Source organism: Alligator mississippiensis, chromosome 15, assembly GCF_030867095.1.
Source record: "Alligator mississippiensis isolate rAllMis1 chromosome 15, rAllMis1, whole genome shotgun sequence".
Classification (NCBI taxonomy): domain Eukaryota; kingdom Metazoa; phylum Chordata; order Crocodylia; family Alligatoridae; genus Alligator; species Alligator mississippiensis.
Window position 1 is genome coordinate 15,912,353 of NC_081838.1, and position 138,677 is coordinate 16,051,029.

General features: G+C 54.0%; 6 protein-coding genes and 1 long non-coding RNA gene across 15 annotated transcripts; 6 read left to right on the forward strand and 1 right to left on the reverse strand.

Moving 5' to 3' along the window:
• Positions 1–8,239: 8,239 nt before the first annotated feature.
• Positions 8,240–17,725, reverse strand: LOC102562652 (natural killer cell receptor 2B4). Its single transcript, XM_059719071.1, has 7 exons — positions 17,413–17,725; positions 17,026–17,322; positions 12,113–12,186; positions 11,030–11,095; positions 10,743–10,811; positions 10,051–10,110; positions 8,240–9,449 (listed from the first exon to the last, which is right to left on the reverse strand). The coding sequence occupies exons 1-7, from the start codon at positions 17,723–17,725 to the stop codon at positions 9,330–9,332; spliced, it is 999 nt and encodes a 332-aa protein (XP_059575054.1). The 3' UTR covers positions 8,240–9,329.
• A 19,075-nt stretch (positions 17,726–36,800) lies between these two features.
• LOC132243261 (uncharacterized) lies at positions 36,801–42,041 on the forward strand. Of its 3 annotated transcripts, none has more exons than XR_009457245.1 (4): positions 36,801–37,432; positions 38,072–40,272; positions 40,382–40,482; positions 41,219–42,041. It is a non-coding gene; the product is annotated as an uncharacterized LOC132243261 (long non-coding RNA). The 3 variants fall into 3 exon arrangements; XR_009457244.1 differs by having other exon boundaries at positions 38,072–38,381; positions 38,693–40,482; XR_009457243.1 differs by having other exon boundaries at positions 38,072–40,482.
• A 1,728-nt stretch (positions 42,042–43,769) lies between these two features.
• On the forward strand, positions 43,770–60,055 carry LOC132245872 (uncharacterized). Its single transcript, XM_059719072.1, has 8 exons — positions 43,770–44,052; positions 50,639–50,953; positions 51,033–51,320; positions 53,670–53,770; positions 54,004–54,158; positions 54,949–55,130; positions 55,219–55,515; positions 57,439–60,055. Exons 1-8 carry the CDS (start codon positions 43,770–43,772, stop codon positions 57,690–57,692), a joined length of 1,875 nt encoding a protein of 624 aa, XP_059575055.1. The 3' UTR covers positions 57,693–60,055.
• A 5,749-nt stretch (positions 60,056–65,804) lies between these two features.
• LOC132245515 (SLAM family member 9-like) lies at positions 65,805–73,825 on the forward strand. The gene is made up of 4 exons (XM_059718044.1): positions 65,805–66,067; positions 67,067–67,396; positions 68,708–68,968; positions 69,320–73,825. Exons 1-4 carry the CDS (start codon positions 66,010–66,012, stop codon positions 69,454–69,456), a joined length of 786 nt encoding a protein of 261 aa, XP_059574027.1. The 5' UTR covers positions 65,805–66,009; the 3' UTR covers positions 69,457–73,825.
• Positions 73,826–99,469: 25,644 nt separating this feature from the next.
• On the forward strand, positions 99,470–108,795 carry LOC132245508 (natural killer cell receptor 2B4-like). 5 transcript variants are annotated; one of them, XM_059718014.1, is made up of 8 exons: positions 99,470–99,601; positions 99,934–100,248; positions 100,328–100,615; positions 103,574–103,744; positions 103,923–104,134; positions 105,172–105,479; positions 105,569–105,861; positions 106,947–108,795. In XM_059718014.1, the coding sequence occupies exons 1-5, from the start codon at positions 99,544–99,546 to the stop codon at positions 104,021–104,023; spliced, it is 933 nt and encodes a 310-aa protein (XP_059573997.1). In that variant the 5' UTR covers positions 99,470–99,543; the 3' UTR covers positions 104,024–104,134; positions 105,172–105,479; positions 105,569–105,861; positions 106,947–108,795. The 5 variants fall into 5 exon arrangements, with proteins under 5 accessions (XP_059573997.1, XP_059574000.1, XP_059573998.1 ...); XM_059718017.1 differs by having other exon boundaries at positions 107,651–108,795; XM_059718015.1 differs by having other exon boundaries at positions 107,858–108,795.
• Positions 108,796–108,980: 185 nt separating this feature from the next.
• Positions 108,981–115,065, forward strand: LOC132245507 (spidroin-2-like). Of its 3 annotated transcripts, XR_009457238.1 has the most exons (3): positions 108,982–110,114; positions 113,058–113,158; positions 113,902–115,065. XR_009457238.1 is itself a non-coding variant. In XM_059718012.1 (2 exons), the coding sequence occupies exons 1-2, from the start codon at positions 109,187–109,189 to the stop codon at positions 110,894–110,896; spliced, it is 1,077 nt and encodes a 358-aa protein (XP_059573995.1). In that variant the 5' UTR covers positions 108,981–109,186; the 3' UTR covers positions 110,897–111,138. The 3 variants fall into 3 exon arrangements, 2 of the variants coding, with proteins under 2 accessions (XP_059573995.1, XP_059573996.1); XM_059718012.1 differs by lacking the exons at positions 113,058–113,158; positions 113,902–115,065 and adding an exon at positions 110,748–111,138 and having other exon boundaries at positions 108,981–110,114; XM_059718013.1 differs by having other exon boundaries at positions 113,058–115,065.
• A 12,536-nt stretch (positions 115,066–127,601) lies between these two features.
• On the forward strand, positions 127,602–133,979 carry LOC132245930 (natural killer cell receptor 2B4-like). The gene is made up of 4 exons (XM_059719403.1): positions 127,602–128,026; positions 128,115–128,411; positions 128,653–130,795; positions 130,899–133,979. The coding sequence occupies exons 1-3, from the start codon at positions 127,744–127,746 to the stop codon at positions 128,892–128,894; spliced, it is 822 nt and encodes a 273-aa protein (XP_059575386.1). The 5' UTR covers positions 127,602–127,743; the 3' UTR covers positions 128,895–130,795; positions 130,899–133,979.
• Positions 133,980–138,677: the final 4,698 nt, after the last annotated feature.

Consider the following 138,677-nt stretch of genomic DNA (forward strand, 5'->3'; position numbering starts at 1 on the left):
CCCCAGGGAGAGTCTCCACCTTCTCTTCAGGGGATAGCTCCATAATACAGCATAAATAAGGTCATCTGTTGCAAACGGCTTGATCTTTCTCATTTCCTTTCCCCCTGCTGGGAGGATGGTAAAGGGATGGAGATGCATTTTTTTCTTTCTGTTTCTTTGCTGCTATGTGTGCCTGGCTGCATTAGCACAGAAAGACAGGGTAGAGTTGCACCTTATAGACTAACCAAAGCAGATACATAGCACAAGCTTTCATGCACTGAAGCGTAAGTTGTCAGACGCTGATGAAGTGAGCTTCAGCTCACAAAAGCTTGTGGTTTAGATATATGTGCATGTAGATAGATACCTATACTCTCTCTCTCACAAAGCAAAGAGGTGCAGTTCTACCCTGCCTTCTGCTTGACTTCAGACTAACACAGCTAAATACGTCTCTTAGCACAGGAAACCAGTGGCCTCTTAGCACGCCACTTTGACCCTGCTGACTGCAGGCAGGCAAGGAAAGTGGTGTGTGTGCTTGGGTTGTGAGGTGCTTTGATCGTGAAAGCTTGCACTTGGCCCCTAGATGCAGTCCCCTGGATGGTCTGCTTGGTGGTGCCTGCCTGGCCAAGGTCCCCCCAGCTCCTTTAGACATCCCAGCCACTAGGAACCATTTCATTCAAGCCTGGTGTTCAGGTGAAAATGGGTTTGTTTAGCCAAAATTAAAATCCTTTATAATCAGTGTCTGCTTCCTACATGAAGGGTGGGGGTGGAGAACGAGGAGGAGGGGCGAAGAAAAGATTTGCCAGAAAAGAAGCCTTCAAGCCGGTCCCTAGTTCTTGTTTATGTGGCAACCCCATCCCCACTCCGCCAGCCTGAGGGGCTGTAAAGCCAGGGCCAGGGCAACTTCTCCTGCACAAGTGGCTTGACTTGTGAGGAGAAGCTGAAGGACCTGGGCTGATCTAGTCTGCAGAAGAGATGACTATGGGGGGATTAAATAACAGCCTTCAACTCCCTGCAGGGGGGTTGCACAGAGGATGGAGCTGAGCTGTTCTCAGTGGTGACAGATGACAGAAGAAGGAGCAATGATCTCCAGCTGCAGCAAGGGAATTTTAGGTTAGATATTAGGAAAATCTTTCTCATTAGGAGAGTGGTGTAGCACTGGAACAAGTTACTGAGCGAGGTGTAGGTTTTAAAGGCCCAGCTTGACAAAGCCTTGGCTGGGATGATGTAGTTGGGACTGATCCTGCTTGGAGTAGGGGTTGGACTAGATGTGACCTCCTGAGGTCCCTTCCAGCCCTCATTTTCTCTGATTCTAAATGTGACTAAGACCCAGGTCCCAGGAGAACTGCACCTTTCAGCACCTTTGCTTCCAGGCTCAGAAACTGCCAAGCTGAGCATTGAAAATGTAACAGAGATGTTTGACCCCAGTGGGGATCCAGTTTCCATGAGAGGGTGCATGTGGGTGGCAGTACAAGATTTTGGCTTCTCCCAACTAGCTGATTTCATCTCCAATCCAGGAAATGCCCCAACCTTAGGAAAGCCTGGGCCAGGGGCCCCTGGCACTTTTAGCTCTGTCCACACACTCAGGCAGTTCATGTGTTACATTTCTAAAGGAAATAAACCCTTACATTGGTCTGCTAAAGGATACTTTACCTGCGGCTGAGGAGCTGCACACTGTTTTGACATGAATGGTGGCTGTGCCCCAGCCGGCTGCATTGCTGGCGTCGCAGTGGTAAAGGTGTCCTTGCTGCCCTCAGTGATCTCCAGTGGCAGCTGGGATTGATGTCCCTGGAGCTGTTGGTCCTCTTTGGCTGGGCTGGAAAATGCACCTCAGGACCAGCTGCAGGTGACTCTGTCGGCAACAGCACCTGGCAGGACAGGGTCACGTTGCACCGTCCAAACTCCGGGTGAGCAGTGAGTGCTGTGAGGTTGGGCTGTCAGACTCGGTCTGCAAGGAGAAGTGCTGGTGAGAGGGGCTGGGGGTGGCAGGTGCCTCCAAGGGAGGGAGACTGGGGCCAAGCAGGGCCCAGATGCTCACCAAACACTGACACATGGAAGCAGGTGGCAACATGACTGCCCACCTCCTTCTCCCCTACCTTCAAGCACTCTTTGGAGACCCTTGGCTCCCCCCCCCCCGCCCCGCCCGGCCCACCTCTGTCCCTGCCTGGCTCTTTGTGGGTACTCCCGTTTGCATCCAAACACCAGCTCTTCAGCGAGGCAAAACAACATTTCTCCAGCAAAATCCTTGGAGAGCAGCAGAGGACCTAGCCCTTCTTATTCCTGCCTTGGGAGGGACGGGGGGATTTCAAGGGACACATTGCACAGGCTCTCAGGCTTTGCCTTAGCCATGTGTACAAAGGGCCCTGCCCATACTCACTATAGACGTCCATCTGGATCATCACAGTGATCTCCAAGCCTTCTTGGTCTTCCACAGTTATCTTGTATTCGCTGCTGTCTGGCTTCCAAAGCTTCGTGACATGCAGAGTGCCGTCCTCAAACAAATCCGTCTTCTTTTCAAAATACTTGTTATAGAAATGAATTTTGCTGTCCTTCTTTGTCAGGATCTGTTGGGTGTGGTTGTAAAACCATTTGATTTGCTGGTATCCCTCTAGGTTGACCTTCCCGGGTCCTAAATCCACAGTGCTATTAATAATCCCATTCATGAGCTGTGTCTCCTCTTGAGTTGTGGATACGCCCAAAGATCAGAGCTGCAGCAGGGAGCTCTTGGTAACTATGCTAATGATGGGCAAAGATGCTGTTGTCACCCTTCTCTTTCCCTCTGGGATTTTGCAGAGTTTTTTAGGGGGGTTTCTGTTTGTTTGGGGTTTTTTTGCAGGGGAGGTTAGTTTTGTTGTTGTGTTTTTTTCTTTTTAATAAGGTGCTTGAAATATGGGAACTGTTTTCTACCCATCAGAGGGGAGAGGGTCTGGAATAGGAGCAGGGAGACCTTTCATTCACAGCCCTGATTTTAATCTACTGCAGTGAATGAAGGACACAGATTGAGGAAATATGTGCCAGTGTCCAGGACCCCAAAGAGATGCTCTGAGCTGTTTCAGAGTTAATCGGGTATCTCAGTTCTGGGAAGTCTCTGCATAGCCCTTATCTTTCATCTCTCTGCTGAAGAAAAAGTGCTTTTTTTTTGTTTTTATAAAAAGAAAAGTAGAAGTCTGCTCTTTTCCTGCAGGGAGAGTGTGAGAAATACTTCCTCTCAAGGGCAGGGCAGGCAGCTTCCTGGGACACCAAATCTTAGCAAAAGGTTTTAGCAGAATGTCACATTTTGATGGGCCAAGGGAGGATAGAGGGGAAAATCTGCCTGTGTTTGGTCTCCTCCTTGGCTTTTAGCCCTCTAGTGCTTTCTGCAGTAGGAGGTGGAGGAGGCATCAGCATGAGTCCACTCTTCCCCTCGCAATGAGCTGCAAGGGGGTTAAAGGAAGAGTCGTCTTCTCCGTCCACCCCCGCAAAATCAGAGCTACAAGTCTATTCTAGACACATTTTCATTTCTCTTAAACACTGCCCAGCCCAATGCCCCTCCACGCTGCTGGCCCCATGGGGGAAGAAGCACCACAGAAGAGCCTCTTTCCAAGAGGACATGGGAAAGGGTGGCCTTACCCTTGCTGCACGACAACTTGGAAAGCAGAAGAAAAATAAGCACCACCGCAGAAGGACAATCTTCCTCCCCTGCTTGGTCCTGCCCCATCTTCCGGTATCTAAAAGTAGTGTAGAAGACGTTCACCACTCCCTGAAGTTACCTGCCCTTTGAGCTGCTGCAAAGGTTTGGGCAAAGACTAATAATCCAAAGGCAAGAAAAGAGTCTTTGGTGCGGACGTGCACAGACATGGGTTTTGCAGACTGTTAGAGGCAGATGGTGGGGGGGCACTTCCCCTCTGGGTCCAGCATGCATCAGCTGTCACAAGCCGTGCTGCAGTGTTTCAACAAGTTGTTAAAGAAGAAAGAATGCTCCTTTTCGATTATGAAACTGGGCCAAAAGGAGTCTCATGAGGTTCAACAAGGACAAGTGCAAAATCCTGCACTTAGGACAGAACAATCCCATGCACCAGGACAGGCTGGGGGCTGACTGGCTGGGCAGCTCTGCAGAAAAGGACCCGGGCGTCACAGTGGACAAGGAGCTGAATAGAGCCAACAGTGTGACTTTATTGCCAAGAAGGCTAATGGCATCCCACTGTACTGGTAGGACTATTGCCAGCAGATTGAGGGCAGTGATTCTTCCCCTCTATTCAGCACTGGGGAGGCTGCATCTGGAGTCCTCTATCCAGTTTTGGGCCCCCACTACAGAAAGGATGTGGACAAATTTGAGAGAATCCAGTGGAGGGCAACAAAAATGGTTCAGGGGCTGGGGGACAGGACTTGTGAGGAGAAGCTGAGGGAACTGGACTTATTTAATCTGGGAAAAGAAGACTCGGCAGGGATTAAATAGCAGCCTCAACTCCCTGCAGAGGGTTGCAAAGAGGATGGATCTGGACTGTTCTCAGCAGTGGCAGATGACAGAGCAAGGAGCAATGGGCTCAAGTTGCAGCAAGGGGGGTTTAGGTTAGGAGTTGGGAAGAATTTTCTCACAAGGTGGATAGTAAAGCACTGGAACAGGTTACCCAGAGAGGTGGTGGAGTCTCCATCCTTGGAGGTTTTAAAGGCCCAGCTTGACAAAGCCTTGGCTGGGATGATGTAGTTGGGGCTGGTCCTGCTTTGAGCAGGGGTTCGGACTAGATGTGACTTCCTGTGGTCCCTTCCCACCCTCATTTTCTATGATTTGATTCTCTAAAACAGGTGGAGTGACCTTTGGCATCTGTCTTTCATGACAGATTTAATGGATCTCAGTCCCTCTGCCTTGCACAAGAGGCCAATTTGTTACCAAACCAGCTGGTGAGTACAGTCATTGAAAACTGGCTTGTTTCCTTAGCTGGCTCATCCGGTGGTCCAAACTGAGGAAACTCCACAGGTGCTAACACGATCTCCTTGTATCTCTCTCCCTCCTCTGCCTGTCTGAGAGAGGTGTGGGGAAGGGCTCTGATATTTTCATTCCTCAGTATTAAATTGCCAACAAGTTCCTCCTGTGATTTTCACACCCCACCCCCGCAGACATCTCCTTCCTGTTCTTTGGTGCTGTTTTGAGTCTGCCTTTGCATTTGCAAAATGAGTCTAGCCAGGGATTTTCCCACCTGCCCAGAAAGTCCATTCCTCTTGTGGCAGAAAGCCACCTTTGTTTCTCCCCCAAAAACTCTGCTGTGTGACAGTTGTGATTAGGATGGGCCCAGCAGAGGATACATACCTTTACCCTATCTCTTTGGGTAACCTGAGCTTGATACATTCCTGAGGGAGGGGGGAAATCTGCTTCCTCTGCCTACGACTTGCATCACATACCTGGGTGAGGGGCTTCCTTCCCAGTGGGCTAGAGTCTGCCCGGCAACTAGTGATGTATTTCAAATTGGTTGGCTGACAGCCAACAGGTGCTGACCTCCATTGGACCAGGTAAATGAGGTCACAAGGGCTATATAAGTTAAGGACTGCCCAGGAAAGCAGGGCAGCAGCCATGAGGGATACTCAGAAACAAAGAAACTGGCTCTATCTCTCAAAACTCATGCTCAAGGAACTGCCTGCCTCCAGAGGGATTCTCCAACAGCCTCTGGATGATACTTGTGAGTCAGCTAACTGAGATCCAACTAGATATATAGCTTGCAGTAATCAGATGTGAGATCAAAGGCTACCCCAGCCACAGAAGTTTGATCTATGAGATTTCTGATATTGCTCTACCCTGTACCCTATTCTAACCCTACCCCCTGTAACCAATAAAGTTCTCCTTTGTACCTAGTGTGGGAGACTTATTGAGGGGTGGGTCTAGTTATGCCCAGGAGGCCCCTTGGGTCTGCAGACTAAGGGAGTCTATCCTTTTTGGCCCCCGACTTGGGGAAGTGCCCCAAGTTCTTGTATCGGGTCAAGTACCCATAGGACTATTAGGCCTGTGTTTCCCCAAGGACACAGGTCCCAGACAGTCCCTTCTTGGGGTGGTGGCAGCACATGTTACCCCCAGACTCTGTGGTGGGGCTCAAAAAGGGGTCTGCCAGGGTTTGGTTGCCCCTGGAGAGACACGTGGAGTCCGAAAGATGGACGGGCGTGGTGAGGTGGGAGGCTCAATGCAGGAGCTCCCCCTACTGACCCGCCACACCCCTTCCTGCTCTGAATGCACTGGGTCCATGCATGGCAATGGCAGTGCTGGATAGGTGAGCAGCCTAAAGCAGGTATGGATGAGGGAGTAGAAAGCACCCTGTTCAAGTTTGCTGACAAAACCAAGCCATGGGGGGTGGTACACAAACTAGACGGCAGGGAGCGAATCCAGGCTGATTTGGCCAGGCTGGGGAAATGGACCAACAGAACAGGATGCAGTTTAACAAGGACGAGTGTCATGTGTTGCACCTGGGGAGGATGAATCATCAACACTTCTATAGCCTGAGAGGGACCACTCTACATAGCACAACTATGGAAAGGGGTCTCAGAGTCGTAGTCAACTCCAAAAGGAACATGAGTTCCCCATGTGACGAGGTAATAAGTAAAGCTAACTGCACCCTTTTTTGCAGAAGTAGGTGCATCTCAAACAGGTCCAGGGAAGTGATACTTCCCCTATGTGGCATTGGTTAGGCTGCAGCTGGAGTACTGCATCCAGTTTTGGGTGCCACACTTCAGGAGGGATGTGGATGGCCTGGAGAGGGTTCAGAGGAGGGCCACTCATCTGGTTAAAGGCCTACAGAAGAAACCCTATGTGGACCCATTGGGAGACCTGAACCTCTTCAGCCTCCACAAGAGGAGGCTGAGAGGTGATCTCATAGCCACCTACAAACTCATTGGTTGGGGGGGGGGGGGGCAGCAAGAAATAGGGGATACCGTGTTTACCAGGGTGCCTGTTGGGGTAACTAGAAATAATGGCCACAAGCTAAAAGAGCAAATTCAGATTGCACATCAGGAAAAAATTCTTTACAGCGAGGGTTGCCAAAAGATGGAATAAGCTTCTAAGGGAGGTGGTGCTTTCCCCTTCCTTGGAGGTATTTAAAAGGAGATTGGACAGACACCTGGCTGGGGTCATCTGAACCCGGCACTCATTCCTGCTCAGGACGGGGTCAGACTTGATGATCTAATAGGTCCCTCCCGACCTCAACATCTATGAAACTGTGGACTCCCCCCTCCTCCTGCAGGTGCTCTCCTCCAGCCCAGTCCCAGTGTGGAGCTTTTCTACCTGCCTTGCCTCTTCCCACAGCATCGTCACATGTTGCCCCACTGCCTCCAACTAGGCTTAAGCATGTTTAACACCTGCCACAGGCTCAGGGTGCTTCCCGGCTGAGACTGTTCTCCTTTCTACGGGGTCTCAGGGTCCATTCTGGTGAGATGCACAGGGTGGAGTCAGTTCCCTCTTCTTCTGTCTCAGCTGCACCACATAAGCATGTCAGATGGCACCATGAGCTCCACATGTCAGCACCAGTGATAAGCAACTGCTAATATTTCCACCCACACCATAGCCACTGGAAGCTGCATTCTGCAACAGGCAGAGGGTCTGAGATGCAGCAGAGAGGCATGAAACAAAAGGGGACCAGCCCCTCCTGCTGGGTACTGACCCCTTCCAGCCCCAAGCGGTTCCCAACCATTGCAGAGACCATCTGCTGTTCACACAGAGGAGAGGCGATTATACACAAACCATTACACAGACAATGTAGCTGCTTTCCTCCAGCCCATGGAGATGGGTCAATGCCCATGGCACCATGGGGCAAGGCTCCAGCAGGAGCTGAAAGCGCTGGTAGATGCTGGGGTCAGAGCAGGGGCTGTCAGGTGGGTTTCCACAGATTAGGAGCACAGGGAGCTCTCATTTCAGGTCTGTTGTGGATGCCATATTGCAACAAGCTTCAGTATTTTGTCCTCTGCCTCTTACTTCTTCTCATTGCCTGCAAAACCCAGCCTCATTCAAGTCATGCTGGGGAACTGCCCTGCTGGAAGGGATGGTCAGGGTCCTTGGTCCCCCCCAGCCTGTATACAAGGGGGCCTTTCTGCCTCTATCCTGCTCCAGCTCATTCTGGAGTCGGGAGGGTTTGGCTGTCAGTTCCAGTGACTTTTGGAGCAAGACTTTAGGGCAAAGGGACTGAAATGCTTCCTCCCATCCCAGCCCTCAGGCTAAGTGCAAGGTATTTTCTGTTTTCAGGCTGCACTAGCCATTTGGGGCCCATCAGAAGAGATCCAGTCCCAGACTTTATCATGGACAAAGAAAAACCCTACAGGAAACTTTATTTGTAAGGGCAGTGGTCTTCCTTCCCATTACCATACAAGATAAGTTTATCTTATGGCTACACACCTGTCAATGTGTTGGTCTAGATCTTCAATTAGGGTAGAGCCATTCACTTCAGGAGAGTTATCCCATCATACAGTGACTGCAGATCTGTGATGTGTGCAAGCAAGCACACCCCTCCCCTGCCCAAACACCCTTTGTGCAGCAAGCAGAGATGGTCCTTGGTCTGATCTGTCTCTTACTGGTCTGAACTAATCTGTCTGGTCCTTGGTCTGATCTCTCTCTTACTGGTCTTAACTAATCTATCCTTGTATGGGCCCAGACGGCACCCTCACAGATTTAGCTTTCTAGGAAATCCAGTCCCTGCAAAAAAACTCATTCCCTCCCTCTCCTCCGTCAGCATTCATATTCGAGCCCTCACGCGGCTCCATCCGTAGCAGACCTACACATCGGACTCTGGGGCCGTCTCCTGCATGTAGATGCTTCCCTGAAAGCACAGATAGCAATTCTCCTGGTTGCACTGGGATCCCACAGCTGAGATGTGGGACAGAGTTGCTTGCCTAGTTGCCTTCAGGGGAGCTGCTCCTAAGATGTACAAGGACTGAGAGGATGCAGCCTCTGCATTGGTCCTGCTTCACTACCTTACAAACTATATGAAAATCAGTGAAGGCAAGGAAAGAGCAGCCGCCATTGCTTTATGCAAAGAACCTGCCCCTACTTTAGGCATCTACAAAGGAGCATTGACTCAAGGAAGGTTGCTTTTTTAACACCATCCTTCCCTCCCAAACCTTTGCACACCCCCTGATATGACCCTGTTCTGGTGAAAATATTGGATGTTCTCTTCCAACTCTCTCCATGCATTTGTTTCACCAACATTTGGCATGCCCCCCAAATGGCAAGAAGACCTGTGATGGAGGTATTGCACTTCTGACTGCTGGACTGGAAGGCTTCCATATCTAGGGAGTTTTACACATCGGAAGAACTTGGGTCAAAGTGGGAGCCATGTCTCAGGTGGTGATCTGAGCAGATGAGCATCTTCTACTCTGCTAGGAGCTGGCTCCAAAATCCAAAGCAGTTAAAGATTGTAATGTTGTGGTGCATGCAGGCCACCAGCACTTGGGATAGGGAGGCATCGCTTTGGTGGAAGGAGAGCTGAGCTGGGAGGGTGCAAGGGTCTGCCGAAGGGTTCATTGACCTGTAAGAAAACCGATCCCTTTAAAGGAATCGCAGGGTATTGCTCAGCTCTTTCCCAGACTCTGTTGACATTTGCACAAAAGGCTGCAGAACAACAGGGCTGAGATCAGGGCCCCCATCCAAACCAGACACAAGTGGGGAACAGTGAGGGCTGTGTTTGGAGGCTGGCTTGGCCTGGTGCTCACGTGGAGTCCCAGGACTAGGCTTTGGGGGCAGCAGCCCTCTTCCCCAGCCCAGGCGCCTTCCCTGCAGTAGGGCTGAACTGCACCTCAGGGGCAATGCACATGTGGGGTCAAATCCACAGCTGACATGTGGACAGCACAGGATAACAGCATTGGGGGTTGCTCACCCCATAAAGCTGCAACTTATTTGCTCCCATAGTGGCAAGGGTTTTTTGTTTTTTTTTCCTTTCCCTCTGGGGAGGAAACATTGCTCACCCTCTCCTTTTCCTCCTGTCCCCCCCTTGCGGAGCTGGATCCCAGGTCTGGCCCCTTTGCCAGGGACCCAGGTCTCCGGGACAAGCAGCATTCAGCCACAGGGTGTTATCCCCTGCTTCCACCCCCACCCCCTCAGGGCTTCATGTGCTGGGAACCCCCCATCACCTCCATATAGACAGTCGAGGTCAAGGCTGGGTTGAGTTTCCTCTTCTTGACAGAGTCTGGCTGAGAAGCAAAGCAGGACAGGTGGTTACATACTCCACCAGCAGGATGGGAACCCCCCGGCTTTTCTGCCTTTCGATCCCCATGCATCACCCCCACAAGGTCTAGCATCCTCTAAAAGGGAGCGGGTGGTAGACTCTACCAGGACTGCAAAGGGCTGAGGACCTTGCTCCCTGCAGCTCCCCTGAAGTTAGCTGGGCAAGGGCTGTGTCCCGCATCTCAGCCATGGGGAACCCAGTGCAACCTGGATTTTCAGAGCAATTTCAGTACTTCAGGATGCAGACAGATGCCCAGTGGGTCTTCTAGTGCCAGGCACTGGCTCTTATGAACCCCTCATCCTCTTACCTACATGGTCAGGCACTCCAACCCCTTTGACAACCAGGCCCATGGAGTCAAACTGCTGTCGTTGCCTTTGCATATCCCCCTCACCATGCAAATCTCCCCCTATTTCTCTGCCCCCCTTCAGTTTCCATGAATGACTTTGCAGCAGCCTAAGTGTTGCAAAACCCACTTGGCAGTTTGCCCTCCAAAGTTTAGCAGCCCAGGTTGGCATGAAGCCACTTGGGATGAAGACCCAAGACATGCCATTGTCATGGCCCACCCAGATGCTGCTAATTATCCCTGGAAAGACTCACCTGTGCATGGGGCTGGATGGTGCTGTACAGGGTGCAGCCTATTTCTCTAGGAGCCCGGGTGTTTGGCTTCTTTGGAAAAACAGAGACAAGCTCAATCAGTGGAGGGCCAATGCTCACGCAGGGGTAAATCAGCTGGTATAACTTCACACAGCTTCGCTGACCTGGAGAGTCGGAGGGGCTGGTTCCTTTCCACTCTGAGCCCAAATCTGAAGCCGCTTTGTATAAATCTGAAGTTCAGGTCTGAAAGGATGGGGTGAGCCAGGCTGGAAAGAAATCTGGGCACTTACCTGTCCCTTGGCAAGGACCTCTGAATAGATGGTGTTTCCAATCATGCTGCCCTGTGCATTCCCATCCTGTTTAAGAGAAAATAACCATCCAGGGGGTGAAAATAGCAAGGGTCAGTGGTGAGGGATGATGTTTCTTTTCTCTCTTTATGAAACGGCAACACTGGGCTAACTATTGAGCAAACAGAAATTCAGCAGGCTCTGATCCAAAGGCCAGTGAGATCAGTAGGAATCAGTCCATGGGCTTGAACTGGCTTCGGCTCAGGTTCCTAGAAGATGCTGGCTCCAGAGTAATTCAGATAAGTGCAACGAGACACAAAGGAGACAAAACCTGGCAGGGGAAAGCACTTCACAGCTGCTGTAATGAGATGAGAATGGCTCCTAGAGGGCAGCAATGGCTCACAGAGCCAGTGGAAACAGCAGTGCTGCAGCCAGGACATGTCTATGAGCACATCCCACCTCTGAGTTAATGGGCATGGTATTCACCTTTTGCAGACAATTTGTTTTAGTCTGAGCTTTCAAGGATAGATGGAGCAAGCTGCGGGCATGGCAGATAAATTGGCATGCCGTGCTTAGATAGAAATGTGATAGAAGTAGGGGCTTGACATGCACTAGGTATGTCCGATATTTGAGGTGCTTTTATGCCCTGTATTGATGTGATGTATATGTGAATTCTGTAACATAACATGTCATTATATATGCACCTATGTGTTCATGCAGTCAGTGTGCTAGAGGCAATATCTTCTATTAGACCAACTAGTTGTTTTCTCTTTATTTGCAAGCTTTTGGGCACACACGCCCTTCCTCAGGCTTAGGGGAATGCAAAGATTATATGTGTACATGCACATATACATGTCAAGCTCGCATTTCTGTCACCATTTGATCTCAACACACTGCCAAGTGAATTGTATACCAGATCCCTGCATTACAGCATCTTCCCTTGACACACAGACATACCCCGGGTGCAACACAGTTGGTGTTCAGCAACTCACTGTCTCCATCCTCAAGCCAGATGGGATGGGACAACACCTCTCCTTGCCTTGTGTAGGGAAGAGAGGAGAGCAAAGGGGTCCTCTATGGACTCACCAAATTTCTGCAGAAGCAAGTCTCATCCACTTCATCATAGATGGTGACGGGACACTCTCCTGGCCGGCTGGAAGCTGTAAAGAAACAGAGCAAGGCAGTTTGAATAAGCCCCGTTGCATCCTGTGCTCCCCGGGTGATGCTCACCCTCATGTAATGGGCATAAACAAAACAGAGTTAAATAGAAACAGGGTTTTTTCCACTTCACTTATAATTTACCAATTTTCAGGTCCCTGGCAAGGAAAGAAAACAGCAGATCCCAGCTCCAGCCAGAGATAAAGTCACAAGGAACAACACTTTAAAACAAACCATTTGGGGGCAGTCGAATGGTTTGCATTTGACGTGGTCCAAACGCTTTGCTTTTACCTTGAACTTTTCACTTCTATTTAATTGAAACAAGATGAAAATCAAATACAAAGAAATTTCATCTCAGGCCAGATGCAATATTTTGTTTGACCCCAAAATAGCAAGTTGGTTTTAGGGTTCCATGTCATTTTTGCTTAATTAAAAAAAAACAAAACTGGATATAAATTTGCTTTGAAAACATGGTATTGGGGTGAAAAGTCCAAAAGTCTTGTTTCTGTTTTTGTAAAACTCTTCGCTTTTCTTTGCACCCAGAATTATTCACCAGACTTGCCCTGCCTTTGTGAACGATTTCCATAACCTGGCACTTTTCCATGGATGAGAGAGTTCTCTGAAGATATTTACCCAGGTTTATCCACCAGGTATGTACTCGTGGTTACTTAATCTCACCATTAAAATGTTCCACCTTATAGTATGCTCAGTGCATCTCCAGTATCTCAGAGTGCAGGTGGACATCTATACAGGGACCAAGTGGACCATATCCTGCCACTGCTATGCTTGCCCAGTATAACAGGGCTGTGTGGGTGTAGAAATGCCCCATCCCCAACTCTGTCTCTGGTTAGATTTGCTGTATTCATTCCATGGGCGGGACTCAATATAGGGTGGAGTCTAGACTAATCAGGGAACAGACTGGCCAGGAGGATTCAGGGAGCACAGTTTGGCCTTTCAGTTATTCCATATTTGTCTAGAAAGGGCAAAATGAGCAGGAGAATCAATGTGGCAGGAATGAGTGAAAAGAAATCATCCCAGAGGGGCCAGGACATTGGGGTGGGTGGAAGGTGGGTGTGCAGCCATCTGCAGTCATGCTGCCCCACTGCCGTGGCCTCAAGGAGGCCCTTGTCCCAGAGAAGAGGTTCTTCCTGAAGCCCTTACCTTGTTTTTTGCAACATCTACACAGGATGATGACACCAATGGCCAGGAACACCAGGCCACATGCTATAGCGCCGATAATCCAATAAAACAGCGATTGAAAAATATCTGTAGCAGATAGGGTGAAAAACCAAAGCATCACTAGCCTGCAGAGCCTCCAGGGCATTTCCAAAACCCTGTTGACTATCACACTTTCCATCCTATTGACAAAGGGCTTACAAAGGGTTAGCTGCTTCTCAATAAACAGCTGATTTGTGGTTATGACACCCAATACACCAATCCTGCTCAACCTCTTGTGCACAGAATTGAGGACTCAGGGCCCTAACTGCCATGAATTTAGCTTCAGGTATCCAGGTGTTAGTCATATTGGTCTACAGGCAAAAGGAATCAGAACTGGTGGCAGAGGTGATATCTTGTATTAGACCAACTAGATATTTGCAAACAAAAATGCCTTTATTTGCAAGCTTTTGGACACAGGCATCCTTCTTCAGGCAAAGGAGAGTGCAAAGATAATAAAATTTCTCCTAGGTGGAACTGAAAATTCATATTTTACAAGACAGCTGAAGGTGTGTAGTAAGATCTCATAGTTGGAATAGTTCATTTTGTGCAGGTTAGGCTCAGATACAAGTTGGAACAGTCTTTTTACCTCAAAGTTAGCTTAAAGTTTCTGGCTTTTTAAACAATCCTGTAGCTCAAAGGGTGCCCTCCCCCCGCAATCTACTTCAGTTTCTCACCTAATTGCATGACTCCAGGAACTGGGGATTTAATAATGACACTTCATATCATAAGACTCATAATAAAATCATGAGAACTGACAGCACAAACTGTTGACTTAATACCTGCACTTGATGTGGCTTTTTCCTGCTTAGAACTAGGCCTGCTTGGAAATTTTTCATTGAAACCGTTACACTTAGAGGAAAAGTGCTAATGCTGATGAAGTTGTTTTTTAGGAAATGAAATAAAATTGGAATGGTTCATTTGTGCTGGAACACAGGACAAGAGGAGGTTTCTGGGGCCACCAACCCCACCTCCCTGACAGCCTGGTCTATCTGGAATGCAACATTACTTTTCATAATGAAATAGTATCTTTCTACACATAAAATATATTTTTTTAAGTTTAAGATGGTTGAAAATCAAATCAGATTAAAACCATTCTGGAATTTCAGTCCTTTCCATTCTGCAATGAAAAGAAATGCAGAATTCCCCAGGGGAGGAATCTTAAAAAAATGTGGAATTTCTTTTACAATTCATTTTGCAGGAGCGCTGCATTTCAGAAAGGAAGATTTTAAAATCGTCTCTTTCCAGCTTTTCTGTTCATCTTTTATTAATGCTTCATAATAATTTTAGGTGGGTGCTTAACATGAAAAGCAAGTTCTCCAAAATATTCTAGTGCATAGTTTTGTTTGGGATTTTAATAGGAAAATTCTTTATGTTAGTGAGGAATTAAATTTGTTTCAGAGATGCTTCCTATGTCCTTCATCACAGCAAGCAACATGTTACACCTGGAACAGGTGTACTGTCATTAGTAGAAGAAAGGAAGAGAAGTCTGAGGGGAGTGGATTTAGTAGCAGCCTTCAACTCCCTGCAGCAGGGCGCAAAGAGGATGGAGCTGGGCTGTTCTCAGTGGTGGCAGATGACAGAGCAAGGAGCAGTGGGCTCCAGTTGCAGCAAGGGAGGTTTAGATTGGATATTAGAAAAAGCTTTCTCTCTAGGAGGGTGGTGAAGCACTGGAACAGGTTCCCCAGAGAGATGGTGCAGTCTCCATCCTTGGAGGTGTTTTAAGACCCAGCTAAACTAAGCCTTGGCTAGGATGATGTAGTTGGGGCTGGTCCTGCTTTGAGCAGGGGGTTGGACAAGATGTGACTTCCTGAGGTCCCTTCCAGTGCTCATTTTCTGTGATTCTAGGAGACTTTGAATCACACCTAAACATGCTCTTGCTGCAACCCAAACCTGAGCCCTTGATAGCAGAATCCCCAGGGAGATTCTCCACCTTCAGTTCAAGGGCTATCCCTATAACACAGCATAAATAAGAGCATCTTTTGCAAATGGCTTGACCTTTCTCATTTCCTTTCCCCTGCTGGGGGGATGGTAAGGGCAGAGAGATGCATTTTTCTTTCTGTTTGTTTGCTGCTAGCAGCCTGGATGTATTACCACAGAAAGACACCGTGTAGTGTTGCTCCTTATAGACTAACCAAAGCAGATACATAGCACAAACTTTCAAACACTGAAGCTCAAGTTGTCAGATGCTAATGAAGTGAGCTTTGGCTCATAAAAGCTTATGATATCTATCTATCTATCTATCTATCTATCTATCTATCTATCTATCTAGAATAGATAGAGAGAGAGAGAAAGAGATGTAGGGATATCTCTGTGTGTGGATAGATAGATAGATAGATAGATAGATAGATAGATAGATAGATAGATAGATAGATAGATCAGGTACAGTTCTACCTTGTCTTCTGCTTGACTTCAGACTAACATAGCTAAATATGTCTCTTAGCACAGGAAACCTGTGATCTCTCTTACCACACCACTCCGACCCTGCTGACTGCAGGCAGGCAAGAGAAGTGTTGTGTGTGCTTGGGTTGTGAGGTGCTTTGATCATGAAGGCTTGCACTTGGCCCCTAAATACAGTCCACTGGATGGTTTGCTTGGTGGTGCCTGCCCAGCTAAGGTCCCCCCAGCTCCTTCAGATTCCCCAACCACCAGGAACTGTTTCATTCCAGCCTGGTTTTCATTTGAAAGTGGATTTGTTTAGCCCAAATTAAAAGTCTTTATAACCAGTGTCTGCTTCCTACAAGAAGGGGAGGTGGGGGGGGTATAAAATATTTGCCAGAAAAGCCTTCAAATTAGTCCCTGGTTCTTGCTTTCGTGGCAATCCCAGCCCCACTCCACCAACTTAAGGGCCAGGACAACTCCCCCTTCCTGAATGGCTTGACTTCTGAGGAGAGGATGAGGGACCTGGGCTTATTTAGTCTGGAAAAGAGAAGGCTTAGAGGGGATTGAATAGCAGTCTTCACTTCCCTGCAGGGTGGGTCCAAAGAGAATGGATCTGAATTGATCTCAGTGGCGGCAGGTGACAGGACAAGGAGCAATGGGCTCCGGTTGCAGCAAGGGAAGTTGAGGTTGGATATTAGGAAGAACATTCTCACGTGGAGGGTAGTAAAGCACAGAAGCAGGTAACCAGAGAGGTTGTGGAGTATCTGTCTTTGGAGATTTTTAAGGCTTGGCTCAACAAAGCCTGGGCTGGGATGATGTAGTTGGGGCTGGTGCTGCTTGGAGCCAGAGGTTGGGCTCGATGTGACCTCCTGAGGTCCCTTCCCACCCTCATTTTCTATGATTTTAAGTGTGACTAATAATCAGGTCCCAGGAGAATGGCTCCTTTCAGTGCTTTGCCTCCAGTCTCAGAAATTGCCAAGCTGGGCAGTGAAAATGTAACAGAGATGTTTGACCCCAGTGAAGATCTGGGTCCCATGAGAGGGTGCATGTGGATGGCAGGACAAGATCCCTGCCTTCTCCAAACTAGCTGATTTCATCTCCAATCCAGGGAATGCACCAGCTTTAGGAAAGCCTGGGCCAGGGGCCCCTGGCACTGTACGCTCTGTCTCATGCACTTGGGCAGTTCTTGCTGTACGTTGTTAAAGGAAATAAACCCTCACATTGGTCTGCTAAGGGATACTTACCTACAACTGAGTAATGGCACGCTATTTTGACATCAATGGTGGCCGTGCCCCAGCTGGCTGCATTGCTGGCATTGCAGTGATAGAAGGTGTCATTGCTGCCCTCAGCGATGTCCAGCTGCAGCTGGGATTGATGCCCCGGGAGCTGATGGTCCCCTGTGGCTGGACTGGAGGATGTACTTCGGGACCAGCTGTAAGCGACTCTGTCGGCATCCTGCACCTGGCAGGACAGGGTCACGTTGCACCGTCTGAGCTCTGCGTGAGCAGAGAGTGCGGTGAGGTTGGGCTGGTGGATTCGGTCTGGAAGGAGAAGTCACGGTGAGAGGGGCTGAGGGTGGCAGGTGCCCCTGAGAGGGCGAGACTGGGGGGAAGCAGGGCCCAGATACTCACCAAACACAGACACACGGAAGCAGGTGGTATGGGTAGTGCCGAATGGAGATGTCATATCCATGGAATAGTTACCACTGTCCGACTTGTTAACCAGCTCAATCTGCAGTGAGAAATTCTTGGGGTGGAAGGTGACTCTCCTACCTAGCGGGGAGGCTGTGTTGAGCTCCACACAACTGTTCCTATTAGCAAGTTCCACAATCCGATACTGCACTCCAGAGCTGAATCTCACTCTCCAGGTGATTTCGTCCCAAACTGACGGTTGATTTTCTGGCACTAACCACACGCTTTCCTCTGTAACCACAGCCACTTCCATTTTACAACCTAGTGATTCAGAAAAGACAGGGAGCAAGGGGGAGCAAGGTGTTAATGCAACCCTGTGCACAGCTGGGTCCCGGGGGTGTAGCAGGGATGTTCCCCGGCCTGGTAGAGGTGGGGCTGAAATGTAGCCATGGGAAGATGCTGCATTGACCACCTGGGACCCTCTACAAAGCACCAGCAGGCACATCCCCAGCCTGGCCCCAAGCCAGGAGATGGGGGTAGCACCCCTGCAGCCACCCAACCTGTCAGTGCCCCATCACGAGGGCTTCCCACCGCCCTCCCTCCCTGCTCTGGACAGTCCTGTGTCTGCCTGTTTGGAGGCAGTTGTTACCTCTCCCGACACTATCCCCCACAGATATTTCATCTTTCCCTCTATTTCCTAGCTTGCCAGCTGTATCAACTGCTCTCAGTCCTACTGGAAAGTGTCTGGAGATGTCCTTTCTGAAGCCCGTTACCCCAAACCTGGTGAGCTGAGGCTTTCCCAGGCTCTTTGGGGTAGGGGTTTTTGTGATGGACTCTATGAGCCCATCATCCCCGCGGTGCCAGGAGTTGGGCTCACTTAGGATTTGGCTTCTCTGAGCCCATCAGTGAGGGCAACAAGTGAGTTCACACTCATCGGTGTGATGGTGTTTTAAAGTGCTTAGGGTCAAAAGGGATCTAAACAGATCACCAGGTCTGACCCCCTGCCCTTGGCAGGAACGAGTGCTGGGGTCATATCACCCCAGCCAAATATCTGTCCAGCCTCTTCTTGAAGACCCCCAAGTCTAGGAGAGAGCACCACCTCCCTTGGGAGCCCATTCCAGCGCCTGGCAGCCCTAACTGTAAAGTAATGTCTCCTGATGTCCAGACTGAACCTGCTCTCTAACAATTTGTGGCCATTATTCCTAGTAACCCCAGGTGGTGCCCAGGGGAACAGAGCCTCCCCCAATTCCTGCTGGCACCCCCTGGTGAGTTTGTAAACGACCACCAGATCCCCTCTCAGCCTTCACTTGTGGAGGCTGAATAGGGTCAGGCCCTTCAGCGTCTCTTTGTAGGGCCTGACCCGCTGCCCCTTGACCATGTGAATGGCCCTTCTCTGGACCCTCTCAATGCTGTCCACATCCCTCTAGACATGCGGCACCCAGAATTGGAGGCGGTCCTCCAACTGTGGCCTGACCAGTGTCACACAGAGGGGAAGGATCACTTCCCTGGACCTGTTTGTGATGCATCTGTAGATGCATGACATGGTGCTGTTAACCTTACTGACCGCATCCTCACATTGGCGGCTCATGTTCATCCTGGAGTCAACAATGACTCCAAGATCCCTTTCTGTCACCATGCTGACAAGAAGGGTATTCCCAGCATATAGGTGTGTTGCTGGTTCCTATTCCCTAGATGCAGCACCTTGCGCTTGTCTGCATCGAAGTCCATTCTATTCTCATCCGCCCACCTCTGCAACCTTTTAAATCTAGCTGGATGCTCTCCCTCCCCTTCAGCATGCCCACCTTGCCCCACAACTTGGTGTCATCAGTGAATTTGGACAGCGTGCTTTCCACACCCACATCCAGATTGCTGATAAAGTTGTTGAACAATATAGGCCCCAGGACGAGCCCTGAGGGACCCCACTGCCCACATCTCTCCAGGTTGAAAATGACCCATCCACCACCACTCTCTGGGTGTGACCATCCAGCCAATTTGCCACCCATCTGACTGTGTAGGCAGCAATGCAGTAGTCACCAAGTCTTTTTAAGAGAACGTAGTGGGAAACCGTGTCAAAGGCCTTCTTGAAGTCCAGGAAGACGACATCCACCCACACGCCTTCATCCAAGGACTTTGTAAAAGGAAACCAGGTTAGTCGGGCAGGACCTGCTCTCAATGAACCTGTGTTGGTTGCCCCTGAGCATTACCTCCCCTGCTGGGCCCGTGCAGATGTGCTCCTTGATCATTTTCTCAAAGGTCTTCCCAAGGACCAAGATGAGACTAACTGGCCTATAGTTACCCGGGTCCTCCTTTCTCCCCTTCTTGTAAATGGGGACCACATTGGCCCTTTTCCAGTCCTCTGGTACCTGGCCAGAGCCCCACGAGCGCTCATAAAATCATGCCAGGGGCCCCGCTATGACCTCCACCAATTCCCTCAGCACCCTGGGGTAAAGAGCATCTGGACCTACTGATTTAAACATCTCCAGCCCTTCCAAAAGTTCCCTAACTAGGTCACCCCTGACCCTAGGCATGGCGGTGCCTCCCCTGGGTCCATCCGTAATCCTAGTGGGGGAGATGTCCCAGTCCCTGCTCAGAAATATGGAGGCAAAATATTCACTGAAGAGATCAGCTTTTTCGTTTGCTGCAATCACCAGGTTGCCAAGCCTGTCCTGTAGGGGCCACACATTACCCGGTGCCTTCTTCTTTCTTCCTATGTATTTGAAAAAGGACTTTTTGTTATTCCTAATTCTGGTCGCTAGCCCCAGCTCCATCTCTGCCTTGGCCTTCCTAACAGCCTCCCTGCAGTCATGAGCAACGGAGGTGTAATCCTCCTTGGTGATAGCCCCTTGCTTCCACTGTTTGTACGCCTCCTTTTTTGCTCTCAGGCCCTCCTGGATGCCTTTGCTGAGCCAGGGGAGCTTTTTAGCACTCCTGCCCCCCTTGGTGCACATTGGGACTGACTCCCTTTGAGCTCAGAGGATTGACTCCTTGAGGAACAACCACCCCCGTCTTGGACTCCCATCTCACTGAAGCTCCGCGATGGGTAGCATAGCGCCATGTCAGCTGCTCCTTGCCTCTGCTTCAGAAGCAGCCTCATTCACACCCACCCCCTCCGTGTTCGCACCCAGGTGGTCTCTCATAGCTCTTGCAAAGGTGTGAAGATAAGGAGCCCTTTGATCTGGACAGCTGAGCTTCCCTCCTGCGTGGGTGGCCAGGTGCCTGCCAGTGGCTTGCAGCTGGCTGTGCTAATGCACAGTGGATGAGGGGTAGGCCATGCAGGGTCTGCAAAGCTGGTTTCCTCCTCCCTTGCTGTCTGGGGCTGAGGCTGGGTTAAATAGAGATGCTGGGATAGGAGCTTCCTCACTAGGTCTCTATCTGTTCTGGCGGCACAGAGCGTGTTTGGAAGCTGGGTGTGAGGACGCTCTCAGGTGTGTGCTCTTGTGCATCCAGCTCCTCACAGCTGCGTCAAAGGCCCTGTGTTCACCCCGTTGCTGTGGGTCAGTGAGACAGACCCTTGGTTTTCCATCCTCGGTTGCATAGGACTCAGCTCTGGTGCTAGCATGCTGGGCTGTGGCTCAGGGACCTGCACGCTTTGGCCCTGCTGCTGGTTCTGAGCAGCTCTGCACGCTCTGGTCTGGGCTTCCTCTACTGACCAAAGAAGCTCTGCATGCTCTGGTCAGAGATTTAGCCTGTTTCTTTAAAAGCCACCTGGAAACAAACCATGGCCAGGGGAAGTTGGCTTGAATGCCTCCGGTCTCCTAGAAACACCCATGATGAGCAGGCGGTAGGGTTGCAGAGAGCCCAGAAGAAACAATGCTCCATGACGTGGCCAAAGTGATAGACTAGGACAGGGTTAGACTAACTGCTTGCAGTGGCTGTGACTCACTACAGTGTCAGAAGGTCCCACAAGCAATGCTTTCCCTAAGACCCATGCGATGGGGACCCCTGCCAGGATGCATCTTAATCTAGAGCCTCTAAGAACTGAGCTGCCTTAGCCTAAAAGACTGGAGCTCCCATGATGGACCCTGGAGTAGATACACAACAGGGTGCCAGGGAGAGGGCCTGGAGCTTAGGGGCTCCAGGGTGAGCCCAGGGGTACATCCCAGTCGCCCAAAGCTACTTGGCCCCTCAAAGATTTCAACCCACCTCTTTATCACCAACATCAAAATCGCTGATGACCATTTTGAGAAATCCCTAAGTGAGGCCCTTATTGGCCTAGCCTCATGCTACATTGAAAACCAACCCTGCGAAAATGCAAGTATGCAAGAAAAACACGAGGCCAACCTCCATCTCAACACGTTGTGGCCCGGGACCCCTTATCCCACTGTCCAAACCCAGTTTACCTGGAGCCACCCTTGGTCAAACCCTCTCATGCAAAGAACACATCATGAAGACAAAAGCAAAGGTGAGCACTTGGAGCAACATTATAAGCTCGCCAACTCAAAATGGGGAGCTAGCCCCTCAACCCTCCCAACCACTGCTCGGGCTCTCAACTTCTCTGCCGAGTATGCATGCCCTGTATGGAAGGGATCCACGTATGCTAAACGCTTGGGCCCCTTTCTGAGCGATAGCCGCTGATGCATCGCAGGATGCCTGAAGCCTGCCGGCCTAAACAGTGTGTATCCGCTGGCTGGCATCGCTCTGCATGACATCAAAAGAGCAGTGGCCAGGAGGACAGAAGGATCGAGACAAATGGAAGATGCAAGATACCCGCTGTACCACCATCCTGCAGTGTACAAAGGTCTGAAGTCACACGGGAGCTTCCTCACCAGCACCCAACCTCCCAATGCCACACCCAAGGAGATGCGACTATGGATGTGGAACAAGAGGTCGAAGAAAATATCTGACAATGGAAAAATGGATAATCCAGTGGCCAAGTCTTTACCACCAGAGCTGATGAACCAAGTCCAAGGTGGTGGTGTCTTAACTGCCTGTGTACCAGAGTCAGACGCTCCAAGGAACTAAAGAAGAAGTGGATTATGCCACTGTGGTATACAGCCTCAGAGCTGCTGGCATGCCCGCTGCTCAGGAGCACACGTACGAGGAAAGACCTTGCAAAGTACAATAAATGAGTGCAGGCATGCGTAACAAAATAGTCAAACATGGTGTAGAGACACAAAAAGATGATGATCCCCAACACCACTCTCAGTGCATCTGTGACAACCCTGCGACTACAGCTGACACCTCTTTATTCATCCATGAAGCTGTGAAAACCCTGGTGCCAACAGCTCGCAGGCTCCAGCACTGGGTGTCACCAGTTGTGACTTCTGTTTGCAGTTCATGCAGGCAGGCAGTAGAGCTCTGCTCTTGGAGATGTGGGCAGCGGCAGGTTTCAGCATGGCCTTGGCCCAGCCTCGTTCCATCCAAAATTAAGGAGCCTAAATAGTTTGCAGAAGTCCTTGAGCTCCGCTGATATCCAGTAGCAGAGAATGAGACTCAGGAAGGGTTCAATTCTCTGTCTGACATCTCTGCTAGCTGTACAGTGGGCCCAATGAGGGAGATCCCCAGAAAAAACAGAGAGAACCCCCCAAAAAACAAAATCTCATAGATTTGCTGGACTATTAGGCTACAACACCACACTGCCCTGCTATATTCCCTGTGCAAGCCTGTGCAGTGGTGGGGACTCAATCCCTACAATTTGCTCTTTGCAAAGGGACCTCTCAGCAATTATTTCAAATGCTTAATGACTCATTTGGAGTAAAAAACGAAGCTGCCAGGTGACCTGCACCATACTACTGACCCACCCTGATGCTCCAAGAGCAGAGCCTCTGCTTGGTTTCTCAGCCCTGCTTCGCTTTGTGACGGCACGATGAGGGCCAGTTGCAGGTTTAGAGCCATGAATGCATGTCGCTTTGGGACTAGACTGAGACCCAACCACCTCATGACACCGTCACCCATCAGGGGTGGATGTGAACAGGCAATGTTTATTTGGAGAGCATCTCATCCCCCATGACCTGAGGATGACTCATCACCCCAGCAGTGGCTATAACTCGCCTTCCAATAATGTCTCCCCCTCTTACCTTCACTGCTGAACACAGAGGCTGTCAAGAGGAGCAGAAGGCACAGGGGAGACATGAGCTTGGTCCAGAGCTGCAGTTAATCGTGGGAAGGTCTCTTGGTTTTCAAGATCTTGTCGGTGTCCAGAGAACAGCGAATTGATCTGATGCAGCAGTCGCTTCTGAGCCAGCCCACCACTTCCTCTGCTTGCCGTGGTTTCGCTGCAAGGCGCCCTGTCGTTTCTCACTGCAACCCCAACCTTTCTGCCCCGTGGGGGAAACCTTGGGTGTTGAACCTTCCCCCACTCCCCTGCCTGTCTGCGATGAAGACAAGCTGGTTTGAGTGTGATCTAGGGAGCAGGGGAAACTGCAAAGAACTGGGAAGTGAGCACATCACCTTCCCCTCGCGCGCTCGGACATGAGGCTTTTCGACTGCAGATCTCAAAGCAAGTGTATTTTATTTCAAAGCACCTCTGTCGCACTTCTGGCCACCTTGAGAGGCTTTTTTTTAAAGCACAGTGGGAAAGTTAACCCTTGACTTGTCCCGCCAGGCAAATGAAACAACCTAGCACACAGCCACGGCATAAGAGGAATCAATCCCCGCACGTATTACAGAAGCCTCCCACCCCATCTTTGAGATGTTCCACACTTCCTTGTGGGATGCGACACATGGCAGATGCTGAGAGCTGCCAGCTAGAATCAGAAGAAGGAAGTACCTTCCAAATCTGCAGGGTCTGCAGCAATGAGCTCATCCCATTACACAGACAGGGAAACCAAGGGCTAGAGTCCCACAGTACGGCAGTGGCAGAGTTCCAGGCCCCTGTTTTGCCCTCCAGGCCGTGGTGTGTCAAAGATGCACACACATGCTGCACCAGCTGCTGGGAACAGGGGAGATAACATGATGATGGGGAGGGGAGATACCATGATAATAGTTTTTGGCCCAGGTGGTTTCACAGATCTGGCAGGGGAGATATCCTCCTGCTCAGCCCTGAATGACTTGGTGTAGGGATAGGATTCAGTGACCTAGACAAATCAGGGGACTGGGCCAAAAGGAATCTCATGAGGTTCAACAAGGACAAGTGCAAAGTCCTGCACTTAGGAGGGAACAATCCCACACACCAGTACAGGCTGGGGACCGACGGGCTGGGCAGCAGCTCTGCAGAAAAGGACCTGGGGTGACAGTGGGTAAGAAGATGGATATGAGTCACCAGTGTGCCCTTGATGCCAAGAAGGCTAAAGGCATCCTGGTCTGCATTGCTAGGAGTGTTGCCAGCAGATCAAGGGAAGTGATTCTTCCCTCTGTTCGGCACTGGGAACACGACATCTGGAGTCGTCTGTCCAGTTTTGGGCCCCCCACTACAGGAGAGATGTGGACAAGATGGAAAGAGTCCAGTGGAGGGCAATAAAAATGGTTCGGGGGCTGGGGGACATGACTTGTGAGGAGAGGCTGAGGGCACTGGGCTTATTTAGTCTGCAGAAGAGAAGATGAGGGGGGAATTTAATAGCAGCCTTTAACTACTTGCAGGGTGGTTGCAAAGAGGATGGACCTGCACTGATCTCAGTGGTGGCAGATGACAGAACAAGGAGCAATGGGCTCCAGATGCAGCAACACAGGTTGAGTTTAAATATTAGGAAAAGCTTTCTCACTAGGACGGTGGTGAAGCACTGGAATAGGTATCTCAGAGAGGTTGGGAAATCTCCATCCTGGGAGGTGTTTAAGACCCAGCTAGACAAAGCCTTGGTTGGGATGATGCAGCTGGGGCTGATCTTACTTTGAGCAGGGGGTGGGACTAGATGTGACCTCCTGAGGTCTGTTCACACCCTCATTTTCTATGATCCTATGATTGTAAGCTGTAGTTAAGGGTGGAGGCCTGTCCCTTGCACCATGGGTGGGCAGCCCTGCAAGAGTCTACAAATGCCTTCAAGGAAAGGATTTTGGCTACACAGTTTATAGTGATGAGGGATTGCTGTGAGGCTCTCCCTCTAGCTTCCTCCTTCTGGCTCAGTGCAAGCTAGATGAGGCGGCATCTGAACCCCAAGGCCTCCAGGATTGGAGCTTGCATGCAGGAGCCTGCCATGGATTATGGAAGTATCCAAAGCCTCTGGGTGAAGAGCCTTGGTGGGACGAGACAGGCTGGTGGTAGCACCACATAAACTGGCACCAATCTGGAACTTAATTCAGAACAGATTTGGCCTGGAAACAGAATTAGTTTAAAAAAAAATTAGAAGTGAGCATAGCCTCCTTGCATGGTTTCAGTGTCACGGTATTGCAGCCATGCATTCATGGGAAGCAATCTCAGCCCAACTGCTCAGTACTCAGCCAACAAGTGTAATGGGGCAGCACATTTGTTGGGGTAACAAGGGGCATTTCAGGTCAGTGAGCCAGGGGCTGGGAAATCCTCCTGGTGTTTTCACTAGGATGCCAACCCACAGCTTCCCCGTGCACATGGGACCCAGTTTGGATTAGAGCCCTGGGATCCTGGAAACGCTGAGACGGTTCAGCTGGCTGAGCAGGATTTGCTCCTTTGAGCCAGCAGGGCATGTGGGTCTGGATGGGGGGAAGTTGGACATCCCATGACTGGTACATAACTCATCCTCATCCATTGGCAGGCACAAGCAGTGGCACTTTGATGTAAGATGAGCCCCAGGGTCTGTGTTTGTCTCATGCATCAGGTGCAATAGGTGCCTTTGTGACAGTGGCCGACCTGGCCCTGGGGCCATCACACAGGTAACAACAACAGGAATAGCATGTACTGCACTAGGTTAGTGCAGAAAGCTCTTGGCTATGCCGGGGCTGAGGCTGGCTCCTGTCCCGGCTTGGAGCAAGGCGAAGGAGTGGGAAAGGGTGGGCAGTCCTATGGATCCTGACTTAGCTGCCTGGGGATAGCAGTATTAACCACCCTGTCCTCCTTTAACCTCTTCCATCCCCCAATCTGCCCTCTTCCTTATTCCCATGCAGCAAATTTCCAGTAAAGATATTTGCTGCATGCAGTTTTGCCCTGACATTGCACTTCTCTGCCCATTCCCCGTTGTACATCCATGAAGGGACCAGGAAAAAGTGCCAGCCGGCTGCATTGGGATGGGGTTTCTATGTTGCATGTGGCACCCCTGAGTCAGGGTTTTCCCATGCCCCAGCAGGATCAGGGCATGAGGGTGCTGGAAGGGAGACCCAGCATCCGGTCACACTGCCCTGGGCCTCTTCTCACACTTCCTCTGCTGCTGGGTGATGGAGCCACAACTCAGCCCTGCTCAAACCACCACTCCCCTGCTTTATGCAGGGTTGCTTGCACTTGTGGGGTGCTCAGGACCTGCAGGATTGAACCCTCAAGAGGGAACTAAGCCTAGTTCCTCCTTATTCATCATTTCTTGATCTGACTTCTTCAGCCTGGCCACATAACCTTGCTCTCCACTGCCTGGTCTGCACTCGCCTGCCCTGCGCAGCTCAGCTGGGATGAAAGGGGCTCTCGGACCCCTCCTGCTCTCCCTCCTTCTGCTCCTCCAAGCTGGAGGTGAGTGACAAGGGGCTGCTCTTCCCCGTGTGCAGCCTGGGGCAAACTCAGGCATGGAAGAGGGGGGTCTTTGGAGCAGAGACTGTCTTTGGGAGCTGTGTTTGTGCCATGCTTTGCAGAGGGGAGCACTGGGCCAGGATGAGGGATATCGAAAAGCAGCAGGAGCTTCCAGGGAGATGCATGTTTTCTACTTGTTCTGTAGAAAATGCAAGACACGGCTTGCCTCTAAGTGCCCTTTGCACCCGAGAGAAGTGTGTGGCAGCCTGTATTTCTCTAAGAAGCTGTAGAGTCTGCTAACCCTTCTCTACTCCTTGCCCTTCTGAACCCCCAGGTTGTCAAGAAGTAAAAGTGGCGGTGGCTGTTGGGGAGACGGTTCAGCTGCAGCCCAAGACATGGCCGTCGTCCTGGTGGGCAATCAACTGGAAAGTGAAACTGCGTTTAGAGGGCTACTGGATCCTCAGACACGATCAGAACAGGACCTCGGCCAATCCATTTCTGCCATTTTCTGACAGAGTCTCTTTCCACCCTGGGAATCTCTCGCTGCAGATTAAATCGGTCACGAAGAAAGAAAGTGGCCTCTACACCATGGACCTGACGCTGAGGAATGGCTCTAATGTCACCAAATGCTTTCGTCTGTTCGTGCTTGGTGAGTCTGGGGGTGCCTCTTTCCACCCCCCGTGCTCACCCCCGGGGCACCCAGCCCCTCTCACTGGGATTTCTCCTTCCAGACCATGTCCGGCAGCCCAAGATCAAGGCATCTACTTCCCAGGAGCGTGGACGGTGCTACCTTACCCTGTCCTGCTTGGTGCCCAAAGCTGCCGGGGTCACCTACAGCTGGTCTCGAGGCGTATCTTCCAGCCCAGCCCCAGAGGACCATTCGCTCCATGAACATCAAGCCGATCTGCACCTGGAGATCACTAAAAGCGGGAACAACACCTTCTATCACTGCAATGTCAGCAATGCCATCAGCTGGGGCACGGCCACCATCGATGTCGAACCTCTGTGCAACTACACAGGTAAGTGCCCCCTTTGCACCAGACATATGAGTGGGGACAGGGATGTTTAGCATCTTCCTGTGTCCTATGGAGCTGGTTCGTGAGCCTGACCTGAATGAAACCAGAGGAAGGGGCCTAGCATCCGTGAGGATGCTCTAGGTGCCCCAGCCTCCATCTTTGTCTGGTTCATCTGAGAGCCTGGCAGACTGGTGGGGCTGGGTCTCCGGCCTTGGGGAACCTAGTGGGAAGCCTCAGAGCTGGGAGCACCATTTCCCCAGCACTGGGGCAGTCCCCCTGGGTGGGCTGCCCAAGAACCAGGGACGCTGACTGGTCTGCCTGGAAGTAGGGAGACTCATTGCAGGTCTACACCCTCTCCCAGCCACCCAAGGGCACCACTCAAGCACGTCCTGCCTCCCCCTCCCCCTGCACACGCCAAGCCCAGATAGATGCAGCAAAGCCGTGCGCCAGAGCAGTGGCGTGGGGGCGCCCTCGGCACGGCCTCGCCGCCTCCTTCCCGGGCTGGTCCATGCAGAGGGAGCAGGAGCAGGTTGTGCTGGAGCACGGTGCCATGGGGCATGCTGGGAAAAAGCATAGATGTGGCCCGAAATCCCTGCAGGTGCCTGATTCCTGGTGGGTCGGGAAAGTCTGGAGCCTGGGTCTTGGGAGCATAAGATCCTCTGCTGTGTCTGCAGGGAAAAACTGCCCCCAAAACTATGTTGTGGGGGAGTTCCCAGCCCCGGGGGATCTGCCTGCCAGGTCTCTCGGGAGCTGGTTCCCAGGGAAATGAACAGGAGACCAGCTCTGCCCCAGCCCTGCCTGCCTCGCCCTCCCCGTGCTCTGCACTCCTGTTACTTGGGCCCCTTTTGTGGAAGTGCCGTATGCTGGGGCATCCCCTTGGCTAAGCCAGGGACCCCCAGGGCTGTGTTGGACTGGACCTGGGTGAAAAGTTTCTATCAGATTTTTATTTTTTTTTTTACTGAATGCTGAGATGAACATTTTCATTGGGATTTTCCAAATTCTCTGCAAAAAAATTCATTTTTTTTTCCACTTCATAAAAACTGAAAGAACACCCATGATGATGGTGGTGGTGAAGATGATGATAATGGTGATGGTGGTGGTAGTGATGAAGAAGATGATGATGATTATAATGGTGGTGGTGGTGATGATGGTGGTGACTGTGGTGGTAGTGATGATGATGATGATAGTGGTGGTGATGATGAAGATAGCAGTGGTGATGGTGATGATGATAATGACGGTGATTGTTATTATTAATCTTGGCTTGTTTTGCCTTCTACTATTAAAGCCTTCCATATTTTGACTCCTGAAAACCAGAAATAACCCATTGCTGAGTTTCTGATATTTCTACCACAGCTGATATTCTTTTCTGCTGGCTGCTCCCATATAAAAAGGTTTTGGTTGATTGTTTTCATCAAAATGTTCCCTGTGAAAATCAGAAACCTCTAGGATTATTTTTCTTTCCATTTTTGACCAGCTTTTTGGGTTGATCAGTTTCCTAGAAGCCCAGAAAAGTAGGAAATGCCCTTGGTTTCATTCAGTTCTCTCTACTTATATTAAAATGTAGGGTTTCAAAAACAACTGCCCCCTTTTTTCCACGTGATTGCTTTCTTTGTGAAAGGTGGAACCTTCTTTCCTGTAAACCCCAGTCTCGTGCTCTCTGGAGCTAGACTCTGTTATCTGCAGATTTACCACAGACCAAGAAGAAAAAGCAAGGTAGCTGTGGCTTTATTTCCTTGCTTGTCATCCCAATTTCAGGGGCATTCACTGCCTCCCCACCCCCCAGCAAACCTTAACCTAGCCCTGCCAGCTCTTTGCCCATGCAAACTCAGATAACCACCATAGTAACAGATTATGTTGTGCTCACCCTCCGGCTCCATTGCTCACTGCCAAGAAGATGAGAGCCCTACCACTTGCCCTTCTCTGACTGCTACTTTTCCAGGCTAAAGGTAAGTAGCACTTCAATACAAGGTAAAATAGCAAGAAACCAGGGCCAGTTGTATGCTGGAGCTAGGCCCCAGTTGCAGGATAGGAATGGCTGTGCTGTGTTGTGAAGGGAAGCAGCTCTGGGGTGGCGCATGGATGCTATCATCATGTGGAACAGGTGACAGCTGAGATGCATGCACTTCTGCAAGAACAGAGTCAAGCAAGGTAGGGAGGGAGACCCTAGAGAAGGAAGTCCTAGAGCACCGTGACATTATCATTCCCATCACTGCCATTGTCAATGTTAAATCGCTTGAGAATTCATCTCAGTCACTCAGGTATTTCCCTCGAAGTCCTGAGTTCCCACACTGGAAGCCTCTCCCATGCTGTGGCAGTGTCTCAACCTCCAGAGAGGAGGAGGATGGTAACAAGGATGATGATAGCTGTTACTGCAGCCTTGAAGGTCCAGGCCCATCCATATTCCCAGTGTCTTGCTGGCTCAATGCAGATTTCAGGGCTGTGTGATGCCTGTCTGGAGCCGGAAAGCGCTTGCCTGGAAACCCTGTCCTGATAGCTCCATGGCAGCAGGGTGTGCTGAATTTTTTTTTAATAAAATATATTTCTATATAGAGAGAGAGAGTTCTATATACACATCCTCTATCATAAACTTTCCATTGCACATCTTAAACTGCATTAAGAAACCTGCGTTGCTGTTACAATAAATGCACCCACTCCCCTGTGCCCCTGCACACCCTCCCTTCACCCATACGTAGTCCCTTAGTGCTGGGTCTCTTAAAACTTCCCGACCAAGAGAGTAGCAATAAGGCCCATGGAAAAGGCATTGCAGGGAAGGTCCCTCAGGGTGCTCTCATGCCATGGGTGCCAAGAGCAATGTTCCCCTTCACCTCGCGGTGCAGCTGTAGGCTCTGGGAGTCTCTCTCTGTCCTCCAGCTCCCTCCCCCCACCTCCCCTCCAGTCTCTGTGCCGGTATTTCCTGTTAAAGTGGTGACAGAACCGGTATGAGGTTTTCTCCTCTGCAGCTTTACACATTTCTCAGCACTGCTGTGAGCACTCTGCACCCTGTACGGCCACTGCCCAACTGCAGAGAAGTAGGAACGTGAGGCAGGAAGCATGTGGCCACTGTGCTGGAAGTGTCTGCGGTGTGGAGGATGCCTCTCAGTCATGTTTCTGCAAGCTCCCACTGTACCAGGGTAAGAGCAGAGCCCTCCGTGCCCCCCCCCCGAACACGCTGTACAGTCACACCCATCCTGGCTTGCAACCACATCCCTCCAGCTCACTCAGATCTGTTTCAATACTTGATGCCTTCACTGTTCCTGGCAAGGGCGTTTGCATGGGTCAGTCTCCCCAGGAGCAATTTTGCATTCCAGTAACATCCTCCTGGTTGAATGCACCTGCGGGCACTTGGGGTCCGCAGGATGGAGCCCTCCATGGGGAAATCAGCCTGGTTCTTCCTTACTCAAGTCTCTGACTCCTTCCAGTCTTGCTCCCCGCTGCCTGCTCGCACTTCAGATGCCTGCCATGATGGAGGAAGCTCTCTGTCCCTTCGTGCTGTGCCTCCTCCTGCATTTCCAAGGTCAGGGTAAGTGTCAAGGGGCTGCATTTACCCCTGGTCCAGCCAGGAAAGGTTTTGGAATCACTGAAAATGAGGGTGTGAAGGGACCTTATCAAGTCCAATGCCCTGCTCAAAGCAGGACCAGCCCCAGCTACATCATCCCAGCCAAGGTTTTGTCTAGCCTCCAAGGATGGAGATTGCTATTTCCAAACCTCCAGGGATGGAGATTGCACCACCCCTCCGGGTGACCCTGGAGTGAGTGCAGGCTGCTGGTTTCTGCAAGGCAGGGACTGTCTCTGGTATTGCCATGCTGCTGTTCATTCTGGCGCTGCCCCAGCACGGGAGCTCCTGGGAGCTGCAGCCACATGGGCACTTACAGGAGTATTAGCACTGTCCCTTGTGCCAGGAGTGAGGGGATAACACCGAGCACTGCACAGAAACACAAGGCATGCAGCCTGCAAACAGCCTAGCAGGCTTGGAAGCATCTGCTTGTCCTCTGAAGGTTTCTGTGCTGAATGTCTCCCGGAACTGGGTAGAAAAGTTTTGTGTCTTTACATGTGCTCACAATGGAAAATTGTGATGGGTGGATGGAGGGTGGGGGCCTTGCCTTTTAGAAAGAAACTTTTGCAGCTTTGGAAATCTCTGTGTAGGAAGAGTTTGCGGGTGGGGGGCTGCTGCTTTGGTCTGTAGGGTGCATGGGGTGGGCAGGGGGAATAGGGCAGAACTTAGTGTTTCAGAAGGTTAAAACCCCTCAAACACACCGCTGGACAGCACCAAGGGAATGGGCTGCATGACTGTTACTTAAAGGGGGTTGTGCTTGTTGGAGCAGCTTGGTGGAGTTGTTCATCAAGGGCTGTCTCAGCCCCGATGGCGGGGTTGTATGTATCCAGGTCTGTGGGAAGCCCAGTTCCACGTGTTGTCCAGGCTGGCAGCCCAGCCCTGCCCCTGGCTCTGAGTTCCCTTGGAGCCAGGCCGGGAAGTGCAACTACTTTACCCCATGTTCCTCCCCTGGGTTTAGGAATGTATTAACCCCTTGCTCTCTCCTGCTCCCTGTCTTTTCTCAAGTACTGAACTGTAGAGAAATTGAAGTGGCTGCAGCTACAGGGGAAATCAACTGTCTGGTTGGGATGAAATCACCTGGAAAGTGATACTCAGCTCTGGAGGGTATTATTGAATTGTGACAATGTCTAAGAGGGACAGTCGTGTGGACCTCAACACACCTTCCTCGCTAGGCAAGAGAATCATCTTCCATCCTGAGAATCTCTCACTGGAGATTGAGCTGGTTAAGAAGTCAGACAGTGGTATCTATTTTATGGATGTGACATCTGCATCCGGCAGTCTCGATACCACCTGCTTCCATGTGTCTGTGTTTGGTGAGTATCTGGCCCTGCTTCCCCCCAGTCTGACCTATTCGGGGGCACTCACCACCCTCAGCTCCTCTCACTAGGACTTCTCCTTCCAGACTGAGTTTGGCAGCCCAACCTCACAGCACTCTCTGCTCACCCAGAGCTTGGATGGTAAAATGTTACCCTGTCCTGCCAGGTGCAGGATGCCGAGTCACCTGCAGCTGGTCCCGAGGTGCATCCTGGAGCCCAGCCAGAGAGGACCAGCAGCTCCCGGGGCATCAATCCCAGCTGCAGCTGTAGACCACTGCGGGCAGCAACAACACCTTCTATCACTGCAACGTCAGCAATGCAGCCAGCTGGGGCACGGCCACCATCCATGTCAAACCGCTGTGCAACTTCCCAGCCACAGGTAAATGTCCCTTAGTAGGAACTTGACTAGGGGTTGTCCCTGTCTGGTCTGAGGGCCTGTTTGAGTCACCCCAAAGCAGAAACGAGCTTCCTGTTGGAAGCAAGTTCTTGTCTCCAGAAACCCAGAGAACAATATTCACTGGAGACTTGCACCTCCCTGCTCCCAAGCTTTGCATGCTCATGGGCCAGACACTTAGGGCTGGGCCTCAGAAGGTATTTAGACACTTCACTTATATGGATATAAAGGGCATTAAGCACCTAAATACTGTCAAGTGATGGCCCATAGTTATTCCATGCCTCCATTTCTCCACTTGTACAGGCAAGGTAATTCTGATGTTGATAGCACTGGACAACAGGTTGACCCACTGTAGGAATTCATTAGATGGACCTGTAGACCAGTCATGGCTCCCCAGGCTGGCAAGCAGCCATGATGACCCTCAGTCCAGAGCCACGCTCCCCACACAGCCCATTGCCCTTCACTCCCAACCTGCAACTCTCCCTCTGCTGAGCTTGGTGTTCCTCACTCCAAAACCATAGCCCCCCATCCCCCCACTGTCCCATGGGACCCCTTACTCCTGACCCACAGCATGCACCCCCAGCCTAGGATGCACTGGGCTGACCTTTAACCCAGCCACACAGGAATACACGGGGATGACCTGTAGCCCGAGTCCTGGCAGCAGCTGCATGAAAACAACTGGATACATACCGAGAGGGCCCAGCTGTGTCGTGACTGCTTGGTCTCGTGATGGCCGGCTCAGCTGCCACTTGTGCACCACTTCCCCACAGCTCTGTGGAAACTGGGGCCTGAGCTCACTACCATTTCCCCATTGTGGTACTTACAGTAAAGGGAGTTTCCTCTGCTCCGAGTGGTGCTGCGAGACACTTGGTGTCAGGCACTGGGACTGCCCCACTCTAGAGCCCCAACCCCAACAGGCATGTCCTGCTCTGGCTTGCATTCTTCGCAGCCCAGGGCTCCCCCTCCCTGGTACTGCCCGCTCCTGCCCAGGTGCAGCCAGGGAGGGACCCCAGCCCTAACACAGGCTGATTGCTCCCCCGGCTCTGACCCGCTGTCGTGCTCTGTTCCAGCCTCGTTGCTGTCCTACTGCCAGGCCAAGGGGCTCATCCTACTGTTGGTGCTGGGGGCGCTGATCACCAGGGCCGTGGCAGTGCACATCATGGCTGGCAAGCAGCCAAAATGGGACTAAGCAGGGCCCAGCCACCAAGCCCTGCTCCCCTCTGGGAGGGAGGGCCCGAACAAGGCATTGGCCTGCAGCTTCCATGAGGTTCCTGTCCCAGGCCAACTGCAACCAAAGAAGCAGCCGGTGGGTCTGCAGGGGCCCAAGTCCCAGCACCGGAGGCCAGTCCTTGATGCTGTGCTCTGGTACAGTGGACACATGGGCATCCTGGAGCAGAGGGTCCCCCCATGGCTGCTTCATCCCCTACCCAGCAGAGCCAGCAGACCCCAGCACCCAGCCTGCAGGGTAGGGACCAGCTGGGCTCAAGTACCCACAGACACCACCAGGCTGCTGCCTGGGGGTGGCCCCTGCTTGAGCACAGCTCAGTGAAGTCTCAGGACCCAGGAGTACAGCCACTTGATGGATCCAAGAATGGCCCCAAAACTGCAAGAGTTGCCCCTTTCCACCATCTGCACTGAGTGGTGCTGCTGGGTGTGGGGGGATCCCAGTGGCCCAGGACCTAGGAGTTGCCCCAGCGAGGACAAATCTCCAATCCCTGGTGTTGGGGTGTGGTGCCTTGTTCTTGATGCCAGTGTCTGAACCTGCCTTGGCAGAGACAGCTTGCCCCATATCAGCACAGAGGTGTCCAAAGCTGAAAGAGAAGGTGGCGCAGTAAACTGGGCTTCTTGCACTGCTCTGGGACTGGTGTCTGGTGTGGGGAGCTTATGTCCTTCCATCTCCATCTCCCTGGCCCATGGGAGAGCTGGGCCCTGCTGGGGTTCACCCTACAGAGCTGCCAACATTGCTTCTCTCTGGGGCAGGGAGCCCTGCGGGACAGCTGGCACAAGAAGATACAGAAGGCGGTCAGAGCCAGAGGTATGCTATCGACCATGGAGCTGCTCCCTGATGACGATTGCCAAGCCATGTGGGCATGGAAACACAGAGAGGGGCAAGGGACTCAACCCAACTGCCCCAGCCATATCTGCCAAAGTGCAACAGAGACCATTGATCACCTGCTATGACTCTGCCCGTATGCCAAGGGGGTGTGGAAAAAGGTAAACCAGCTCTGTGAAAAGGTGACAGGAGTCAGGCTGATGACAAGGGAGGCAGTGTTGTACGGACACCTGACTAAACACCAAGGGACCCCAACAACCTGCTTCAGCCAGTTCACGTCCTGCATCAGGAATGCCCTGTGGAAATGCAGGAACCTCCTGATGTATAGACACAAAACCCTCGAGGAAACACTGTGTTAACATGTTCCTGTGTGAACTCCAATCCTACTACCAGAAATTGGTGGGAGAGGACGGAGAATATACAGCCAACTCCACCTGGCAAAGAGACACTTGGCACAGGCTCTTCAAGGACTCCCGAAAGAGGGAGCGGACAGGGAGAAGGAAAAGGACAGCAAGACAACTGGACCAGGAGACAGCGACAATAACAGCAGCAGTGTTAGCAGCACCAGAAGCAACAGTGACTATGACAGGGAGTGAACTGTGAATGTAAACCCTGGAATGGGGACTAGGACTAAGAGACTGCAATTGAAATAGGGAAAGGATTGCAGAGTGGTGAGCGGGAGCGTGGGTGCACAGGTGTGTTCATTGTAACAGGCACACAGGATTTAATGTGGTTTAAAGTGTGTGAAAAAGGTTTGCTAGATGATGTATATGTATATATAAGAGAGAGAGAGAGAGAGAGTGTGTGTGTTTAAAAATATATATATATGTGATCTCTGAATAAATCTTTACTCTGTGCATCTGAACCCTGCCAAGCTCAAACCTCCTCCCCACCCCGCAGTGTCCTATCCACTCGCACCCACCCCGGCACCCAGGGGGGCTCAGCCTCCGTGCTATCCGTGCCCAGCTCCCTTCATGCCAGGCTCTGTGCAGCCCCCACCCCGGGTCCCCTTTCATGCAGGCCGGACCAGGGCACTGGGGTGTTATCTGCTGTTCCCGTGCTCGGGGCTGTCTGCCCGGCAGATCTGGAGAGGAAACCATCGCCTCCGTGCTGAGAGCTGCCCAGGCCCTGTGGCCCTTCGCCTCCCTCCGCAGGGCTGTGCGGACTGACCCGCAGCGGGGACCCGCCCGGGAAGGGTCCAGCGCCGGCTGCAGGGGGTGCGCGGGGGTCACCCCGTCCCCTGCCCCGTATCGGACATGGCTCCTCCCTGCGCTGGGTGCGGGGAGCTCGTGTCCTCCCAGCCGCATCGCCCTGGCCCCGGCGAGCCGGGCCCGCTGGTTCCCCGGCAGATCCGGGCGGGCTGTGGGTCCGTGGCCGCCGCCTCCCGCTTGGCCCGGGCCGAGAGCAGCGTGGCCGGAGCCGCCGCCTCCCCGGAGCGGCCGCAGCCGCCGGCCCAGCGCCGTGCCCGGCATGGCCGGGGCCCCGCGCCTCCTCCTGCTCCTGCTGGCGCTGCCGCGGGCCGGGGAGCGCGGCCGGGCCGGGCCGGGCCGGGCCGGGCCGGGCCGGGCCGGGGCGGGCGGGCCCGGGAAGGGCGCGGGCAGCGCCGAGCTCCCGGCAGGGCGAGCCCCGCAGCGGGGCAGGGCCGGCGGCGGGGGAGGCCGGGGGCAAAGGCCGGGGCCGGCGGCACGACAGCCTCGGACCTGCCCCTGCCCGGCCGGGACAGGGACCTTGCACCCGGAGCGGCAGGAGCGGGCGGGGCGGGGCGGGGCTGTGTGGACAGGGGTGCCCGGGGCTGGGCAGGGCAATGCCCGTGTGCGCGGGGGTCGCCCTCAGTCCGTGTTGTTCCCCGGCAAGTGCAGCATGGTCCGGAGCTGGTGCAGACGCCGCCCCGACAGAGCTGGTCGGGACCGCGGGGGAGACGCTCACGTTTCCTCTCGAGATCCCGGCAGGGGAGACATTAGATACTGCTGTCTGGACGATTGGCACAGAGAGTTTAGCAACGGTGCTACCAGGAGACCCCGCGAGTGTCCTTGTCACAGACAGACGCTATAGGGGCCGCCTGCGTGTCCCCAACGCCGGCCTCGCACTGCACATCACCGACCTGAGGCCGGAGGACGCGGGGTCCTACACAGCTAGAGCCAACACGGATAAAATCATATTTACCAGCCATTTCACACTGCATGGCTATGGTGAGTCTTAGGTTGTTTTTTTTAAAACTGTGTAGCAAAGATTATTCAATCATGTAGGAGTTTTACGTCTCTGCCCACTGAGGCTCTCTCTCCGCTACATCAAGTTGTGACAGCCTAGTTAATGGAAAGGTCTGGGAAGGGCACAGAGATGTTCACCCTCTGTGGAAGGGGCAGGATGAGCACTCGTGCTTGTGCCGGGTCCGGGGGAGCAGTCTCTGCTTTCCCCACACATCAGCCAAGCGGGGGGCACTGGACAGATCCGGGCTCTGAGCGTTACAGCTGCAGTCGGAATAAAGACATGTTGTGCAGCGCCCTTGTCACCTCCTGAGCTCACGAGTGTGGATATTTCTGAGCAAGGACCCTGGTTAGAAATGTCAGTCACCAGGGGCATCTCACACCGGACACATCCCTGTGGGGGTCTTCCACCCCTCAGGAGCCTCCTACAGGGACCCAGCATCACCTGGGGGGGGGGGGGGGGGCTGATGGGCCTTTTTCTTGTCTGCTCTGTCACCTGGTGGTCTGAGGTGCTCTGCTCCCCCAGTACTCTCAGGGAGATGCTTGCATGAAGGCAGGGTGCTATTTTTTCTCCTTCACATCCATCCATATTCTCCCATTTTGATTCCTTTCCTCTCCCTGGAGAGCGGGTGCCTCAGCCCACGATTCACTGCAGTGCCCACAACTGTAGAAATGGAGCCTGTAACATCGCCCTGAGCTGCACCATCCCCAGTGGAGACAACAACATGATCTACAGCTGCAGCACCCCGGAGCACCCCAGTATAACCGCTTAAGGATCCATCATGAAAATCTCTCACCCAGATCTTCTGATAAACGTCACCTGCACAGTGCAAAACTCCACCAGCAACAGCTCTACAACAGCCTCTCAAGGCCCTTTGTGCAGATAACATGCCCTGTGGGGAAGCTCTGCACAGCCCACACGTGGGGAGAACAGGTATCGGGGTGCCAGGTTTGTCCCTACGAGGCACCCGACTCTAGATGCTGCCCCTTCCCCTCTCCAAATCCCTGCCCTGTAGATTCCACCCCCCTCCCCAAGTCCATTTCCTGTGACCCTGCTACCCAGGGAGCCACATGCACCATCTCTGTGCAGGAGGGCCGAGCCCCCAAGCTCCCTGCAGGGCTCCTCCTCCCCATGGAAGGACCCCAGGGTCTGTCCCCATCCCCACTGCCCCTCAAGGCAAACACCGTGGAGCATCACCAGCCACTTCCCCCTGGCTCTTACCCACTGCCTTGCTCTATTTCCAGCCTCATCACTGCTCACTCTGGAAGGGAAGGACTGGGCAAGGCTGCAGCACGGAGGAGAAACAGCTGGTGGGTCTGCAGGGGTCTAAGTCCCAGTGCCGAAGGCCAGTCCCTGATGCAGCGCCCTGGCACTGCAGGCCCATGGGCACCCTGGAGCAGAGGGTCCCCCCTACAGGTGTATCCTCCCCTTTCTAGCATGGCCAGCAGACCCCAGCCCACAGTGTGCAGGGCAGGGACCAGCCAGGCAGAGGGACCCACAGAGACAGGAAGTACAAAACCCCCTTGTTCCAAGGGGAACTTCAGCTTCTAAATAAACCTTCCCTCCTCTGCACCATCTGTGTCTCTGAGCCCTGCCAGGGGCAATCTTCCCTCACATCCCCTCAAGAGCCCCATCAGGCTATATCACAGTCCTGAGGGCATGCTCCACCATCACAATTGCCCATGCCAAGGACCTCCACTGCCAGGCCATTGCCCAAGGACCCTGCCATTGACCTGTTGCAGCAAGTGCAGCCCAGTCATGGCAGAGGGGAGTTCCCAGCCCACTTTGCCACCTGCCCCAGCACTTCTGCCCCTGCTTGGATGCCAGCCCTGGGATGCCTACCCTGGACCCTGCTCCTTCTCCGCCATTCAAGCCTCCACACTGCCCTGCTGCTCTTGCTCACCCTGCTGCCCCTGCAGACACCATCCTGGCACCCAAGGGGAGGCTTTATATGGGCATGGACCAAGGAACAGGGACCTTGCAGGGTGCTGCTCCCCATCCCTGGACACTTGTGTCACCAGGGACACTGCTGTCCCTAAGCTGGGGCCAGCTCCAAGTAAGGAGCACTGATGCCATAGGCGATGCATAGGGAGGGTATGTGGGGGCATGTGCACCCCCTAAGATTGACCACTGCTGACACTGCCACTCCCCCCCGCCCCTTCTAACCACCAACACTGTCGCGGCCACCTGCGGGTGTTCCCCACTTGGCCCACTCTCGCTGCCGTTGTCACCGCAGCCACCTCTGGGCGGTCCCCACTTGCCGCTACCACACTTGTTCCCAGGAGGAGGAAGGCTCCAGCCTCATGCTCCTCCTGCTTCTGCCTGGCACTTGGATGATGACCCTGGGAGCCAAGGGTCCTGCAGCAGTCATGTCTCCTGGAGACCAAGAGTGCATCAGCACTGTGTGAGGCCTGTCTCCACCTGAGCTTCCCCTCACTTACCACACCTCCACTCCATCTCTCTGCTGTTATCTCCTGCTAAAGAGGTGAGAAAATTGGTATGAAGTTTTCTCCCCTTCAGCTTCACACATCTCTGGGTGCTGCTGTGAGCACTCTGCACCCTGTATGGCCAGTACCCAACTGCAAAAGAGAAGGAACATGAGGCAGGAAGCACGCAGCCGCTGCGCTGGCAGTCTACAGTGCAGGAGATGCTTCTCAGCCATGACTCTGCAAGTTCCCACCGTACCAGGGCAGGGGCAGGGCCCCCACCCTGAGAAGCAGCTGATTTCAGACCCATTCTGCCTTGCTACCACATCCCTTGGGTTCACTCAGATTTGCTTCAGTACTGGATGCCTTCACTGTTCCTGGCAAGGGCATCTGCATGGGTCAGTCACGGGGGCAATTCTTCATTCTAGTAATGTTCTCCCTGTTGGATACACCCGGGGAAGTCAGCCTGGTTCCTCCTAACGCATGTCTCCATCTGGCTCCTTCCAGCCTCGCTCCCTGCTGCCTGCTCGCCCTTCAGATGCCTGCTGTGATGGAGGAAGCTCTCTGTCCCGTTCTGCTGTGTCTCCTCCTGAGTTTCCAAAATCAGGGTAAGTGCCAAGGGCCTGCATGTACCCCTGGTGCAGTAGACTTTATAGAATTACAGAAAATGAGGGTGGGAAGGGACCTCAGGAGGTCGCATCTAATCCAACCCCCTGCTCCAAGCAGAACCAGCCCCGGTCCCAGCCTGAGCCAAGGCTTTGTTTAGCCAGGCCTTAAAAACCTCCAAGGATGGGGATTGCTCCACCTCCCTGGGTAACCCAAGGGTGAACGCAGGCTGCTGGTTTCTGCAAGGCAGAGGCGGTCTCTGGCCTTGTCCTGGTGCCTTTCATTCCAGCACTGCCCCAGCACAGGATCTCCTGGGAGTTGCAGCCACATGGACACTATACACTGGTATTAGCACTGTCCCTTGTGTCAGGCGTGAGAGGGTAATACCAAGTGCTGCACAGACACACAAGGCATGCAGCCTGCAAACAGCCTAGCAGGCCTGGAAGCATCTGCTTCTGCTGTAGGTTTCTGTTCTGAATGTCTCCTGGCCTCAGTTGAAGTGGATTGGGTCTTTAAATGCATTTGAAATGGGAAATTGTGGGGCTGGCTGGGGTCTTTTCATTTTGAAAAAAAAAAGCTTTCACAGCTTTGGAAATCTCTGCGCAGGAGGAGTTTGCAGGTTGGGGGCTGCTGCTTGGGCCTATGGGTGTGCATGGGGGCTAGGGCGGGAAGAGCTTAGTGCCTTTTGGGTGCACATGTTGCTGAGGTTTTTTGACCCCATCAGTTTTTTCTGTTTAGAGCAGGGGGCTGGACCCGATGATCCCAGGAGGTCCCTTCCAGCCCTAAACTTGGGTGAATCTCAGAAGGTTAAAACCCAGATACATGCCACTGAGCTGGGTGACTATGGGTCCTGGGCTGGGTGACTTATTTAAATCAGGCTGTGAAGAAATGGCTCTCTTTGTCTGCTTTCCTGCACTGAGTATGCCTAGCCCCCTCTGCCCCGAAATCTGGGTGCTGTTTCCACCTGGTCACTTGGACAGCCGTGTGACCTGGGCTGGAGAAATTCCTGAGGGAGTGGGAGAGCTTGTTCTTCTGTTGTCCTGTGTAACCCTGAACCCTCTCCTGAGGGTGCTGATGTTTTTCAAACTGGCCAGCTGGCATTAGCCGTGGTCAGAGCATACTGGGTTATGGCTGGAACTTAATGATGAGGTAATAAAAGCTCTAAAAGAGAGTCACTCCATTTTGAGAGACACACATCTGGTCCCTGAATCAAGCTATGGGCCTCCAGACTCTTCTGGATGTAGATGTGAGTAACGTATCTGAAATCTAGCTAGGAATTTAGAGTTAAGTGTTTATTTGCGTATCAAAAGGCAACAAGCCTATACTGTTTTGCTCAAGGTTGGTTTTCTTTCTATATTCCGCTGTTTTGTATTCTTTCCTCACCCTATCCCTCTTTGATCAATAAATCTATCTGTTTCAGCATGCCATTCTTTGTGTGCTTAAGAGGGAAGGGACCAGCCTAGTTAGCTCACTTTACTAGGCTGGCTAAGGTGGGCTCGGCTTCTTACTTTCTTCCTGTACTGCAGGCTGCTTGTGAATTCTTTAGGCTAATAGAAGCACCCCAAAATCCCACGGTGGGTTAAGCACCCTCAAGGTCTACAGGGTCTGTGTACCCTGGGTGGTACACAGTCCTACCAAAGACCCAAGTCCAGGTGGTGGCAGTGGTTACCCCAGGCTTGCGAGTGGGCTCCAGGAAGGAAGTTGGCTGGATCTAGACACCCCAGGGGAGACGCTCAGCACATCGTTTTTGGCCGGGCGCAGTGAAGTGGGTGGCTCACTACAGGAGCCCTCTACTACTGGCCTCCACACAGGCTGTGATCAGTGGAGCTACCTGCTAGTTGGCCGTCAAGGACTGTCTCAGCTGCAACAGGGGGTTGCAGGTATCCAGGTCTGTGAGAAGCCCAAATCCACCTGTTCTCCAGGGTGTTAGCCCAATTCTGCCCCGGCCCTGCGTTCCCTTGGAACCAGACAGGGAAGTGCAACTACTTTACCCCACATTTCCCCTGCAAGCTTAGGAATGTATTAAACCCTTGCTCTCTCCTGCTCCCAGTCTTTTATGAAGTGCTAGGTTGTAAAGAAATGGAGGGGGTTACAGAGAAAAAAGCATGGAGTTAGTGCCAGATAATCGCCCTTCAGGTTGGGATGAAATCACCTGGAAAGTGAGACTCGGCTCTGGGGTGCCATATCAGATTGTGACACTTGCTAAGAGGGACAGTGGCGTGGACCCCTACACAGCCTCCACAATAGGCAAGAGAATCACCTTCTACCCTGGGAATTTCTTGCCGAAGATTGAGCAGGTTATAAAGTCGGATAGCAGTGCCTAGTTCATGGATGTGATAGCTGCAGTCTCGATACCACCTGCTTTTGTGTGTCTGTGTTTGGTGAGTATCTGGGCCCTGCTTTCCCCAAGGCTTGCCCTTCCCGGGGCACCTACCACCCTCAGCCCCTCTCACCAGGACTTCTCTTTGCAGACTGAGTATGACAACCCAACCTCACAGCCATGGACGACCATAGGGGGTGGGGGGGAGGGGAAGGGGGGGCACCAGCAGTAATCGCCAACCGGGGAGGGGGGTCCCTCAGCAACCAATTGCAGACGAAGGGGCTGGGAGCAGAGGGAGGAAAAAAAATTGGGTGGCGGGGTTCAGCACGTGCACATGCATGCAAACTCCCCCCCCCCCGAGCAAAAGTCTGTGGAGGAAGGGGAGAGGGGAAGGGAAAGGGCCATGTGGGGGTGGGGTGGAGGGAGCGAGGCTGGGGCTGGCACCAGGCAGGGTTCAGGCTCGGAGACAGGGTCTGCTGCTTCCCCATAGTGTGCGCAGTGGCGGGAGATGCCAGCCTCCAATTGCCCATGACCCAGCCTGGCCGGGGATACATTCTCCATGAATGGGGCCCCGGCCAAGCTGCATCATGGGACAATCCCCACAGTGCAGCAGGGAGCGGGACAGGGGTGAGGGGGAATGATTTGACCCTGCCCCTACCCTGCTTCCTACTGCACTGTGGGGGTCTTGATCTCTCCCCCACCCTCCAAGCCCAGAAACTAAAGGAAGAAAAGAAACCTTAACTCTCTGCCACCTGTGCTGGGCCGGCTGCAAACCCAACACACCCATCCCTGGTACAGCATCAGCCTGTGGCTGTGTTGCCCTGGCATTTTGGGGGACTGAGCCCCATTAGCCCCCTGCCTTCTCCCAGTGGCCGATCATAACCGGCGGCAAAAGTGCCTCTGGCTCTTCTCTCACGGGGGAAACGGCCAATCTCAGCGGCTGCATATCCACCTGTGTGCACCCACTACATGCGGCCAAAGCTCACCGCACTGTCTGCTCATCTGGAGCATGGATGGTGCAACGTTACCCTGTCCTGCCAGGTGCAGGATGCCAACAGAGTCACCTTTACCTGGTCTCAAGGTGCATCCACCAGGCCAAACAGAGAGGACCAGAAGCTCTCGGGGCATCAATCCCAGCTGCAACTGGAGATCACTGTGGGCAGCAACGACACCTTCTATCACTGCAACGCCAGCAATGCAGCCAGCTGGGACATGGCCACCATCCATATCAAACTGCTGTGCAACTTGCCAGGTACAGGTAATTGTCCCTTAGCCGGAACCTGACTAAGGGCTGTCCCCGTCTGACCTGAGGGCCCCTTTGAGTCACCCCAGAAGCAGAAATGAGTTTGCCGTTGGAAGCAAGTTCTTGTCTCTGGAAACCCAGAGAACAATATTCACTGGAGACTTGCGCCTCCCTGCTCCCAAGCTTTGCATGCTCATGGGCCAGACACTCAGGCCTTGGGAGGTATTTAGACACTTTGCTCTTGTCGATATAAAGGGCATCAGGCACCTAAATACTGTCAAGTGATGGCCCGTAGTTATTCCATGCCTCAGTTTCTCCTCTTGTACAGGCAAGGTGATACAGATATTGATAGTGCTGGACAACAGATTAATCCAGCATTGGATTTAGCTGGATGGACTTGTAGACCCGGAATGGCCTTCAAGGCTTCAGGCCAACCTGCTATAGGGATGCGCTGAGTTAACCTATAACCCAGCGACTACTGTTTCCAAATCGCTGCAGGTAGAGTAAAGGGCATTTCCTCTGCTCCAAGTGCTGCTGTGAGAGACCTGGTGTCAGGCACTGGGACTGCCCCACTCTGCAGCTTCAACCCCAGCAGGCACCATCCCGCTGTAGCCCCCGTTCACAGCCCAGGACTCCCCCCGCCCCTACCCGCCTTGGTACTGCCCACTTCTGCCCACCTGCAGCCAGGGAGAGGCCCAGCCCTGCCACAGGCTGCTTGCTCCCCCCTGCCCTGACCCACTGCCTTACTCTGTTCCAGCCTCATCACTGGCCTACTGCTAGGCCAAGGGGCTCATCCTGCTGCTGGTGCTGGGGGTACTGATTGCCAGGACTATGGTGGTGCACATCATGGCTGGAAAGCATCCAAAACAGGACTGAGCAGGGCCCAGCCAACCAGCCCTGCTCCCCTCTGGGAGGGAGGGACCGGGGGAGGCATTTGCCTGAAGCTTCCAAGGGGCCCCTGTCCTGTCTGCAGCATGGAGGAGAAGCAGCCAATGGGTCTGTGGGGCTCCAAGTCCCAGCATCTAAGGCCAGTCCCTTATGCAGCCCTCCAGCACTATGGGTACACATCCACCCTAAAGTAGAGGCCCCGCCCCACCCCACCCCCATAGCTACCTCCTCCCCTGCTCAGCAGGGCCAGTAGACCCCGGCACGCAAGCTGCAGGGTAGGGACTGGCTGAGCACAGGGGCCCACAGACATGGGCAGTACAAACTGCTGCTGCCCAGGGGCAGCCCCTGCTTGGTCACTCATCCAATGCAGCACAGCCCTTCCTGGCACAGTGCAGCAAAGCCTCAGGACCAAGCAGTGCAGCTGCTTGATGGATCCAAGAATGGCCCCAAAACTGCAGGAGTCTGCCCCTTTCCACCCTCTGCACTGACTGATGGTGCTTGGGTGGGGAGGTCCCAGCCCAGAACCTAGGACATAGCTTCAAGCCTTGGAGCTCAGGAACCTAGTACCCTGTTCTTGATGCCAGTACCTGATCCCACCTGGGCAGGGACAGGCTTCAGGTGTGGGTGCATAGGGGTCACAGCCCATCCCCCTGGCCCCATATAAGCACAGAGGGGTCAAAGCCTGGAGAAAGAGGTGGAACAGTGAGCTGGGCTCCTTCTTGCACTGCCCTGTGACTGGTGCCTGGCATAGGGAGCTTTTGTCTTTCCAGCTGCATCTCCCTGACCCAGGAGAGCTGGGCCTAGCTGGGGTTCACACTACAGCACTCCTGGCATAGATCCTCTCCAGGGCAAGGAGCCCTGAGGGGCAGCTGAGTCCAGAGAAATAGAAAGGGGCAACCGGGGAGACTGAGCTGCCCAAGGGCAATCTGCCAAGGCACCACAAAGACTATCGACCGCCTCCTATGGCCCTGTTCATACACCAAGGAAATGTGGAAGAAGGTAAATATGCTGTGCATAGCAGTGACAGGGGTCAGACCGCTATCAAGAGAGGCAGCACTGTACGGGCACCTGACTAAACACCAGGAGAGCCTGTCGGCCTGCTTCCATCACTTCCTGTCCTGCATCAGGAGTACTCTGTGGAAGTCCAAGCACCTCCTAATGTACAGACACACAAACCTCGAGGTGGTAGCCTGTGTTAAAATGACTTTGAGTAGACTCCAGCCCTACTACTAGAAATTGGTAGCAGAGGGTAGTGCAGATGCAGCCAAATCCATCTGGCAGAGGGACACCTGGCACAGGAGCTTTCAAGACCCCTCAGGAGGAAAATGGACAGAGGCAGCGAAGCAGAGGTTGAGACTGTGGCAGAATGCCATTTTAGTTTCTGCCCAAAGTCTGCTATCCAGCTTATGACCTGTCTGACAATTTGGTTACCATGGTCACTGCAGAGGGCCGACACCCCTGCCCCATCTCTTCAGGTAACCCTGAGTTGTAACCAGAGCTGGGTTCATTCCTGAGGGAGCGGGGAAACTGCTCCCTCTGCCTACTGACTGGCCTCACACACCTGGGTGGGGGGTGCTTCAGCTCCCTATTGTGCTAAGCAATGTCATCATGAATGGGAGAGGGCTAGAGACCCTGCCAGTCTACCTGGCAACCAGTGATGCATTTCAAATTGGTTGCCTGGCAGCCAGCAACTGCTGGCCTTCATTGGATCAGGTAAATGAGGTCATAAGGTCTATATAAGTTAAAGACTGCCCAGGAGGAGGGGCAGCAGCCATGATGAGAGAGAAGCTGGACCATCTAAAACTCACTCTTTCTCTTGAAACTCACGGTCAGTAAACTGCCTGCCTCCAGAGGGAATCTCCACCTGCCTCTGCATGATACTTATGAGTAAGCTACTTGAGATCTAACTAGATATATAGCTTGCAGTAATTCAGATGCGTGAGCAAAGGCTACCATGCCACCATTTGCTCTAAGGTATTTCTCTGATATTGCTCTATCCTGTACCCTATTCCAAACCTACTCCTTGTAATCAATAAAGGTCTTCTCCGTACCTAGCATGGGAGACTTATTGGGAGGGGGTCTAGATTATGCCTTGGGGTCCCCTTGGTCCAGCTGCCTAAGGGAGACCACCATTTGTGCTTCAAACTAAGGGAAGCACCCCAAGTACTTGCAGTGGGTCAAGTACCCTCTAGGATTACTAGGTCTGTGTTTCCCAGGGTGCACAGGGCCAGGAACAGTCCAGACCCTGGGTGGTGGCAGCGTTACACCCAGGCTTGCAGGTGTGCTCCAGAAAGGGGGTTGGCCAGATATGAGATGCCCCCAGGGAGGCACTCAGAGCCGGAAAGCTGGTCCGGCGCAGTGAGGTGGGTGGCTCAACGCAGGAGCACCCCCTGCTGGCCCGCCACAGAGACAACCAGAGTGCAAGACAGTGATGAGGACAGCAGCAGTGAGTCCTCCAGTGAAAGTGCGCATGCGCTGCCAAGATAGGGTTACCATATGTCCATGTCCTCTTTTCTAAACCCCCACAACTGGGCGGTACATATTGAGGGCTATAGGCTGTACAGAAAGGACAGGGTGGGGAAGAAAGGGGGAGGGGTTGCGCTCTATGTCAGTGAGCAATATACATCGACCCTCATCAAGACAGAATCGAAGGAGGAGAAAGTAGAAGGATTGTGGGTTAGGTTACATAGGGTACAAGGAGAAAGGGATTTGGTGGTAGGGGTCTGCTACAGACCCCCACACCAAGGGGAAGAACTATTTTCGGGGCTCCTGAGGCAGCTCTCGGAGACCATAAAAGCTAAGGAGGCGGTAGTCATGGGGGACCTAAACTACCCAGACATCTGCTGGGAGATGCAGACAACAAAGTCCCACCGTTCACGCAGGTTCCTATGCTGTGTACAGGACCTCCACCTGATGCAGGAGGTACATGGTCTCACTAGGGGGAATGCCTTACTGGATCTGGTATTGGCAACAGGGGATGATATGGTATGGGACCTACAGATCGGTAATCACCTGGGGGACAGTGATCACCAAATAATAGAATTCATCATAAGACGTCGAGTGGGTAAGGTAACTAGTAGGGTGAAAGTGCTAGACTTTAGGAAAGCTGATTTCAATGAACTCAGGCGACTAGTCAAGGACGCACTGCAGAGTAGGAGTTTTGAAGAGATGGGAGCCCAAGAAGGGTGGCTGTGCCTTAAGGAAATGATCCTTCGGGCACAGAGGGAGACGATCCTGATGCGAGGAAAAAGTGGGAAAGGGGCCAGGAAGCTTCCTTGACTGACCAGAGAAATGCAGGGCAGCCTACGGGCTAAAAGGGGGCATATAAAAAGTGGAAACACAGAGAGATTACCAAAGAGGAGTATACCTCCTCTGCTTGCGCTTGTAGGGAGGCAGTTAGATGGGCCAAAGCTACCATGGAGCTGAGGATGGCATCCCAAGTTAAGGATAACAAAAAATTGTTTTTTTAGATATATAGGGAGTAAAAGGAAGGCCCAGGGAGGAATAGGACCCCTACTAAATGGGCAGAAGCAATTGGTGACGGACAGGGGGGACAAGGCTGAACTCCTCAACGAGTTCTTTGCCTCAGTGTTCCTAAGCGAGGGGCACAACAAGTCTCTCACTGGGGTTGTAGAGAGGCACCAGCAAGGCGCCAGACTTCCATGCGTAGATCCTGAGGTGGTGCAGAGTCATTTGGAAGAACTGGATGCCTTTAAGTTGGCAGGCCCGGATGGGCTCCATCCGAGGGTGCTGAAGGCACTGGCCGACATCATTGCAGAGCCACTGGTGGGAATATTTGAACGCTCGTGGCGCACGGGCCAAGTCCTGGAGAACTGGAAAAGGGCCAATGTGGTCCCCATTTTCAAGAAGGGGAGGAAGGAGGACCCAGACAACTATAGGTCAGTCAGTCTCACCTCCATCCTTGGCAAAGTCTTTGAAAAAATTATCAAAGCTCACATTTGCAACAGCCCAGCAGGACAAATTATGCTGAGGGGAAACCAGCACGGGTTTGTAGCAGGCAGGTCATGCCTGACGAATCTTGTCTCTTTTTATGACCAGGTTACAAAACACCTGGACGCAGGTGTAGGGGTTGACGTTGTATACTTAGACTTCAGGAAGGCCTTCGATACAGTATCCCACCCCATACTGGTGAACAAGTTAAGAGGCTGTGACTTGGATGACTGCACAGTCCGGTGGGTGGCGAATTGACTAAAGGGTTGCACCCAGAGAGTCGTGGTGGATGGGTCGGTATCGACCTGGAAGGGTGTGGGCAGCGGGGTCCCGCAGGGCTCAGTCCTTGGACCGATACTCTTCAATGTCTTCATCAGCGACTTGGACGAGGGAGTGAAGTGTACTCTGTCCAAGTTTGAAGATGACACAAAACTGTGGGGAGAAGTGGACACGCCGAGGGGCAGGGAACAACTGCAAGCAGACCTGGACAGGTTGGACAAATGGGCGGAAAACAACAGGATGCAGTTCAACAAGGAGAAATGCAAAGTGCTGCACCTAGGGAGGAAAAATGTCCGGCATACCTACTGCCAAGGAAATGACCTGCTGGGTGGCACAAAGGTGGAAAGGGATCTTGGAGTCCTAGTGGACTCCAAGATGAACATGAGCCGGCAGTGTGACGAAGCCATCAGAAAAGCTAATGGCACTTTATCATGCATCAGCAGATGCATGACGAGCAGATCCAAGGAGGTGATAGTTCCCCTCTATCGGGCGCTGGTCAGACCGCAGTTGGAGTACTGCGTGCAATTCTGGGCACCGCAGTTCAAGAGGGATGTGGATAACCTGGAGAGGATCCAGAGAAGGGCCACTCGTATGGTTAAGGGCCTGCAGGCCAAGCCCTACAAGGAGAGACTAGAGAACCTGGACCTTTTCAGCCTCCGCAAGACAAGATTGAGAGGTGACCTTGTGGCTGCCTATAAGTTCATCACGGGGGCACAGAAGGGGATTGGTGAGGTTTTATTCACCAAGGTGCCCCCGGGGGTTACAAGAAATAATGGCCACAAGATAGCAGAGAGCAGATTTAGACTAGCATCCGGTCACACTGCCCTGGGCCTCTTCTCACACTTCCTCTGCTGCTGGGTGATGGAGCTGCAGCCCAGCCCCACTCAAGCCACCTCTCTCCTGCTTTATGCAGGGTTCCTTGAACTTGTGGGGGCTCAGGGCCTGCAGGATTGAACCCTCAAGAGGGAACTCAGCCTGGTTCCTCCTTCTTCATCATTTCTTAATCTGACTTCTTCAGCCTGGCCACATAACCTTGCTCTCCACCGCCTGGTCTGCACTCGCCTGCCCTGCGCAGCTCAGCCGGGATGAAGGGGGCTCTCGGACCCCTCCTGCTCTCCCTCCTTCTGCTCCTTCAAGCTGGAGGTGAGTGACAAGGGGCTGCTCTTCCCCGGGTGCAGCCTGGGGCAAGCTCAGGCATGGGAGGCGGGGTGGGGTCTTTGGAGCAGAGACTGTCTTTGGGAGCTGTGTTTGTGCCGTACTTTGCAGAGGGGAGCACTGGGCTAGGATGAGGGATATCAAAAAGCAGGAGGAGCTTCCAGGGAGATGCATCTTTTCTACTCGTTCTGTAGAAAATGCAAGACATGGCTTGCCATAAGTGCCCTTTGAACACGAGAGAAGTGTGTGGCAACCTGTATTTCTCTCAGGAGCTGAGGAGTCTGCAAACCCTTCTCTCCCCCTTGCCCTTCTGAACCCCCAGGTTGTCAAGAAGTAAAAGTGATGGCTGCTGTTGGGGAAACGGTTCAGCTGCAGCCCAAGACATGGCCGTCGTCCTGGGTGGCAATCAACTGGAAAGTGAAACTGCATTTAGAGGGCTACTGGATCCTCAGACACGATCAGAACAGGACCTCGGCCAGTCCATTTCTGCCCTTTGCTGACAGAGTCTCTTTCCACCCTGGGAATCTCTCGCTGCAGATTAACTCGGTCACGGAGAAAGAGAGTGGCCTCTACACCATGGACCTGATGCTGGGGGATGGCTTTGGAATCACCAGTAATTTTCGGCTGTTTGTGCTTGGTGAGTCTGGGGGTGCCGCTTTCCCCCCGTGCTCACCCCTGAGGCACCCAGCCCCTCTCACTGGGACTTCTCCTTCCAGACCGTGTCCAGCAGCCCAACATCAAGGCATCTACTTCCCAGGAGTGTGGATGGTGCTACCTTACCCTGTCCTGCTTGGTGCCCAAAGCTGCCGAGGTCACCTACAGCTGGTCTCGAGGCGTATCTTCCAGCCCAGCCCCAGAGGACCATTGGCTCCAAGAGCATCAACCCGATCTGCAGCCGAATATCACTAAAAGTGACAGCAACACCTTCTATCACTGCAATGTCAGCAATGCCATCAGCTGGGGCACGGCCACCATCGATGTTGAAACGCTGTGCAACTACACAAGTAAGTGCCCCCTTTGCACCAGACATATGAGTGGGGACAGGGATGTTTAGCATCTTCCTGGGTCCTATGGAGCTGGTTCGTGAGCCTGACCTGAATGAAACCAGAGGAAGGGTCCTAGCATCCGTGAGGATGCTCTAGCTGCCCATCCTCCATCCCGGTCTGGCTCATCTGAGAGCCTGGCAGACTGGTGGGGCTGGATCTCTGGCTTTGGGGAACCTAGTTGGAAGCCGCAGAGCTGGGAGCACCATTTCCCCAGCACTGGGGCAGTGTCCCAGTGGGGCTGCCCCAGAACCAGGGACGCTGACTGGTCTGCCTGGAAGTAGGGAGACTCATTGCAGGTCTACACCCTCTCCCAGCCGCCCAAGGGCAACACTCAAGCACGTCCTGCCTCCCCCTCCCCCTGCACACGCCAAGCCCAGATAGATGCAGCAAAGCCGTGCGCCAGAGCAGTGGCGTGGGGGCGCCCTCGGCACGGCCTTGCCACCTTCTTCCCGGGCTGGTCCATGCCGGGGGAGCAGGAGCAGGTTGTGCTGGAGCACAGTGCCATGGGGCATGATGGGAAAAAGCATAGATGTGGCCCGAAATCCCTGCAGGTGCCTGGTTCCTGGTGGGTCGGGAAAGTCTGGAGCCTGGGACTGTGCGAGCACAGGGTCCTCTGCTACGTCTGCAGGGAAAAACTGCCCCCAAAACTATGTTGTGGGGGAGTTCCCAGCCCCGGGGGATCTGCCTGCCAGGTCTCTCGGGAGCTGGTTCCCAGGGAAATGAACAGGAGACCAGCTCTGCCCCAGCCCTGCCTGCCTCGCCCTCCCCGTGCTCTGCACTCCTGTTACTTGGGCCCCTTTTGTGGAAGTGCCGTATGCTGGGGCATCCCCTTGGCTAAGCCAGGGACCCCCAGGGCTGTGTTGGACTGGACCTGGGTGAAAAGTTTCCATCAGATTTGTGTTTTGACTGAAAGCCAAGATTAAACTTTTCATTAGAATTTTCCAAATTCTTTGCAAAAAAACCTATGTTTTTTTTCCACTTCTTAAAAATTGAAAGAACATTGACGATGATGGTGGTGGTGGTGATTAAGGTGGTGGTGGTGGTGATGATAATGATGATGGTGGTAGTGGTAGTGATGATGGTGATGGTGGTGGTGGTGGTGATGACGGCGATTATTATTATTATTATTCTTGGTTTGTTTTGCCTTTTGAGATGAAAACTTTCCATCTTTTGACTCCTGAAATCCAGAAATAACCCATTGCTGAGTTTCTGGCTTTTCTACCACAGCTTCTTTTCTGCTGGCTGCTTCCAAATAAATAGATTTTGGTTGATTGTTTTCATCAACATGTTGTTTGTGAAAATCAGAAACCTCTAGGTTTATTTTTCTCTCCATTTTTGACCAGCTTTTGGGTTGATCAGAGCTTCTAAAATGCCAAGAACAGTAGGAAATGACCTTGGGTTCATTCAGCTCTTTACTTATCTTAAAATATAGAACTTCAAAAACCACTGCCTGCTTCTTTCCATGTGTTTGCTTTCTCTGTGAAATGTGGAACCTTCTTTCCTGTAAACCCCAGTCTCGTGGCAGGTGGAGCTCTCTGGAGCTAGGCTCTGTTATCTGCAGATTACCACAGACCAAGAAGAAAAAGCAAGGTAGCTGTGGCTTTATTTCCTTGCTTGTGTTCCCGCTACCAGCCCCTCGCCAATCCTTTGCTTAGCCCTGCCAGCTCTTTGCCGATCCAAACTTGGATAACCACCATAGGGACTGATTATTCTGTGCTCACCCTCCGGCTCCATTGCTCGCTGCCAAGAAGATGGGAGCCCGACCACCTGCCCTTCTCTGACTGCTACTTTTCCAGGCTAAAGGTAAGTAGCACTTCATTACAAAGTAAAATATCAGGAAACTGGGGCCAGTTGTCTGCTAGGACCTAGGCCCCGGTTGCAGGATAGGAATGGCTGTGCTGTGTTGTGAAGAGAAGCAGCTCTGGGGTGGCGCAGGGATGCTATCATCATGTGGACCAGGTGACAGCTGAGATGCATGCACTTCTGCAAGAACAGAGTCAAGCAAGGTAGGGAGGGAGACCCTAGAGAAGGAAGTCACTGCCATTATCATATTAAATCGCTTCAGAATTCATCTTAATCACTCGGGCATTTCCCTCGAAGTCCTGGGCTCCCACACTGAACATCTCTCCCATGCTGTGGCAGCATCTGAACCTCCAGAGAGGAGGAGGATGGTAAGAGTGGGTTGATTGCTATTACTGCAGCCTTGTTGGTCTAGGCCCATCCATGGTCCCCGGTGTCCTGCTGGCTCAATGCAGATTTCAGGGCTGCGTGATGTCCTTACTCATATCTTTGTTTGACTTCTTCCAGCCTCACTCCCCGCTGCTTGCTCGCCCTTCAGACACCTGCCACAATGGAGGAAGTCCTCTGTCCCTTTCTGCTGTGCCTCCTCCTGCATTTCCAAGCTCAGGGTAAGTGAGAAGGGGTTGCATTTACCCCGGGTGCAGCCTGGAGAGGATATAGAACCACAGACAATGAGGGTTGGTAGGGTCCTTAGGAGCTCATTGAGTCCAACCCCCTGCTCAAAGCAGGACCAGCCACAGCTGTATCATCCCAGCCAAGGCTTTGTGTAGCTGGGCCTTAAAAACCTCCAAGGATGGAGATGGCTCCACTTCTCTAGGTAACCCATTCTAAGTTTCCCTAGGGTGAACACAGGCTACTGGTTTCTGCAAGGCAGGAACGGTCCCTGGTCTTGCCGTGGGGCCATTTGTTCCAGCGCTGCCCCAGCACGGGAGCTCCTGGGAGCTGCAGCCACATGAGCACTTACACCGGTATTAGCACTCTCCCTTGTACTAACAGGTGAGAAAATAACACCGAGCACTGCACAGAAACACAAGGCAGGAAGCCTACAAATAGCCTAGTGGACTCAGATGCATTTGCTTCTTGTTTCCTGATGGTTTTTGTTCTGAATGTCTCCTGGACCTTGGTCGAAGAGGATTCTGGTCTTTACATGCATTTGAAATTGGAAATTGTGGGGGGTGGAGGGGTGGTCTTTTTATTTTGGAAAGAAGCTTTTGCAGCTTTGGAAATCGCTGTGTGGGAGGAGTTTGCAGGTGGGGGCTGCTGCTTCGGTCCAGGCGGTGCATGGGGGCTCGCACAGAGTTTAGTGCCTCAGAAGGTTAAAAACCCCTCATACATGCCACTGAGCAGCAACACGGGGCCTGAGCTGGGTGATTTCATTTAAACTGGGTTGTGCTCCTTGGAGCTACCTGCTATTTGCTCATCATAGGCTGTCTCAGCTCCGACAGGGGTTTGCACGTGTCCAGGTCTGGAGGAAGCCTGGATCCACGTGTTTTCAAGGCTGTCGGCCCTGCCCTGCCCCTGGCTCTCAGTTCCCTTGAAGCCAGACAGGGAAGTGCAACTACTTTACCCTACCTTTCCCACATGGGCTAAGGAGCGTGTTAACCCCCTGCTGTCTCCTGCTCCCAGTCTTTTCTGAAGCACTAGCTTGTAAAGAAAAGGAAGTGGCTGCAGTTACTGAGGAAAACATGCCGTTAGTGCCAGAGAATCAACTGTCTGGTTGGGAAGAAATCACCTGGAGAGTGAGACTCAGCTCTAAAAAGCTGTATTCGATTGTGACATTTTCTAGTAGTGACAGTGTCATGGACATCAACACAGCCTCCCCGTTAGGCAGGAGAATCGCCTTCCATCCCGGGAATCTCTCGCTCCAGATTAAGCTGGTTAAGAAGTCGGACAGCGGTGTCTATTCCATGGATGCAATATCTGCATCTGGCAGGCTCGATACCACCTGCTTCCACATGCCTGTGTTTGGTAAGTATCTGGGCCCTGCTTCCCCCCAGTCTCACCCCCTCGGGAGCACCTACCACCGTCAGTCCCTCGCCAGAACTTCTCCTTGCAGACCAAGTCCGGCAACCCAACCTCACAGCACTCTCTGCTCACTCAGAGCTTGGAAAGTGCAACGTGACCCTGTCCTGCCACGTCCCAGCTGCCGACAGAGTCACCTACAGCTGGTCCCGAGGTGCATCCTGGAGCCCAGCCAGAGAGGACCAGCAGCTCCCAGGGCATCAATCCCAGCTGCAGCTGGAGATCACTGCGGGCAGCAACAACACCTTCTATCACTGCAAGGCCAGCAATGCAGCCAGCTGGGGCACGGCCACCATCCATGTCAAACCGCTGTGCAACTTCCCAGCCACAGGTAAATGTCCCTTAGCAGGAACCTGACTAAAGATTGTCCCCATCTGGCCTGAGGGCCCCTTGGAGTCACCACAGAAGCAGAAACACGCTTGCCGTTAGAAGCAAGTTCTTGCCTCGGAAACCCAGAGCACAGTATTTGCTGGAGACTTGCACCTCCCTGCTCCCCAGCTTTGCATGCTCAAGGGCCAGACACTTAGGGCTGGGTTTGGAAGATATTTAGACACATTGCTCTTGTAGATATAAAAGGCATTAGGCACCTAAATACTGACAATTGATGGCCCATAGTTATTCCATGCCTCAGTTTCTCCACTTGTACAAGCGAGGTAATACTGATGTTGATAGTGCTGGACAACAGGTTGAATCACCGTAGGAATTCACTGAGTGGACCTTTAGACCAGGCATGGCTCCCTGGCCTACAGGTCAGCTTGCCATAGGGATGCATTGAGCTGACCTATAACCCAGCCAGACAGGAATGCATGGGGTTGCCCTGTAGCCCAGGTCCTGGCAGTAGCACCATGAAAACAGCTGGATACATAATGAGGTGGCACAGCTGTGCCATCACTGCTTGGCCCTGCAGTGACCAGCTGAGCTGCTGCTTGAGCACGACTTCCCCGTAGCTCCGTGGAAACCGAGGCCTGAGCTCACTTCCATTTCCCATCACCGCAGTTACAGTAAAGGGCGTTTCCTCTGCTCTGAGTGGTGGTACGAGACACCTGGCATCGGGCATTGGGACTGCCCTACCTGGGGCCCCGGTCCCAGCAGGCATGTCCCGCTCTGGCCTGTGATCTCCACAACCCAGGGCTCCCCCCTCCCCGGTGCTGCCTGCTCCTGCCCATCAGTAGCCAAAGAGGGACCGCAGCCCTGCCACAGGCTGATTGCTCCCCCGGCTCTGACCTGCTGCCTTGCTCCGTTCCAGCCTCGTCGCTGTCCTACTGCCAGGCCAAGGGGCTCGTCCTGTTTTCTGGTGCTGGGGGTGCCGATTGCTAGGAATATGGCAGTGCACATTGTAGCTGCAAAGCAGCCAAAACAGGACTGAGCAAGGCCCAGCCAGTAGGCCCTGCTCCCCTCTGGGAGGGAGCGATTGAGGGAGGCGTTTGCCTGCAGCTTCCAAGGGGCTCCTGTCCCAGCTGCAGCACAGAGAAGCAGCTGCTGGGTCTGTGAGGGTCCTAGTCCCAGTGCCAGAGGCCAGTCCTTCATGCAGCCCCGCAGCACTGTGGGCACATGGGCACGCTGGAACAAAGGGTCCCCACACAGCTGTCTCCTCACCCTTGCCCAGGACGGCCAGCAGACCCCAGCACCCAGCCTGCAGGACAGGGACTAGCTGGGCACAGGGGACAGCAGACCCCAGCATTACAAACTGCTGCTGCCCAGGGGCAGCCCCTGCTCGTCCCCGCATTCAGTGCAGCACAGCCCTTCCTGGCACCACACAGTGAAGCCTCAGGACTCAGGAGTGCAGCTGCTTGATGGATCCAAGAATGTCCCAAAAACTGCAGGAGTTGCCCCTTTCCACCCCCTGCACTGACTGGTGCTGCTGGGGGTGGGGAGATCCCAGGACCTAGGACCTGCCCCAGCCAGGACACAGCTTCCTGCCCTGGCGCTCGGGCAGGCGGCCGCGGTGATGTTGGTAGCAAAGGTGGGCTAAGTGGGGACTGCCTGCAGGCGGCTGCAGCGGTGATGGCGGCAGGGAGAGGGGGATGACAGGCAGCAAGTGGGGACCTCCCGCAGCTGCTGGCAGCCATGTCAGCAGTGATGGGGGGGCAGCGACTGCCCGCAGAAGCTGGCAGCGGCCAATCTCAGGGGGGTGGGGGTACGTGCCCCCCTCCGTGCGCCCCTTACGTGTCACCTATGGCTCTGGTGCAGCCACCTCTTCTAGCTCTTGACCCTCTGTCTGACATGGGAATAACCAGCTCTTGTCTCCTTCCAGGCAGGAACACTGCCTCATCCACGCTCCGGCTGGCGGCTGATTCTGCGGTGACTCTCGGGATCTTCCTGCTCCTCCATAACTTGCAGTCTGGGCCCATACAGGGACAGATTAGTCAAAGGAAAAAGGATTCTGACCCAATCCAGAGGTTGATAGAAATGGATGAAGGACTTGCTGGATTGCTGGAAAGTTTTCAGCTCAGTCTCCCCACCTGGATGCCAGTTGGGGACCCTGCTGCACCTGTCGCAGGAAGATAATGGGGCTGCTCACACACACATGGCCAGGGAAATGGGGGACTTCTCACTCAGATTAGCAGGCACCACTCCAGGAGCACCTGGGAGAAATAAACCTTGCAAGTTTATCGCAGATAGACTCCTTGATGAATTTTTCTAGGATTTTCCCTAAGATGGAAGTTAGGCTAATTGGCCTATAGTTACCTGGGTCCACCCTTCTACCCTTCTTGTGGATGGGCACAACATTGGCCCTCTTCCAGTCCTCAGGGACTTCTCCAGAGCACCACAAGTTGTGGAAGAGTTTTGCCAGGGGTTCCACAATGATTTCAGACAGCTCCTTGAGCACGCTCAGATGAAGATCATCCAGTCCCACTGACTTGTATATCTCTAATTTTTTTAACTGCTCATACACCAATTCTATGACAATAGTAGGAAGGCGATTATTCCTACCATGCTCATCCTGTACTCTACCTGGTGTTGTTTTCCTCTTGGTCCGGTGAAAGACTGAGGCGAAATAGTCATCCAGGAGTTCAGCTTTCTCCTGGGTACCGGTAACCAGCTCTCCGGGTTCCAGAGGCTGTTAGCTGCAAATGGTGGGGGCACTTCCCCTCTGAGTACAGCACGCATGAGCTATAATGAGTCATACTGCGGTGTTTCAATGAGAAGTTATTAAAGGAGAAAAAAATACTTCCTTTCAACTGTGAAAATGGGCTTATTTAGTTGGGAGAAGAGAAGACTGAGGGGGGATTTAATAGCAGCCTTCCACTCCCTGCAGGGTGGTTGCAAAGAGGATGGAGCTGGACTGATCTCAGTGGTGGCAGATGGCAGAACAAGGAGCAATGGGCTCCAGATGCAGCAAGGGAGTCTGCCCTTGCATCTGTGAAATGAGTTTGGAAGCCAGGGACTCCCCGACCTGCCCAGAAAGGCCATTCAACTCCCTGCTCTGAATGCACTGGGTCCTTGCATGGCAATGGTGGTGCTGGATAGGTGAGCAGCTTGGGACAGGTATGGACACCCCCCTCGTCCTGCAGGCACTCTCCTCCAGCCCAGTCCCAGTGTAGAGCTGTTCTACCTGCCTTGCCTCTTCCCACAGCATCATCACATGCTGCCCCACTGCCTCCAACTAGGCTTAAGCATGTTTAACACCAGCCCCAGGCTCGGGGTGCTTCCCGGCTGAGACTGTGCTCCTGTCTATGGGGCCTTGGAGCCTGTTCTGGTGAGAGGCACAGGATGGAGCCAGTTCCCTCTTCTGTCTGAGCTGCACCGCGTAAGTGTGTCAGACAGCCATGAGCTCCACACACATGGGGCAAAGCTCCAGCAGGAGCCAAAGGTGCTGGTGGATGCTGGGTTTCTATGGCTGAGATGCAGGACAGAGCTGCTTGCCCAGCTGCCTTCAGGAGAGGTGTTCCTGAGATGTACAAGGACTAAGAGGACACAGCCTCAGCATCGGTCCTGCTTCACTACCTGGCAAGCTATACAAAAATCAATGAAGCCAAGGAACCAGCAGCCACCATTGCTTTATGCAGATAAACCTGCATGGACTTCAGGCATCTACAAAGGAGCATTCAATCAAGGAAGATTGCTTTTTTTTAACATTACCTTTCCCTCCTAAACCTTTGCACACCCCTAACTTTTCCCTGTTCTGGTGAAAGCATTGGATGCTCTCTTCCACCTCTCCCCATGCATTTGTTTCACCAAAACTTTGGCATGGCCCCCCGAAAGAAATCTCTCCCAGCCTCCTCACTTTTTGAGTTGTTTGTTCCCCTCTTCTCTCTGGCTCTCTCTGGCCATTGTCTTTCAACCAGCAGCTGGTTGCCTAGGGCATCCCCTAAGGAGGGGGATCCCCCTCTCCTTGTGGCCAGATCTATTGTTAAACTTCTGGCCTTTGGCCTGGGAGGGCAGTCCTAAGGCAGTGGTCCTTCCTCAAGGTGTGAGCTGATGTTACTCAAACCCACTGGTCAGCATCAGTGATGCTGAGAAAATCCCTGATGTTGGTTGGGTCCACGTGGTGAGGTCAAGAGGGCTATTTAAGAGGGTCCCTCCAGGACGAAGGCAGGATGGCATCTTTAAGACACACACGCAGAAGCATGGACCTCCGCAACTCGCTCATCCTCTGGATGCGGAAGTGAGTAACGTACTAGAAACCTAACTAGGAACTTAGTGTAACGTACCCTACCCACGTACCAAAAGGATACCAAGCAGCTTTTGTTTGCTCAGGGTTATTCTTTTGCTATTTCTCTGACTTGTACCCCTCCCCATGCCTACCCTCGCTACCCAATAAAGTTGTCTGTTATAGCCAGTCTTGTTGTACATGCTTGAGAGGGTTTGGGCAGGCCTTGTTGCTCCCTTTACTCAGCTGACTAAGAGAAGCTACTTTGTATGCTTCAGGCTATAAGAAGCACCCAGCTACTGCTGGCCCGCTGAGCAATCCTTGCAAAGCCAGCTGATCATGGCACTCAAGGGATCCCACCCCTGCCCCAGCCCTGGTAAATTCTGTGGGCAAGGAAGGAGCCCCCCAGGGGGTACTTGCCTGCCTGTACACTAATGCCAGGAGCTTGGGGAATAAGCAGGAGGAGCTCATCCTCCTGCTCAGTGCAAACAATTACCATGTCATAGGGATAACGGAGACCTGGTGGGACTCCACCCATGACTGGACCACAGGGATAGATGGCTATACCCTGTACAGGAGGGATCGTGTAGAGAAAAGGGGCGGGGGTGTAGCTCTCTATGTTAAGGAAAGCTACACGTCCCTGCAAGCCGATATTGGTGACCAGGGTGGACGGCTGGAGACCCTCTGGGTTAAAATCCGTGGGGAACACGGCACAGGGGACACAATGGTGGGAGTCTACTACAGACCTCCCACCCAAAGTCCTGAGCTTGACCAGGAGTTTGCCCGGGAACTGGCTGAGGCAGCTTGGTCCAGGACCATGGTTGTCATGGGTGACTTCAATTACCCGGACATCTCGTGGGAGGATCGCTCAGCAAAATCTGAGCAGTCTCAGAGCTTCCTCTTGTGCGTGGATGACCTCTACCTGACTCAAGAAGTCTATGGGCCAACGAGAGGCAAAGCGCTGCTCGACCTGGTACTGGCTACTGGGGATGACCTAGTCAGCGACCTAGTGATCGATGGGAAGCTGGGTGACAGCGACCACGAGCTGATCACCTTCACCATCTGCCGAAAAGCTGGCAAGTCAGTCAGCAACACGCAAGTCCTTGACTTCAGGAAAGCCAACTTTGACAAGCTCAGGAGGCTTGTCAGTGAGGCCCTGTGGACCGTGACCACAGGGAGAGGGGAGTTCAAGAAGAGTGGTTGCTCCTCAAGGGAGCGATCCTCAATGCACAAACTAAGTCTATTCCATCTCGGAGGAAAGGCAGCAAGAGGGCACAGCAGCCCCCCTGGCTCTCCAGGGACCTAGCAGACCTCCTGAGGCTAAAAAGAAAGGCTTACAAAGGATGGAGGATGGGAGTCACCTCCAAGGAGGATTATTCTGCGCTGGTCCGGTCCTGTAGGGAGCAGAGCAGGAAAGCCAAGGCTGCAACTGAACTCCAGCTAGCTTTGAGCATCAAGGACAATAAAAAGTCCTTTTTCAGATATGTGGGGAGCCGGAGGAAAAGCAGGGGCAACATTGGACCCCTGCTGAACCAGATGGGGCAACTGATAACTGATGCCCAGGAAAAAGCCAACCTATTAAATAGGTACTTTGCATCAGTCTTTCATCAGTGCCATGGGACGCCCATGCCTGCTACAGGGCCGGGAAGTCCGGGTGAGGGTGATCCCCTGCCCTCCATTAATGCTGACTTCGTGAAGGAACATCTTGAGACGCTGGATACCTTCAAGTCAGCCGTCCCTGACAATCTTCACCCCAGGGTACTCAAGGAGCTGGCGAGCATCATAACCCAGCCTCTAGCGCGGATCTTTGAAAACTCTTGGCGCTCTGGTGAAGTGCCCAAAGACTGGAAGAAGGCCAATGTGGTGCCTATCTTCAAGAAAGGGAGGAAAGTGGATCCGGCTAACTATAGGCCCATCAGCCTGACTTCTATCCCGGGGAAGATCTTAGAAAAGTTTATTAAAGAGGCCATCCTTAACGGACTGGCCGACGCCAACATCTTAAGGGATAGCCAGCACGGGTTTGTTGCGGGTAGGTCTTGCTTGACCAATCTCATTTCCTTCTAGGACCAGGTGACCTATCACCTGGACAAGGGAGAAGAGATTGATGTCATATATCTTGACTTCAAAAAAGCCTTCGATCTGGTGTCCCATGATCACCTCTTGGAGAAACTGGCCAGTTGTCGCCTTGGGTCCCCCACGATCCACTGGCTGGAAAACTGGCTCTGGGGTCGGACCCAGAGGGTAGTAATTGATGGAAGTCACTCATCGTGGTGTCCTGTGACCAGTGGGGTCCCCCAGGGCTCTGTCCTTGGACCCATACTGTTCAACATCTTCATTAATGATGTGGACACTGGAGTCAGAAGCGGACTGGCCAAGTTTGCAGATGACACCAAACTTTGGGGCAAAGCATCCACACCAGAAGACAGGCGGATGATCCAGGCTGACCTGGACAGGCTCAGCAAGTGGGCGGACGAGAATCTGATGGTGTTCAATGCCGATAAATGCAAGGTTCTCCACCTTGGGAAGAAAAACCTGCAGCATCCTTATAGGCTCGGCAGTGCTATGTTGGCTAGCACTATGGAAGAAAGAGACTTGGGGGTCATCATTGACCACAAGATGAACATGAGCCTGCAATGCGATGCTGCGGCTAGTAAAGCGACCAAAACGCTGGCTTGCATCCATAGATGCTTCTCAAGCAAATCCCAGGACGTCATTCTCCCCCTGTACTCAGCCTTAGTGAGGCCGCAGCTGGAGTACTGCGTCCAGTTTTGGGCTCCACAATTCAAAAAGGATGTGGAGAAGCTTGAGAGAGTCCAGAGAAGAGCCACGCGCATGATCAGAGGTCAGGGAAGCAGACCCTACGATGACAGGCTGAGAGCCCTGGGGCTCTTTAGCTTGGAAAAGCGCAGGCTCAGGGGTGATCTGATGGCCACCTACAAGTTTATCAGGGGTGACCACCAGTATCTGGGGGAACGTTTGTTCACCAGAGCGCCCCAAGGGATGACGAGGTCGAATGGTCACAAACTACTACAAGATCATTTCAGGCTGGACATAAGGAAGAATTTCTTTACTGTCCGAGCCCCCAAGGTCTGGAACAGCCTGCCGCCGGAGGTCGTTCAAGCGCCTTCATTGAACACCTTCAAGATGAAACTGGATGCTTATCTTGCTGGGATCCTATGACCCCAGCTGATGTCCTGCCCTTTGGGCAGGGGGCTGGACTCGATGATCTTCCGAGGTCCCTTCCAGCCCTAATGTCTATGAAATCTATGAAAGCAGGCAGCTGCGAACAGCCTAGTGGGCTTGGAGGATCTGCTTCTTGTACCCTTATGGTTTCTGTTCTGAAAGTCTCTTGGACCTCAGTCAAACAGGTTAGGGTCTTTAGCTGTCTTCCAAATGGGAAATTGTGGGGGTGGGAGGGTTCATTTTTGAAAGAAGCTTTGGAAATCTCCGGGCGGGAGGAGTATGCAGGAATAAGGGCTGTTTGTTCGGTCTGTGGGGTGCATGGGGTGGGGAGTTAGGACAGAACTAAGAAAGCTAAGAGCCCCTCATACATGCCACCGAGCAGCAACATCAGCCTGGGCTGAGCGGCTGTCCCTTACATCAGGTTGTGCTCTGTGGAGTTACCTGCCAGTTGCCCATCAAGGACTGTCTCAGCCCCAAGAGGTGGTTGCACATATCCAGGAAGCCTCTGTCCAGCCCTGCCCTGGCCCTGGCTCTGAGTTCCCTTGGAGCCAGACAGGGAAGTGCAACTACTTCACCCCACATTTCCCCAACAGGTTGAGGAACGCGTTAACCCCCTGCTGTCTCCTGCTCCCTGTCTTTTCTGAAGCACTAGGTTGTAAAGAAACGGAAGTGGCTGCAGTTACAGAGGAAACCGTGTTGTTAGTGCCAGAGAATCAGCTCTTGGGTTGGGAAGAAATCACCTGGAGGGTGAGACTCAGCTCTGGAGGGTAGTATCGGATTGGGACATTTGCTAAGAGGGACAGTCATGTGAACTGCAACACAGCCTCCCTGCTAGGCAGGAGAATCACCTTCCATCCCAGGAATCTCTCGCTGCAGATTGACCTGGTGAAGAAGTTGGACACTGGTGTCTATTCTATCAATGTGACATCTGCATCTGGCAGTCTCGATACCACCTGCTTCCGTGTGTCTGTGTTTGGTGAGAATCTGGGCCCTGCTTTCCCCCAGTCTCATCCCCTTGGGAGCACCCACTGCCCTCAGCCCCTCTCACCAGGACTTCTCCTTCCAGACTGAGTCCGGCAGCCCAACCTCACAGCACTCTCTGCTCACGCAGAGCTCACATGGTGCAACGTGACCCTGTCCTGCCAGGTACAGGATGCCAACAGAGTCTCTTACAGCTGGTCCCGAAGTACATCCTCCAGCCTAGCCAGAGAGGTATCAATCCCAGCTACAGCTGGAGATCACTGACGGCAGCAATGACACCTTCTATCACTGCAAGGTCAGCAATGCAGCCAGCTAGGGCATGGCCACCATCCATGTCAAAACATTGTGCAACTTCTCAGCCACGGGTTAATGTCCTTTAGCAGGAACCTGACTAAAGATTGTTCCTGGCTAGTCTGAGGGCCCCTTTGAGTCACCCCAAAGCAGAAATGAGCTTCCCATTGCAAGCACATTCTTCCCTCAGGAAGCCATAGAACAATATTCATTGGAGACTTGCACCTCCCTGCTCCCAAGCAGCCCTCCCTGTGCCAAAGTCCCTTTGTGCCAGGGTCTCCACTGGCAGGGCTAGTGCCCAAGGTCCCCCCACACTATTTCCCCTTTGCCGTGAGCCCAGTCCAGCCCAGCCCCAGCAGAAGCGAGCTCCTGGCCAGCCTCCCCACCTGCCCCCGCCCTTCTGTCCCTCTTTGGACACCTGCCTTGGGCGTGAGCCCTCCCAGGTGCCTGGCGTGGCCTGTCCCCTGCTCCTGCTCCTCCATCCAGGCAGGCACTGCTGGCCCAAGGGACTCGTCCTGCTGCTCCTACAGACACCGTCTCCGGCACCCGGTAGGAAGCTTTACACAGGCTTGGACCCAGAAACAAGGACCCTGCAGGGTGCTGTGTTGAGACCCAGAGGTCTTCAGGACTGGCTTTTCACATTTGCAGTGTACCCTCAGAAAGTTTGCAGATGACACCAATCTGGGGGCAGTAGTAGATACGCTGGAGGATAGGGCTAGGATTCAGAGAGACCTAGACAAATTGGAGGAATGGTCCAAAACGAGTCCCATGAGGCTCAGCAAGGACAAGTGCAAAGTCCTGCACTTAGGACAAAGCAATCCCATGTGGTGGTAAAGGCCAGGGCCCACTGGCTGGGCAGCAGGTCTGGAGAAAAGGACCAGGGAACAAGGAGATGGATTTGATCCAGCAGTGTCCCCTTGTTGCCAAGAAGGCTAATGCCATAGTGGAAGTATTGCCAGCAGATAGAAGAAAATGATCTTTCCCCTCTATTCTGCACTGGGGAGCCCACATCTGGACTCCTGTATGCAGTTTCCACCCCCACCCCCGCTACAGAAAGGAAGTGGACACATCCGAGAAAGTCCAGCAGAGGGCAATGAAAATGGCTCAGGGGCTGGGGGACATGACTTGTGTGGAAAGGCTGAGGGAAATAGACTTATTCAGTCCGCAGAAGACCGAGGGTGAATTTAATAGCAGCCTATAACTCCTTGCAGGGTGGTTGCAAAGAGGATGGACCTGCACTGATCTCAGTGGTGGCAGATGACAGAACAAGGAGCAATGGGCTCCAGTTGCAGCAACAGAGGATTGTTGAGGTTAGATATTTGGAAAAGCTTTCTTACTAGGAGGGTGGTGAAGCACTGGAATAGGTTGCCCTAAGATCTTGGCTATGCTGGGGCTGAGGCTGGCTCCTGTCCCAGGATGGAGCAGAGTGAGGGAGAGGGGAAAGGGGGCAGCCCTATGGATCCCGGCTGACCTGCCGACGGATAGCATCCGGTTACACTGCCCTAGGCCTCTTCTGACAGCTCAAGCCTCAACTTCCTCTGCTGCTGGGCGATGGATTCACAACCCAGCCCCACTCAAGCCACCTCTCTCCTGCTTTATGCAGAGTTGCTTGCATTTCTCGGGTGTTCAGGGCCTGCAGGATTGCACACTCAAGGGGGAAGTCAGCCTGCTTCCTCATTAGTCATCATTTCTTGATCTGACTTCTTCAGCTTGGCCACATAACCTTGCTCTGCACCGCTTGGTCTGCACTCGCCTGCCCTGCGCAGCTCAGCCGGGATGAAGGGGGCTCTCGGACCCCTCCTGCTCTCCCTCCTTCTGCTCCTCCAAGCTGGAGGTGAGTGACAAGGGGCTGCTCTTCCCCGGGTGAAACCTGGGGTGAGCTCAGGCATGGGAGAGGGGGATCTGTGGAGCAGAGACTGTCTTTGGGAGCTGTGTTTGTGCCGTGCTTTGCGGAGGGGAGCATTGGGCTAGGATGAGGGATATCAAAAAGCAGCCGGAGCTTCCAGGGAGATGCATCTTTTCTACTCGTTCTGTAGAAAATGCAAAACATGGCTTGCCTCTAAGTGCCCTTTGTACCAGACATATGAGTGGGGACAGGGATGTTTAGCATCCTGGGTCCTTTGGACCTGGTTCGTGAGCCTGGCCTGAATGAAACCAGAGGAAGGGGCCTAGCATCCGTGAGGATGCTCTAGCTGCCCCAGCCTCCATCCCGGTCTGGCTCCTCCGAGAGCCTGGCAGACTGGTGGGGCTGGGTCTCCGGCCTTGGCGATCCTGGTGGGAAGCCGGGTGGGGAGGGAGGCGGCTCCGGGCTGCCCCGACAGGAACCGGCCCCAGCTCCGCAGCGGGAACCAGCCGGGCCCAGCCCCAGGCGCAAGGAGGAGCCCGGGCCCTGCTCCGGCCTCCGCCCGCTCTGTGCGCACACGGGGCAGGGCACGGCGGACCCCGCGCACCCCCCGCCCCCCCCCGCGTCCTGTCCCTGCCCAGGCGGGGTCAGACCCGGCAGCAAGACCGGGGCTCGCACCTGTGTCCTGGCTGGGGCAGCCCCTGGGTCCTGGGCCGCCGGGATCCCGCCGTCCTCCCAGCCGCATCGCCCTGGCCCCGGCCAGCTGGGCCCGCTGGTTCCCCCAGCGGGGCAGGGGCGGCAGCGGGGGAGGCCGGGGCGGGGGCCGGGGACAAAGGCCGGGGCCGGCGGCACGACAGCCTCGGACCTGCTCCTGCCCGGCCGGGGCAGGGACCTTGCACCCGGAGCGGCAGGAGCGGCCGGGGCTGGGCAGGGCAATGCCCGTGTGCGCGGGGGTCGCCCTCAGTCCGTGTTGTTCCCCGGCAAGTGCAGCATGGTCCGGAGCCGGTGCAGACGCCGCCGCGACAGAGCTGGTCGGGACCGCGGGGGAGACGGTCACGTTTCCTCTCGAGATCCCGGCAGGGGAGACATTAGATAATGCTGCCTGGACGATTGGCACAGAGGGTCTGGCAACGGTGCTACCAGGAGACCCCCCGAGTGTCGTTGTGTCAGACAGGCGCTATAGGGGCCGCCTGCGTGTCCCCAACGCCGGCCTCGCACTGCACATCACCGACCTGAGGCCGGAGGACGCGGGGTCCTACACAGCTAGAGTCAACACGGATAAGAGCCAATTCACCCGGTTCTTCACACTGCGGGTCTACGGTGAGTGCTGGTTTGTGTTTGTTTTTCGTGTTTTTAACTCTCTCAAAGATAACTCTGACAATGTAGGGATTAAACAGTCTCTGCCACGACCTTCCGCGTCAATCTCACCCCTACGGTTCAAATGCAACAGCCTAGTTAATATTAACTGTCTGGAAGGGCACAGGGATGGAGATGGATACCGTGGCAGGGATGTGGTTTCCCCTCCCTGGAAGGGGCAGGATGAGCACTCGTCTTACTGTGCCCGGTCCGGGGGAGCAGTCTCTGCTTTCCCCACACATCAGCCAAGCGGGGGGCACTGGACAGATCCAGGCTCTGAGCGTTACAGCTGCAGCCGGAGTAAAGACATGATGTGCAGCGCCTTTGTCACCTCCGTACTCAGAACCCACGGGTGTGGATATTTCTGAACAAGGACCCCTGGATAGAGATATCAGTCACTAGGGACATCTCAACCCAGACACATCCCCACGGGGGTCTGCCACCCCAGGGGCTCCTAACAGGGACCATCCAGCATCACTTGAGTGGGGCTGATAGGCCTTTTTCTTCTCTGCTCTGTCACCTACTAAAGCGACCAAAACGCTGGCTTACATCCATAGATGCTTCTCAAGCAAATCCCGGGACGTCATTCTCCCCCTGTACTCGGCCTTAGTGAGGCCGCAGCTGAAGTACTGTGTCCAGTTTTGGGCTCCACAATTCAAAAAGGATGTGGAGAAGCTTGAGAGAGTCCAGAGAAGAGCCATGGGCATGATCAGAGGTCAGGGAAGCAGACCCTACGATGACAGGCTGAGAGCCCTGGGGCTCTTTAGCCTGGAAAAGCGCAGGCTCAGGGGTGATCTGATGGCCACCTACAAGTTTATCAGGGGTGATCACCAGTATCTAGGGGAACGTTTGTTCACCAGAGCGCCCCAAGGGATGACGAGGACGAATGGTCACAAACTACTACAAGATCATTTCAGGCTGGACATAAGGAAGAATTTATTTACTGTCCGAGCCCCCAAGGTCTGGAACAGCCTGCCGCCGGAGGTTGTTCAAGCGCCTTCATTGAACACCTTCAAGATGAAACTGGATGCTTATCTTGCTGGGATCCTATGACCCCAGCTGACGTCCTGCCCTTTGGGCGGGGGGCTGGACTCGATGATCTTCCGAGGTCCCTTCCAGCCCTAATGTCTATGAAATCTATGAAATCTATGAAACCTGGTGGACTCAGGGGCTCTGCTCTCCCAGTAGTGTCTCAGGGAGGTGCTTGGAGGAAACCAGAGTCCTGTTTTATTCTTTCCCACTGGTATTCTCCCATTTCATTTCCTCTCCCTGCAGAGCGGCTGCCCCAGCCCACGATTCACTGCAATGCCCAGAGCTGTGCAAATGGGCTCTGTAACACCACTCTGAGCTGCACCATCCCCAACGGAGGCAGCAAAGTGACCTACAGCTGGAGCACCCCACAGCCCCTCAGTATGACTGCTCAAGGATCCATTGTGGTCATCTCTCACCCAGATCTTATGATAAACGTCACGTGCACAGTGCAGAACTCCGCCAGCAGCAGCTCCACGACGGCCTCTGTCAAGGCACTTTGTGCAGGTAACATGCCCTGTGGGGAGCTCCATGCAGCTCACACCTGGGGAGAATGGGCCTCATGGTGCCGGCTGTTGGGGGGCCACAAGGCACCTGACTCCAGGCAGATGCTGCACAACTCTCCACCCTGAAACTCGACCCTGCAGATTTGCTCTGACCCTGGAAGCTACCCAGGGAGCCACATGCACCATCTCTGTGCAGGGAATACTCAGCCCTGGAGCTCCCTGCAGGGCTCCTCCTCCCTCTGGAAACTCCCCAGGGTCTGTCCCCATCCCTGCTGCCCGGCAGGGCAAACACCGCAGGGCAGCACCAGCCACTTCCCCCTGGCTCTGACCCTCTGCCTTGCTCTTCTTCCAGCAAACACGCCTGCCCAGGCCTCATCACTGTCCTACTGCCAAGGCAAGGGGCTCATCCTGTTGTTGGTGCTAGGGGTGCTGATCACCGGGACCGTGGCAGTGCACATCATGGCTGGCAAGCAGCCCAAACAGGACTGAGCAGGGCCCAGCCCACACCAGCCCTGCTCCGCCCCGGAAGAGAAGAATCGGGGAGGCTGCAGCAAGGAGGAGAAGCAGCTGGTGGGCTGCAGGGGTCTGGCTCCGAGCGTCGGAGACCAGTTCCTAAAGCATCACGGCTGCCCTGGACAAGTGCCACCCCTTCGCTGCCTCCTCCCCTGCCCAGCGGGGTCAAATGATCAAGACCCCTAGTCTACAGTACAGTAACCAGCTGGGCTCAGGGGCCCTCAGACACGGGCAACACACAACACCACTGTCCTGGGGGCAGCTGCAGCCTCGAAACAAACTTTCCTCCTCTGCACTGTCCGCCTCTGAACCCTCAGGGTCAATCCTCCCCCCACGCCCCAAGAGCCCCATGAGGTTGCACTGTGGATCCCGGGGCTTCTTCAGCCATCAGCACTGTGGGTGCCAACGTCCGTGGGAGGCAGGCTCTCCACTGGTAGGGGTAACGCCCAAGCACCCCCCCACCCCCATTTCCCTTTTGCAGCAAACCCAGCCCCATCAGGGGGGAGCTCCCAACAAACCTTGCTGCCTGTTCCCGCACTTCCCACCCCTCCTTGAAATCCTGCCTCCACTGCATCCACCCCGGTGCCCTGCCTGGCCCCTGACCTGCTGCTCTGCCCAGGCAGGGCACTGCTCTACTGCTGGGCCAAGGGGCTCGTCCTGCTGCCACCGGCCCTGGTGCCCAGGGGGAGGCTTTACACAGGCTTGGACCCAGGAGCAGAGACCCCACAGGGTGCTCTGTTGGGACCAGGAGCCTCCTGGCCTGCATTTTGAGCTTTGTGCTGAGTTTAAGCTCCGTGCTTTGTTTGAATCCACTGTAAGGAGCAGGTGGAAAAATACTGTCCCTGCCTGAAAACAAAAGGAGAACTTGGCATACTAAATTGAATAAATATAGCCTGGACAAAAGAGCAAACCTACCCCCACCTAAGAATGAAAACATCATCTCAGAATAGAGAATCCCAGTTAACGGTTACCATATTTGGCAAACACAAGCACTATTATTAATATGCATTAGGAGGAAGGCTTAAGTTGATTTTCTGTATTAAGAAATGCAAGCTAGCTGGTATGTAAATGAAGGAGAGGGCATGGATCCTTCTGCACCTAGTCCTGGGTGATCCGGTCACTGATCCAAAATCCAGAACTCAAACGAAGGAGTCGGGAACCTCTGAGTTGCGCACCGTGCCAAGGCAGGCGGGTTTCCTCCTAGCGGCGAGCAGCTCTTTCTGGGCGGGGTAGTACCCTGCCCCAGGTAATGCAGAGTTAGCCTCCCACTTTCACCTCCAGCGGGAAGATCTTGGCTACACCGGACTGCTTTGAAAAGGGAGACTCCTTCCTAGCTTGCTCCTGTGGCCCTAGGGCTGAGGGCAAGTGAAACTCAGGGTCACCCAAACCCAAAGCCTTTGGGCTTGGGCCTGCAGGTGGGATGCCCACCACAGGAGTTGGAAATATCTGAAGCCTGAGCTGGGGGAGGAGGCTGCTTGAGGGTAGGAGGGCCACATATGGTTCTTCAATGACTCATGGATTTGGAATTGATCTGGCTGATGGGACTTGGGACATGAAAAAATTTCCTGGCAGACCAGTCTCCAGCCTTGGAGCAGCCCCCTGGACAACCCGGTGGGAAGCTGCAGAGCTGGGAGCACCATTTCCCCAGCACTGGGGCAGTCCTCCTGGCTGGGCTGTCCCCCATTTCCCTGGCCACGGGTATGTGAGCAGCCCCATTATCTTCCTGCAGCAGGTGCAGCAGAGTCCCCAGCTGGCATCCAGGTGGGGTGACTGAGCTGAAAACTCAGCTCAAAGCTGGCATCCAGGTGGGAAGACTGAGCTGAAAACTTTCCAGCAATCCAGCAAGTCCTTCATCCATATCTATCAACCTCTGGATTGGGTCAGAATCCTTTTTCCTTTAACTAATCTGTCCCTGTATGGGCCCAGACTGCACCCCCATGGATTTAGCTTTCTAGGAAATCCAGTCCCTGCAAAAAAATTCATTGCCTCCCTCTCCCTGGGCAGCATTCACATTCAAGCCCTAGTGTGGCTCTGCCCGTAGCAGACCTATGTCATCTCCTGCACATAGATGCTTCCTTGAAAGCATGGATAGCGATTCTCCTGGTTGCACTGGGTTTCTATAGCTGAGATGCAGGACAGAGCTGCTTGCCCAGCTGCCTTCAGGGGAGCTGCTCCTGAGACGTACAAGGACTAAGAGGACACAGCCTCAGCATCGGTCCTGCTTCACTACCTGGCAAGCTATACAAAAATCAGCTTCAAGGATCCATTGTGATAATCTCTTACCCAGATCTTCTGATAATCGTCACACGCACGGTGAAGAACCACGCCAGCAGCAGCTCCACGACAGCCTCTGTCAAGACCCTTTGTGCAGGTAACATGCCCTGTGGGGAAGCTCCATTTAGCCTGCACCCAGGGCGAATGGGCCTCAGGGTCACAGGTTTGCCACCATGAGGCTCCTGACTCTAGATGCTGCCCCCTCTCCACCAGAAATTCCTGCCCTGCAGATTCCCCCTGACTCTACTACCCAGGGAGCCACATGCAGCATCTCTGTGCAGGGACGGGCCAGGCCTGGAGTCCCTTGCAGGGCTCCTCCTCCCCCTGTGAGCGCCCCAGGGGCTGGCCCCATCCCCACTGTACCCCAGGGCAAACACTGCAGGGCAGCACCAGCCATTTCCCCCTGCCTCTAACCTGGCTTGCTCTAGTTCCAGCGTAAACACGCTCCCAGGCTTTGTCACTGTCCTACTGCCAGGACAAGGGGCTTATCCTGCTGGTCGTGCTGAGGGCTCTGATCACCTTGACAATGGCAGTGCATATCATGGCCAGCCAGAATATGAAATGGGACTCAGTGGGGCTCAGCCCATACGAGCCTTGCTCCGCTCTGGGAAGGAAGGACTGGGGGAGGATGCAGGAGGGAGGAGAAGCAGCCGGTGGGTCTTTGGGGTCCAGTTCCAAGTGTCGCAGGCCAATCCCTGATGCAGCACCCAGCACTGTGGGCCCACGGACACCCTGGAACCAGGGGGTCCCCACCACGGCTGCCTCCTCCCCTGTGCACTGGGGCCAGCAGAACCCATGCCAGGCTCTCCACTGGCAAGGCCATTTCCCCAGGGGGCCTCTCCTGCCAGCTCTGATGTCCCACCAAGGGGTCTGCTCCAGGCTGGCCTCCGGCCCAGGGGCTGGGGTGGGAGGTGGGAGCAGGGTGTTCTCTGCCATCCCGGCCGTGGGTCCAATGGAGGGAAGCACATTGGAAGCAAGACCTCCCTATGCCAGAGCAGGAGACCTGAGGGGCTGGCAGCTCACAGGGTGACGGAGGATCAGGGGAGACTTCCTGAGACATGGGTTTGTGGGGCTCCGAGTCCCAGTGCCAGAATCCAGTCCAGTCCAGAGGATTTACACAGGCTCGGACCCAGGAGCAGGGACCCTGCAGGGTGTTGTGTTGGGACCCGTGGGCCTTCAGGCCTGGGTTTTGACTTCTGTGCTTAGCTTAAGCTGCATGCTTAGTTGAATTGTGGTTGAGACATGTAGCCAGTAAAAGGAACAGATGAAATAATACTGTCCCTACCTTAAAACTGACCAGGAAGTTGGCCAACTAAATTGAATAAATATAGCCTGAGCAAAGAGCAACAGTAAGAGCAAACCTACCTCACCTAAAAATGAAAAGATGAGCTTGGAATAGAGACTCCCAGTCAAAGGTAACCACATTTGGCAAACAGGAGCAGCTGGTATCAGGAGCAGTGCCCCAGGGGTCAGTCCTCAGGCCGGTTTTCTTCAATGTCTCCATCATTGACCTGGAGGATGGGATGCAGTGCACCCTCAGCAAGAGTGAAGATCACATCAAGCTGGGGGAGTAGTAGATACACTGGAGGATAGGGCTAGGATTCAGAGCGACCTAGACAAATTGGAGGACTGGGCCAAGAGGAGTCCCATGAGATTCAACAAGGACAAATGAAAAGTCCTGTACTTAGGACGGAGCAATCCCATGTGGCGGTACAGGACAGGGCCAACTGGATGGGCAGCACCACCTCAGAAAAGGACCTGGGGAAAAGGAGATGAATATGATTCAGCAGTGTGCTCTGGGTGCCAAGAAGTCTAACAGCTTCCTGGGCTGCATCCGTAGGAGCATTGCCAGCAGTTGGAGGGAAGTGATTCTTTCCCTCTATTCAGCACTGGGGAGCCCACAATGGGAGTCCTGTGTCCAGTTTTGGGCCCCCCACTACAGAAAGGCTGTGGACACATTGGAAAGAGCTCAGCAGAGGGCCAAGAAAATGGTTGTGGGGCTGGGGGACATGACTTGTGAGGAGAGGCTGAGGGCACTGGGCTTATTTAGTCTGCAGAAGAGAAGATGAGGGGGAATTTAATAGCAGCCTTTAACTCCTTGCAGAGGGGTTTCAAAGAGGATGAAGCTAGACTCATCTCGGTGGTGGCAGATGGCAGAACAAGAAGCAACGCGCTGCAGCTGCAGCAAGGGAGGTTTAGGTTGGATATTAGGAAAAAGCTTTCTCACTTGCAGGGTGGTGAAGCACTGAAATGTGTTACCCAGAGAGGCTGTGAAGTCTCCATCCTTGGAGGTGTTTAAGACCCAGCTAGACAAAGTCTTGGTTGGGCTAATGCAGCTGGGGCTGATCTTGCTTTGAGCAGGGGGTGGGATTAGATGCAGCCTCCTGAGGTCCCTTTCCACTCTCATTTTCTATGATCCTTTGATTGTAAGCTGTAGTTGAGGGTGGAGGCCTGTCCCTTGCACCATGGGTGGGCAGCCCTTCAAGAGTCTACAAATGCCTCCATGGTAAGGATTTTGGCTACACAGTTTATAGTGATGAGGGATTGCTGTGAGGCTCTCCCTCTAGCTTCCTCCTCCTGGCTCAGTGCAAGCGAGATGAGGGGACATCTGAACCCCAAGGCCTCCAGGCTTGGAGCTTGCATGCAGGAGCCTGCCATGGATTTGGAAGTATTGGAAGCCCCAGGGTGAAGGGCCTGGGAGGGACACGATGGGCTGGTGGCAGCACCACATAGACTGGAACCATTGAGCTCTGCTCACTTGAAATTTAGAACATAATTCAGGACATATTTGGCCTGGAAACAGAATTAACTTTAAAAAAAAAGGATTAGAAGTGAGTATAGCCTCCTTGCACAGTTTCAATCACGGTATTGCAGCCACGTATTCATGGGAAGCAGTCTCAGCCCAACTGCTCAGCACTTAGCAGACAAGTGACATGGGGCAGCACGATTGTTGGGGGTAACAAGGGGCATTTCAGGTCAGTGAGCCAGGGGACGGGGAATCCTCCTGGCAGTTTCACTAGACTGCCAACCCACAGCTTCCCCGTGCACACAGGACCCAGTTTGGATTACAGCCCTGGGATCCTGGAAACGCTGAGACGGTTCAGCTGGCCGAGCAGGATTAACTTCTTTGAGCCAGCGGGGCATGTGGGCCTGGATGGGGGGAAGTTGGATATCCCATGGCTGGTACATACCTGATCCTCACTGTATTGGCAGGCATGAGCAGTGGCACTTTGATGTAAGAGCAGCCAAAGAATCCGTGTTTGTCTCATGCATCGGGTGTGATGGGTGCACGGTCAGGCCACGACCTGTTTCCTGCCTTCGTGGCAGTGGCCGACCTGGCCCTGGGGCCGTCACACAGGTTACAACAACAGGAATAGCCTGTCCTGCACTAGCTCAGCGCAGAAAGCTCTTGGCTATGCCAGGGCTGAGGCTGGCTGCTGTCCCAGCTTGGAGCAGAGTGAGGGAGAGAGGAAAGGGTAGGCATCCCTATGGATCCTGGCTGAGCTGCCTGGGGATGGCAGTATTTACCCCCTGTTACCAGATTTGCCCGTTACTTTGAGGTGTGCTCATTTATTAGGGATACGTTTCAGGGTCTTGGTAATACTGTCAGTGTGCTGCTTGTGTTACTTGTGTTTCTATACAGAGCCGTATATCTCCCTCCTGCAAGTCCTCACCCCCAATGGAGCTATCTTGCAGGACTCTGTTTCAATGGGGCTGGGTTCTTCCAGTCACCAAATCAGTCATACACACAAACACACACAGATTAACATGCCACGCCTGACCCGGACAGGTTGATCAGCATGGAGAGTCTGACACCCTCATATGCCAAGAATCAGTTCATCAGAGCAACAACACACTGCAGTCAGACACAAGCACACCGGTGAACAGAATCCCTCTGAATCCGACTGGGTGTCCAGCTGACACCCTCATGGGCCAGCATCCAGTTCATAAGGGCACGTCTGAGTCAAACTGGGTCGATCAGCCTAGACAAGCTGATCCCTTTATGTGTTTCAAACTCAGCACGTACCAATCTTTGGCCTCTTGATGAGCAGACCCCACAGTATTTTGGGGCTTCACAGGGATCTTTAGCTTAGGTAAAAGAAGCGTTGCTGCAGAGCACGTGAGGAAGGAGAAGCAGAGAAGGCAAAAATATACCCAGTTCCTATCAGTTTGACTATAAAAGTTATTTATTGCTAAGTATATGAAATATAGAATGGTACTAATAGTAATAGACATGCAAAGGAAAAGCAAACACAAACAATTACAGTATTACCCTGGTTTCACTAAGTATTTGGGGAAACTTAGCTCAAGCTTAACTAATACAGTTCAGATTCAGAAATTTATGTCTAGAGAGAAAAGAGAGAGAGAGAGAGCTGGGATCTCATCAGTCCAAGGTACTCGGGTTGCGAAGCTGACAGGTAAAGTTCATAGCACGATCCCTGAAGGGAGACGATCTGTTCTTCCAGCGTCCCAAGAACAACAGGGGATGGTGTCAGCACACACACTGCTGCTTTTTACAGATTTTTATACCCTCAGTTCAGCTGCTTCGAAGCATTCTCAATAGTGTAAATCATTGCTTATTCGTGTGCAGTGAATCTCCAGTAAAGACTTCAGTTTCACCCCATCACTGCACTTCTCTGCCCGTTCCCGCTTTGTGCAGTCATGAAGGAACTAGGAGTAAGTGCCAGCGGGAAGGTTTGGGGGTGGGGGGTGGTTTCTATGCTGCAGGAGGCACCCCTGAGTCAGGGTTTCACTAAGCCCTGGCAGGATCAGGTCCTGAGGGTGCTGGAAGAAGGGACCCAGCATCTGGTCACACTGCCCTGGGCCTCTTCTCACAATTCCTCTGCTGTTGGATGATGGAGCCACAGCCCAGCCCCACTCAAGCCGCCTGTCCCTTGCTTTATGCAGGGTTGCTTGCACTCGTGGGGTATTCAGGGCCTGCAGGATTAAATCCTCAAGGGGGAAGTCAGCCTGGTTCCTCATTATTCATCATTTCTTGATCTGCCTTCTTCTGCCTGGCCACATAACCTTGCTCTCCACCGCCTCCACCACCTGGTCTGCACTCACCTGCCCTGCACAGCTCAGCTGGGATGGTCCGGGCTGCCCTTCTTAGGCAGCTTGTGCAGCGGAGCTGCGGTTGCTCCCAACCCAGGGACAAACCGTCTGTAATATCCTACAAGGCCAAGGAAGGCTCTGACTAGCTTCTTGGTTTGTGGAGGTGGCCACTCTTTGATGGCCTCGATCTTGTCTCACAAGGGAGCAATATGACCTCCACCCACACAATGACCCAAGTAGACTACCTCAGATACTGCCCACTGGCACTTTTTGGCTTTCACAGTAAGACCAGCTTGCTTGATCTTACCTAACACGGCGGTCAGGTGAATCAGGTGTGACTCGAAATTAGACTGAAGATGGTGATGTCATCGATGTAAGCCATGGCAAACTCCTCACATCCTTGCAGCAGATTATTAATCAGTCTTTGGTAAGAGGCAGGAGCGTTGCGCAAACCGAAAGGTAAAACTGTGAACTCATATAGCCCTATAGGTGTGGTAAAGGCAGACTTGGCTATGGCATCCGGGTCCAGTGCCATCTGCCAAAATCCTTTAGACAGATCGAGAGTAGAGGTAACCTTGGCTGGGCCCAGGTGATCCTGCAAAGTGTCCATCCTGGGCATAGGGTACGCATCAGGGGTGGTAATGGCATTAAGCTTCCAGCAGTCCACACAGAACCGGATGGTCCCAGTCCCCATACATGACTGGCCCCTCTGGGTCATCTGGTGTTTCCTCAATGGAGGGAACCCAGAATACCATCTCCTTTCTGTCATAGTAGGGTTTAAGCATGTTCACATGAACTGTCTTAGGCTTTCTGTCCCTAATAGCCACTACGTAGGTCACATCATTCAGTCTGTCCAGGATAGCATGAGGGCCTTCCCAAGTGGCTTGCAGATTGTCTGTTTTTAGTGGCAGGAAAACCATCACATTATCACCCCGCTCAAAGGTACGGAAGCGGGCCTTTTCATCATACCAGGACCTTTGCTTCTCCTGGGCCTGTCCCAGGGAGTCCCGTGCCACCTTCATCATGTCAGTCAGTTTCTGACGGAAGTCAAGCACATACTCCACCACGGAGGTCTTTGTGGAAGGGATCTTCCCTTCCCACTCCTCTCTCACCAAATCGAGAGGACCTCAAACTCACCTCCCAAACATCAGCTCGATGGGCGAGAACCCAGTGGACTCCTGGGGCACCTCCCAGTAGGCAAAAAGCAGATGCGGCAGTTTCTCATCCCAGTCATTGGGGTTGGAGTCCATATAGGCCTTCAGCATCCCTTTCAAGGTCCCGTTGAACCTTTCCAGCAGCCCATTTGTCTGAGGGTGGTAGGCTGTGGTCTTAAGGTGTTGCACCCCACAGCAGTCCCACAGGCACTTCATCACCTCCGCCAGGAAGTTCCCACCCCGGTCCGTCAGGATCTCGGAGGGAAAACCCAGCTGGCAGAAGACCTTGATGAGGGCGTCAGCAACTATGGCTGCCTCAAGGGAGGTCAAGGCAACTGCCTCCAGGTACCGCGTTGCGAAATCCACTAGAGTCAGTATGTATTTCTTTCCTCTACGAGTCCTATGCTTCAGCGGTCCCGCAATGTCCACTGCCACCCGGTGGAAGGGTTGGTCGATGATCGGGAGGGGCTGCAGGGGAGCCCTTCTCCTGTCCCCACTTTTGCCCGTCCGCTGGCATGTCTCACAAGATTTGCAGTAGTCCGTCACATTCTGGGCAATTCTGGACCAAAAACAGTTCACCTGCAACTGCTGGCGTGTCCGTTCCCTGCCCATGTGACCAGCACACAGTAAATCATGAGCTATGGAGAGCAATTGCTGTCTGTATTTCCAGGGTACTATGAGCTGGCGCTGGGGCTCCCAGATCTTGGCATGGTTCCTCGGTACCCACAACCGATAGAGAAGCCCCTTATCCCAGACCACCTGTTCCCTTTTGTCCGGAGTGAACTCAGTCTCTCGCTCCTGAGCCATCTGCCAGAGTCCCTCCAAGCTGGGGTCCTCCCGAACCTCCCTCTTGAACTCCTCCTGCCCAGCTAGGCAATCAGCAGGGAGTGCAGGTGCTCCTGCAGGGAGTGCACACTCACCCTCAGGGACTTCCTGGGTCTCCTCCCTGCTAGTCTCACCTCCCTCTGCCACTGACGGAATACACCCCTCCCCGGGACTGTCATTTAACCCACCCTGGGGGTCGCTAGTTCCCTCCAGGACAAGGGTGCAATCGCCGTCTGCAGGGGTCCCTTTCCCTGTGGCCAATGGTGTGCCTGTCTCCTGGGGATTTCCTAACCCCCCCTCTTTAGCCTTCCTGCTCTGCAGACGAGTCGCCGCATGAACAGTGCAGGGCTTTGGCTCTTGGGTCTGTTCCCACCTCCGGAGCTGGGATTCCTGCCCCATAAGATCCCGTCCCACCAGGATGCGGACCGGAGCCCCTTCCAGTACCCCCATTTCCAGGTACGTTGCACAGTCGTTCCACACGACAGGGGCACAGGCTACCGGTACCGTCAGAGGTGGGGGCCCCACCCCATGAATAGTGAGGGTCTTCCCCGGGATTATGTCTGCAGGCGAGACCAGGTTGGAATTAATTAGTGTCACACTGGACCCCGAGTCCAGTTCCCCCACAAGGGTCCTCTCCACCGTGATCATGGTCCGGTGGGGGGCCATCACCTCCTCCGAGTTTGTGATCCTGTAGCAACAGACACTCCCCTCAGAGGGGCTCTGGCCCTCCCCCTCACTGCTCACGGTCGTTGCACGCCTGACGGGCCTGGGTCTAGTGCTTAGCTTTGGGCAGGTGGGCTTGATGTGGCCCGGCTCCCCGCAGTTATAGCACCCCTTCTTCTCCGAATTGGGTGGTTTGTCCGAATCTGGGGCCGCCTTGTGCTCTGCAGGAGGTGGCCCTCTTTCCCCTTCTTGACCTGGGCCTCCCTTCCCCCGTCTTTGGGACCCTTTTTTGTTCCCTCCCAGAGTAGGGAGGCTTCTCACGATTTAGCAACAGTCAGTCTGCAATTTCAGCGGCCTCTTGAGCATTTTTGGGGTCCCTGTCCCTGACCAGGGTCTTAACCTCCCTCGGACACCAAAACTAGAATTGTTCCAGCACCATGAGCTGGCGTGCCTTTTCTAAAGTGTCAACCTTAACTTCGGCTAACCATTTAATATATGTGTCCTCCAACAGGGCCACATAATCAGTCAATGACTTCCCGGGTTGTGGGCGCGTATTCCGGAATTTTTTCCGAAAATAGTCCGGTCCTAACTTGAACCTTTTAGACACAGCCGCTTTAAAGGCATTACAGTCATCAGCTGCATCTGAGGGCAGACTGTTCAGGACCACCGCCATGTCGCCTTCCACCAGAGCAGACAAGTACATCATGAGCTTTTCCTCCGGCACCTTATACTGCTGGGCTTGTCTTTCGAAGTTGCATAGGAACACTGCAGGATCGTCTCCGTCTCGGTAGCAAGCAAAGGCTGAGACGTCCAGTTTGGGGTGTTCCCCGGATGCTTGCGGAGGGTTCGCGTTTCCCCCATTGCTCTGCAGACGGAGCTGAGCCTCCAGCTTTTTCTCCTCCAGCTCCAGCTTTTTTGCCTCCAGCTGGGCTTCCATCTCCATCCTTTTCCCTTCTAGCTGTCGTTGTTCCCTTTCACGCTGGGCCTCCAGCTCCAGCTTTTTTGCCTCCAGCTCCAGCCTCTTCTCCTCCAGCTGTCATTGTTCCTTCTTGCACTGGGCCTCCCGCTCCAGCCTTTTTAACTCCATCCTTTTCAGCTCCAGCTCATGGAGCCTCTGCCGCTCCCCCTCAGAGGGTGATCTCTCAGCGGCCTCCGGACTTGACGAGCGGGAGTGTGTTTCTGGGTCGGACTCAGGAGTCGTAGAGCGTGAAGCTGACGCTTGTTCTGACTCGCTGGCGCACAAGAGTTTAACCAGCTCTTCCTTCTTTAGCCCTTTCTTCATGTGAAGGCCTCTCTCTTTTGCCAGTTCTTTCAGTTCAGGCACGGTCATCCGGACATACTCGTCCTCCATCCTGACTGTCTACCCTATCCAGTCGACCCGATGCCAAATAAGAAATTGTTTGCTCAAGGGATTTCAGTGACTCCATTCCTTTCCCCAAATTATGCCTCAAACATAGCGGGGTATTTGGATCCCACCGCTACCACCACATGTGATGGGCCAGTAGGGGGCGCTTCTGCCTTGAGCCGCCCGCTTCACTGCACCCGACCACCTTCCAGGCTAGCGGGTGTGCTCCAGGGAAGGGGCCAGCTGGACGTGAGGCACCCCAGGGAGGCACTCGGAGCCTGAAAGGTGGTCGGGCGCAGTGAAGTGGGCGGCTCAAATCAGGAGCACCCCCTACTGGCCCGCCACACATGCCACCAAGCAGCAACATCAGCCTGGGCTGAGCGGCTGTCCCTTACATCAGGTTGTGTTCTGTGGAGTTACCTGCCAGTTGCCCATCAAGGACTGTCTCAGCCCCAAGAGGTGGTTGCACATATCCAGGAAGCCTCTGTCCAGCCCTGCCCTGGCCCTGGCTCTGAGTTCCCTTGGAGCCAGACAGGGAAGTGCAACTACTTCACCCCACATTTCCCCAACAGGTTGAGGAACGCGTTAACCCCCTGCTGTCTCCTGCTCCCTGTCTTTTCTGAAGCACTAGGTTGTAAAGAAACGGAAGTGGCTGCAGTTACAGAGGAAACCGTGTTGTTAGTGCCAGAGAATCAGCTCTTGGGTTGGGAAGAAATCACCTGGAGGGTGAGACTCAGCTCTGGAGGGCAGTATCGGATTGGGACACTTGCTAAGAGGGACAGTCATGTGAACTGCAACACAGCCTCCCTGCTAGGCAGGAGAATCACCTTCCATCCCAGGAATCTCTCGCTGCAGATTGACCTGGTGAAGAAGTTGGACACTGGTGTCTATTCTATCGATGTGACATCTGCATCTGGCAGTCTCGATACCACCTGCTTCCGTGTGTCTGTGTTTGGTGAGAATCTGGGCCCTGCTTTCCCCCTTTGTCGGCACCCACTGCCCTCAGCCCCTCTCACCAGGACTTCTCCTTCCAGACTGAGTCCGGCAGCCCAACCTCACAGCACTCTCTGCTCACCCAGAGCTCACATGGTGCAACGTGAGCCTGTCCTGCCAGTACAAGCTATTGCAAATTTGCCCCATTGATAAACAAATATCCCTACCAGGGTATCCATCCCCATTCCTGTGCCCTTCCAGACCTTTTGATTAATTAGCCTGTTGCATTTCAACTGTAGGGGAAAGATTGCCATGGAGGCTCAGTGGGCAGAGACAGTTTAACTCCTACATTTTCGAGATACCTTTGAGACAATTTAAACAAATAGCACTCACCATAAATGGCAGTGCGAAGAGCCTGGTAGGGATGTGCGCCACAGGGGACCTGGGAGGGAAGGCCTGCAGGAGATATTTGCCTGCAGCTTCCAAGGGGTTCGTGTCCCAGCTGCAGCATGAAGAAGCAGCTGGTGGGTCTGCAGGGGTCACACCCCGTCCTCCTGGCCCCTTATCAGCACAGAGGCTTCAAAGGCTGGAGCAGGAGGTGGCGCAGGGAGCTGGGCTCCTGTTTGCACTGCTTTCCGCTGCCAGAGGACCCCCAGTTCCCTTTTCAGGCAGCCTCAATCATGGCACTGGCGGCTCAAGCACATGTTATCTGCTGTTTCAGTGCCTGGTGCTATGTGCCCAGGAGATCTGGATGGGTATACCAACTCCTGTATCCTGAGAGCTGACACCCCATGCCTCCCTTCCCAGGTCTGTACAGAAGGTCCAGCCCCAGGGGGACCTGTCCAGGAATGGCCCAGGCCAGGGGGCAAACGGCAGCCGTGGAGGGCTGGGGCTGGGGGGGAGCTGCGGGCTGCAGTGGAGAGGCACCGGCAGAGCTGGGGGCCAGGCCAGGCTCTTGGAGCTGAGGGAAGTCCCGGTGCTTGGTATTAGACATGGCCACCGAGCTTCCAAGGCAATCTCTCCCCTATAGTTGAAATGCAACAGCTTAATTAGTAAAAAGTCCTGGAAGCGCACAGGAACAGTGATGGATACACGAGTTGGGATGTGAATCCCACTCTCTGGAAGAGGCAGGATTAGCACTGCTGTTTCTGTCCCGGGGTCTGGGGGAGCAGTCTCTGCTTTATCCACACATCAGCAAAGCGGGAGGCACTTTGCAGGTCCGGGCTCTGAGCATTGCAGCTGCAGGCACAGTAAAGACATGTTGTGCGGCGCCCTTGTCACCTCTGCACTAAGAGCTCACGAGTGTGGATATTTCTGAGCAAGGACCCCTGGATAGAAATGTCAGTCCTCAGGGGCATCTCATGCTGGACACATCCCTGCAGGGGTCTTCCACCCTCAGGAGCCTCCTGCATAGACCCAGCATCACCCAGGAGGGGGCTAATACGCCTTTTTCTTGTCTGCTCTGTCACCTGGTGCTCTCAGGGGCTCTGCTCTTCTGGTAGTGCCTGAGGGAGATGCTTGCAGGAAGGCAGGGTGCTGTCTTTCTCCCTTCAAACCTGTATCCTCCCATTTACAGTTCCTTTCATCTCCCTGAAGAGGGGCTGCCCCAGTCCACGATTGACTGCAATGACCAGAGCTGGGTATGTGGGCTCTGCAACACCACCCTGAGCTGCACCATCCCCAACGGAGGCAACAATGTGACCTATGCTTCCCCAACCCCCTCCCCAAGACCCCAACTGTCTGAGCCATGGTCCTCAGGACACGCTCGGTCATCAGCCCTCCCTGTACCAAAGTCCCTTTGTGCCAGGGTCTCCACTGGCAGGGCTAGTGCCCAAGGTCCCCCCACACTATTTCCCCTTTGCCGTGAGCCCAGTCCAGCCCAGCCCCAGCAGAAGCGAGCTCCTGGCCAGCCTCGCCACCTGCCCCCACCCTTCTGTCCCTCTTTGGACACCTGCCCTGGGCATGAGACCTCCCAGGTGCCTGGCCTAGCCCCTGCTCCTGCTCCTCCATCCAGGCAGGCACTGCTGGCCCAAAGGACTTGTCCTGCTGCTCCTACAGACACCGTCTCCGGCACCCGGTAGGAAGCTTTACACAGGCTTGGACCCAGGAGCAAGGACCCTGCAGGACGCTGTGTTGGGACCCAGAGGCCTTCAGGACTGGCTTTTGACTTTTGCAATTCACCCTCAGAAAGTCTGCAGATGACACCACCTGGGGGGGAGTAGTAGATACGCTGGAGGATAGGGCTAGGATTCAGAGTGACCTAGACAAATTGGAGCACTGGTCCAAAACGAGTCCCATGAGGCTCAACATGGACAAGTGTAAAGTCTTACACTTAGGACAGAGCATTCCCATGTGGTGGTAAAGGCCAGGGCCGACTGGCTGGGCAGCCGGTCTGGAGAAAAGGACCTGGGAACAAGAAGATGGATTTGATCCAGCAGTGTCCCCTTGTTGCCAAAAAGGCTAATGCCATAGTGGAGGTTCCAGATCCAGAGCTGCTCGTCCTAGAGTGGTGGAAGCTCCCCAGGTACACCTGGGGAACAGGTTTGAGGCCCTGGCAGCTGTGATGGAAGAAGACAGTGCAAAGGCCTCCAGCGGAGACGATGCTACTCCCCACACAACTGTTCTGGGAGCCGGTCCAGCCGGTCCAGAAAGCAGTGTTGGTAAGTGAAATAGGATCGTCAGGCAGGCGAGTGGATGGAGAGGCCGGGACAGAGTACTGGTTGCAACAAGATTTTACTTACGCCTGTGTTGACACTGGTGTAGGTGATGAACGATTGCTTGGTTACAGACAACAGGTAATGAGTAACGTAACAGATAACAGGTAACAGGTAACGGGTAACGCAACACAACGAGTCGACAATTCGTGAACGCAGCGAGCATGCAACGGGAACGGGGTACGTCTGGAAGGTCGACGACGAGGAGACGTTGGAGGGTGATCAGGCCACCAACTTGCCTCTGAGGTGTTCTCTGAGGTCTCCAACTTGGGCGGAAACTGCTTTAACCTTTTATATGGCTAGCGAGCCAATAGCTAACCGCTAAGGAAGAATAATTTACAACCGGCCAATGGTGGTGCACGTGTCTGCATAGAGTTGGCGGGAACTTTTTTTCTGTGCAGTAACTTTCCACTGAGACGTAGCATTACCTGCTAGACACCGACATAGCGGAATTTTCCACGGTGGCACGTGTAATGGAATTTTCCACAGCGGGCAGATCCAAGAGGAACCGCCAACTAAGGGGCCTGACAGTTTACATGGGGCACTCCCATATTAGGTGGCAACGTAAGTTGCTCGGGCCGGGTTTTGTTGCTCGCTCAATCTATTGTGACAGGAGCACTTAACTATTTCGGGGACTCGCCTATGACAACAAGGAGTGGGTGGAGATCAAACACCAGCAGGAAGAAACGCCGGGTCCTCGTCATCGGAGACTCCATCCTATGAGGGCTGGAAAGTCCCATCTGCCGGCCTGACCCCATGGTGTGAGAGGGCTGCTTCATGCCTTGGGCTCGGGTTCAGGACATCATGGAGAGAATCCCAGCCTACATCCGACCTGCAGACCAGTACCCCATGGTTGCCATCCACGTGGGAACAAATGATGCGGCCAGGGGAAACCCTAACCACATTATGAAGGACTTCGAGGCTCTGGGGGCCAAGCTTAAGGAGACGGGGCCGCAGGTTGTATTCTCCTCTCTTCTTCTGGTGAGTAGGTGGGGACGGTGACACAAGGCCTGCATTGGCGAGGTCAACCGGCGCTTACGGAGTTGGTGCCGCCAGGCGGGCCTTGGGTTCCCAGATAACGACCGACGCTTTCAGGCAGGGGACTTGCTGGGGTGGGATGGGCTTCACCTCTCTCCTAAAGGCAAGCGTGTCTTCTCTTTCAGGTTGACTGATCTCGTACGGCAAGCTTTAAACTAGCCTCGCCGAGGGAGGGGGCCGCAGAAAGGTGAGGAGACACCACCCCAGCAAGACAGATGACACATGCAAGGAGTGCCCAGATAAGAAACAGGGGTCTAGATAGTCTTCCTAATCGGGGAGTGACAAGCACGGCTATGCAAGGCCTTAAATGCCTGTATACCAATGCTCGGAGTATGGGGAACAAACAGGAGGAACTCGCCCTCAGAATAGCCAGTTCAAGCCCAGACATGGCAGGGCTTACAGAAACCTGGTGGGATTCATCCCATGACTGGGCAGTTAGCATTAGGGGCTATAGGCTCAACAGGTGGGATAGAGAAGGAAGGAAGGGAGGGGGTGTCGCGCTCTATGTCAAAGAGCAATACACATCTTCTGCCAGCAAAATGGGGTCAGAGGAGGGGCAGGCTGAAGTGCTCTGGGTCAAGATACAAGGGGGTCATGGGGAGAGGGATTTAACAGTGGGGGTCTACTACAGACCCCCCAACCAAGGGGAGGAGCTGGCCCGGGAATTTTTGGGCCAGCTTGCAAAGGCACTTAAGGCAAGGGATGTAGTTGTCATGGATGATCTAAATTACCCAGACATCTGCTGGGAGTCAGCCAGGTTGGACCAATCCGGGAGGTTCCTGGCCAAGATACAGGACCTCCACTTAACACAGGAGGTGCACAGTCCCACCAGAGGAAATGCCCTGTTGGACCTGGTCCTGGCCACAGGCGATGATCTGGTAAGGGGGCTGCAGGTCCTTGACCACCCGGGTGACAGTGATCATCGCTTGCTGGAATTCACCATCCAGCGCAGGGTGACAAGGGCCTGCAGCAAGGCGGTAGCCCTAGACTTCAAGAGGGCCAACTTCAACGAGTTGAGATTGGTGGGAGAGGCGCTGGGGCTCTCAAGGGCAGGGGAACTCAGTGCCCAAGATGAATGGTCATTCCTTAAGGAGACGATACTCGGGGCCCAAGGGGTGACAATCCCAACAAGAAGCAAGGCGGGCAAGAGTGCCCAAAAGCCTCCCTGGCTCACCAAGGAAGTTCAGGAATGCCTGGTTGCCAAAAAAGCGACGTATACCCGGTGGAAGGGGGCGGCTATCTCCAAAGAAGATTATACCTCCACTGCTCGAGCCTGTAGGGGGGCTGTTAGGAAAGCTAAAGCGGACATAGAGCTAGGACTAGCGTCCAAGATCAAAGATAATGAAAAGTTCTTTTTCAAATATATAGGGAGGATGAAGAAGGCACCGGGAAATGTGGGGCCCCTGCAAGATGCACTGGGCAATCTGGTGGTTGCGCCAGAGGAGAAGGCAGACCTCTTTAACAAATTCTTCACCTCTGTTTTCTTGTGCAGGGATCGGGACTCCCCCACCGTGTTGCAAGACAGACTCAAGGGGAATGCCCCAAGACCTAAGGTTGAGGAGGACCGGGTTAGAGTGCTTCTGGAGGGGCTGGACGTGTTCAAGTCAGTAGGCCCAGATACTCTCCACCCAGGGTGTTGAAGGAGCTAGCAGGGGTTATTGCTGGGCCCTTGGTATGGCTTTACAAGTGCTTGTGGTGCTCGGGCCAGGTGCCAGATGATTGGAAGACAGCCAATGTGGTCCCCATCTTTAAGAAAGGGAGGAGGAAGGACCTGGGCAACTATAGGCCAGTCAGTCTTACCTCAATCCTAGGGAAACTCTTTGAGAAGATCATCAAGGAGCACATCTGTGATGGGCCGGCATCAGGGATGATGCTCAGGGGCAACCAGCACGGTTTCATTAGGGGCGGGTCCTGTCAGACCAACCTGATTCCCTTTTATGATCAGGTCACAAAAGCATTGGATGCAGGTGTCGCCGTGGATGTAGTCTTTCTGGACTTCAGCAAGGCCTTTGATACTGTCTCCCACCCCATCCTCATTAAAAAACTAGGCGACTGTGGCATTGATGCCTACACAGTCAGGTGGATTGCGAATTCGCTGAAGGGTCATACTCGGAGGGTGGTGGTGGATGGGTCATATTCGACCTGGGGGGAAGTGGGCAGTGGAGTCCCCCAGGGCTCGGTCCTTGGGCCCGCACTGTTTAATTTCTTTATCAGCGATTTGATCAAAGGAGTGAAAAGCAACCTGTTCAAATTTGCTGATGATACCAAAATTTGGGATGAGGTGGGCATGCTAGTAGGGAGGGAAAAACTGCAGAAAGACCTGGATAGGCTGCAAGGGTGGGCTAACAAAAAGAGGATGCATTTCAATACCAACAAGTGCAGGGTGCTGCACTTGGGCAGTAGTAACCAGCAGCACACTTATAAGATGGGAAACTCCCTTCTTGAGAGCACGGAGGCAGAAAGGGATCTTGGAGTCATCATTGACTCCAAGATGAACATGGGCCAACAATGCGAGGTCATGGTTGGCAGGGCTAACCAGACCCTATCATGCATCCAAAGGTGCATCTTGAGTAGAGCCAAGGAGGTGATCCTCCCCCTATACGCGACAGTGGTCAGGCCACAGCTGGAGTACTGTGTCCAGTTCTGGGCACCCCACTTCAAGAGGGATGTGGACAACATTGAGAGGGTCCAGAGGAGGGCCACCCGCATGATCCGGGGACAGCAGGGCAGACCCTACGAGGAGAGCCTACAGGACCTGAACCTGTTCAGCCTTCACAAGAGAAGGCTGAGGGGGGGCCTTGTGACCATCTGTAAACTCACTATGGGGGATCAAAAGGGTTTGGGGGAGACCTTATTTCCCCTAGTGCCTCCCGGGATAACAATAAATAACGGCCACAAGTTGTTGGAGAGTAGGTTTAGATTAGACATCTGTAGGAACTACTTCACAGTCAGGGCGGCTAGGATCTGGAACCAACTTCCAAGGGAAGTAGTGCTGGCTCCTACCCTGGCGGTCTTTAAGAAGTGGCTCGATGCCTACCTGGCTGGGGTCACTTGAGCCCAGTTTCCCTCTCGCCAAAGCAGGGGGTCAGACTTGAAGGTCTACAAGGTCCCTTCCGACCCGACTTCTATGATTCTATGAAGTATTGCCAGCAGATAGAAGAAAATGATCCTTCCCCTCTATTCTGCACTGGGGAGCCAACATCTGTCTTTCATCAGCCCCATGGGACACCCATGCCCGCTACAGGGCTGGGAAGTCCGGGTGAGGGTGATCTACTGCCCTCCATTAATGCTGACTTTGTGAAGGAACACCTTGAGAAGCTGGATTCCTTCAAGTCAGCCGGCCCTGACAATCTTCGCCCCAGGGTACTCAAGGAGCTGGCGAGCATCATAGCCCAGCCTCTAGCACGGATCTTTGAAAACTCTTGGCGCTCTGGTGTAGTGCCCGAAGACTGGAAGAAGGCCAATGTGGTGCCTATCTTCAAGAAAGGGAGGAAAGTGAATCCAGCTAACTATCGGCCCATTAGCCTGACTTCTATCCCGGGGAAGAGCTTAGAAAAGTTTATTAAAGAGGCCATCCTTAATGGACTGGCCAACGCCAACATCTTAAGGGATAGCCAGCACGGGTTTGTTGCGGGTAGGTCTTGCTTGACCAATCTCATTTCCTTCTAGGACCAGGTGACCTATCACCTGGACAAGGGAGAAGAGATTGATGTCACATAGCTTGACTTCAAAAAAGCCTTCAATCTGGTTTCCCATGATCACTTCTTGGAGAAACTAGCCAATTGTCCCCTTGGGTCCTCCACGATCCACTGGCTGGAAAATTGGCTCCGGGGTCGGACCCAGAGGGTAGTAATTGATGGAAGTCACTCATCATGGTGTCCTGTGACCAGTGGGGTCCCCCAAGGCTCTGTCCTTGGACCCATACTGTTCAACATCTTCATTAATGATGTGGACACTGGAGTCAGAAGCGGACTGGCCAAGTTCACCGATGACACCAAACTTTGGGGCAAAGCATCCACACCAGAAGATAGGCGGGTGATCCAGGCTGACCTGGACAGGCTCAGCAAGTGGGCGGACGAGAATCTGATGGTGTTCAACGCCGATAAATGCAAGGTTCTCCACCTTGGGAAGAAAAACCCGCAGCATCCTTATAGGCTCGGCAGTGCTATGTTGGGTAGCACTATGCAAGAAAGAGACTTGGGGGTCATCATTGACCACAAGATGAACATGAGCCTGCAATGCGATGCTGCGGCTAGTAAAGCGACCAAAACGCTGGCTTCAAGCGCCTTCATTGAACACCTTCAAGATGAAACTTGGATGCTCTCTTCCACCTCTCCCCATGCATTTGTTTCACCAAAACTTTGGCATGCCCCCCCAAAAGAAATCTCTCCCAGCCTCCTCACTTTTTGAGTTGTTTGTTCCCCTCTTCTCTCTGGCTCTCTCTGGCCATTGTCTTTCAACCAGCAGCTGGTTGCCTAGGGCATCCCCTAAGGAGGAGGATCCCCCTCTCCTTGTGGCCAGATCTATTGTTAAACTTCTGGCCTTTGGCCTGGGAGGGCAGTCCTAAGGCAGTGGTCCTTCCTCAAGGTGTGAGCTGATGTTACTCAAACCCACTGGTCAGCATCAGTGATGCTGAGAAAATCCCTGATGTTGGTTGGGTCCACGTGGTGAGGTCAAGAGGGCTATTTAAGAGGGTCCCTCCAGGACGAAGGCAGGATGGCATCTTTAAGACACACACGCAGAAGCATGGACCTCTGCAACTCGCTCATCCTCTGGATGCGGAAGTGAGTAACGTACTAGAAACCTTAGCTAGGAACTTAGTGTAATGTACTCTAGCCACGTACCAAAAGGATACCAAGCAGCTTTTGTTTGCTCAGGGTTATTCTTTTGCTATTTCAATGACTTGTACCCCTCCCCATGCCTACCCTCGCTACCCAATAAAGTTGTCTGTTATAGCCAGTCTTGTTGTACATGCTTGAGAGGGTTTGGGCAGGCCTTGTTGCTCCCTTTACTCAGCTGACTAAGAGAAGCTACTTTGTATGCTTCAGGCTATAAGAAGCACCCAGCTACTGCTGGCCCGCTGAGCAATCCTTGCAAAGCCAGCTGATCACGGCACTCAAGGGAGCCCACCCCTGCCCCAGCCCTGGTGAAATCTGTGGGCAAGGAAGGAGCCCCCCAGGGGGCACTTGCCTGCCTGTACACTAATGCCAGGAGCTTGGGGAATAAGCAGGAGGAGCTCATCCTCCTGCTCAGTGCAAACAATTACCATGTCATAGGGATAACGGAGACCTGGTGGGACTCCACCCATGACTGGACCACAGGGATAGATGGCTATACACTGTACAGGAGGGATCGTGTAGAGAAAAGGGGCGGGGGTGTAGCTCTCTATGTTAAGGAAAGCTACATGTCCCTACAAGCCGATATTGGTGACCAGGGTGGACGGCTGGAGACCCTCTGGGTTAAAATCCGTGGGGAACACGGCACAGGGGACACAATGGTGGGAGTCTACTACAGACCTCCCACCCAAAGTCCTGAGCTTGACCAGGAGTTTGCCCGGGAACTGGCTGAGGCAGCTTGGTCCAGGACCATGGTTGTCATGGGTGACTTCAATTACCCAGACATCTCGTGGGAGGATCGCTCAGCAAAATCTGAGCGGCCGCAGAGCTTCCTCTTGTGCGTGGATGACCTCAACCTGACTCAAGAAGTCTATGGGCCAACGAGAGGCAAAGCGCTGCTCGACCTGGTACTGGCTACTGGGGAGGACCTAGTCGGCGACCTAGTGATCGATGGGAAGCTGGGTGACAGCGACCACGAGCTGATCACCTTCACCATCCGCCGAAAAGCTGGCAAGTCAGTCAGCAACACGCAAGTCCTTGACTTCAGGAAAGCCGACTTTGACAAGCTCAGGAGGCTTGTCAGTGAGGCCCTAAGGGACCGTGACCACAGGGAAAGGGGAGTTCAAGAAGAGTGGTTGCTCCTCAAGGGAGCGATCCTCAATGCACAAACTAAGTCTATTCCATCTCGGAGGAAAGGCAGCAAGAGGGCACAGCAGCCCCCCTGGCTCTCCAGGGACCTAGCAGACCTCCTGAGGCTAAAAAGAAAGGCCTACAAAGGATGGAGGATGGGTGTTACCTCCAAGGAGGATTATTCTGCACTGGTCCGGTCTTGTAGGGAACAGACCAGGAAAGCCAAGGCTGCAACTGAACTCCAGCTAGCTTCGAGCATCAAGGACAATAAAAAGTCCTTTTTCAGATATGTGAGGAGCTGGAGGAAAAGCAGGGGCAACATTGGACCCCTGCTGAACCAGATGGGGCAACTGACAACTGACGCCCAGGAAAAAGCCAACCTATTAAATAGGTACTTTGCGTCAGTCTTTCATCAGCCCCATGGGACGCCCATGCCCGCTACAGGGCCGGGAAGTCCGGGTGAGGGTGATCCCCTGCCCTCCATTAATGCTGACTTCGTGAAGGAACATCTTGAGAAGCTGGATACCTTCAAGTCAGCCGGCCCTGACAATCTTCACCCCAGGGTACTCAAGGAGCTGGCGAGCATCATAGCCCATTCATATATCTTGACTTCAAAAAAGCCTTTGATCTGGTGTCCCATGATCACCTCTTGGAGAAACTGGCCAATTGTCGCCTTGGGTCCTCCACGATACCCTGGCTGGAAAATTGGCTCCGGGGTCGGACCCAGAGGGTAGTAATTGATGGAAGTCACTCATCGTGGTGTCCTGTGACCAGTGGGGTCCCCCAAGGCTCTGTCCTTGGACCCATACTGTTCAACATCTTCATTAATGATGTGGACACTGGAGTCAGAAGCGGACTGGCCAAGTTCGCCGATGACACCAAACTTTGGGGCTAAGCATCCACACCAGAAGACAGGCGGGTGATCCAGGCTGACCTGGACAGGCTCAGCAAGTGGGCGGACGAGAATCTGATGGTGTTCAACACCGATAAATGCAAGGTTCTCCACCTTGGGAAAAAAAACCCACAGCATCCTTATAGGCTCGGCAGTGCTATGTTGGGTAGCACTATGGAAGAAAGAGACTTGGGGGTCATCATTGACCACAAGATGAACATGAGCCTGCAATGCGATGCTGCGGCTACTAACGCAACCAAAACGCTGGCTTGCATCCATAGATGCTTCTCAAGCAAATCCCGGGACGTCATTCTCCCCCTGTACTCGGCCTTAGTGAGGCCGCAGCTGAAGTACTGTGTCCAGTTTTGGGCTCCACAATTCAAAAAGGATGTGGAGAAGCTTGAGAGAGTCCAGAGAAGAGCCACGCGCATGATCAGAGGTCAGGGAAGCAGACCCTACGATGACAGGCTGAGAGCCCTGGGGCTCTTTAGCCTGGAAAAGCGCAGGCTCAGGGGTGATCTGATGGCCACCTACAAGTTTATCAGGGGTGACCACCAGTATCTGGGGGAATGTTGGTTCACCAGAGCGCCCCAAGGGATGACGAGGTCAAATGGTCACAAACTACTACAAGATCGTTTCAGGCTGGACATAAGGAAGAATTTCTTTACTGTCCGAGCCCCCAAGGTCTGGAACAGCCTGCCACCGGAGGTGGTTCAAGCGCCTTCATTGAACACCTTCAAGATGAAACTGGATGCTTATCTTGCTGGGATCCTATGACCCCAGCTGACTTCCTGCCCTTTGGGCGGGGGGCTGGACTCGATGATCTTCCGAGGTCCCTTCCAGCCCTAATGTCTATGAAATCTATGAAATATCCTTGTGGGTTAAGCAACCCCTGGGTCTACAGGGTCTGTATACCCTGGATGGTACAGGTCCCAGACACAGACCTGAGTCTGGGTGGTGGCAGCAGTACCCCAGGCTTGCAGGTGTGCTCCTGGACGGGGGTCATGCACCACAGGACGCACTCAAAGCTTGGTTTTTGGTGGGGTGCAGTGAGGCGGGCAACTTAGCACAGGAGCACCCCCTATTGGCCCGCCGCAAATGGTGCTAGAGGCGGGAACCCACAGCCTGCAGTCTAGAAGGCATAATGTGGGGAAGGAAGTAAGGACACTGAAAACCCTTGAGCAAATTAATCTTTAATTGGGCATCGGGTCAAGTGGATAGAGTAAATAGCTAGGATGGCTGACAAATATGTCCTTGGATGACCTGGATGATGTGGTGAAGGAAGCGAAGGGGAGAGGCCTCCAAGTAAGGAAGGGGCAAAAGAAAGAGGACCCGATTAAAACCCTGTGGGACAATGATAATGCCAAGGAATCTCCCCCTCTCCTCAGCCCAGTGATGACTGAGGACCCCGAGGTGTGATCCCACTCTGAAACCTATGATTTCAAGCTCCAGAAATACAAGCTGGAGCTAGAAGTTCAAGGGGCACAGCGACAAGCCGAGATCAAGCTACACAAACCAGAAGCTGAGGAGCGCAAGCTCAAGCTCGAGGCTGAAGAGACAAAGCTCAAGTGTGAACATGAGCTTCCAGTACTCCAGAGACAGCCAGGCACTGGAGCCATGGTCGTCCCCCGACAGCTGATGCAAGCTACACCACCCAGGGTGACTCCCAAGGACTTCTCCCAGTACAGAGACGGAGAGGATTCAGAAGTATTCCTGAGTAATTTGAAAAACCAAGCGCACTCATGCAAACTGGGAAAAGACGAATTCATGTGATATATATATATATATTGCTGGGCTGGTAACGGGCAATATGTCTGTTATCCTGAACAGCCTGCGCTCTGGGTTGGCAAATGACTATGATGCCTTTAAAGAGACTGTGTAAGAGGCTGCCCACCGAGCCTCCATGGCAATACTCCCCTACGTTTTAAGAGTGACAGCCTAGTTAATATAAAGGTCTAGAAGGGCACAGGAATGATGATGGATAACCCTGGGGATGTGAATCCCCCTCCGTAGAAGGGGCAGGGTGAGCAGTCCTCCTTGTGCCCCAGTCTGGGGTAGCAGTCTGTGCTTTACCCACGCATCAGCAAAGCAGGGGCAACTTGACAGCCAGATTAAATACATGTTGTGCAGCGCCCTTGTCACCCCTGTGCTAAGAGCTCATCAGTGTGGATATTTCTGAGCAAGGACCCCTGGATAGAAATATCAGTCATCACAGGCATCTCACACAGGACACATCCCTGTAGGGGTCTTCCACCCCCAGAAGCCTCCTGCATGGACCCAGCATCGCCTGAGGCAGGGCTAATAGGCCTTGTCCTTGTATGCTCTGTCTCTTGGTGGTCTCAGGGGCTCTGCTTTCCCAGTAGTGTATCAGGGAGATGCTTGCAGGAAGGCAGGGAGTGTTTTTCTTCCCTTCAACCCTGTATCCTCCCATTTCGGTTCATTCCCTCTCCCTGCAGAGCGGCTGCCACAGCCCATGATTCACTGCAATGCCCAGAGCTGTGCGAATGGACCCTATAACATTTCCCTGAACTGCACCATCCCCAATGGAGGCAACAACATGACCTACCACTGGAGCACCCCACAGCCCCCCAGTATGACCGCTCAAGGATCCATTGTGATACTCTCTCACCCAGATCTTCTGATAAATGTCACATGCACAGTGCACAACCCCGCCAGCAGCAGCTCCACGACAGCCTCTGCCAAGACCTTTTGTGCAGGTAACATGCCCTGTGGGGAAGCTGCATGCAGCCTGCACCCAGGGCAAATGGGCCTCAGGGTCCCAGGTTGCCACCATGAGGCTCCTGACTCTAGATGCTGCCCCCTCTCCACCAGAAATTTCTGCCCTGCAGATTCCCCAACTGCTACCCAGGGAGCCACATGCAGCATCTCTGTGCAGGGACAGCCCAGTCCTGGAGTCCCTTGCAGGGCTCCTCCTCCCTCTGCAAGCACCGCAGGGGCTGGCCCCATCACCACAGCACCCCAGGGCAAACACCGTAGGGCAGCACCAGCCACTCCCCTGCCTCTGACCTTCTGACTTGCTCTAGTTCCAGCCCAACCGCCCTCCCAGACATGGCCATCGTCCTAGAAGGAAATCAACTGGAAAGTGAAACTCCGTTTGCTGCCCTCATGGATCCTCCGACACGATCAGAACGGCACCTCGGCCAGTCCATTGCTGCCCTTTGCTGACAGAGTCTCTTTCCACCCTGGGAATCTCTCGCTGCAGATTAACTCTGTCACGGAGAAAGAAAGTGGCCTCTACACCATGGACCTGACGCTGGGGGATGGCTCTAATGTCACCAGTTACTTTTGGCTGTTTGTGCTTGGTGAGTTTGGGGGTGCTGCTTCCTTCCCCCCACCCCCCCACCCGTGCTCAGCCCCCAGGGCACCCAGCCCCTCTCCCTGCCTCTGACCCACTGCCTTGCTCTAGATCCAGCCTCATCACTGTCCTACTGCCAGGCCAAGGGGCTCATCCTGCTGCTGGTGCTGGGGGCGCTGATCGCTGGGACTGTGGCAGTAAACATCATGGCTGGCGAGCAGGAGAAACAGGATTGAGCAGGGCCCAGCCCACATGGACCCTGCTTCCCTCTGGGATGGAAAGCCTGGGGGAGGCTGCAGCACAGAGCAGCAGCAGGCTGTGGGTCTGCAGGGTCCATCTCTGAGTGTCAGAGGCCAGTCCCTAATGCAGTGCCCAGCACTACAGGCCCATGGGGCACCCTGGCACACAGGGTACACCCACAGCTGCCTCTTCCCCTGCCCAGAAGGCCCAGCAGACCCCAGGACCCCCTATGTAGGCAGGGATTGTCTGGACTTATGGGCCCGAAGACACGGGCATTACTAAACATCACTGCCCCAGGGAAACTGCAGCCTCTAAACAAACCTTCCCTCCTCCGTCTCTGAACCATGTCAGGGGCAATGCTTCCCCCACCCTCACAATAGCCTTAGGGGCTGCACCACAGCACTCAGGACATGCTCAGGCATCAGTGTTGCCCATGTCATAGTCCTTGCATGCCAGGCTATCCACTGGCAGGGCTAGTGCCCAACATCCACCCCCTCCCCCCACCCATGGCATTTCCCCTTTGCAGTGAGCCCAGCCCAATCCACCCACAGCACAGGGGAGCGCCTGGCCAGCCTTGCCCCCTGCCCCTGCACTTCTGTGCCCCCTTGGAAGCCTGCCCTGGGCACATGCCCTCCCAGGTGCCTGGCCTGGTCCCTGCTTCTGCACCTCTGCCCAGCCATGACACTGCTGGGCCAGGGGGCTCGCCCTGCTGCTCCTGCAGACACCGGCCCTGGTGCCTATGGGGAGGCTTTACACAGACATGGACCCAGGAGCAGGGACCCCGCAGGGTGCTGTGTTGGGACCCAGAGGCCTTCAGACCTGGGTTTTGATCTTTGTGATTAGCTTAAGCTGCATGCTTAACTTGTGGTCGAGACAAGCATCCAGGCAAAGGAGCAGATGGAAAAATACTGTCTCTGTCTTAAAACAAATTGGAGAGTTGGCTAACTAAATTGAATAAATATAGCCTGAGCACAAGAGGAACAGTCAGAGCAAACCTACCTCAACCTAAGAATGAAAAGATGACCTTGGAATAGAGACTCCCAGTTAAAGGTAACCACATTTGGCAAACAGAAGCAGCCGGTATCAAGAGCAATGCCTCAGGGGTCAGTCCTGGAGCCAGTTTTGTTCAATGTCTCCATCATCGACCTGGAGGATGGGATGCAGTGCATACTCAGAAAGACTTCAGAAGACACCAGGCTGGGGGGAGTAGTAGATAAGCTGGAGGGTAGGGCTGGGATTCAGAGTGACCTAGACAAATTGGAGGACTGGGCCAAAAGGTGTCCCATGAGGTTCAACAAGGACAAGTGCAAAGTCCTGCACTTAGGACGGAGCAATCCCATGTGGCGGTACAGGCTGGGGGCCGACTGGCTGGGCAGCAGCACTGCAGAAAAGGACCTGGGGAAAAGGAGATGAATATCATCTAACAGTGTGCTCTTGGTGCCAAGAAGGCTAAAGGCATCCTGGGCTGCATCCGTAGGAGCACTGCCAGCAGTTGGAGGGAAGTGATTCTTTCCCTCTATTCAGCACTGGGGAGCCCACATTAGGAGTCTTGTGTCCAGTTTTGGGCCCCCCACTACAGAAAGGATGTGGACACATTGAAAAGAGTTCAGCGGAGGGCAAAGAAAATGGTTTGGGCATTGGGGGACATGACTTGTGAGGAGAGGCTAAGGGCACTGGACTTATTTAGTCTGCAGAAGAGAAGATGAGGGGGAATTAAATAGCAGCCTTTAACTCCTTGCAGGTGGTTGCAAAGAGGAAGGAGCTGGACTCATCTCACTGGTGGCAGATGGTAGAACAAGGAGCAATGGGCTCCAGCTGCAACAAGGGCGGCTTAGGTTGGATATTAGGAAAAAGCTTTCTCACTAGCAGGGTGGTGAAACACTGAAATATGTAACCCAGAGAGGCTGTGAAGTCTCCATCCTTGGAGTTGTTTAAGACCCAGCTAGACTAAGCCTTGGTTGGGATGGTGCAGCTGGGGCTGATCTTGCTTTGAGCAGGGGGTGGGACTAGATGCAACCTCCTGAGGTCCCTCCAACCCTCATGTTCTATGATCCTCCGATTGCAAGCTGTACTTGAGGGTGGAGGCCTGTCCCTTGCACCATGGCTGCAAATGCCTCCAAGGCAAGGATTTTGGCTACACAGATTATAGTGATGAGGGATTGCTGTGAGGCTCTCCCTCTAGCTTCCTCCTTCTGGCTCAGTGCAAGCTAGATGAGGCAGCATCTGAACCCCAAGGCCTCCAGGCTTGGACCTTGCATGCAGGAGCCTGCCATGGATTATGGAAGTATCCAAAGCCCCAGGGTGAAGAGCCTTGGTGGGACGAGACAGGCTGGTGGTAGCACCACATAAACTGGCACCAATCTGGAACTTAATTCAGAACAGATCTGGCCTGGAAACAGAATTCGTTTTAAAAAAAAATTAGAAGTGAGCATAGCCTCCTTGCATGGTTTCAGTGTCACAGTATTGCAGCCATTCATTCATGGGAAGCAATCTCAGCCCAACTGCTCAGTACTCAGCAGACAAGTGTAATGGGGCAGCACATTTTTTGGGGTAACAAAGGGCATTTCAGGTCAGTGAGCCAGGGGCTGGGAAATCCTCCTGGCATTTTCACTAGGATGCCAACCCACAGCTTCACCGTGCACACGGGACCCAGTTTGGATTAGAGCCCTGGGATCCTGGAAACGCTGAGATGGTTCAGCTGGCTGAGCAGGATTTGCTCCTTTGAGCCAGCAGGGCATGTGGGTCTGGATGGGGGGAAGTTGGACATCCTATGGCTGGTACATAACTCATCCGCACTGGATTGGCAGGCACGAGCAGTGGCACTTTGATGTAAGATCAACCCTAGGGTCCGTGTTTGTCTCATGCATCAGGTGCAATAGGTGCCTTTGTGACAGTGGCCGACCTGGCCCTGGGGCCATCACACAGGTAACAACAACAGGAATAGCATGTACTGCACTAGGTCAGCGCAGAAAGCTCTTGGCTATGCCGGGGCTGAGGCTGGCTCCTGTCCCGGCTTGGAGCAAGGCGAAGGAGTGGGAAAGGGTGGGCAGTCCTATGGATCCTGACTTAGCTGCCTGGGGATAGCAGTATTAACCACCCTGTCCTCCTTTAACCTCTTCCATCCCCCAATCTGCCCTCTTCCTTATTCCCGTGCAGCAAATTTCCAGTAAAGATATTTGCTGCATGCAGTTTCGCCCTGTCATTGCACTTCTCTGCCCATTCCCCGTTGTGCAACCATGAATGGACCAGGAAAAAGTGCCAGCCGGCTGCATTGGGAGGGGGTTTCTATGTTGCATGTGGTACCCCTGAGTCAGGGTTTTCCCATGCCCCAGCAGGATCAGGGCATGAGGGTGCTGGAAGGGAGACCCAGCATCCGGTCACACTGCCCTGGGCCTCTTCTCACACTTCCTCTGCTGCTGGATGATGGAGCCACAACCCAGCCCTGCTCAAACCACCACTCCCCTGCTTTATGCAGGGTTGCTTGCACTTGTCGGGAGCTCAGGACCTGCAGGATTGAACCCTCAAGAGGGAACTAAGCCTAGTTCCTCCTTATTCATCATTTCTTGATCTGACTTCCTCAGCCTGGCCACATAACCTTACTCTCTACCGCCTGGTCTGCACTCACCTGCCCTGCGTGGCTCAGCCGGGATGATGCGGGCTCTTGGACCCCTCCTGCTCTCCCTCCTTCTGCTCCTCCAAGCTGGAGGTGAGTGACAAGGGGCTGCTCTTCCCTGGGTGCAGCCTGGGGCGAGCTCAGGCATGAGAGAGGGGGGTCTTTGGAGCAGAGACTGTCTTTGGGAGCTGTGTTTGTGCCGTGTTTTGCAGAGGGGAGCACTGGGCCATGGATGAGGGATATCGAAAAGCAGCAGGAGCTTCCAGGGAAATGCATGTTTTCTACTCGTTCTGTAGAAAATGCAAGACACGGCTTGCCTCTAAGTGCCCTTTGCACCCGAGAGAAGTGTGTGGCAACCTGTATTTCTCTAACAAGCTGTAGAATTTGCTAACCCTTCTCTCCTCCTTGCCCTTCTGAACCCCCAGGTTGTCAAGAAGTAAAAGTGGTGGTGGCTGTTGGGGAGACGGTTCAGCTGCAGCCAAAGACATGGCCGTCATCCTGGGTGGCAATCAACTGGATAATGAAATTCAGTTCACAGACCCACTGGATCCTCAGACATGATCAGAACAGCACCTCGGCCAATCCATTACTGACCTTTGCTGACAGAGTCTCTTTCTACCCTGGGAATCTCTCGCTGCAGATTAACTCGGTCACGGAGAAAGAAAGTGGCCTCTACTCCATGGACCTGACGCTGAAGAATGGCTCTAGTGTCACCAAATATTTTCGTCTGTTTGTGCTTGGTGAGTCTGGGGGTGCCGCTTTCCCCCCACCTTCACCCCCGAGGCACCCAGCCCCTCTCACTGGGACTTCTCCTTCCAGACCGTGTCCGGCAGCCCAAGATCAAGGCATCTACTTCCCAGGAGTGTGGACGGTGCTACCTTACCCTGTCCTGCTTGGTGCCCAAAGCTGCCTGGGTCACCTACAGCTGGTCTCGAGGCATATCTTCACACCCAGCCCCAGAGGACCATTTGCTCCAAGAGCATCAAGCCGATCTGCACCTGGAGATCACTAAAAGCGGGAACAACACCTTCTATCACTGCAATGTCAGCAATGCCATCAGCTGGGGCACGGCCACCATCGATGTCGAACCGCTGTGCAACTACACAGGTAAGTGCCCCCTTTGCACCAGACATATGAGTGGGGACAGGGATGTTTAGCATCTTCCTGGGTCCTATGGAGCTGGTTCGTGAGCCTGACCTGAATGAAACCAGAGGAAGGGGCCTAGCATCCATGAGGATGCTTTAGGTGCCCCAGCCTCCATCCTGGTCTGGTTCATCTGAGAGCCTGGCAGACTGGTGGGGCTGGGTCTCTGGCCTTGGGGAACCTAGTTAGAAGCCGCAGAGCTGGAAGCACCATTTCCCCAGCACTGGGGCAGTCCCCCTGGGTGGGCTGTCCCATAACCAGGGATGCTGACTGGTCTGCCTGGAAGTAGGGAGACTCATTGCAGGTCTACACCCTCTCCCAGCCACACAAGGGCACCACTCAAGCACGTCCTGCGTCCCCCTCCCCCTGCACACGCCAAGCCCAGATAGATGCAGCAAAGCCGTGCGCCAGAGCAGTGGCGTGGGGGCGCCCTCGGCACGGCCTTGCCACCTCCTTCCTGGGCTGGTCCATGCGGAGGGAGCAGGAGCAGGTTGTGCTGGAGCATAGTGCCATGGGGCATGCTGGGAAAGGGCGTAGATGTGGCCCGAAATCCCTGCAGGTGCCTGGTTCCTGGTGGGTCGGGAAAGTCTGGAGCCTGGGACTTGGGAGCATAAGATCCTCTGCTGTGTCTGCAGGGAAAAACTGCCCCCAAAACTATGTTGTGGGGGAGTTCCCAGCCCCGGGCGATCTGCCTGCCAGGTCTCTCGGGAGCTGGTTCCCAGGGAAATGAACAGGAGACCAGCTCTGCCCCAGCCCTGCCTGCCTCGCCCTCCCCGTGCGCTGCACTCCTGTTACTTGGGCCCCTTTTGTGGAAGTGCCGTATGCTGGGGCATCTCCTTGGCTAAGCCAGGGACCCCCAGGGCTGTGTTGGACTGGACCTGGGTGAAAAGTTTCCATCAGATTTTTATTTTATTTTTTTTACTGAATGCTGAGATGAACATTTTCATTGGGATTTTCCAAATTCTCTGCAAAAAAATTCATTTTTTTTTCCACTTCATAAAAACTGAAAGAACACCCATGATGATGGTGGTGGTGAAGATGATGATAATGGTGATGGTGGTGGTAGTGATGAAGAAGATGATGATGATTATAATGGTGGTGGTGGTGATGATGGTGGTGACTGTGGTGGTAGTGAGGATGATGATGATAGTGGTGGTGATGATGAAGATAGCAGTGGTGATGGTGATGATGATAATGACGGTGATTGTTATTATTAATCTTGGCTTGTTTTGCCTTCTACGATTAAAGCCTTCCATATTTTGACTCCTGAAAACCAGAAATAACCCATTGCTGAGTTTCTGATATTTCTACCACAGCTGATATTCTTTTCTGCTGGCTGCTCCCATATAAAAAGGTTTTGGTTGATTGTTTTCATCAAAATGTTCCCTGTGAAAATCAGAAACCTCTAGGATTATTTTTCTTTCCATTTTTGACCAGCTTTTAGGTTGATCAGTTTCCTAAAAGCCCAGAAAAGTAGGAAATGCCCTTGGTTTCATTCAGTTCTCTCTACTTATATTAAAATGTAGGGTTTCAAAAACAACTGCCCCCTTTTTTCCACGTGATTGCTTTCTTTGTGAAAGGTGGAACCTTCTTTCCTGTAAACCCCAGTCTCGTGCTCTCTGGAGCTAGACTCTGTTATCTGCAGATTTACCACACACCAAGAAGAAAAAGCAAGGTAGCTGTGGCTTTATTTCCTTGCTTGTCATCCCAATATCAGGGGCATTCACTGCCTCCCCACCCCCCAGCAAACCTTAACCTAGCCCTGCCAGCTCTTTGCCCATGCAAACTCGGATAACCACCATAGGAACTGATTATGTTGTGCTCACCCTCCGGCTCCATTGCTCACTGCCAAGAAGATGAGAGCCCTACCACTTGCCCTTCTCTGACTGCTACTTTTCCAGGCTAAAGGTAAGTAGCACTTCATTACAAGGTAAAATAGCAAGAAACCAGGGCCAGTTGTCTGCTGGAGCTAGGCCCCAGTTGCAGGATAGGAATGGCTGTGCTGTGTTGTGAAGGGAAGCAGCTCTGGGGTGGCACATGGATGCTATCATCATGTGGACCAGGTGACAGCTGAGATGCATGCACTTCTGCAAGAACAGAGTCAAGCAAGGTAGGGAGGGAGACCCTAGAGAAGGAAGTCCTAGAGCACTGTGACATTATCATTCCCATCACTGCCATTATCAATGTTAAATCGCTTGAGAATTCATCTCAGTCACTCAGGTATTTCCCTCGAAGTCCTGAGTTCCCACACTGGAAGCCTCTCCCATGCTGTGGCAGTGTCTCAACCTCCAGAGAGGAGGAGGATGGTAACAAGGATGATGATAGCTGTTACTGCAGCCTTGAAGGTCCAGGCCCATCCATATTCCCAGTGTCTTGCTGGCTCAATGCAGATTTCAGGGCTGTGTGATGCCTGTCTGGAGCCGGAAAGCGCTTGCCTGGAAACCCTGTCCTGATAGCTCCATGGCAGCAGGGTGTGCTGAATTTTTTTTTAATAAAATATATTTCTATATAGAGAGAGAGAGTTCTATATACACATCCTCTATCATAAACTTTCCATTGCACATCTTAAACTGCATTAAGAAACCTGCGTTGCTGTTACAATAAATGCACCCACTCCCCTGTGCCCCTGCACACCCTCCCTTCACCCATACGTAGTCCCTTAGTGCTGGGTCTCTTAAAACTTCCCGACCAAGAGAGTAGCAATAAGGCCCATGGAAAAGGCATTGCAGGGAAGGTCCCTCAGGGTGCTCTCATGCCATGGGTGCCAAGAGCAATGTTCCCCTTCACCTCGCGGTGCAGCTGTAGGCTCTGGGAGTCTCTCTCTGTCCTCCAGCTCCCTCCCCCCACCTCCCCTCCAGTCTCTGTGCCGGTATTTCCTGTTAAAGTGGTGACAGAACCGGTATGAGGTTTTCTCCTCTGCAGCTTTACACATTTCTCAGCACTGCTGTGAGCACTCTGCACCCTGTATGGCCACTGCCCAACTGCAGAGAAGTAGGAACGTGAGGCAGGAAGCATGTGGCCACTGTGCTGGAAGTGTCTGCGGTGTGGAGGATGCCTCTCAGTCATGTTTCTGCAAGCTCCCACTGTACCAGGGTAAGAGCAGAGCCCTCCGTGCCCCCCCCCCCGAACACGCTGTACAGTCACACCCATCCTGGCTTGCAACCACATCCCTCCAGCTCACTCAGATCTGTTTCAATACTTGATGCCTTCACTGTTCCTGGCAAGGGCGTTTGCATGGGTCAGTCTCCCCAGGAGCAATTTTGCATTCCAGTAACATCCTCCTGGTTGAATGCACCTGCGGGCACTTGGGGTCCGCAGGATGGAGCCCTCCATGGGGAAATCAGCCTGGTTCTTCCTTACTCAAGTCTCTGACTCCTTCCAGTCTTGCTCCCCGCTGCCTGCTCGCACTTCAGATGCCTGCCATGATGGAGGAAGCTCTCTGTCCCTTCGTGCTGTGCCTCCTCCTGCATTTCCAAGGTCAGGGTAAGTGTCAAGGGGCTGCATTTACCCCTGGTCCAGCCAGGAAAGGTTTTGGAATCACTGAAAATGAGGGTGTGAAGGGACCTTATCAAGTCCAATGCCCTGCTCAAAGCAGGACCAGCCCCAGCTACATCATCCCAGCCAAGGTTTTGTCTAGCCTCCAAGGATGGAGATTGCTATTTCCAAACCTCCAGGGATGGAGATTGCACCACCCCTCCGGGTGACCCTGGAGTGAGTGCAGGCTGCTGGTTTCTGCAAGGCAGGGACTGTCTCTGGTATTGCCATGCTGCTGTTCATTCTGGCGCTGCCCCAGCACGGGAGCTCCTGGGAGCACAGCCACATGGGCACTTACAGGAGTATTAGCACTGTCCCTTGTGCCAGGAGTGAGGGGATAACACCGAGTACTGCACAGAAACACAAGGCATGCAGCCTGCAAACAGCCTAGCAGGCTTGGAAGCATCTGCTTGTCCTCTGAAGGTTTCTGTGCTGAATGTCTCCCAGAACTGGATAGAAAAGTTTTGTGTCTTTACATGTGCTCACAATGGAAAATTGTGATGGGTGGATGGAGGGTGGGGGCCTTGCCTTTTAGAAAGAAGCTTTTGCAGCTTTGGAAATCTCTGTGTAGGAAGAGTTTGCGGGTGGGGGGCTGCTGCTTTGGTCTGTAGGGTGCATGGGGTGGGCAGGGGGAATAGGGCAGAACTTAGTGTTTCAGAAGGTTAAAACCCCTCAAACACACCGCTGGACAGCACCAAGGGAATGGGCTGCATGACTGTTACTTAAAGGGGGTTGTGCTTGTTGGAGCAGCTTGGTGGAGTTGTTCATCAAGGGCTGTCTCAGCCCCGATGGCGGGGTTGTATGTATCCAGGTCTGTGGGAAGCCCAGTTCCACGTGTTGTCCAGGCTGGCAGCCCAGCCCTGCCCCTGGCTCTGAGTTCCCTTGGAGCCAGGCCGGGAAGTGCAACTACTTTACCCCATGTTCCTCCCCTGGGTTTAGGAATGTATTAACCCCTTGCTCTCTCCTGCTCCCTGTCTTTTCTCAAGTACTGAACTGTAGAGAAATTGAAGTGGCTGCAGCTACAGGGGAAATCAACTGTCTGGTTGGGATGAAATCACCTGGAAAGTGATACTCAGCTCTGGAGGGTATTATTGAATTGTGACAATGTCTAAGAGGGACAGTCGTGTGGACCTCAACACACCTTCCCCGCTAGGCAAGAGAATCATCTTCCATCCTGAGAATCTCTCACTGGAGATTGAGCTGGTTAAGAAGTCAGACAGTGGTATCTATTTTATGGATGTGACATCTGCATCCGGCAGTCTCGATACCACCTGCTTCCATGTGTCTGTGTTTGGTGAGTATCTGGCCCTGCTTCCCCCCAGTCTGACCTATTCGGGGGCACTCACCACCCTCAGCTCCTCTCACTAGGACTTCTCCTTCCAGACTGAGTTTGGCAGCCCAACCTCACAGCACTCTCTGCTCACCCAGAGCTTGGATGGTAAAATGTTACCCTGTCCTGCCAGGTGCAGGATGCCGAGACACCTGCAGCTGGTCCCGAGGTGCATCCTGGAGCCCAGCCAGAGAGGACCAGCAGCTCCCGGGGCATCAATCCCAGCTGCAGCTGGAGATCATTGTGGGCAGCAATGACACCTTCTATCACTGCAACGTCAGCAATGCAGCCAGCTGGGGCACGGCCACCATCCATGTCAAACCGCTGTGCAACTTCCCAGCCACAGGTAAATGTCCCTTAGTAGGAACTTGACTAGGGGTTGTCCCTGTCTGGTCTGAGGGCCTGTTTGAGTCACCCCAAAGCAGAAACGAGCTTCCTGTTGGAAGCAAGTTCTTGTCTCCAGAAACCCAGAGAACAATATTCACTGGAGACTTGCACCTCCCTGCTCCCAAGCTTTGCATGCTCATGGGCCAGACACTTAGGGCTGGGCCTCAGAAGGTATTTAGACACTTCACTTATATGGATATAAAGGGCATTAAGCACCTAAATACTGTCAAGTGATGGCCCATAGTTATTCCATGCCTCCATTTCTCCACTTGTACAGGCAAGGTAATTCTGATGTTGATAGCACTGGACAACAGGTTGACCCACTGTAGGAATTCATTGGATGGACCTGTAGACCAGTCATGGCTCCCCAGGCTGGCAAGCAGCCATGATGACCCTCAGTCCAGAGCCACACTCCCCACACAGCCCATTGCCCTTCACTCCCAACCTGCAACTCTCCCTCTGCTGAGCTTGGTGTTCCTCACTCCAAAACCATAGCCCCCCATCCCCCCACTGTCCCATGGGACCCCTTACTCCTGACCCACAGCATGCACCCCCAGCCTAGGATGCACTGGGCTGACCTTTAACCCAGCCACACAGGAATACACGGGGATGACCTGTAGCCCGAGTCCTGGCAGCAGCTGCATGAAAACAACTGGATACATACCGAGAGGGCCCAGCTGTGTTGTGACTGCTTGGTCTCGTGATGGCCGGCTCAGCTGCCACTTGCGCACCACTTCCCCACAGCTCTGTGGAAACCGGGGCCTGAGCTCACTACCATTTCCCCATTGTGGTACTTACAGTAAAGAGAGTTTCCTCTGCTCCGAGTGGTGCTGCGAGACACTTGGTGTCAGGCACTGGGACTGCCCCACTCTAGAGCCCCAACCCCAATAGGCACGTCCCGCTCTGGCTTGCATTCTTCGCAGCCCAGGGCTCCCCCTCCCTGGTACTGCCCGCTCCTGCCCAGGTGCAGCCAGGGAGGGACCCCAGCCCTAACACAGGCTGATTGCTCCCCCGGCTCTGACCCGCTGTCGTGCTCTGTTCCAGCCTCGTTGCTGTCCTACTGCCAGGCCAAGGGGCTCATCCTGCTGTTGGTGCTGGGGGCGCTGATCACCAGGGCCGTGGCAGTGCACATCATGGCTGGCAAGCAGCCAAAATGGGACTAAGCAGGGCCCAGCCACCAAGCCCTGCTCCCCTCTGGGAGGGAGGGCCCGAACAAGGCATTGGCCTGCAGCTTCCATGAGGTTCCTGTCCCAGGCCAACTGCAACCACAGAAGCAGCCGGTGGGTCTGCAGGGGCCCAAGTCCCAGCACCGGAGGCCAGTCCTTGATGCTGTGCTCTGGTACAGTGGACACATGGGCATCCTGGAGCAGAGGGTCCCCCCATGGCTGCTTCATCCCCTACCCAGCAGAGCCAGCAGACCCCAGCACCCAGCCTGCAGGGTAGGGACCAGCTGGGCTCAGGTACCCACAGACACCACCAGGCTGCTGCCTGGGGGTGGCCCCTGCTTGAGCACAGCTCAGTGAAGTCTCAGGACCCAGGAGTACAGCCACTTGATGGATCCAAGAATGGCCCCAAAACTGCAAGAGTTGCCCCTTTCCACCATCTGCACTGAGTGGTGCTGCTGGGTGTGGGGGGATCCCAGTGGCCCAGGACCTAGGAGTTGCCCCAGCAAGGACAAATCTCCAATCCCTGGTGCTTGGGGTGTGGTGCCTTGTTCTTGATGCCAGTGTCTGAACCTGCCTTGGCAGAGACAGCTTGCCCCATATCAGCACAGAGGTGTCCAAAGCTGAAAGAGAAGGTGGCGCAGTAAACTGGGCTTCTTGCACTGCTCTGGGACTGGTGTCTGGTGTGGGGAGCTTATGTCCTTCCATCTCCATCTCCCTGGCCCATGGGAGAGCTGGGCCCTGCTGGGGTTCACCCTACAGAGCTGCCAACATTGCTTCTCTCTGGGGCAGGGAGCCCTGCGGGACAGCTGGCACAAGAAGATACAGAAGGCGGTCAGAGCCAGAGGTATGCTATCGACCATGGAGCTGCTCCCTAATGACGATTGCCAAGCCATGTGGGCATGGAAACACAGAGAGGGGCAAGGGACTCGACCCAGCTGCCCCAGCCATATCTGCCAAAGTGCAACAGAGACCATTGATCACCTGCTATGACTCTGCCCGTATGCCAAGGGGGTGTGGAAAAAGGTAAACCAGCTCTGTGAAAAGGTGACAGGAGTCAGGCTGATGACAAGGGAGGCAGTGTTGTACGGACACCTGACTAAACACCAAGGGACCCCAACAACCTGCTTCAGCCAGTTCACGTCCTGCATCAGGAATGCCCTGTGGAAATGCAGGAACCTCCTGATGTATAGACACAAAACCCTCGAGGAAACACTGTGTTAACATGTTCCTGTGTGAACTCCAATCCTACTACCAGAAATTGGTGGGAGAGGACGGAGAATATACAGCCAACTCCACCTGGCAAAGAGACACTTGGCACAGGCTCTTCAAGGACTCCCGAAAGAGGGAGCGGACAGGGAGAAGGAAAAGGACAGCAAGACAACTGGACCAGGAGACAGCGACAATAACAGCAGCAGTGTTAGCAGCACCAGAAGCAACAGTGACTATGACAGGGAGTGAACTGTGAATGTAAACCCTGGAATGGGGACTAGGACTAAGAGACTGCAATTGAAATAGGGAAAGGATTGCAGAGTGGTGAGCGGGAGCGTGGGTGCACAGGTGTGTTCATTGTAACAGGCACACAGGATTTAATGTGGTTTAAAGTGTGTGAAAAAGGTTTGCTAGATGATGTATATGTATATATAAGAGAGAGAGAGAGAGAGAGTGTGTGTGTTTAAAAATATATATATATGTGATCTCTGAATAAATCTTTACTCTGTGCATCTGAACCCTGCCAAGCTCAAACCTCCTCCCCACCCCGCAGTGTCCTATCCACTCGCACCCACCCCGGCACCCAGGGGGGCTCAGCCTCCGTGCTATCCGTGCCCAGCTCCCTTCATGCCAGGCTCTGTGCAGCCCCCACCCCGGGTCCCCTTTCATGCAGGCCGGACCAGGGCACTGGGGTGTTATCTGCTGTTCCCGTGCTCGGGGCTGTCTGCCCGGCAGATCTGGAGAGGAAACCATCGCCTCCGTGCTGAGAGCTGCCCAGGCCCTGTGGCCCTTCGCCTCCCTCCGCAGGGCTGTGCGGACTGACCCGCAGCGGGGACCCGCCCGGGAAGGGTCCAGCGCCGGCTGCAGGGGGTGCGCGGGGGTCACCCCGTCCCCTGCCCCGTATCGGACATGGCTCCTCCCTGCGCTGGGTGCGGGGAGCTCGTGTCCTCCCAGCCGCATCGCCCTGGCCCCGGCGAGCCGGGCCCGCTGGTTCCCCGGCAGATCCGGGCGGGCTGTGGGTCCGTGGCCGCCGCCTCCCGCTTGGCCCGGGCCGAGAGCAGCGTGGCCGGAGCCGCCGCCTCCCCGGAGCGGCCGCAGCCGCCGGCCCAGCGCCGTGCCCGGCATGGCCGGGGCCCCGCGCCTCCTCCTGCTCCTGCTGGCGCTGCCGCGGGCCGGGGAGCGCGGCCGGGCCGGGCCGGGCCGGGCCGGGCCGGGCCGGGGCGGGCGGGCCCGGGAAGGGCGCGGGCAGCGCCGAGCTCCCGGCAGGGCGAGCCCCGCAGCGGGGCAGGGCCGGCGGCGGGGGAGGCCGGGGGCAAAGGCCGGGGCCGGCGGCACGACAGCCTCGGACCTGCCCCTGCCCGGCCGGGACAGGGACCTTGCACCCGGAGCGGCAGGAGCGGGCGGGGCGGGGCGGGGCTGTGTGGACAGGGGTGCCCGGGGCTGGGCAGGGCAATGCCCGTGTGCGCGGGGGTCGCCCTCAGTCCGTGTTGTTCCCCGGCAAGTGCAGCATGGTCCGGAGCTGGTGCAGACGCAGCCCCGACAGAGCTGGTCGGGACCGCGGGGGAGACGGTCACGTTTCCTCTCGAGATCCCGGCAGGGGAGACATTAGATACTGCTGTCTGGACGATTGGCACAGAGAGTCTAGCATCGGCGGGACCAGGAGACCCCGCGAGTGTCCTTGTCACAGACAGGCGCTATAGGGGCCGCCTGCGTGTCCCCAACGCCGGCCTCGCACTGCACATCACCGACCTGAGGCCGGAGGACGCGGGGTCCTACACAGCTAGAGTCAACACGGATAAAATCATATTTACCAGCCATTTCACACTGCATGGCTATGGTGAGTCTTAGGTTGTTTTTTTTAAAACTGTGTAGCAAAGATTATTCAATCATGTAGGAGTTTTACGTCTCTGCCCACTGAGGCTCTCTCTCCGCTACATCAAGTTGTGACAGCCTAGTTAATGGAAAGGTCTGGGAAGGGCACAGAGATGTTCACCCTCTGTGGAAGGGGCAGGATGAGAACTCGTGCTTGTGCCCGGTCCAGGGGAGCAGTCTCTGCTTTCCCCACACATCAGCCAAGCGGGGGGCACTGGACAGATCCGGGCTCTGAGCGTTACAGCTGCAGTCGGAATAAAGACATGTTGTGCAGCGCCCTTGTCACCTCCTGAGCTCACGAGTGTGGATATTTCTGAGCAAGGACCCTGGTTAGAAATATCAGTCACCAGGGGCATCTCACACCGGACACATCCCTGCGGGGGTCTTCCACCCCTCAGGAGCCTCCTACAGGGACCCAGCATCACCTGAGGGGGGGGGCTGATGGGCCTTTTTCTTGTCTGCTCTGTCACCTGGTGGTCTGAGGTGCTCTGCTCCCCCAGTACTCTCAGGGAGATGCTTGCATGAAGGCAGGGTGCTATTTTTTCTCCTTCACATCCATCCATATTCTCCCATTTTGATTCCTTTCCTCTCCCTGGAGAGCGGGTGCCTCAGCCCACGATTCACTGCAGTGCCCACAACTGTAGAAATGGACCCTGTAACATCGCCCTGAGCTGCACCATCCCCAGTGGAGACAACAACATGATCTACAGCTGCAGCAACCCGGAGCACCCCAGTATAACCGCTTAAGGATCCATCATGAAAATCTCTCACCCAGATCTTCTGATAAATGTCACCCGCACAGTGCAAAACTCCACCAGCAACAGCTCTACAACAGCCTCTCAAGGCCCTTTGTGCAGATAACATGCCCTGTGGGGAAGCTCTGCACAGCCCACATGTGGGGAGAACAGGTATCGGGGTGCCAGGTTTGTCCCTACGAGGCACCCGACTCTAGATGCTGCCCCTTCCCCTCTCCAAATCCCTGCCCTGTAGATTCCAACCCCCTCCCCAAGTCCATTTCCTGTGACCCTGCTACCCAGGGAGCCACATGTACCATCTCTGTGCAGGAGGGCCGAGCCCCCAAGCTCCCTGCAGGGCTCCTCCTCCCCATGGAAGGACCCCAGGGTCTGTCCCCATCCCCACTGCCCCTCAAGGCAAACACCGTGGAGCATCACCAGCCACTTCCCCCTGGCTCTTACCCACTGCCTTGCTCTATTTCCAGCCTCATCACTGCTCACTCTGGGAGGGAAGGACTGGGCAAGGCTGCAGCACGGAGGAGAAACAGCTGGTGGGTCTGCAGGGGTCTAAGTCCCAGTGCCGAAGGCCAGTCCCTGATGCAGCGCCCTGGCACTGCAGGCCCATGGGCACCCTGGAGCAGAGGGTCCCCCCTACAGGTGTATCCTCCCCTTCCTAGCATGGCCAGCAGACCCCAGCCCACAGTGTGCAGGGCAGGGACCAGCCAGGCAGAGGGACCCACAGACACAGGAAGTACAAAACCCCCTTGTTCCAAGGGGAACTTCAGCTTCTAAATAAACCTTCCCTCCTCTGCACCATCTGTGTCTCTGAGCCCTGCCAGGGGCAATCTTCCCTCACATCCCCTCAAGAGCCCCATCAAGCTATATCACAGTCCTGAGGGCATGCTCCACCATCACAATTGCCCATGCCAAGGACCTCCACTGCCAGGCCATTGCCCAAGGACCCTGCCATTGACCTGTTGCAGCAAGTGCAGCCCAGTCCTGGCAGAGGGGAGTTCCCAGCCCACTTTGCCGTCTGCCCCAGCACTTCTGCCCCTGCTTGGATGCCAGCCCTGGGATGCCTACCCTGGACCCTGCTCCTTCTCCGCCATTCAAGCCTCCACACTGCCCTGCTGCTGGAGCTCACCCTGCTGCTCCTGCAGACACCATCCTGGCACCCAAGGGGAGGCTTTATATGGGCATGGACCAAGGAACAGGGACCTTGCAGGGTGCTGCTCCCCATCCCTGGACACTTGTGTCACCAGGGACACTGCTGTCCCTAAGCTGGGGCCAGCTCCAAGTAAGGAGCACTGATGCCATAGGCGATGCATAGGGAGGGTATGTGGGGGCATGTGCACCCCCTAAGATTGACCACTGCTGACACTGCCACTCCCCCCCGCCCCTTCTAACCACCAACACTGTCGCGGCCACCTGCGGGTGTTCCCCACTTGGCCCACTCTCGCTGCCTTTGTCACCGCAGCCACCTCTGGGCGGTCCCCACTTGCCGCCACCACACTTGTTCCCAGGAGGAGGAAGGCTCCAGCCTCATGCTCCTCCTGCTTCTGCCTGGCACTTGGATGATGACCCTGGGAGCCAAGGGTCCTGCAGCAGTCATGTCTCCTGGAGACCAAGAGCGCATCAGCACTGTGTGAGGCCTGTCTCCACCTGAGCTTCCCCTCACTTACCACACCTCCACTCCATCTCTCTGCTGTTATCTGCTGCTAAAGAGGTGAGAAAACTGGTATGAAGTTTTCTCCCCTTCAGCTTCACACATCTCTGGGTGCTGCTGTGAGCACTCTGCACCCTGTATGGCCAGTCCCCAACTGCAAAAGAGAAGGAACATGAGGCAGGAAGCACGCAGCCGCTGCGCTGGCAGTCTACAGTGCAGGAGATGCTTCTCAGCCATGACTCTGCAAGCTCCCACCGTACCAGGGCAGGGGCAGGGCCCCCACCCTGAGAAGCAGCTGATTTCAGACCCATTCTGCCTTGCTACCACATCCCTTGGGTTCACTCAGATTTGCTTCAGTACTGGATGCCTTCACTGTTCCTGGCAAGGGCATCTGCATGGGTCAGTCACGGGGGCAATTCTTCATTCTAGTAACGTCCTCCCTGTTGGATACACCCGGGGAAGTCAGCCTGGTTCCTCCTAACGCATGTCTCCATCTGGCTCCTTCCAGCCTCACTCCCTGCTGCCTGCTCGCCCTTCAGATGCCTGCTGTGATGGCGGAAGCTCTCTGTCCCATTCTGCTGTGTCTCCTCCTGAGTTTCCAAAATCAGGGTAAGTGCCAAGGGCCTGCATGTACCCCTGGTGCAGTAGACTTTATAGAATTACAGAAAATGAGGGTGGGAAGGGACCTCAGGAGGTCGCATCTAATCCAACCCCCTGCTCCAAGCAGAACCAGCCCCAGCCCCGGTCCCAGCCTGAGCCAAGGCTTTGTTTAGCCAGGCCTTAAAAACCTCCAAGGATGGGGATTGCTCCACCTCCCTGGGTAACCCAAGGGTGAACGCAGGCTGCTGGTTTCTGCAAGGCAGAGACGGTCTCTGGCCTTGTCCTGGTGCCTTTCATTCCAGCACTGCCCCAGCACAGGATCTCCTGGGAGTTGCAGCCACATGGACACTATACACTGGTATTAGCACTGTCCCTTGTGTCAGGCGTGAGAGGGTAATACCAAGTGCTGCACAGACACACAAGGCATGCAGCCTGCAAACAGCCTAGCAGGCCTGGAAGCATCTGCTTCTGCTGAAGGTTTCTGTTCTGAATGTCTCCTGGCCTCAGTTGAAGTGGATTGGGTCTTTAAATGCATTTGAAATGGGAAATTGTGGGGCTGGCTGGGCTCTTTTCATTTTGAAAAAAAAAAAGCTTTCACAGCTTTGGAAATCTCTGCGCAGGAGGAGTTTGCAGGTTGGGGGCTGCTGCTTGGGCCTATGGGTGTGCATGGGGGCTAGGGCGGGAAGAGCTTAGTGCCTTTTGGGTGCACATGTTGCTGAGGTTTTTTGACCCCATCAGTTTTTTCTGTTTAGAGCAGGGGGCTGGACCCGATGATCCCAGGAGGTCCCTTCCAGCCCTAAACTTGGGTGAATCTCAGAAGGTTAAAACCCAGATACATGCCGCTGAGCTGGGTGACTATGGGTCCTGGGCTGGGTGACTTATTTAAATCAGGATGTGAAGAAATGGCTCTCTTTGTCTGCTTTCCTGCACTGAGTATGCCTAGCCCCCTCTGCCCCGAAATCTGGGTGCTGTTTCCACCTGGTCACTTGGACAGCCGTGTGACCTGGGCTGGAGAAATTCCTGAGGGAGTGGGAGAGCTTGTTCTTCTGTTGTCCTGTGTAACCCTGAACCCTCTCCTGAGGGTGCTGATGTTTTTCAAACTGGCCAGCTGGCATTAGCCGTGGTCAGAGCATACTGGGTTATGGCTGGAACTTAATGATGAGGTAATAAAAGCTCTAAAAGAGAGTCACTCCATTTTGAGAGACACACATCTGGTCCCTGAATCAAGCTATGGGCCTCCAGACTCTTCTGGATGTAGATGTGAGTAACGTATCTGAAATCTAGCTAGGAATTTAGAGTTAAGTGTTTATTTGCATATCAAAAGGCAACAAGCCTATACTGTTTTGCTCAAGGTTGGTTTTCTTTCTATATTCCGCTGTTTTGTATTCTTTTCTCACCCTATCCCTCTTTGATCAATAAATCTATCTGTTTCAGCATGCCATTCTTTGTGTGCTTAAGAGGGAAGGGACCAGCCTTGTTAGCTCACTTTACTAGGCTGGCTAAGGTGGGCTCGGCTTCTTACTTTCTTCCTGTACTGCAGGCTGCTTGTGAATTCTTTAGGCTAATAGAAGCACCCCAAAATCCTACGGTGGGTTAAGCTCCCTCAAGGTCTACAGGGTCTGTGTACCCTGGGTGGTACAGGGTCCTAGCAAAGACCCAAGTCCGGGTGGTGGCAGTGGTTACCCCAGGCTTGCGAGTGGGCTCCAGGAAGGAAGTTGGCTAGATCTAGACACCCCAGGGGAGACGCTCAGCACATCGTTTTTGGCCGGGCGCAGTAAAGTGGGTGGCTCACTACAGGAGCCCTCTACTACTGGCCTCCACACAGGCTGTGATCAGTGGAGCTACCTGCTAGTTGGCCGTCAAGGACTGTCTCAGCTGCAACAGGGGGTTGCAGGTATCCAGGTCTGTGAGAAGCCCAAATCCACCTGTTCTCCAGGGTGTTAGCCCAATTCTGCCCCAGCCCTGCGTTCCCTTGGAACCAGACAGGGAAGTGCAACTACTTTACCCCACATTTCCCCTGCAAGCTTAGGAATGTATTAAACCCTTGCTCTCTCCTGCTCCCAGTCTTTTATGAAGTGCTAGGTTGTAAAGAAATGGAGGGGGTTACAGAGAAAAAAGCATGGAGTTAGTGCCAGATAATCGCCCTTCAGGTTGGGATGAAATCACCTGGAAAGTGAGACTCGGCTCTGGGGTGCCATATCAGATTGTGACACTTGCTAAGAGGGACAGTGGCGTGGACCCCTACACAGCCTCCACAATAGGCAAGAGAATCACCTTCTACCCTGGGAATTTCTTGCCGAAGATTGAGCAGGTTATAAAGTCGGATAGCAGTGCCTAGTTCATGGATGTGATAGCTGCAGTCTCGATACCACCTGCTTTTGTGTGTCTGTGTTTGGTGAGTATCTGGGCCCTGCTTTCCCCAAGGCTTGCCCTTTCCGGGGCACCTACCACCCTCAGCCCCTCTCACCAGGACTTCTCTTTGCAGACTGAGTATGACAACCCAACCTCACAGCCATGGACGACCATAGGGGGTGAGGGGGAGGGGAAGGGGGGGCACCAGCAGTAATCGCCAACCGGGGAGGGGGGTCCCTCAGCAACCAATTGCAGACGAAGGGGCTGGGAGCAGAGGGAGGGAAAAAAAATTGTGTGGCGGGGTTCAGCACGTGCACATGCATGCAAACTCCCCCCCCGCCATGCTGTGCAAAAGTCTGTGGAGGAAGGGGAGAGGGGAAGGGAAAGGGCCATGTGGGGGTGGGGTGGAGGGAGCCAGGCTGGGGCTGGCACCAGGCAGGGTTCAGGCTCGGAGACAGGGTCTGCTGCTTCCCCATAGTGTGCGCAGTGGCGGGAGATGCCAGCCTCCAATTGCCCATGACCCAGCCTGGCCGGGGATACATTCTCCATGAATGGGGCCCCGGCCAAGCTGCATCATGGGACAATCCCCACAGTGCAGCAGGGAGCGGGACAGGGGTGAGGGGGAATGATTTGACCCTGCCCCTACCCTGCTTCCTACTGCACTGTGGGGGTCTTGATCTCTCCCCCACCCTCCAAGCCCAGAAACTAAAGGAAGAAAAGAAACCTTAACTCTCTGCCACCTGTGCTGGGCCGGCTGCAAACCCAACACGCCCATCCCTGGTACAGCATCAGCCTGTGGCTGTGTTGCCCTGGCATTTTGGGGGACTGAGCCCCATTAGCCCCCTGCCTTCTCCCAGTGGCCGATCATAACCGGTGGCAAAAGTGCCTCTGGCTCTTCTCTCACGGGGGAAACGGCCAATCTCAGCGGCTGCATATCCACCTGTGTGCACCCACTACATGCGGCCAAAGCTCACCGCACTGTCTGCTCATCTGGAGCATGGATGGTGCAACGTTACCCTGTCCTGCCAGGTGCAGGATGCCAACAGAGTCACCTTTACCTGGTCTCAAGGTGCATCCACCAGGCCAAACAGAGAGGACCAGAAGCTCTCGGGGCATCAATCCCAGCTGCAACTGGAGATCACTGTGGGCAGCAACGACACCTTCTATCACTGCAACGCCAGCAATGCAGCCAGCTGGGACATGGCCACCATCCATATCAAACTGCTGTGCAACCTGCCAGGTACAGGTAATTGTCCCTTAGCCGGAACCTGACTAAGGGCTGTCCCCGTCTGACCTGAGGGCCCCTTTGAGTCACCCCAGAAGCAGAAATGAGTTTGCCGTTGGAAGCAAGTTCTTGTCTCTGGAAACCCAGAGAACAATATTCACTGGAGACTTGCGCCTCCCTGCTCCCAAGCTTTGCATGCTCATGGGCCAGACACTCAGGCCTTGGGAGGTATTTAGACACTTTGCTCTTGTCGATATAAAGGGCATCAGGCACCTAAATACTGTCAAGTGATGGCCCGTAGTTATTCCATGCCTCAGTTTCTCCTCTTGTACAAGCAAGGTGATACAGATATTGATAGTGCTGGACAACAGATTAATCCAGCGTTGGATTTAACTGGATGGACTTGTAGACCCGGAATGGCCCTCAAGGCTTCAGGCCAACCTGCTATAGGGATGCGCTGAGTTAACCTATAACCCAGCGACTACTGTTTCCAAATCGCTGCAGGTAGAGTAAAGGGCATTTCCTCTGCTCCAAGTGCTGCTGTGAGAGACCTGGTGTCAGGCACTGGGACTGCCCCACTCTGCAGCTTCAACCCCAGCAGGCACCATCCCGCTGTAGCCCCCGTTCACAGCCCAGGACTCCCCCCGCCCCTACCCGCCTTGGTACTGCCCACTTCTGCCCACCTGCAGCCAGGGAGAGACCCAGCCCTACCACAGGCTGCTTGCTCCCCCCTGCCCTGACCCACTGCCTTACTCTGTTCCAGCCTCATCACTGGCCTACTGCTAGGCCAAGGGGCTCATCCTGCTGCTGGTGCTGGGGATACTGATTGCCAGGACTATGGTGGTGCACATCATGGCTGGAAAGCATCCAAAACAGGACTGAGCAGGGCCCAGCCAACCAGCCCTGCTCCCCTCTGGGAGGGAGGGACCGGGGGAGGCATTTGCCTGAAGCTTCCAAGGGGCCCCTGTCCTGTCTGCAGCATGGAGGAGAAGCAGCCAATGGGTCTGTGGGGCTCCAAGTCCCAGCATCTAAGGCCAGTCCCTTATGCAGCCCTCCAGCACTATGGGTACACATCCACCCTAAAGTAGAGGCCCCGCCCCACCCCCCCCCATAGCTACCTCCTCCCCTGCTCAGCAGGGCCAGTAGACCCCGGCACGCAAGCTGCAGGGTAGGGACTGGCTGAGCACAGGGGCCCACAGACATGGGCAGTACAAACTGCTGCTGCCCAGGGGCAGCCCCTGCTTGGTCACTCATCCAATGCAGCACAGCCCTTCCTGGCACAGTGCAGCAAAGCCTCAGGACCAAGCAGTGCAGCTGCTTGACGGATCCAAGAATGGCCCCAAAACTGCAGGAGTCTGCCCCTTTCCACCCTCTGCACAGACTGCTGGTGCTTGGGTGGGGAGGTCCCAGCCCAGAACCTAGGACATAGCTTCAAGCCTTGGAGCTCAGGAACCTAGTACCCTGTTCTTGATGCCAGTACCTGATCCCACCTGGGCAGGGACAGGCTTCAGGTGTGGGTGCATAGGGGTCACAGCCCATCCCCCTGGCCCCATATAAGCACAGAGGGGTCAAAGGCTGGAGAAAGAGGTGGAACAGTGAGCTGGGCTCCTTCTTGCACTGCCCTGTGACTGGTGCCTGGCATAGGGAGCTTTTGTCTTTCCAGCTGCATCTCCCTGACCCAGGAGAGCTGGGCCTAGCTGGGGTTCACACTACAGCACTCCTGGCATAGATCCTCTCCAGGGCAAGGAGCCCTGAGGGGCAGCTGAGTCCAGAGAAATAGAAAGGGGCAACCGGGGAGACTGAGCTGCCCAAGGGCAATCTGCCAAGGCACCACAAAGACTATCGACCGCCTCCCATGGCCCTGTTCATACACCAAGGAAATGTGGAAGAAGGTAAATACGCTGTGCATAGCAGTGACAGGGGTCAGACCGCTATCAAGAGAGGCAGCACTGTACGGGCACCTGACTAAACACCAGGAGAGCCTGTCGGCCTGCTTCCATCACTTCCTGTCCTGCATCAGGAGTACTCTGTGGAAGTTCAAGCACCTCCTAATGTACAGACACACAAACCTCGAGGTGGTAGCCTGTGTTAAAATGACTTTGAGTAGACTCCAGCCCTACTACTAGAAATTGGTAGCAGAGGGTAGTGCAGATGCAGCCAAATCCCTCTGGCAGAGGGACACCCGGCACAGGAGCTTTCAAGACCCCTCAGGAGGAAAATGGACAGAGGCAGCGAAGCAGAGGTTGAGACTGTGGCAGAATGCCATTTTAGTTTCTGCCCAAAGTCTGCTATCCAGCTTATGACCTGTCTGACAATTTGGTTACCATGGTCACTGCAGAGGGCCGACACCCCTGCCCCATCTCTTCAGGTAACCCTGAGTTGTAACCAGAGCTGGGTTCATTCCTGAGGGAGCGGGGAAACTGCTCCCTCTGCCTACTGACTGGCCTCACACACCTGGGTGGGGGGTGCTTCAGCTCCCTATTGTGCTAAGCAATGTCATCATGAATGGGAGAGGGCTAGAGACCCTGCCAGTCTACCTGGCAACCAGTGATGCATTTCAAATTGGTTGCCTGGCAGCCAGCAACTGCTGGCCTTCATTGGATCAGGTAAATGAGGTCATAAGGTCTATATAAGTTAAAGACTGCCCAGGAGGAGGGGCAGCAGCCATGATGAGAGAGAAGCTGGACCATCTAAAACTCACTCTTTCTCTTGAAACTCACGGTCAGTAAACTGCCTGCCTCCAGAGGGAATCTCCACCTGCCTCTGCATGATACTTATGAGTAAGCTACTTGAGATCTAACTAGATATATAGCTTGCAGTAATTCAGATGCGTGAGCAAAGGCTACCATGCCACCATTTGCTCTAAGGTATTTCTCTGATATTGCTCTATCCTGTACCCTATTCCAAACCTACTCCTTGTAATCAATAAAGGTCTTCTCCGTACCTAGCATGGGAGACTTATTGGGAGGGGGTCTAGATTATGCCTTGGGGTCCCCTTGGTCCAGCTGCCTAAGGAAGACCACCATTTGTGCTTCAAACTAAGGGAAGCACCCCAAGTACTTGCAGTGGGTCAAGTACCCTCTAGGATTACTAGGTCTGTGTTTCCCAGGGTGCACAGGGCCAGGAACAGTCCAGACCCTGGGTGGTGGCAGCGTTACACCCAGGCTTGCAGGTGTGCTCCAGAAAGGGGGTTGGCCAGATATGAGATGCCCCCAGGGAGGCACTCAGAGCCGGAAAGCTGGTCCGGCGCAGTGAGGTGGGTGGCTCAACGCAGGAGCACCCCCTGCTGGCCCGCCACAGAGACAACCAGAGTGCAAGACAGTGATGAGGACAGCAGCAGTGAGTCCTCCAGTGAAAGTGCGCATGCGCTGCCAAGATAGGGTTACCATATGTCCATGTCCTCTTTTCTAAACCCCCACAACTGGGCGGTACATATTGAGGGCTATAGGCTGTACAGAAAGGACAGGGTGGGGAAGAAAGGGGGAGGGGTTGCGCTCTATGTCAGTGAGCAATATACATCGACCGTCATCAAGACAGAATCGAAGGAGGAGAAAGTAGAAGGATTGTGGGTTAGGTTACATAGGGTACAAGGAGAAAGGGATTTGGTGGTAGGGGTCTGCTACAGACCCCCACACCAAGGGGAAGAACTAGATTCGGGGCTCCTGAGGCAGCTCTCGGAGACCATAAAAGCTAAGGAGGCGGTAGTCATGGGGGACCTAAACTACCCAGACATCTGCTGGGAGATGCAGACAACAAAATCCCACCGTTCACACAGGTTCCTATGCTGTGTACAGGACCTCCACCTGATGCAGGAGGTACATGGTCTCACTAGGGGGAATGCCTTACTGGATCTGGTATTGGCAACGGGGGATGATATGGTATGGGACCTACAGATCGGTAATCACCTGGGGGACAGTGATCACCAAATAATAGAATTCATCATAAGACGTCGAGTGGGTAAGGTAACTAGTAGGGTGAAAGTGCTAGACTTTAGGAAAGCTGATTTCAATGAACTCAGGCGACTAGTCAAGGACGCACTGCAGAGTAGGAGTTTTGAAGAGATGGGAGCCCAAGAAGGGTGGCTGTGCCTTAAGGAAATGTTCCTTCAGGCACAGAGGGAGACGATCCTGATGCAAGGAAAAAGTGGGAAAGGGGCCAGGAAGCTTCCTTGACTGACCAGAGAAATGCAGGGCAGCCTACGGGCTAAAAGGGGGAATATAAAAAGTGGAAACAGGGAGAGATTACCAAAGAGGAGTATACCTCCTCTGCTTGCGCTTGTAGGGAGGCAGTTAAATGGGCCAAAGCTACCATGGAGCTGAGGATGGCATCCCAAGTTAAGGATAACAAAAAATTGTTTTTTTAGATATAGAGGGAGTAAAAGGAAGGCCCAGGGAGGAATAGGACCCCTACTAAATGGGCAGAAGCAATTGGTGACGGACAGGGGGGACAAGACTGAACTCCTCAACGAGTTCTTTGCCTCAGTGTTCCTAAGCGAGGGGCACGACAAGTCTCTCACTGGGGTTGTAGAGAGGCAGCAGCAAGGCGCCAGACTGCCATGCGTAGATCCTGAGGTGGTGCAGAGTCACTTGGAAGAACTGGATGCCTTTAAGTTGGCAGGCCCGGATGGGCTCCATCCGAGGGTGCTGAAGGCACTGGCCGACATCATAGCAGAGCCACTGGTGGGAATATTTGAACGCTCGTGGCGCATGGGCCAGGTCCCGGAGGACTGGAAAAGGGCCAATGTGGTCCCCATTTTCAAGAAGGGGAGGAAGGAGGACCCAGACAACTATAGGCCAGTCAGTCTCACCTCCATCCTTGGCAAAGTCTTTGAAAAAATTATCAAAGCTCACATTTGCAACAGCCCAGCAGGACAAATTATGCTGAGGGGAAACCAGCACGGGTTTGTAGCAGGCAGGTCATGCCTGACGAATCTTGTCTCTTTTTATGACCAGGTTACAAAACACCTGTACGCAGGTGTAGGGGTTGACGTTGTATACTTAGACTTCAGGAAGGCCTTCGATACAGTATCCCACCCCATACTGGTGAACAAGTTAAGAGGCTGTGACGTGGATGACTGCACAGTCCGGTGGGTGGCGAATTGACTAAAGGGTTGCACCCAGAGAGTCGTGGTGGATGGGTCGGTATCGACCTGGAAGGGTGTGGGCAGCGGGGTCCCGCAGGGCTCGGTCCTTGGACCGATACTCTTCAATGTCTTCATCAGCGACTTGGACGAGGGAGTGAAGTGTACTCTGTCCAAGTTTGAAGATGACACAAAACTGTGGGGAGAAGTGGACACGCCGGGGGGCAGGGATCAACTACAAGCAGACCTGGACAGGTTGGACAAATGGGCGGAAAACAACAGGATGCAGTTCAACAAGGAGAAATGCAAAGTGCTGCACCTAGGGAGGAAAAATGTCCGGCATACCTACTGCCAAGGAAATGACCTGCTGGGTGGCACAAAGGTGGAAAGGGATCTTGGAGTCCTAGTGGACTCCAAGATGAACATGAGTCGGCAGTGTGACGAAGCCATCAGAAAAGCTAATGGCACTTTATCATGCATCAGCAGATGCATGACGAGCAGATCCAAGGAGGTGATAGTTCCCCTCTATCGGGCGCTGGTCAGACCGCAGTTGGAGTACTGCGTGCAATTCTGGGCACCGCAGTTCAAGAGGGATGTGGATAACCTGGAGAGGATCCAGAGAAGGGCCACTTGTATGGTTAAGGGCCTGCAGGCCAAGCCCTACGAGGAGAGACTAGAGAACCTGGACCTTTTCAGCCTCCGCAAGACAAGATTGAGAGGTGACCTTGTGGCTGCCTATAAGTTCATCACGGGGGCACAAAAGGGGATTGGTGAGGTTTTATTCACCAAGGTGCCCCCGGGGGTTACAAGAAATAATGGCCACAAGATAGCAGAGAGCAGATTTAGACTAGCATCCGGTCACGCTGCCCTGGGCCTCTTCTCACACTTCCTCTGCTGCTGGGTGATGGAGCCGCAGCCCAGACCCACTCAAGCCACCTCTCTCCTGCTTTATGCAGGGTTCCTTGAACTTGTGGGGGCTCAGGGCCTATAGGATTGAACCCTCAAGAGGGAACTCAGCCTGGTTCCTCCTTCTTCATCATTTCTTAATCTGACTTCTTCAGCCTGGCCACATAACCTTGCTCTCCACCGCCTGGTCTGCACTCGCCTGCCCTCCGCAGCTCAGCTGGGATGAAGGAGGCTCTCGGACCCCTCCTGCTCTCCCTCCTTCTGCTCGTCCAAGCTGGAGGTGAGTGACAAGGGGCTGCTCTTTCCCGGGTGCAGCCCGGGGCAAACTCAGGCATGGGAGGTGGGGGGGTCTTTGGAGCAGAGACTGTCTTTGGGAGCCGTGTTTGTGCCGTGCTTTGCAGAGGGGAGCACTGGGCTAGGATGAGGGATATCGAAAAGCAGCAGGAGCTTCCAGGGAGATGCATCTTTTCTACTTGTTCTGTAGAAAATGCAAGACACGGCTTGCCTCTAAGTGCCCTTTGCACCCGAGAGAAGTGTGCATCAGCCTGTATTTCTCTCAGGAGCTGAGGAGTCTGTGAACCCTCCTCTCCCCCTTGCCCTTCTGAACCCCCAGGTTGTCAAGAAATAAAAGTGATGGCTGCTGTTGGGGACACGGTTCAGCTGCAGCCCAAGACATGGCCGTCGTCCTGGGTGGCAATCAACTGGATAATGGAACTACCAAAGCACCACTGGATCCTCAGACACGATCAGAAAGGCACCTTGGCCAATTCATTACAGCCCTTTGCTGACAGAGTCTCTTTCCACCCTGGGAATCTCTCGCTGCAGATTAACTCGTTCACGGAGAAAGAATGTGGTCTCTACTCCATGGACCTGACACTGAGGAATGGCTCTAATGTCACCAGTTACTTTCGTCTGTCTGTGCTTGGTGAGTCTGGGGGTGCCTCTTTCCCCCCCGAGCTCACCCCTGGGGCCCCCGGACCCGCAGAGCTGGGAGCACCATTTCCCCAGCACTGGGGCAGTCCCCCTGGGTGGACTGTCCCATAACCAGGGACGCTGACTGGTCTGCCTGGAAGTAGGGAGACTCATTGCAGGTCTACACCCTCTCCCAGCCACCCAAGGGCAACACTCAAGCATGTCCTGCCTCCCCCTCCCCCTGCACACGCCAAGCCCAGATAGATGCAGCAAAGCCGTGCGCCAGAGCAGTGGCGTGGGGGCGCCCTTGGCACGGCCTCGCCGCCTCCTTCCCGGGCTGGTCCATGCGGGGGGAGCAGGAGCAGGTTGTGCTGGAGCACGGTGCCATGGGGCATGATGGGAAAAAGCATAGATGTGGCCCGAAATCCCTGCAGGTGCCTGGTTCCTGGTGGGTCGGGAAAGTCTGGAGCCTGGGACTGTGCGAGCACAGGGTCCTCTGCTGCGTCTGCAGGGAAAAACTGCCCCCAAAACTATGTTGTGGGGGAGTTCCCAGCCCCCGGGGATCTGCCTGCCAGGTCTCTCCGGAGCTGGTTCCCAGGGAAATGAACAGGAGACCAGCTCTGCCCCAGCCCTGCCTGCCTCGCCCTCCCCGTGCTCTGCACTCCTGTTACTTGGGCCCCTTTTGTGGAAGTGCCGTATGCTGGGGCATCCCCTTGGCTAAGCCAGGGACCCCCAGGGCTGTGTTGGACTGGACCTGGGTGAAAAGTTTCCATCAGATTTGTGTTTTGACTGAAAGCCGAGATTAAACTTTTCACTAGAATTTTCCAAATTCTTTGCAAAAAAAACCATGTTTTTTTTCCACTTCTTAAAAACTGAAAGAACATCGACGATGATGGTGGTGGTGGTGATTAAGGTGGTGGTGGTGGTGATGATAATGATGATGGTGGTAGTGGTAGTGATGATGGTGATGGTGGTGGTGGTGATGATGGCGATTATTATTATTATTGGTTCGTTTTGCCTTTTGAGATGAAAACTTTACATCTTTTGACTCCTGAATTCCAGAAATAACCCATTGCTGAGTTTCTGACTTTTCTACCACAGGTGATATTCTTTTCTGCTGGCTGCTTCCAAATAAATAGGTTTTGGTTGATTGTTTTCATCAACATGTTGCTTCTGAAAATCAGAAACCTCTAGGTTTATTTTTCTCTCCATTTTTGACCATTTTTTGGGTTGATCAGAGCTTCTAAAATGCCAAGAACAGTAGGAAATGGCCTTGGGTTCATTCAGCTCTTTACTTATCTTAAAATTTAGAACTTGAAAAACCACTGCCTGCTTCTTTCCATGTGTTTGCTTTCTCTGTGAAATGTGGAACCTTCTTTCCTGTAAACCCCAGTCTCGTGGCAGGTGGAGCTCTCTGGAGCTAGGCTCTGTTATCTGCAGATTACCACAGACCAAGAAGAAAAAGCAAGGTAGCTGTGGCTTTATTTCCTTGCTTGTGTTCCCGCTACCAGCCCCTCGCCAATCCTTTGCTTAGCCCTGCCAGCTCTTTGCCGATCCAAACTTGGATAACCACCATAGGGTCTGATTATTCTGTGCTCACCCTCTGGCTCCATTGCTCGCTGCCAAGAAGATGGGAGCCCTACCACCTGCCCTTCTCTGACTGCTACTTTTCCAGGCTAAAGGTAAGTAGCACTTCATCACAAAGTAAAATATCAGGAAACTGGGGCCAGTTGTCTGCTAGGACCTAGGCCCCGGTTGCAGGATAGGGATGGCCGTGCTGTGTTGTGAAGAGAAGCAGCTCCGGGGTGGCGCAGGGATGCTATCATCATGTGGACCAGGTGACACCTGAGATGCATGCACTTCTGCAAGAACAGAGTCAAGCAAGGTAGGGAGGGAAACCCTAGAGAAGGAAGTCACTGCCATTATCATATTAAATCGCTTCAGAATTCATCTTAATCACTCGGGCATTTCCCTCGAAGTCCTGGGCTCCCACACTGAACGTCTCTCCCATGCTGTGGCAGCATCTGAACCTCCAGAGAGGAGGAGGATGGTAAGAGTGGGTTGATTGCTATTACTGCAGCCTTGTTGGTCTAGGCCCATCCATGGTCCCCGGTGTCCTGCTGGCTCAATGCAGATTTCAGGGCTGCGTGATGTCTGTCTGGACCCAGAAAGAGCTTGCCCAGACCCCCGTTTCTGATAGCTCCATAGCAGTGGGGGGGTGCTGGGTCTCTTAAAACTTCCTGACCAAGAGAGTGCCAATAAGGCCCATGGAAGAGGCATTGCAGGGAAGGTCCCTCAGGGTTGCTCGCGTGCCATGGGTGCCAAGGGCAATATTCCCCTTTACATCACGGTGCAGCTGCAGGCACAGGGTGTGCATCTCCATCCTCTATGTCCCCACCCCACCACCTCCACCCCTGTCTCTGTGCCATTATTTCCTGCTAAAGTGGTGACATAACCGGTGTGAGGTTTTTTCCTCTGCAGCTTTACACGTCTCTCAGTGCTGCTGTGAGCGCTTTGCTCCCTGTACGACCACTCCCCAACCACAGAGGAGAAGGAGCGTGAGGCACGAAGCATGCAGCCACTGCGTTTGTGCTCTCTGCAGCACAGATCATGCTTCTCATCATACGGCAAGCTCCCATCCTACCGGGGCAGGAGTAGAGGCTTCCCTCCCCACGCCCCAAGAAGGCGCTGTACGTCAGACCCATCCTCACTTGCAACTACATCACTTGGGTTCACTCAGCTCTGCTTCAGTACTTGATGCCTTCCCTGTTCATTGCAAGGGTGTCTGTGTGGGTCAGTCTCACTGGGAACAATTCTGCTTTCTAGTAATGACCTCCCTGTTGGATGCACCCGTGGGCACTCAGAGCCTGCAGGATGGAGCCCTTCATGGGGAAATCAGCCTGGTTCCTCCTTACTCATATCTTTGTTTGACTTCTTCCAGCCTCACTCCCCGCTGCTTGCTCGCCCTTCAGACACCGGCCACAATGGAGGAAGTCCTCTGTCCCTTTCTGCTGTGCCTCCTCCTGCATTTCCAAGCTCAGGGTAAGTGAGAAGGGGTTGCATTTACCCCGGGTGCAGCCTGGAGAGGATATAGAACCACAGAAAATGAGGGTTGGTAGGGTCCTTAGGAGCTCATTGAGTCCAACCCCCTGCTCAAGGCAGGACCAGCCACAGCTATATCATCCCAGCCAAGGCTTTGTGTAGCTGGGCCTTAAAAACCTCCAAGGATGGAGATGGCTCCACTTCTCTAGGTAACCCATTCTAAGTTTCCCTAGGGTGAACACAGGCTGCTGGTTTCTGCAAGGCAGGAACAGTCCCTGGTCTTGCCGTGGGGCCATTTGTTCCAGCGCTGCCCCAGCTCGGGAGCTCCTGGGAGCTGCAGCCACATGAGCACTTACACCGGTATTAGCACTCTCCCTTGTACTAACAGGTGAGAAAATAACACCGAGCACTGCACAGAAACACAAGGCAGAAAGCCTACAAATAGCCTAGTGGACTCAGATGCATTTGCTTCTTGTTTCCTGATGGTTTCTGTTCTGAATGTCTCCTGGACCTTGGTCGGAGAGGATTCTGGTCTTCACATGCATTTGAAACTGGAAATTGTGGGGGGTGGAGGGGTGGTCTTTTTATTTTGGAAAGAAGCTTTTGCAGCTTTGGAAATCGCTGTGAGGGAGGAGTTTGCAGGTGGGGGCTGCTGCTTCGGTCCAGGCGGTGCATGGGGGCTCGCACAGAGTTTAGTGCCTCAGAAGGTTAAAAACCCCTCATACATGCCACTGAGCAGCAACACGGGGCCTGAGCTGGGTGATTTCATTTGAATTGGGTTGTGCTCCTTGGAGCTACCTGCAATTTGCTCATCACAGGCTGTCTCAGCCCCGACAGGGGTTTGCACGTATCCAGGTCTGGGGGAAGCCTGGATCCACGTGTTTTCAAGGCTGTCAGCCCTGCCTTGCCCCTGGCTCTCAGTTCCCTTGAAGCCAGACAGGGAAGTACAACTACTTTACCCTACCTTTCCCACATGGGCTTAGGAGTGTGTTAACCCCCTGCTGTCTCCTGCTCCCAGTCTTTTCTGAAGCACTAGCTTGTAAAGAAAAGGAAGTGGCTGCAGTTACTGAGGAAAACATGCCGTTAGTGCCAGAGAATCAACTGTCTGGTTGGGAAGAAATAACCTGGAGAGTGAGACTCAGCTCTAGAAAGATGTATTCGATTGTGACATTTTCTAGTAGTGACAGTGTCGTGGACATCAACACAGCCTCCCCGTTAGGCAGGAGAATCGCCTTCCATCCCGGGAATCTCTCGCTCCAGATTAAGCTGGTTAAGAAGTCGGACAGCGGTGTCTATTCCATGGATGCAATATCTGCATCTGGCAGGCTCGATACCACCTGCTTCCACGTGCCTGTGTTTGGTAAGTATCTGGGCCCTGCTTCCCCCCAGTCTCACCCCCTCGGGAGCACCTACCACCGTCAGTCCCTCGCCAGAACTTCTCCTTGCAGACCAAGTCCGGCAACCCAACCTCACAGCACTCTCTGCTCACTCAGAGCTTGGAAAGTGCAACGTGACCCTGTCCTGCCACGTCCCAGCTGCCGACAGAGTCACCTACAGCTGGTCCCGAGGTGCATCCTGGAGCCCAGCCAGAGAGGACCAGCAGCTCCCAGGGCATCAATCCCAGCTGCAGCTGGAGATCACTGCGGGCAGCAACAACACCTTCTATCACTGCAAGGCCAGCAATGCAGCCAGCTGGGGCACGGCCACCATCCATGTCAAACCGCTGTGCAACTTCCCAGCCACAGGTAAATGTCCCTTAGCAGGAACCTGACTAAAGATTGTCCCCATCTGGCCTGAGGGCCCCTTGGAGTCACCACAGAAGCAGAAACACGCTTGCCGTTAGAAGCAAGTTCTTGCCTCGGAAACCCAGAGCACAGTATTTGCTGGAGACTTGCACCTCCCTGCTCCCCAGCTTTGCATGCTCACCTCTTCTAGCTCTTGACCCTCTGTCTGACATGGGAATAACCAGCTCTTGTCTCCTTCCAGGCAGGAACACTGCCTCGTCCACACTCTGGCTGGAGGCTGATTCTGCGGTGACTCTCGGGATCTTCCTGCTCCTCCATAACTTGCAGTCTGGGCCCATACAGGGACAGATTAGTCAAAGGAAAAAGGATTCTGACCCAATCCAGAGGTTGATAGAAATGGATGAAGGACTTGCTGGATTGCTGGAAAGTTTTCAGCTCAGTCTCCCCACCTGGATGGGGTCGGACCCAGAGGGTAGTAATTGATGGAAGTCACTCATCGTGGTGTCCTGTGACCAGTGGGGATCCCTCAGGGCTCTGTCCTTGGACCCATACTGTTCAACATCTTCATTAATGATGTGGACACTGGAGTCAGAAGCGGGCTGGCCAAGTTCGCCAATGACACCAAACTTTGGGGCTAAGCATCCACACCAGAAGACAGGCGGGTGATCCAGGCTGACCTGGACAGGCTCAGCAAGTGGGCGGATGAGAATCTGATGGTGTTAAATGCTGATAAATGCAAGGGTCTCCACCTTGGGAAAAAAACCCCACAGCATCCTTATAGGCTCGGCAGTGCTATGTTGGGTAGCACTATGCAAGAAAGAGACTTGGGGGTCATCATTGACCACAAGATGAACATGAGCCTGCAATGCGATGCTGCAGCTACTAAAGCAACCAAAACGCTGGCTTGCATCCATAGATGCTTCTCAAGCAAATCCCGGGATGTCATTCTCCCCCTGTACTCGGCCTTAGTGAGGCCGCAGCTGGAGTACTGCGTCCAGTTTTGGGCTCCACAATTCAAAAAGGATGTGGAGAAGCTTGAGAGAGTCCAGAGAAGAGCCATGCGCATGATCAGAGGTCAGGGAAGCAGACCCTACAATGACAGGCTGAGAGTCCTGGGGCTCTTTAGCCTGGAAAAGCGCAGTCTCAGGGGTGATCTGATGGCCACCTACAAGTTTATCAGAGGTGACCACCAGTATCTGGGGGAATGTTGGTTCACCAGAGCGCCCCAAGGGATGACGAGGTCAAATGGTCACAAACTACTACAAGATCGTTTCAAGCTGGACATAAGGAAGAATTTCTTTACTGTCCGAGCCCCCAACGTCTGGAACAGCCTGCCACCGGAGGTGGTTCAAGCGCCTTCATTGAACACCTTCAAGATGAAACTGGATGCTTATCTTGCTGGGATCCTATGACCCCAGCTGACTTCCTGCCCTTTGGGCGGGGGGCTGGACTCGATGGTCTTCCGAGGTCCCTTCCAGCCCTAATGTCTATGAAATCTATGAAATATCCTTGTGGGTTAAGCAACCCCTGGGTCTACAGGGTCTGTATACCCTGGATGGTACAGGTCCCAGACACAGACCTGAGTCTGGGTGGTGGCAGCAGTACCCCAGGCTTGCAGGTGTGCTCCTGGATGGGGGTCATGCACCACAGGATGCACTCAAAGCTTGGTTTTTGGTGGGGTGCAGTGAGGCGGGCAACTTAGCACAGGAGCACCCCCTATTGGCCCGCCGCAAATGGTGCTAGAGGCGGGAACCCACAGCCTGCAGTCTAGAAGGCATAATGTGGGGAAGGAAGTAAGGACACTGAAAACCCTTGAGCAAATTAATCTTTAATTGGGCATCGGGTCAAGTGGATAGAGTAAATAGCTAGGATGGCTGACAAATATGTCCTTGGATGACCTGGATGATGTGGTGAAGGAAGCAAAGGGGAGAGGCCTCCAAGTAAGAAAGGGGCAAAAGAAAGAGGACCCGATTAAAACCCTGTGGGACAATGATAATGCCAAGGAATCTCCCCCTCTCCTCAGCCCAGTGATGACTGAGGACCCCGAGGTGTGATCCCACTCTGAAACCTATGATTTCAAGCTCCAGAAATACAAGCTGGAGCTAGAAGTTCAAGGGGCACAGCGACAAGCCGAGATCAAGCTACACAAACCAGAAGCTGAGGAGCTGGAAAGTGAAACTCGGTTTACTGCCCTCATGGATCCTCAGACACGATCAGAACGGCACCTCGGCCAATCCATTTCTGCCCTTTGCTGACAGAGTCTCTTTCCACCCTGGGAATCTCTCACTGCAGATTAACGGAGAAAGAAAGTGGCCTGTACACCATGGACCTGACGCTGGGGGATGGCTCTAATGTCACCAGTTACTTTCGGCTGTTTGTGCTTGGTGAGTTTGGGGGTGCTGCTTCCTTCCCCCCACCCCCCACCCGTGCTCAGCCCCCAGGGCACCCAGCCCCTCTCCCTGCCTCTGACCCACTGCCTTGCTCTAGATCCAGCCTCATCGCTGTCCTACTGCCAGGCCAAGGGGCTCATCCTGCTGCTGGTGCTGGGGGCGCTGATCACCGGGACCATGGCAGTGCACATCATGGCTGGCAAGCAGGAGAAACAGGACTGAACAGGGCCCAGCCCACATGGACCCTGCTTCCCTCTGGGATGGAAAGCCTGGGGGAGGCTGCAGCACAGAGCAGCAGCAGGCTGTGGGTCTGCAGGGTCCATCTCTGAGTGTCAGAGGCCAGTCCCTAATGCGGTACCTAGCACTACAGGCCCATGGGCACCCTGGCACACAGGGTGCCCCCAACAGCTGCCTCTTCCCCTGCCTGTCTCAGACGGCCGGAGCCGACTTGAGGAGGATTGCTGATTACTTGGCCGTCAGGCGGGCTGGTGGATGGAGAGGCGGGACACAGCGTATTGGTTGCAAAATAACTTTTACTTTAAATTTACTTATGCAGCTCATGGTCGCGATGCAGGTGGTAAGGTTGCTTACGTAGTTACAGGTAACAAATTGCTTGCGTGGTTACAGGTAACTGGCGACCAAACGGACCGGCAAGTTTGTAGACAGTAACGAGCATGCAGGATGAAGGATACGTCGGGAACAGGCGGTGACGGGGAGATGTTGGAGGATGGCCAGTCCGCCAGCTTTTCTCTACCGCGCGGCAAAGCCCTCCGTACTCTACCACGTGCTCAGAGCTCTCCCACTTGGGCGGAAGCTGCACGGATTTTTATACGTTTAGAGTAGCCAATAACAGACTGCCAGGTAGGACTAGCTAATGAGGCAGAACGTACCAAATTTGAAAGTAACTGCAGTTATTCAGGGCAGTTCTATTGTGACAGGGGCACTCAACTCATTTGGTTATGACACTGCCCAGAAGGCCCAGCAGACCTCGGGACCCCCTCTGTAGGCAGGGATTGTCTGGACTTATGGGCCCGAAGACACGGGCATTACCAAACATCACTGCCCCAGGGCAACTGCAGCCTCTAAACAAACCTTCCCTCCTCCGTCTCTGAACCCTGTCAGGGGCAATGCTTCCCCCACCCTCACAAGAGCCTTAGGGGCTGCACCACAGCGCTCAGGACATGCTCAGGCATCAGGGTTGCCCATGTCATACTCCCTGCGTGCCAGGCTCTCCACTGGCAGGGCTAGTGCCCAACATCCACCCCCTCCCCCCACCCATAGCATTTCCCCTTTGCAATGAGCCCAGCCCAATCCACCCGCGGCACAGGGGAGCGCCTGGCCAGCCTTGCCCCCTGCCCCTGCACTTCTGTGCCCCCTTGGATGCCTGCCCTGGGCACATGCCCTCCCAGGTGCCTGGCCTGGTCCCTGCTTCTGCACCTCTGCCCAGCCATGACACTGCTGGGCCAGGGGGCTCGCCCTGCTGCTCCTGCAGACACCGGCCCTGGTGCCTATGGGGAGGTTTTACACAGACTTGGACCCAGGAGCAGGGATCCCGCAGGGTGCTGTGTTGGGACCCAGAGGCCTTCAGGCCTGGGTTTTGATCTTTGTGATTAGCTTAAGCTGCATGCTTAACTTGTGGTCAAATCAAGCATCCAGGCAAAGGAGCAGATGGAAAAATACTGTCTCTGTCTTAAAACAAATTGGAGAGTTGGCTAACTAAATTGAATAAATATAGCCTGAGCACAAGAGGAACAGTCAGAGCAAACCTACCTCAACCTAAGAATGAAAAGATGACCTTGGAATAGAGACGCCCAGTTAAAGGTAACCACATTTGGCAAACAGAAGCAGGTGGTATCAAGAGCAATGCCTCAGGGGTCAGTCCTGGAGCCAGTTTTGTTCAATGTCTCCATCACCGACCTGGAGGATGGGATGCAGTGCACCCTCAGAAAGATTGCAGATGACACCAGGCTGGGGAAAGTAGTAGATACGCTGGAGGGTAGGGCTAGGATTCAGAGTGACCTAGACAAATTGGAGGACTGGGCCAAAAGGAGTCCCATGATGTTCAACAAGGACAAGTGCAAAGTCCTGCACTTAGGACGGAGCAATCCCATGTGGCGGTACAGGCTGGGGGCCGACTGGCTGGGCAGAAGCTACACAGAAAAGGACCTGGGGGTGACAGTGGGCAAGAAGACGGGTATGAGCCAGCAGTGTGCTCTTGTTGCCAAGAAAGCTAATGGCATCCTGGGCTGCATTGCTAGGAGTGTTGCCAGCAGGTCATGGAAGTGATTCTTCCCTCTGGTCGGCACTGGGGACGCCACATCTGGAGTCCTGTGTCCAGTTTTGGGCACCCCACTACAGAAAGGACATGGACACACTGGAGAGAGTCCAGCACATGGCAACAAAAATGGTTGTGGGGCTGGGAGACAGGACTTGTGGAGAGAGGCTGCGGGAATTAGGCATATTTAGTCTACAGAAGACAAGACTGAGGCGGGGTTGAATAGCAGACTTCAGCTCCCTGCAGGGGGGTTGCAAAGAGGATGGAGCTGGGCTGTTCTCAGTGGGGGAAGATGACAGAGCAAGGAGCAAAGGGCTCAATCTGCAGCAAGGGAAGTTGAGGTTAGATGTTATGAAGATCTTTCTCATGAGGAGGGTGGTGAAACACCAAGACAGATTACCCAGAAAAGTGGTGCCATCTCCATCCTGGGAGGCTTTTAAGGCCCGGCTAGACAAAGCCTTGGCTGGGATGATCTAGTCGGGGGTGGTCTTCCTTTGAGCAGGGGTTGGACTGGATGTGACCCCCTGAGGTCCCTTCCCACCCTTATTTTCTATGATTCCATGATTGTTAATATGCATTAGCAGGAAGGCTTAGTTGATTTTCTGTATTAAGAAATGCAAGCTATCTGGTATGTAAAGAAAGGGGAGGGCATGTACCCTTCTGAACCTAGTCCTGAAGGATCTGGTCACCGATCTAACATTCATACCACAGATGAAAGAGTTGGGAACCTCGAAAAAGAGCTCATGGACTGGCCATGCAGTGACAACACCTCCGTTCAAACTTGAGGTGGTCAGCATCTTCTCTTGCTTTGCACTAAGTACAGCTCTATAATTATAACCGTTGAAAATGCTTTATTATTCATTTACGGTTGTATCTGACAGGGTTCAATAAACCTGCTTCTAATTTAGGACACCCATGCCTTAATCTCCATACCCGGTACAAGACCCAATATAGTGTCACTGGACACAACAGCTCCCTTCCCACACCGGCACTCCAGACACACGGGGCCCCGCTGTCCCTGCCTCGGGGCAGGTCCAAAGGGGAGCAGGGAGGGCTCATGCTGGATCCAGTGGGATGCAGCGTAGATGCAGGGTGCGCACTGCATCACTGCCCGGCACAGACCCAGGGCCACCAACCTGCAACTGGCACCCACAACCGCTGCCTCCCTGCTCCCAGCTCAGCAGAGATCCTGCCCTGCACCCAGTCGTGTCCGCCTCTGTCCAAGCTGCGCCGCCCGGTACCTCTTGTACCAATCTGCCGAGGGCAGCGGCAATGATCAGGCAGGAAGGCCGCCAGGGAGACGGTCAAGGACCCGGGCAGCTGCCTCCTCCCTTGTGCACTGGGGCCAGCAGAACCCATGCCAGGCTCTCCACTGGCAGGGCCGTTTCCCCAGGGGGTCTCTCCTGCCAGCTCTGAACCAAGGGGTCACCAAGGGGTCTGCTCCAGGCTGGCCTCCGGCCCAGGGGCTGGGGTGGGAGGTGGGAGCAGGGTGTTCTCTGCCATCCTGGCCGTGGGTCCAATGGAGGGAAGCACATTGGAAGCAAGACCTCCCTATACCAGAGCAGGAGACCTGAGGGGCTGGCAGCTCACAGGGTGGGGGAGGAGCAGGGGAGACTCTTCCTGGGACATGGGTTTGCGGGGCTCCGAGTCCCAGTGCCAGAATCCAGTCCAGTCCAGAGGATTTACACAGGCTTGGACCCAGGAGCAGGGACCCTGCAGGGTGCTGTGTTGGGACCCATGGGCCTTCAGGCCTGGGTTTTGACTTTTGTCAGCGTGTCATGGCTGGCAAGAGGCTGAAACAGGACTGAGTGGAGTCCAGCTCACACCAGCTCTGCTCACTCTGGGAGGGAAGGACTGGGCGAGGCTGCAGCACGGAGGAGAAACAGCTGGTGGGTCTGCAGGGGTCTAAGTCCCAGTGCCGAAGGCCAGTCCCTGATGCAGCGCCCTGGCACTGCAGGCCCATGGGCACCCTGGAGCAGAGGGTCCCCCCTACAGGTGTATCCTCCCCTGCCTAGCGCGGCCAGCAGACCCCAGCCCACAGTGTGCAGGGCAGGGACCAGCCAGGCAGAGGGACCCACAGACACAGGAAGTACAAAACCCCCCTGTTCCAAGGGGAACTTCAGCTTCTAAATAAACCTTCCCTCCTCTGCACCATCTGTGTCTCTGAGCCCTGCCAGGGGCAATCTTCCCTCACATCCCCTCAAGAGCCCCATCAGGCTATATCACAGTCCTGAGGGCATGCTCCACCATCACAATTGCCCATGCCAAGGACCTCCACTGCCAGGCCATTGCCCAAGGACCCTGCCATTGACCTGTTGCAGCAAGTGCAGCCCAGTCCTGGCAGAGGGGAGTTCCCAGCCCACTTTGCCGTCTGCCCCAGCACTTCTGCCCCTGCTTGGATGCCAGCCCTGGGATGCCTACCCTGGACCCTGCTCCTTCTCCGCCATTCAAGCCTCCACACTGCCCTGCTGCTGGAGCTCACCCTGCTGCTCCTGCAGACACCATCCTGGCACCCAAGGGGAGGCTTTATATGGGCATGGACCAAGGAACAGGGACCCTGCAGGGTGCTGCTCCCCATCCCTGGACACTTGTGTCACCAGGGACACTGCTGTCCCTAAGCTGGGGCCAGCTCCAAGTAAGGAGCACTGATGCCATAGGCGATGCATAGGGAGGGTATGTGGGGGCATGTGCACCCCCTAAGATTGACCACTGCTGACACTGCCACTCCCCCCCGCCCCTTCTAACCACCAACACTGTCGCGGCCACCTGCGGGTGTTCCCCACTTGGCCCACTCTCGCTGCCTTTGTCACCGCAGCCACCTCTGGGCGGTCCCCACTTGCCGCCACCACACTTGTTCCCAGGAGGAGGAAGGCTCCAGCCTCATGCTCCTCCTGCTTCTGCCTGGCACTTGGATGATGACCCTGGGAGCCAAGGGTCCTGCAGCAGTCATGTCTCCTGGAGACCAAGAGTGCATCAGCACTGTGTGAGGCCTGTCTCCACCTGAGCTTCCCCTCACTTACCACACCTCCACTCCATCTCTCTGCTGTTATCTCCTGCTAAAGAGGTGAGAAAACTGGTATGAAGTTTTCTCCCCTTCAGCTTCACACATCTCTGGGTGCTGCTGTGAGCACTCTGCACCCTGTATGGCCAGTCCCCAACTGCAAAAGAGAAGGAACGTGAGGCAGGAAGCACGCAGCCGCTGCGCTGGCAGTCTACAGCGTTGCCAAAACGGCTAGTTTCGTTCCCCTGGAGGCTTGTTCAATTACCCTCAAGGAAAGAGTCACACATACAGGCTGGGTCCATCTAGGTTTATTGTTTGCAAACAGTTCGACCGAGGAGCAGAGAGCTCAAATCAGGGTCGACAATGAGTCCGGCCTGGAATCACATTTTTATAGCTTACATTCAACAGAGTCTTGACGTACTAGAAGTTTATTGGCTGCAGTACCAGTTCCTAATTGTGACGTCTTATCTTGTAGGCTGTACTTAACTAGTTATTGGTTAATGTGACTTATCAGGGCTAGTACGTGCGCACTCAAAGTTAAGGCACTAGACAGAGATGATTTCAAAATGCAAGGCAAGCAGTAAGAACCACAGCTTGGACATTAGACCTCCTGAACTTTACACAAAAGGGTCATAAGATGGTCATAAGACACTTCTATCATATGATTGTTGCTCACGCATTACTGCAAAATTATGGGGGCTAACTTCTTTTTACTACAACAGTGCAGGAGATGCTTCTCAGCCATGTCTCTGCAAGCTCCCACCGTACCAGGGCAGGGGCAGGGGCAGGGCCCCACCCCCGAGAAGCAGCTGATTTCAGACCCATTCTGCCTTGCTACCACATCCCTTGGGTTCACTCAGATTTGCTTCAGTACTGGATGCCTTCACTGTTCCTGGCAAGGGCATCTGCATGGGTCAGTCACGGGGGCAATTCTTCATTCTAGTAACGTCCTCCCTGTTGGATACACCTGGGGAAGTCAGCCTCGTTCCTCCTAACGCATGTCTCCATCTGGCTCCTTCCAGCCTCACTCCCTGCTGCCTGCTCGCCCTTCAGATGCCTGCTGTGATGGAGGAAGCTCTCTGTCCCGTTCTGTTGTGTCTCCTCCTGAGTTTCCAAAATCAGGGTAAGTGCCAAGGGCCTGCATGTACTCTTGGTGCAGCAGACATTATAGAATTACAGAAAATGAGGGTGGGAAGGGACCTCACAAGGTCGCATCTAATCCAATCCCCTGCTGCAAGCAGAACCAGCCCCGGCCCCAGCCTGAGCCAAGGCTTTGTTTAGCCAGGCCTTAAAAACCTCCAAGGATGGGGATTGCTCCACCTCCCTGGGTAACCCAGGGGTGAACGCAGGCTGCTGGTTTCTGCAAGGCAGAGACGGTCTCTGGCCTTGTCCTGGTGCCTTTCATTCCAGCACTGCCCCAGCGCAGGATCTCCTGGGAGCTGCAGCCACATGGACACTATACACTGGTATTAGCACTGTCCCTTGTCAGGCGTGAGAGGGTAATACCAAGTGCTGCACAGACACACAAGGCATGCAGCCTGCAAACAGCCTAGCAGGCCTGGAAGCATCTGCTTCTGCTGAAGGTTTCTGTTCTGAATGTCTCCTGGCCTCAGTTGAAGTGGATTGGGTCTTTAAATGCATTTGAAATGGGAAATTGTGGGGCTGGCTGGGGTCTTTTCATTTTGAAAAAAAAAGCTTTCACAGCTTTGGAAATCTCTGCGCAGGAGGAGTTTGCAGGTTGGGGGCTGCTGCTTGGGCCTATGGGTGTGCATGGGGGCTAGGGCGGGAAGAGCTTAGTGCCTTTTGGGTGCACATGTTGCTGAGGTTTTTTGACCCCATCAGTTTTTTCTGTTTAGAGCAGGGGGCTGGACCCGATGATCCCAGGAGGTCCCTTCCAGCCCTAAACTTGGGTGAATCTCAGAAGGTTAAAACCCAGATACATGCCACTGAGCTGGGTGACTATGGGTCCTGGGCTGGGTGACTTATTTAAATCAGGATGTGAAGAAATGGCTCTCTTTGTCTGCTTTCCTGCACTGAGTATGCCTAGCCCCCTCTGCCCCGAAATCTGGGTGCTGTTTCCACCTGGTCACTTGGACAGCCGTGTGACCTGGGCTGGAGAAATTCCTGAGGGAGTGGGAGAGCTTGTTCTTCTGTTGTCCTGTGTAACCCTGAACCCTCTCCTGAGGGTGCTGATGTTTTTCATACTGACCAGCTGGCATTAGCCGTGGTCAGACCATACTGGGTTATGGCTGGAACTTAATGATGAGGTAATAAAAGCTCTAAAAGAGAGTCACTCCATTTTGAGAGACACACATCTGGTCCCTGAATCAAGCTATGGGCCTCCAGACTCTTCTGGATGTAGATGTGAGTAACGTATCTGAAATCTAGCTAGGAATTTAGAGTTAAGTGTTTATTTGCATATCAAAAGGCAACAAGCCTATACTGTTTTGCTCAAGGTTGGTTTTCTTTCTATATTCCGCTGTTTTGTATTCTTTCCTCACCCTATCCCTCTTTGATCAATAAATCTATCTGTTTCAGCATGCCATTCTTTGTGTGCTTAAGAGGGAAGGGACCAGCCTAGTTAGCTCACTTTACTAGGC

Bases quoted from the DNA above. Each gene is read 5' to 3' on its own strand.
- LOC102562652 (XM_059719071.1), bottom strand. From the start codon at position 17,725: ATGGAAGTGGCTGTGGTTACAGAGGAAAGCGTGTGGTTAGTGCCAGAA. The intron at 10,812-11,029 runs GTAAGTGCCCAG...GTTTTTCCAAAG, and splicing joins AGGTCCTTGCCAAGGGACAG to AAGCCAAACACCCGGGCTCC. The intron at 9,450-10,050 runs GTGATGGGGGGT...GTTTTCTTACAG, and splicing joins CCTCGACTGTCTATATGGAG to GTCAATGAACCCTTCGGCAG.
- LOC132245872 (XM_059719072.1), top strand. From the start codon at position 43,770: ATGCGGCCAAAGCTCACCGCACTGTCTGCTCATCTGGAGCATGGATGG. The intron at 44,053-50,638 runs GTACAGGTAATT...CTGAACCCCCAG, and splicing joins ACTGCTGTGCAACTTGCCAG to GTTGTCAAGAAGTAAAAGTG. The intron at 53,771-54,003 runs GTAAGTGAGAAG...AAGTTTCCCTAG, and splicing joins CCTGCATTTCCAAGCTCAGG to GGTGAACACAGGCTACTGGT.
- LOC132245515 (XM_059718044.1), top strand. From the start codon at position 66,010: ATGAAGGGGGCTCTCGGACCCCTCCTGCTCTCCCTCCTTCTGCTCCTC. The intron at 66,068-67,066 runs GTGAGTGACAAG...CGGCAAGTGCAG, and splicing joins TCTGCTCCTCCAAGCTGGAG to CATGGTCCGGAGCCGGTGCA. The intron at 67,397-68,707 runs GTGAGTGCTGGT...CTCTCCCTGCAG, and splicing joins CTTCACACTGCGGGTCTACG to AGCGGCTGCCCCAGCCCACG.
- LOC132245508 (XM_059718014.1), top strand. From the start codon at position 99,544: ATGATGCGGGCTCTTGGACCCCTCCTGCTCTCCCTCCTTCTGCTCCTC. The intron at 100,616-103,573 runs GTAAGTGCCCCC...TCTCCTCTGCAG, and splicing joins ACCGCTGTGCAACTACACAG to CTTTACACATTTCTCAGCAC. The intron at 103,745-103,922 runs GTAAGAGCAGAG...TTTGCATTCCAG, and splicing joins CAAGCTCCCACTGTACCAGG to TAACATCCTCCTGGTTGAAT.
- LOC132245507 (XM_059718012.1), top strand. From the start codon at position 109,187: ATGGCTCCTCCCTGCGCTGGGTGCGGGGAGCTCGTGTCCTCCCAGCCG. The intron at 110,115-110,747 runs GTGAGTCTTAGG...CTCTCCCTGGAG, and splicing joins TTTCACACTGCATGGCTATG to AGCGGGTGCCTCAGCCCACG.
- LOC132245930 (XM_059719403.1), top strand. From the start codon at position 127,744: ATGCCGTTAGTGCCAGAGAATCAACTGTCTGGTTGGGAAGAAATAACC. The intron at 128,027-128,114 runs GTAAGTATCTGG...TTCTCCTTGCAG, and splicing joins CTTCCACGTGCCTGTGTTTG to ACCAAGTCCGGCAACCCAAC. The intron at 128,412-128,652 runs GTAAATGTCCCT...GTCTCCTTCCAG, and splicing joins GTGCAACTTCCCAGCCACAG to GCAGGAACACTGCCTCGTCC.